The following is a 144,179-nucleotide window of genomic DNA, read 5'->3' as shown; positions in this document are numbered from 1 at the left end:
GAGGGCATAGTGCTATGCACTTTAAATATATTATTTCTAATTTTTTGAATGATATTGCAAGATATATTGCATCCTCATTTTATAGACGTGGAAATTGAGATTCCATGTGGGTAAGTGTTTCACTGTAGGTCACCACAGTAACCAAAAAGGTGAGCTGGAATTCAATTCCAAGGTTTGATTAACTTTTAAAACTGCAGCACTGTGGTCCCTAACCCTCGGGCTGTGGATCAGTACTGGTCCGTGGCCTGTTAGGAAATAGGCCGCACAGTAGGGGCTGAGTGGTGGGTGAGCAAGTGAAGTTTCATGTGTATTTATGGCTGCTCCCATCCCTCATATCTCTGCCTGAGATCCACCTCTTCTCAGATCCCCCCAAACCTGGCTGTGGAAAAATCATCTTCTATGAATCTGGTCCCTGGTGCCAAAATTTTGGGGACCACTGCTCTATCTTATCTCACTATATTCTGCTGGATGCCTTTTATGGGAAGGTTTTTCTCCAAAAAAACAAAGGACACATTTCTCCGAGGCATTTCCTGTTTTTCTTTTTCAAACATCTTTTTATAATAGTTGCCAAGATTTGCCAGAATCAAAAACATAATTTATATATTGAACTGCTGCAGGCCTGGAAGGAAAATGCATTCTATTATGTTTCTTCATTAACTCATTCATTCCAGGTATTTCAGTATTTCAAATGAAGTGGCAACAGCCACGATTCAATGAGAGGGAGAGGAGACTGGACATAAGCTGGGACGAAGGACGTGTGAGACAAAAATGGTGAAGTCCTAAGGATCTTAGTCTGTAATGTATTAAATGCCTCAGAAAATGGTAAGAGGGTGAATTTAATTCTTTGAGTTCCCAGGGAAAGAAAATCTTGCCAGTGTGCTGCACATAACCTCAGGGTAGTGTTTCCTGACTTCTTTAAAGTTATAATATCCTGTACCTCAACCTCTTTTTTTATATCCTGTACCTCCATTGCATTTTTTATGTTGTAATTATTATATTTGCCTGTTTTCTTTAGTTTTTCACTGGAATTCAGTCTTCCTACAGACCAGGATCATGTTACACAGCAATCAGCACATAAGTGCCCAATGAATACTCGTTGAATGAATATGGTGTCTGTACAAGGAAGATCATCTCCCATTGTAAAGAGATCAATCTCAGCTACTCTAATCATGATAAAATACACGTACTTATATAGGTAAGACAATAATGTGCAGGGACTTGTTTTTATTATCACATCATCTTTACACTTTTCCTTCTAGAAATAGGCTCAGAACTAAAATATGCTGGTCTTTCACCTGTGAGGGAAAGCAGGGAGGCAAAAGGAACAGGGGGGCTGAGGAAATGAGGTTGTAAAGTTGAGTCGATGGCACAGGGTGGCCAGACAGTCCAAGGCACAATTCAAAGGTATGGATAGTTCATCAGTTTTTTTCCAGTTGACCTGATCCCACAGGCATGAGGAAGGTATAGGCTGCTTAATAGTCAAAATCAGATGGATGGTGGTATAATAGGAGTGGCTTAATCCAGCAAAGAGCCAAAACATTCTTCTAGCTGGTCAAAGGAGAAGATTGGTAAGAGCTACCCTGTTTCCCCGAAAATAAGACAGTGTCTTATTTTAAGGTGTGCTTCCAAAGATGCGCTAGGTCTTATTTTCAGGGGACGTCTTATCTTTCCTGTAAGTAGGTCTTATTTTTGGAGGATGTCTTATTTTCAGGGAAACAGGGTAGTAATGTCACTTTGTGAGTTCTTTCTGTCAACAGCACCCATGGCTGGTATATTCTACGTTGTTCTTAACCTTGAGGCCTTTAAATCATAGTACAGCACTTGGGAGACTAAAAGGAATACAACATATTCATAATAATTCATTAGGTGATAAAAAGGGTTAAATAATCATATGTACCATATAGAGGCAGAAGTCTCTCTATATTTTTATCTTCAGCTTTAAATGCAGAGAAAAAAAACAGATTGAAGGAAATACATGAAAGTGTTATTAGTGATTCTCTCCAGGTGGTAAAATCTCAGGTGATGTATGGTTTCATCTGTATGTTTTCCAAGTCTTCTCTTGTCAACAGGAATTACTTAAAAGAAAGAAAAAGCAAATATTAAGAAAAGGATAACAACCAGAGAAAGACTCTACTAGGCGGAATAAATCCAAGTAAGTCAGACTGTGCAGGAATTTGCATGTATTGTAGTGGACTTTCAGGCTCTGGGTCTGCCCTGCAGACCGGGGTGGGATGCCTCCAAGTCTGGCTGTTGGCATCTTCCAGGGACTCCTTGCTCAGTCAGGACCTGGCCCTGATTACATCTAACCTCTTGCTGCTCACAGTATGTGATGTTGAAGGTGTTTCTCTCAGAGCATTTAGTTGTGGTGAACATAACAGGCCTGGGCTTTAGACAGAATTCCAGGCAGGGCAGTTGAGGCAAATATCACTCTGTGAAGATGTCTTTTTTGATCTGTGCTCCACAAGTGTTAGAGACCTTAACAAGCAGACTCTTCAGCTAACAGCCACCAGAGAGGCCCTGTAGGCTTCATCATGTGTGGGAGAGGGGAAGCTGGGATTTCATGAAAACCAAATATTGAATCTGTTGGTTTATTTCAAAGATTACAATGGCTATTTTAGAACTAAGGATGACACTAGATTTTCAGTTTTTCATACAGCTGAAAAAGGCAGAGTAACTCATGCCTCCTATTTGAGACCCCTCTGGTCAGGCTCTGATCGCCCTCTGCTCTCATTTTCCTAGTTATAGGCACCCTTCCTGCAAGAAGGCCCCTTTGTCACGCTTTTCCCAATTAAAGTTCTGTATTTCATTTTCTGCTGGGTAACTGATTAGGCTCTTTTGTTACATGACTCTAGGTTGAAGGTTGATAGGTGATAAGATGTGTTCATGTGCATGCCAATAACATTGACATTTCCTCAGTGACCTTCAGAATCGTAAGTCTCTTGGAGGTTTATGCCACTATGAGGTGCTATAAGGTAAAAAATGCGAGTGGAAAAGAGACTTTCATACCCCCAATTATTTGGACAACTAATCAAGTTCAACATTGGCCAGTTCTTGTTTTCAGAGCAATCCCTCTGGAATCAATAATTTTTGCCTCTGATTTCTGTGCACTACCTATTATTTAAACCTCAAATTAAAAAAAATATCGTAACTAGTTATTTCAGAAGAGTTTTGATGTTGAATTTCAAAAAAAGATCAGGGTATCTTTTTTTGAAAGATAGTCTGATCTTTTTTTGCTGTCATTCCATCAAGATGATAGTTGCATACTCTGTGTATCAAAAGGAGAGAAGGCTAAATGGTAGCCGTGACATAGTACATTTAATGCCATATCCTTTTGCAAATTACTCAAGGATAGAGAATTTAGGTTGGCTGGAATAAAATAACCATAAAACCCTGTGACAACAACTATGATCATTTCTAAAAGGTCAATTGAAATGGACTGATTACAATTTATAATTAAGTGATCCTTAACCTATTCTGTGCTGCTCTCAATATCCTTGGCGTGACCTTGTTTTAGTGAAATTCACATTTAGAATTCTGATTGGATTTTATTTTTCTGTATTAAAAAGAAAGCCACTTTTTATTCCAACCATTTGTGATTTTTTTTCTTTTTTGCTTGCTTTTCCCTTAGTTAAAATGATTGCCTATGTCACTTTATCTTGATGCGTATATCAATTTTTGCTTTTATTTTTTTGTCCTCTTAGATACATGAAAGCTAGGGGTCTATTTTTTATTTGACTATATGATTGTAATTCAGTGGATATATGTGGGGGGGGTCTAATTTTTTTCCAGTGTACTTTATTTTATTCTTCTTATTAAATCATAGCTGTGTACATTAATGCAATCATGGGGTACAATGTGCTGGTTTTATATACAATTTGAAATATTTTCATCTAACTGGATAACATAGCCTTTATGGCATTTTCTTAGTTCTTGTGTTAAGACATTTATATTCTACATTTAGTAAATTTTACATGTACCTTGTAAGATGCACCATAGGTGTGGTCCCACCAATTACCCTCCCTCCACCCATCCTCCCCCCTCCTCTCTCCTTCTTTTCCCCTTTCCCCATATACTTGGGTTTCATAGTAGGGCTGAGTACATTGGATACTTTTTCTTCCTTTCTTGAGATACTTTTGTTTTAAAACACTTAAAACATGAAATCAGCTTTAAGACTTTGTGAAAATGACTTAATTTCTGTGTCTATTTTCTTGCCTATAAATTAAGAATCACAGCGTCTGTCTTTCTGTATCTCAAAGAATAGTTGTGAAGTCCACAATGAGATAATAAAAGTGTTTTTAAAATATAAAGTCTCACTTAAATATAAAAAGATACTACGTATATTGCTTTGAGTTTTTATATTTCTACTTGCTAAATTGCATATTTTAAAGGTAGACATATTACCTAAACTGTTTATTTTCCTTATTTTTTTAAGACAGTATCTAAAAATAAAATGTGTACATATTTTATTGTAACAATATAAATATACATATAAACATTTTTTCTTTAATTTTTTTATTTAGTGTAAGATTTCCATTTTGACTCTCAGGGAATAATAATTCTAACTTTAGCAATCTGATTAACACCTAGGAAGTTTGTACTTAGAAAGTGATGATGAAGGATTTAAATTAAAATGGAACAATGCAAGCTGTGATTAGATAGCAACTATTCTGTTTTGATATATGATTAGAAGACAATAGAATTCATACTTTGTAAAGCAAAATAAGTAAAACAAATTATTCTACCCCTACACAAAAAATATGACCATTGCACAAAATACTGCAAAAATACTCAGCATGAATTTGCAGTAAACAATTTAAGATTTATTTTTTCTTGTGATACTATGCTTTAATTAATCTATTACACTGAGGTTAGAATTGGTATTTTTAAGTAAAACATCCTGTGCTAGATAATCCCAGGTCAGTTTTCATGTCCATTTTAAATAAGTAATAAGTAAAAGATTTGAGATCTATGGAATTCTAGAAAAAGTTTAAGTAATTTAATGATACAAATAATAGAAGAATTTACACTGGCAAGTGCTATGTTAATGTAAAAAAAAAAATCACATTTTTTGAGAGACTTAAAATAATTAAATGAACTCTTTGGTTAATACTCACATGCCTGTAATAAAGCTGTCGTTTTTTTCCCTTGAACATTGAAGTTATATGGAATTTCTAAAGTCTCTGCAAATGGGACCTCATTTAGGCAGATATTTTCAAATGTTTGCCAGAAAATAAACAGAAAGCAAATCTGAAAGTAATTTAGAAAAGTCAGAAAGGTACTTTTCTTCCAAGAATGTAGCAGTTGCCTTTGTTCTCCTTGCCCCTATTTTAAACTTATACAGTTTTTTGTAGAAAGAACCAGGTGACAACCTCAGTCAAGTGGCTTTCAGCACCTTTTGGACACCTCAAAAGAAAATCACAGATTCTTCTCTTCCTCCTGCCGTACCCCCTCCTCCTATCAAATGAAGGGTTGTATACGCGGCAAGAGAATATTTGATCATTGAAGAGAGACAAAATGTTCTGCTTTTCAGCACATTTTAATCCACAGCTGGTGCACAGATTGGCAGGGAGTATATGTTAGTTTTAGCTGTGAATTTTTTCAAGTTGAGGTTGCCTATATTTAGATCGCTGGAGTTTTAGGATTGCTGAAAGTAAATGTTTGAATGAGAAAAATATTGACTGGAGGAAAGTACTGTTTAATAGAAGTGTTGATTTTGACCAGCCTAAAATACGCTTATGTTGGATGAACATTTGTAACAGGAGAGATAAAGTTGTGTGGGTATTATTGGTAAGGCACATTTATTTGATTCCCATGTATTAAAGGTAAACCGAAGTGTTTAATATGCTGTGTAAAAGATATTTGACTCCTTTGCAGAAAAAATGTAGGTTCATTTTCGAAAGCAAGGTATTGACAAGAGAAGCCAGCGCACACCTAATTCAGACTTTTAAAGTTGATTTTTCAAATTTATCAAAATCCTCAAGTAATTACTACCTTGCAAAACAGGCTTTTTATCCACCAGAGAGAATGCAATACTAACGTAGGTCATTTTCTCCTGAACTGACATCTAATTCGTTCAACAATATTTATTGAGCGCCTATTAAATGCCAGGTAATGTGCTGAGCACTGAAGATATTTGAATTTAATTTTGATTGTTATTTCTCTATGAGATGTAAATAAAAACAATGGATTTGTTTTTCCTTGATCATATTACATTATGTTTGCTTTAAGCCAAAATGTTATTTGAGTAGCTTTTCTTAGTAGTTCAAGTAATCAGGCTGTGTTGATTTTGCTTAGAGCTCACCTACATTAAATAAGAGATACATAAAATATGGACTGTTTTAAAGTACTAGAAACTATGGCATTAAATAATTATTTTTTCCCCCAAAACTTTCTATACATAAAGTCAACTGAATAACTCAAGTTTTTGTTTTAGTATGGAAAAGAATAAATATTTTAAATAGAAGTTATTATTTCAGAATAAGTGCAGAAAAATGGATTGGGTTGTTTAGATGTTGAAAACCTCCATTTTAACTTAAAATTAAAGAAAAATTATTATATTTTTAGTTCATTTATATCTTATCACTAGATTAGGAATTTTAATATATTATTTTGGGGTTTTTTAATTTTAATGTATTCTAAGTGAATCTTCATAGGGAGAAGAAAAATTGGCAATTATGTTATTTGTAATAGTGAGAAAATGCTTATAAAGTAAATAAATATTACAAAATGTATCTTAAATAAATTGTGACACAACATAGATTGAACATGATGACAGGCTAAGTGACCATTAAAATAGTTTTCTTGACATTATATCATAGATATGTTTCTGTTGAATTCCACTGAAACTGCTTATATCAAGATCAACAGAAATCTCCATGCATGAAATGCAAGGATTTTACTTTTCTGCATGTATCCTGCTTGACTTTCCATAGCAACTTATAAACAGCTGCCCATGCTCTCTCCCTTTGGAAACAAGTTCTTGGACTTGTGGCACCACACTTTCCTGGTTTTCTCCTTTGCTGTAAATGCTGAAGCACTTCAAGGGTCTCCACTTTCCATCATACTTTCTATGTAGGTAACACCATATATCTAAGGATGTTATTACTAGTTATAGGTCAGTGGTTCAGAAATATTTATTCCTAAGTGACTTTTGCCAAAAACTCTACATGTCTGTTAAACCACCTATTTGATAGCTCTACCATATATCTGAAAGAAATTTAAAACATGACTCTGCCAAAATAGAAACCTTGATTTTCTACCCCTTCAGCTATCTTGTCTGTTAGTTTCTAAACATTTGTATCTAGTAATTTTCTCAAGTCAAAAGACTAAGGCTTATCCTTGATTCTTTTCTTTTCATCCACCTTCTCTACTATATCCATTTTTTTTTCAGTAGTCTTGCTCACGTAGTATCAAATGGGGACTGAGAGTTAAGTTTGTAAACTCATCCTAGAAAAAGTGCTACATACCTACCTCACTGCTGAATATCAACTACAGTCACCTACAAAGTTGGTGATGTCAGTGCCTAGTCCATCCTTCAAAGCAATTTTGGAACTTTTTTTCTGGAATAGCCATCAGAACTGTCCACCATATTATCCTTGATGTCCTCATTGTCATCAAAATGTCTTCCTTCAATATCTCCTTTATCTTTGGGGAAAGGCAATAGTCATTGGGGGCCAGATCAGGAGAGTAGGGACAGTATTCCAATACAATTATTTGTTTACTGGCTAAAAACTCCGTCAGAAATAGTGCTGTGTCCACTGATGCTTTTTTGTGATGCAAAAGCTGTGAGTTGGTGAAATGTTCAAGTTGTTTTCATTTAACTTTTTCAGCAGCCTTTTCAGCACTCCCCAATATTTAACTTGGTTAACTGTTTATCCACTTGGTACAAATCAATAATGAGCAATCCTTCTGACATCAAAAAAGGTTAGTAACATCATTTTGACACTTGATTTGGATTGACTGAAGTTTTCTGGTCATTAAGAACTGGCTGACTTACATTGTGTACTTTGACACTTTGTTTCAGGGTCATATTGGTACAGTTATATTTCATCACCAGTGATAGCAGGGCCCCAAACATCGTCTTGCCTTTCCAAAGGGTCCTGGCAAACTTTAACTCTGCTTGGCTTGGTTCATCAGTAAGCTCCTTGGAGAGCATTTTCACACAACGTTCTCATGCCAAGATTTTCAGTTAAGATGTTCCTGTTTCTCTATGTTTATATTATTTGCTGTGCTTCCCATAGTCAGGCAACTATTTTGACACACAATGTTTTTGTCAGTTCTGCTCATTACTGTCCACCCTGGTCTCTCTTCATCAGTGACCTTTCCTCTTCCTTCAGAAAAACATTTAATCTATTTGTACATTGCCATTTTCTTCATGGAATTACCTCCATAAACTTGGACCAACATGTTCTGCTTTCACTTCCATTCTTGGTAAGTTTAACAAGAAGTTTACGAATGTTTGTTCGTTGCTCTAATTCAAGCACTGACATTCTTGCAATGACACTCAAAAACATGCGGTGCCAATAACAAATGCCATTCAGCAAGACCTCACCACATGTCAACACAAACATAGCTATGCGATGCTGATACACTAAAGTTATGAGTTACTGAGTTGTTTTTTACAATGCTGCTAACATAAGTGCAAGTTCACAAACTTAATTGTCAGACTTCATATATAACAAAAGGGTACTAGAGAGCCTGTTCAGCTACCCATCTGTATCCAACCATTCAGCCAGCCAGCCAGCACACATGTGTTTACAGGACCTTGCTAAAATCTATACTCTATTCTCTGCTTTAGTTCTTTTTAACTGATTCTGTTACATAAAATGAAATGAAAATTTACAAGAGACAAATGTTAGTTAATGTTTTATTCTATTGTCATCTTGTCCTCCCTGCAATGTAAGAGGACATTGCTTATAATGCTTTTCAGTTCTTTGCTGGTGGGTCTTATTTTCCTCAAAGATGCAAGGATTCTGTGGATATTAACCCCTTATCACATACATGGTTTGCAAATATTTTTTCCCATTCTACATGATGCCTTTTCATTTTGTTGGTTATTTCCTGTGGTGTGAAGAAACTTTTTATAATAGTTTGATGTAGTCTTACTTCTTTTTCTTTGGTTGCTTGTGCTTTTGGTGTCATATCTAAAAATTCAATGCCCAGACCACTATCAAGGAGCTTCCTCCCCATGTTTTCTTCCAGTTTTATGGTTTCAAACCTTACATTTCATTCTTTGATTCGTTTTGAGTTAACTTTCATATATGGTACAATGCAAGGGCCCAGTTTCATTCTTTTTCACACAGCTGTCCAGTTTTTGTAACACTATTTGTTGAAGAATATTGTTCTCTGTTACATATTCTTGGTACTCTTGTCAGAGATTAGTTGGCGATACATGATTATACATTGACCTGTCTCTGGGCTCCCTATTGACCCACGTGTCTGTTTCTGTGCCCTTAAACACTATTTGGGTAACTACAGCTTTGTAATACAGTTTGAAATTCAGGAGTGTGCTCTCTCAAGATTTATTCTATTTTCTCAAAATTTCTTTTTTTTTTTCATATTTATCAATATAGTGGGTGACTAGTAAGTGTGTCCTCATGCAGACTGCTCTCTTTACCCCTCGGGGATACATCACAAAGAGTATGTCAACATTTACAGAGTTGGTCATGTTTAACCCATTTATTAGACACATGATATAAATGTAGCCAAACCATCTAAGTGCTAAAACTTAAAATGAAGAAGCTTGATGTTTTCTGTATAATAGTATGTAAATAAAAGTTGGAAAAATGACCTATCAGCTACAATATAGGCTATTCAGCTAATAAGTATGCTAAAAGCTCTGATATCACTACCATACAACACACCCATTTAACTGAAAAAGCACCACTTGTACCCCCTAAATCTACCAAAAAATAAAAAAGTTTGAAAACAAAAATAGTTGGGAAAAATACCACCTAATAGCAAATACTAGTTTAAATTTTTAAAAAAGTAGAATGTTTACCTTTTTCAGTATAATAATATTCACAGCCGTCAGTTCACTGTCAACAGATACTTTCTAATGAGCACATCAAAAAGTGTTGATTATGATAAATGACATTTAAGATTCCTTAACTTGATAAACTTATTTTTTAACTAATCTTTAGAACACTGGCTTTTTCCTTAGAGAAAATTCAACACACATTTTTATTTTTTATTTAAACTCTATGTCTTCTAAACAATTATTAATTTTTAAAAGCAATGTGAATATATTTCAAATATAATTAAGTAGTCATTAATAATTAATATGTAGACTACTGGGGTAGCTTTTTTAGTTTTTATATATTATTATTTAAAAAATCAAACCAAAATCTATAACCTCATCCAAAAAGTATATTTGAAGGAGCTTCAAGCTAAGAAGAAGATTGGAATTAGTTTTTTTCTAGATTCCTGGAGAAATAACATTAATAACATTATATGCACACCTATGGTGGCTAAGTAACTTATTGACTCACTTTTCTCTCCTGACTCTAAAACTTTTGTAACTATATCCATATGCTCTTATTCAAGCTTTAATCCACCTGGTGGCTCTTGGTTCTTTCTTTAAAATTCAAAGTTAGCTCCTCAGTGAAGAATATCCTTTTAACTTAGACAGAATTAACAGATACCTTTTTGTGTTCCACAGCACTGTGTACGTTCCTGCACGTCCATATGGTTCCTATCCTGTGGAATAGCAGCATTTGTTAACACATCTGTTTTCCATGTTAAGCTATGAAGCCTGGGAGGGAAGGGCCATATCTGAGTCTCTGCCACCATAATTAACAGAGTCTCTGGCGTAAGTGTAAATACTTTGTAAGTGTTTTTCAAAGTCATTTTAAAATAAATCAACATGGAAAGATCATAATGTTTATCATCATATAGTTTTAAAATAATCTAAATCTACTATTCTGCTTTTTGTAAGTGCTTTTTGAAGAGTCATTTTTTAAGTAAATTAACATGGAAAGATCATAATGTTTTTCAACATATAATTTTAAAATAATCTAAATCTATTATTCTGCTTTCTTCTCCATTCCATGGCTATCATTTTTTCATTCTTTTAGTGTGGATACAAAGGAACAGACAATGCTTTTCTTTCTAAAGATATTTTATAAATAGAATAAAGGAATTAGATATTTATTAGTCTTTTTTAAACACTGGTATAAATTACCCCAATTTCTTTAATCTTTCTTCATTACACCTATATTTTATAATTCAAATTACATTTGAGATGATTAATTTAAAGTTTAAATAAAATATCTTAATTCATAGAATGCTATGCAGAAATGAGACAGTAGTAGAAATATTTCAAATCTAATTTTCACTGCTTACCTAATTTTAAGAAATGAGTTTTGAAAGATAAACATTATAAATATGATATCATATTTGGCTTCCATATGACAGTTTTAGAAAGAACTGCTGCTGCCTCCACTCCCCCCCCCAAAAAAAAATACTGAACATCACAGAATGTTATCAGAAACAAAACTGGAAATGTGAACAGTCTTCTAAACAGAGAGATCACAGAGGTGGAGAAAATAAACACTGTGTCCATAATGGATTTCAGTAAATCCTATGAGAAGTTAGGATGGGTCAGATATAAGTTCAAACAACTTTGATTTAGGAAAACTTATTCTCTGGGTCTCACTTGAAACATGCATGTGACCAATTGAGGTACCAAAAACACAAAAGCACCAGAACCAAAGAGATAGTTATTTTCAAAATAAGGTTTATAGCTTTTTATTAGACATTTCTGTTTTAGATTATCCTATATACATATTTTAGCTAAATTATAATTACTTCGAAACTATTTTGTATGAATTTTCAAGTACAGTCTTTCAAGTGTATTAAATTATAATTACGGTGAGTATGACCTTGCCCATTCATTCTTGTATGTTTCTCATACACTCTGTGAGTATGAAATGATAGACGGTATGGAATATCTCAAGCTCTATTTTGAGAAGGGGGCCCTTGTGTTTGGATTCCTTAAAACTTCAATATGAAAGTTCTGTGTTGTTTATTTATTTATTATTCTGCTCAGCTATTTCAATTTTACCACTAACCTTAAAAGCATGATTTTTATGTTAACTTATATATCATACTCATCAACCACCAAGAATAACTGCCATGTTGTGAGTCCTATTTACATTTCTATTGAAAATGATTTTTTTGTTGTTGTAGGCTGAATTGAAAACTTAAACCTACATACTTGCAGCATGGAGGGCTTATTTCTGTTTTATTACGCCATATAGTTGTTAGGAAAATCTAGGGAGATGTGGTGTGTGAAAGGGCTTTGTAATTTTCAAGGAAAAATCCAATAGCAATACATTCATTTTATTTATTAGAATACGAAGTGTGTGTTGAGTACTGATAAACCTTATAATCAGCAAGATTTAAATTGACACTAGGCAATCCCAAATGATATTATTGTTTATTATTTTAACCATTCAACCATGATTACATGCTTTAGAAATGGAAAAGTTGTTTTTATTCACTGACAGAGATTCATTAATTTGGTGAAGGAAAAACAATTTAAGTCCAACATATTTTATCATTTGCTATTATCCAATTGAGGCATTAGTCTCTCTTTGGTTTTTAGCCACAGTATGTTTTCAATGTTATTTGTTCATGTAATTGTGGAAATAGAGTAATAATAACAAGATGTTGTATTGGTAAGTGGACTTTAAGTCATTTTAATATCAACTGTGAGTGTGTATGGTTCATTTTTCTGGCCTAGCACCAGCCTATTACACAGATATATGGGTAAGTCCATTTCTCTATTGGCACTTTTCTTCATGACTCTCTCTCTGTGTTACCACCTTTCTTTGTTGCTACTTTCTTCATTAATACTTTGCTAGTCCTTCCTTTGACAGCAGAGGTGATTTATATACTAGATAATTAATGTGGTACTGTCAAGATACATGCTACATGCTAGAGAGACTTAATGGTGTACTTTGTAACCAAAAGTGAGTTTTCAAGCCATGGTTCCATTTGCTTGATTTTCTGGAATAGATTTATTCTCTGTTTCCAATTGCCAAAACTATCTCCAACCATGTGCCACAATTTTTTTATCTACAAAAATATCACGATAAAAAAAAAAAGGCAGTGAGAAATGTGGTTACCACGAATTCTTTCTCTGTCTCTTTCTCTTTACTTTTCACAGGCAAAATACCAGTCAGCTAGGAAATGTTCAGTCTTTCCACACAACCCCAAATAGCTTCATTTCCATGCAGTATTTGCCTGTTGAGAGCAGCTATGTAGACCAAGAGGAAGGAAACCCTTCCTGTAAGTGCTTCTGTTCCTGAGAATCACTAAAATTAAAAAGGAATTTTTTTCCATCTAATTTTCATAGGCCTGGATTTAAGGCGCAGGTCCTAACTGAAGTGCATCCTACTGAGGCTGTGGTTTTTGGTAACTCTGGTACTGAGTTTGCAGCGCAGACCATGCTCCCAGGACCAAGGCCTTGGTGACTCCTCTCAGAGGACTCCTCTCAAGTCGGCCTGTGTCTCCCTTTTCTGGCTCGGAGTTGGGTGGCCATTTCACAGCCTGCTCAGAATCACCGTGCTGTCTATAACTCTTTGGTGAGAGCCTCATGCCGGGATTTGAGTCTCTCCATATCACTTAGGATCTGAGGGCGGCAGGGAGGACCTGGACCTCGGGAGCACGCTGACCTCACTGGGCCACTCAGCACGTAATGATGTAACTCACTGAGTTTGTTACATGACAACCCTCTTTCCAGAGCGGAAAGAAAGAACAGGGCAGATTAAGAACCTCCGCGGTCCTCCTTTACCTTGTGTAGCCAACTCACCTCTTGTGCTCTAGATCAAAGCGTGGAAAGGGGAGCTTTAATTCAAGAGCACAAGCCCTTTACTTCCCTTTGAAGCTCTTGGTTTCCTCTTCTTGATTGGAAACTGTGCATTTTTCACTTTTCTCAGCTCACTATGTCTTCTTCCTGATTCCATTGGAACCTTAATATCAGAAAAGTTATTATTATTATTTCAGGTGAGCTCTATCAACTGATTTTTCCATCCTAAACTATTAAATTAGGATGAAGAAACTTTGGAGAGCTTGCAGTAGGGATTAAAAAAAAAAAAAAAAAGGAAAGAAAAGAAAAGAAAAAAGACACTCAAGACACAAGACAACCAGTATAACCAGTAGAGCTTGAAAATTTTCTTTTCTGAATAAATTGGGGGCAAAGGCCTTGCATTCATAAAAGCAAAGGATAAATTAAAAATGATTTTAAAATATTTGTTTGTAGGGATTGTATTTCTCCTCTGCTAGAATGTTGTGCGTCAACATCATAATAGCAGAGACCTGACTGGGGCTGCTCATAAAAGATGCTCAGAAATATTTATTTTCTGCATATAATATAATATAGCAGAATAATATATGATAGATATATTAGCAGAATAATATATGATCTATTAAAATATTAACACAATTATTACTTTTTAATTTCATTGTACTGTTAGGAGAATATAAACTGTGCTATTCTGCTTTTTAGAATACACTGATGTCTTCTATTTACTTAAATGTAAGAAAATAATCCTGATTATTCCATAATGGCAGCAAAAAGACACCTTCTTTCATGAGTAAAGTCTCTAATCATTCAATTTTATGAATTATGATAATTATTTATATTTCTTGTTTTGACTGTTCAGGTGAGGATTGAAATATATTGAACTCCCATTATTATTATTATATTTTTGACTGATATTAACTCTTTCTCTGATTTATTTTTCCTCCTTCTCTTTCTTTTTTCCTCTATTATGTCCTTTTACTTCCTTTCTCTTCCTTTTTCCTTTCATTTATCATTATTATTTTGTATGCTTTCACAGTCTCTTCAATATTCTATGGTGTTTGCTACATAATATTTGGGAATTCTTTGATTTTTGATTAAAAATTTTCTTACTACACCAACCACATTTATTTCTATTTTCTAACTGAATTATAATTTTGTATTATAAACATAATTTTCTTTCTTATTACATGTGAATTATGTATATCTAATCTCTTGAAATAATTTAAATTATTTTATTTTAGCTACATCACATGTAGCTGGAATTCAGTTGCATTTTTTAAAGTCATTGTGAATGACTTTTATGGTGGGACATGAACTCACTTATAATTACTGTCCATGTGAGGCATGCCTATTTTATTTCTGTTTTCTTGGCTTATGCTTTTATGTTTTAGTTTTTTAATTGGCAAATAAAAATTGTATATATTTATGGTATAAACATTTAAAATCTACTCTTTTACAAATTTTCAAGTATATGATATACTTTTATTAGCTATAATTACCATGATATACAATACAAACTATGCCTCCTTGTCTAACTGAAATTTTGGCCAACATCTCTATAACCAGCCCCACGTCATTATTACCACCATTTTTGTTCTTTTGTAAGTTTGTTTCAGATTCTACATATAAGCAAGAATATGTAGTATTTGTCTTTCTGTACCTGGCTTATTTCACTTAACAGTAGCTTTTATTGTTTTTATGCTTCCATGATAACCCCCCCCCAAAACACACACACACACATATACACACTTTCCTCTCCTATAGTCACCATGCATTTTTAATTTTTTCCCTCTGTTTGTAGAAAACATATTTTATTCTAGTCATAGCTAAATTTACATTTTAAAAAAACACACTTCAAACTGTATATTTTTAGGTACAGAGTTTAAAAAGGAAACCATTATGGTCAGCTATTTTGTAGACTGCCCCTCAACTGAGATTGCAGGGAGAGGGGAGGAGGGAAGTGGGGGAATCACAGTGTATGGCACACCTCTTGGGGACAGGAGACAATTATAAGAAGAACTTTACCTAACAAATGCAATTAGTGTACCCTAATTCTTTGCACCCTCAATGAATCCCAAATAATAAAAATATTTTCTCATAATTAGATGAGAATTATGAGACTTGAGGAGAAAGATCGTCAGTTAAAGAGATTCAAAGAATAAAGTAAAAATTGAATGTATTTCTTCAAGATGGTATTTCTGTTGCTCTTCATTCCTTTCATAGGTCTTTATTTCCATCTGGCATCATTTTCTTTATGATTAATGGGCTTCCATTAGCTTTTCTGGTAGTGCAGGATTACTGGCAATAAATTTTTTAATATCTGTATGTCTGAAACCTTATTTTACCTTTTTGTAGAAAGATCTTTTCTTTTCTTTTTTTTTTTTATTGTTGGGGATTCATTGAGGGTACAATAAGCTAGGTTACACTGATTGCATTTGTTAGGTAAAGTCCCTCTTGCAATCATGTCTTGTCCCCAGAAGGTGTGACACACATCAAGGCCCCACCCCTATCCCTCCTTCCCTCTCTCTGCTTTTCCTCCCCCCCCATGACCTTAATTGTCATTAATTGTCCTCATATCAAAATTGAGTACATAGGATTCATGCTTCTCCATTCTTGTGATGCTTTACTAAGAATAATGTCTTCCACTTCCATCCAGGTTAATACGAAGGATGTAAAGTCTCCATTTATTTTAATAGCTGAAAAGTATTCCATGGTATACATATACCACAGCTTGTTAATCCATTCCTGGGTTGGTGGGCATTTAGGCTGTTTCCACATTTTGACGATTGTAAATTGAGCTGCAATAAATTTTCTCTGGGTATAGAATTCACCCAGTCAGGTCTTTTTTTTTCTTCTTTCTAGGTTTAATTAATGATTTTGTTCAATGCCTTCTCTCTTGTATTGTTTCTTACAAGAAATCTGCATCACCCTTAACTTGGTTCATCCATGTAGCATCTAGTTTTTCTGCAGTTGCTTCTAAAATGTTTATGATATACATAGGTGTTGTTACCTTCATATTTTTTGCCTGTGAATTTTTTTTGAGCTTTATAAATCTGTGGGTTTTTCATTTTTACCAAATTTGAAAATTTTAGTGGCATTATCTTTTCAAACATTTTCCCTCCCCCTTTTCTCTTATTATGAATCTTTAACGACTTGCATTAAAAAGTCTAAAAGTGGGGGCCTGGGAGCTGCTGCCACCACATGGATGGGAAATGGGGTCTCACTGTGTTTACTCAGGTTGGTCTCAAATTCCTGGCCTAGAGGTGGATGCAAGATGGCTGACTGGAGTCAGCTTTCCACAGAGGCTCCCATCCAGAAGGAGAGCGAAAGGACAGAAGTTTAGCAAGTAAGCCTACGGTTTGGAGCTGAGCCAAGAGAGAGGGTTGAAGAATGCACATCAACCCTGCTGAGGCAAGCTGCTATTTGAAGGATACAAATAAAAGTACAAAATCCATCACCAAGTGGAGAGGAGTCCCCTCCCCCAGGAGAAGGGCTTGCAGTACTCCATATAAACAAGTGAGCAGAGTCTAAACGTCCTCCCACTTTATCCCACAGGAAAGACCGTCTGAAAACCAGACCTACTTCCCCTACTAGGGTGCCATGGCACTCTCCTGCCATTCATAAAACTGTATAAAACTGTATATATTCTCTACCAGCAATTCTAAACTCCCAGCACTCCCCACCACTCTCACTCTGAGGTCTGTAAGCCTGTAACCCATGGAGTCCAGATTCTTGTGTATTTTCTTGAGATGTGTGGACAGGGCATGGACTGCTGCTGGTCAGTGCTTATTCTGTGGCACGGGAGTAGGGAGAGGACAGTCAGCTGAGAGGGAACCATATGGGAGCAGCGGTGCTCCAAGACACAGAGCAGCAGCTGCTGTGGGAACAATAGGGTACACATCCCTGGGGATATTCCAGAGTCGCACCCTCTGTTTCTCTGGTCAACCATAGGAGGCCGGGCATCTTCTCTGGTGGTTCTGCAGCCACTGGCAGAACAGATCGGGGATGGAAATATAGGCCCCATGAGTAAAGCATATGCCTGAGTGGTACTGGCCTGGGCAGAGCTCAGGGACTTATACGCACATGCAGAGCCTGCAGATTCCCAGGGTGGGGCTGACCCAGAGGACCACTTTACTGAGCCTAAGACCCATCTGGCCCTCAGGGGATCAAAACTGAGACAAAGGTGGCAGGCAGAGGCTGGAACTAACATCTGAGTCTGAGCATAACTGGCCAGCCCCAACTCAAACAGCAGCCAAGACTGGGCAGTAGCACAGACGAGGGCGGAGTCCCAGTATCAGTAAACTCAAACAGTGTCTGATCTGCAGGGGAATATAGCTGGGACAGAAACAAATTCTGCAAAGTTGTTCTGTTCTGTCAACAACATCAGTCGGGTGGGGATGGAACTGAGTGAACCACCCCAGCCTCCATTAAGCACCTGAGATTCTCAGGCCTCACCTCCCCCCACTGGACAGTGGCAGAGAGCAGCAGCCTGGCTGAGGAGACATAGATCTCCCAGTGACTCAGGTAGACACAAACCCTTGGAGCGTCTGCTCATTGGAGGCAACTACGTCACAGCCCTGTGACTGGGTGTGACACAGATGCAAGGTGGAGAAGGAGGCATCAACCTTCCCAGACTAACTTATTTTCTGGATGGGTCCTTTTGACCTCACAGAGCACCAGAGTGAGTCATACTTGAGCTACTAGCAGACCCTCACTATCTAGTTGCTGGAGACCTTTTGAACTCTTCCACCAGAGACATGTGCTGACTGAGACAATTGTTTTGGACCTCTAGAGCTGGGAAAATCACCTGAGAACTATCCAAGTGGTACCCTGGGTGTGTGGTTGTGGGAAGGTTTGATTTTCCTTTTTCAATTGTTACCTGTGAGGGGCGGGGTGACATAATTGCTGATATTTCTCCACAGCTGAGACTTCAATCCAGAGCAACTGATTCACTAGGGTAGGACAGAGACCAGCTGAAAACAAGGCAGAGCCACTTAGTCCCACTATGCCAAACAGATCTCCAGTTCCTCAGGTTGTAGCACTGTACAGGTCCTTGGAAAAGCTCTAGGAGAAAAGGTACAGACACCAGTCCTGGCTTTTGGGCAAAGGGCTGGTTAATCACTACTCCTGTTTCATTTATGATGGACAAATTAAATACTTTCATGACCTTCACATGTTGAAGAAATTTGCAATAACTAAACGAGTTCTCCAGGATATTCTCAGACCTATCCTCCACAATGAGCAGCACAATCTTCCACCACAAAAGTAAACTCACTCAAAAATTTTTGATCAAATTCAAACTTCCACAGTGGTGAAAGGATTAAAAATGTCCACAAGACTTTTGAAAAACTCAATACCCAAAATTCTACCAGGCTTATCAATATTCTCAATTAATGTCAATGGCTTAAATTGTCCTCTAAAGAGGCCCATGTTGGCTGAATGGATATAAAAACTCAGGCCACATATCTGCGGCATACTAGAATCTCATCTTACCTTAAAAGATAAATATAGACTTAGGGTGAAAGGATGGTCATCTATATTTCAGGTAAATGGAAATCAGAAAAAAGCAGGTGTTACAATTCTATTTGCAGATACAATAGGCTTTAAACTAACAAAAGTAAGGAAGGATAAGAATGGTCACTTCATATTTGTTAAGGGTAATACTCAATATGATGAGATTTCAATTATTAATATTTATGCACCCAACCAGAATGCACCCCAATTTATAATAGAAACTCCAACAGACATGAGCAACTTGATTTCCTTCAGTTCCACAATAGTCAGAGATTTCAACACTCCTTTGGCAATGTTGGATAAATCCTCCAATAAGAAGCTGAGCAAAGAAATTTTAGATTTAAACTTAACCATCCAACATTTGGATTTAATAGACGTCTACAGAACATTTCATCCCAACAAAACTGAATACACATTCTTCTCATCAGCCCACGGAACATACTCCAAAATCAATCACATCTTAGTTCACAAGTATAAGCTCAGTAAATTTAAAGAAATAAAAATTGTTCCTTACATCTTCTCAGACCACCTTGGAATAAAAGTTGAATTCAGTAACAAGAGGAATCTGCATACTCATATAAAAACATGAAAGCTAAATAACCTTATGCTGAATGATAGCTGGGTCATAGACAAGATTAAGAAGGAAATTACCAAATTTTTGGAACAAAATGATAATGAAGACATGAATTATCAGAATCTCTGTGATACTGCAAAGACAGTCCTAAGAGGAAAATATGTAGCACTGCAAGCCTTCCTGAAGAGAATGGAAAGAGAGGAAGTTAACAACTTAATGTGACATCTAAAGCAACTGAAAAAGGAAGAACATTTCAATCCCAAACTCAGCAGAAGAAAAGAAATAACCAAAATTAGAGCAGAATTAAATGAAATTGAAAACAAAAGGATTATATAACAGATCAATAAATCAAAAAGTTATTTTTTTAAAAAGGTCAATAAAATAGATAAACCTTTGTCTAACCTATCCAGAAAAAAAGAGTAAAATCTCGAATTTCATCAATCAGAAATGACAAAGATGAAATAACAACAGACTCCTCAGAAATTAAAAAAAACTTAATGAATATTACAAGCAACTTTATTCTCAGAAATATGAAAATCTGAAGGAAATTGACCAATACTTGGAAGCACATCAACTTCCAAGACTTAGCAAGGATCAAGTGGAAATGTTGAGTAGGCCTATATCAAGTTCTGAAATAGCATCAACTATACAAAATCTCCCTAAAAAGAAAAGCCTGGGACCAGATGGCTTCATGTCAGAATTCTACCAAACCTTTAAAGAAGAAGTAGCAGCTATATTACTCAATCTTTTCCAAAATATAGAAAAAGAAGGAATACTATTCAACGCATTCTATGAAGCAAACATCACCTTGATCCCCAAAGCAAGAAAGGATCCAACAAGGAAAGAAAAATATAGACAAATATCACTAATGAATATTGATGTAAAAATATTCAACAAGATCCTAACAAACAGAATCCAGCAACACATCAAACATCATGACCAAGTGGGTTTTATCCCAGGGTCTCAAGGCTGGTTCAATATAGGTAAATCTATAAATATAATTCGACACATAAACAAATTAAAAAACAAAGACCATATGATTCTCTTAATTGATGCAGAACGACCTTTTGATAATATCCAGCATCCCTCCATGATCAGAACACTTAAGGAAATTGGTATAGAAGGGACATTTCTTAAACTGATAGAGGCCATCTACAGGAAACCCACAGCCAATATCATATTGAATGGAGTTAAATTGAAATTATTTCCACTCCGATCAGGAACCAGGCAATTTTGCCCATTGTCTCCATTGCTCTTTAACATTGTAATGGAAGTTTTAGCCATCACAATTAGGGAACAAAAGGCGATCAAGAGTATCCATATAGTGTTAGAAGAGATCAAACTTTCACTCTTCACAGATGATATGATTGTATATCTGGAAAACACAGGGATTCTACCACAAAACTCTTAAAAGTGATCAAGGAATACAGCAGCATCTGAGGTTACAAAAGCAACACTCATAAATCTGTACAACAATACCAACAATAGTCAAGCTGAAAAAACAGTCAAGGACTCTATTCCATTCACAGTAGTGCCAAAGATGAAGTATTTGGGAGTTTATCTAACAAAGGATGTGAAAGATCTCTATAAAGAGAACTGTGAAACTCTAAGAAAAGAAATAGCTGAAAATGTTAACAAATAGAAAAACATACCATGCTCATGCTGGGAAGAATCAACATTGTTAAAATGTCTATACTACTTAAAGCAATATACAATTTTAATGCAATCCCTATTAAAGCTCCACTGTCATACTTTAAAGATCTTGAAAAAAATAATACTTCGTTTTATATGGAATAAAAAAAAAACCTCAAATAGCCAAGACATTACTCAGAAATAAAAACAAAGCAGAAGGAATCCTGCTACCAGACCTCAGACTATACTATAAATTGATAATGATCAAAACAGCATGGTACTGGCACAAAGACAGAGAGGTAGATATATGGAACAGAATAGAGAACCAAGAGATGAACCCAGCTACTTACCATTATTTGATCTTTGACAAGCCAATTAAGTACACTCAGTGGGGAAAAGATTCCTTACTTAACAAATGGTGCTAGGTGAACTGGCTGGCAACCTGTATAAGACTGAACTAGACCCACACCTTTCACCATTAACTGAGATAGATTCTCACTGGATTAAAATTTTAAACTTAAGACATGAAACTATAAAAACACCGGAAGAAAGCGCAGGGAAAACTCTTGAAGAAATCGGCCTGGGCAAATATTTTATGAGAAGGACCCCCCGGGCAATTGAAGCAGCTTCAAAAATACACTACTGGGACCCAAACAAACTAAAAAGCTTCTGCACATCCAAGAACACAGTAAGTAAAGCAAGCAGACAGCCCTCAGAATGGGAGAAGACATTTGTGGGTCATTTCTCTGGCAAAGGATTAATAACCAGAATCCACAGAGAACTCAAACATATTAGCAAGAAAAGAACAAGTGATCCCATCTCAGGCTGGGCAAGGGTCTTGAAGAGAAACTTCTCTGAAGAAGACAGGCGCATGGCCTACAGACATACGAAAAAATGCTCATCGTCCTTAATCATCAGATAAATGCAAATCAAAACTACTCTGAGATATTATCTAACTCCAGAAAGATTAGCGCATATCACAAAATTCCAAAACCAGAGATGTTGGCATGGATGTGGAGAAAAGGGAACACTTCTACGCTGCTGTGGGAATGCAAACTAATACGTTCCTTTTGGAAAGATGTTTGGAGAACACTTAGAGATCTAAAAATAGACCTGCAATTCAATCCTACAATTCCTCTACTAGGTATATATCCAGAAGAGTAAAAATCATCTTTTAACAAAGATATATGTACCAGAATGTTTATTGCAGCCCAATTCATAATTGCTAAGTCATGGAAGAAGCCCAAGTGCCCATCGACCTGCAAATGGATTAATAAATTGTAGTATATGTACACCATGGAATATTATGCAGCCTTAAAGAAAGATGGAGACTTTACCTCTTTCATGTTTACATGGATGGAGCTGGAACATATTCTTCTTAGCAAAGTATCTTAAGAATGGAAGAAAAAGTATCCAATGTACTCAGCCCTACTATGAAATTATAACCTAAGAATATGGGGAAAGGGAAAGTGAAGGGAGGGGGGAGGATGGGTGGAGGTATTTGCTGGGACCACACCTATGGTGCAACTTATAAGGGTACATGTGAAACTTACTAAGCATAGAATATAAATGTCTTAATAAGTAAGAAAATGCCAAGAAGGCTATGTTAACCAGTTTGATGAAAATATTTCAAATTGTATATGAAACTAGTGCATGGTGCCCCACGATTGCATTAATGTACACAGCTATGATTTAATAAAAAAAATGAAGAAAAAAATAGTCTAAAAGGTATATATTAAGCCATCTGAACTGCTCTTATAGCATACTGATTCTCTTCTAATTAAATAAAAAACTTAATTTTTCTCTTTGTTTCTTTTTGGATAGTTTCTATTCCTGTCTATATTCACTGATCTTTCCTTCTATAACATCTAGTCTGTTGTTAGTTCCATCTAGTGTATTTTTATTCTCACATAGTGTATTCATACTGTAGTTTTCATCTCCAAAAGTTTCATTTTGGTATAAATGTATATATATCTTCTAGGTCTTTACTTAACATTTTGAACAAATGGGATGAAGTTGTAATAACTTTTTAAATATCAGTGTTTGCTAATTTTAACATCTGTATCAGTTCTGTTTTGTACTCAATTGATATTCTTTTTTTCATTATAAGCTGTAGTTGCCTGCTTGATTTCATGCCAAAATTTTATGTTTGGATGGTAGACATTGTGAATTTCACTTTATTGGTTCCCTTATATTTTTGTATTACTATAAATACATGATATTCTTGAGCTCCATTCTTAGGCACAGTTAAATTACCTAAACTTTTTTTTAATATTTTCAGATCTTACTTTTAGCATATTTTAGTCTAGGACTAGTCCCTACTGTTGAGATAACACCTTTCTGAGTACACTATCAAATATGCAGTGAATCATGAACTTTTCCAGATTAACTAGTAATAAACTCAATTCCCAGCCAAGTGTTGTTGCCTCTAATTATTTCAGGTAGTTATCTTCCCAGTGTTTGGGTAATCTTTTCATGTAGTTATGCTGATCACTGCCTTGATTAAGGGAACACTTCACAAGTTTCTGGAGTTTTCTCTATCGGTAGAGGTCTCTTTTTTTAGTACTCTGTCTTGTGAACTCAACCTGCCTTGGTCTCCTCAATTTAGAGAATCTTCTGAGTTCTGCTTTGTGTTATAGCCTGAAAATTTTTCATAGCACAGTAAGTTGAGCAATGGTAGTAATAGTAATCATCTCTCTCTCTGAGAGAATTTCATCTTCCAGAGACTACTCCCCTTCCTTCGTAATATTAAGAGGCTTTGAAAGGGTAAATCTGAATCCTTTTGCTTCATCTTGGCTAGAGATTCTTTTATTTTTGTTAATTATTTTTATTTTTTAATTTTTTTGTCTTTGCATTTTATAAAACTCCTCTGATTCTGTATAGTTCTGATACAATTTTATTATTTATTTATTTTATTTTATTTTTGTTGTTGTTGTTGCAGTTTTGGCCAGGGCCAGGTTCAAACTTGCCACCCTTGGTATATGAAACTGGTACCCTACTCCCTGAGCCACAGGCACCACCCCGTTCTGATAAAATTTTACACATGCTCTTGGCTGGTTTTAGTGTATGAAGTTTCATTTTAAAGACCAGTTTCCTTTTGTTTACTTAGAATTTTATATTTGTTTTATGTTTTGCTTTTTAAATCTTCTGCTGTTCAGTCACTTTTTAATATATAAATATATTGTTTTATATTATCTTCACTTCTTGTATCACATAATCTATACTTTTTAAAACATTTTTGAGACCACAACTATTTTTTTGAAATTAATCTACTCAAAACTTTTGATGTTCATAACAGTGGTAACAGATCTTTTCTGGCGTGGGGCAGATGGTGATGTTTACTTTTTGTTGTTGTTGTTTACCTGTATTTTCCAAATTTTTCCCACCAAATTTATATCTTTATTCTGCAGGAAAAAGCTTTTCAATACTCTCTGGATCACTGATATTTTTAGAAGCCCTTATTACTGTGTTGCTGTTTTTCTGTTTAATTCTCATTGTCCTTGAAAGACAAAAGGTTTAGTGAAGCCAAGTATCCCTCCCTCAAATGGTGGTGGTGGGGGGTACACTGTATTCTTGGGTCCTGTCACTCTCCTCCTCAATGATATTTTAAAACACATCTTCCTTTAATGTTAAACTGGAGGTCTTTTTAGCATAAATTTGAGTTATCACAAAAAGAATCCAAAATCCTCAGGTCCACAGGAAAGGAGACTTTATTCCTACATGTTCTGATGTCTGTCTTCAGAGATACCTGTTTTCTGAGGGTTTAGGTTTATGAATCCAGTGGTCTTGTTCTTGCTTCTGTCTGCTCACATGGACAGCTCTTTTGATGCTCTGGCCCAGTGGGTTCAGGGCAGCCCTCATCACATCTGGTGAGGATCTGCTCCCTTTCTCTTCGTGCACATACACTATTTGAAAATTTTTAATGTATGCTGTTTTTTTTCCCTTCATGTTGATTCTGGGAAGCATTATTACTTGACAGGAGTTATAGGCATCTTTAAGGAATATTTTGAAATTGCTTCCTTTCTAGAAATGCTGAACCCTTTTCATTCCCACCATTAGTGTATAAAAAAGCTATTTCATCACTATACTTCTTTCTTTGATAAACATTTCATTCTTACGATTTTAATTTCTTACTTACTTTGTTTACTAGCAACCGTAAATTTTGTGTGTGTGTGTGTGCATGTAAGTATTCTTGACATTTGGAGTAAATGACATGTTCAGACTCTTTAGCCGATTTTCCAGAGGGGTTTTGATTATTCTGTAAAACCTTCGGTGTTATTCCTTAATATACTTGGTTATTAGTTCTTTCATGTATTTCCCACATTTTTCTCCTTTATATTATAGCTTACAAATACGCTAGATTTATAATAAATCCCCCTCTCTGTATATACACACATACACACATCAATATACTTTGTTTTTAAGCAAATTAATCAATATTTTGCACTTTAATTTTTTCTTTATTTGGAAACCATTCCTCATGGAGAATCAGATAAATAAAGCCAACTAAATCTATCTTCCTGCTTTTCTGTCTTAGCTGAATATTTGTTAACTGAATAATCAGATAGATACAGATTAAATTATAGTTATCTTCCACACATCCACCTTCTTTGTACTGCTTGCACTGCCTCCAAAGCCTCCTTTTGTTGCCCTCGGTAGAGTGCCATGGAGTCTCAGCTCACAGCAACCTCCAGCTCTTGGGCTTAGGTGATTGTCTTGGCTCAGCTCCCTGAGTAGCTGAGACTACAGGCACCTGCCACAGCGCCTGGCTATTTTTTGTTGTAGTTTGGCCAGGGCTGGGTTCGAATTCGCCACCCTTGGTATATGGGGCTGGCGCTCTACTCACTGAGCCACAGGAGCCACCAGCAATGTTCTTCTTTTGAACACCAGTGTTACCCCATTTTGCAAATCCATTCAACTCCAATTCTAGTATCTCTGAAAATAGAAGAGCTAGTCAGTAAGACTGACAGACCACAAAGAATTAAATGTAAGGTAACCCAAAGTTAGATACTATGGTTGGGCAAAATATTACCCCCAAACTTACTGGTGTTAAGCCATTTTTTTATGACGCCTTTTGATGCTGTGAGTCAAGAATATGAATAGGGCACAACAGGGAAGCCTTCTCTTTGTTCTGCCATGTCTGGAGCCATGTCTGGAGTCTAGCTGGACTCAGTCAAAGTCTGGGAGATGGAAGTATCTAAAGTCTTAGGAACACACAGCTAATAGTTGATGCTGGTTGTCAACTGAATCCTAAGTCAGAGATGTTGACTGGAACATCTGTTTCTCCCTCTCCTAGGCTTCCACTTCCCATGGTGGCAAAAGTCCAGTGATAAGTTCCTGGAATGAAAACTGCATTACTTTTTGAGACGTAGCACTGGGAGTCATGCATAATGATTTCTGCTACCTTCTATTTGTAGGAAATTAGTCATTATGTTCGGCCGCACACAAAGAGAGGTAACAAAGACCTATCCCTCTATGGAGAAATTGGAGATCGATTTCCAGTGTCTGTTCCTGCTGATCTTTCAGTCTTACTTGCATCTCACTTCCAGTGGCTGCTCTTTTCTCCATGCTAATTAAAATGTGAAATGGTGATTCCTTCCCTTGACTGTCCCAAAAGAACATTCCTACAAGATATTTATATATGCAGGGGGTTGGTGTGTGTGTTGATAGAGACTAGGATGGTAGGATGCAGGGAATAACATTATGACTACTCTGAAAAAAAAAATAATTTAAAACTTGAATACAACCAACCCTGCCCCTTTCTAGTTCAATTTTTTTTTCTTTCTTTTTTTTTTTTTTTTTATTGTTGGGGATTCATTGAGGGTACAATAAGCCAGGTTACACTGATTGCAATTGTTAGGTGAAGTCCCTCTTGCAATCAAGTCTTGCCCCCATAAAGTGTGACACACACTAAGGCCCCACCCTCCTCCCTCCATCCCTCTTTCTGCTTCCCCCCCCATAACCTTGTCATTAATTGTCCTCATATCAAGATTGAGTACATAGGATTCATGTTTCTCCATTCTTGTGATGCTTTACTAAGAATAATGTCTTCCACGTCCATCCAGGTTAATACGAAGGATGTAAAGTCTCCATTTTTTTTAATGGCTGAATAGTATTCCATGGTATACATATACCACAGCTTGTTAATCCATTCCTGGGTTGGTGGGCATTTAGGCTGTTTCCACATTTTGGCAACGGTAAATTGAGCTGCAATAAACAGTCTAGTACAAGTGTCCTTATGATAGAAGGATTTTTTTCCTTCTGGGTAGATGCCCAGTAATGGGATTGCAGGATCGAATGGGAGGTCTAGGTTGAGTGCTTTGAGGTTTCTCCATACTTCCTTCCAGAAAGGTTGTACTAGTTTGCAGTCCCGCCAGCAGTGTAAAAGTGTTCCCTTCTCTCCACATCCACGCCAGCATTTGCCCGGGGCCGGGTTTGAACCCACCACCTCCGGCATATGGGACCGGCGCCCTACCCGCTGAGCCACAGGCACCGCCCAGTTCAATTTTTTTTTTTTTTTTTTTTGCTACCATTATACTCCCCAGCTCTTATTTATTTGGGGCAGGAAAGAGGTTGGCGGATTATTTGGAATTATACTACAGTTTTAAAAGAGAAAAATATAAATATGAAATCACCTCATGATTTTATTATCCGTTTTAGGTTACACAAAATAAAGTTTTTTTTTGAAGATAATATATTTTTTTATTGTTAAATCATAGCTGTGTACATTAGTGCAATTGCCTGTACCCATTCTAAGATGCACCACAGATGTGGCCCCACCCATTACCTTCCCTCCACTAAAACCTCCCCTCTCCCTTCCCCTTCCTTGGCCATTTCCCCATAGTCTTGTGCTATAGTTGGGTTATAATCTTCATGTGAAAGCTATAATTTAGCTTCATAGTAGGGCTGAGTACATTGGATACTTTTTCTTCCATTCCTGAGATACTTTGCTAAGAAGAATATGTTCCAGCTCCATCCATGTAAAAATGAAAGAGGTAAAGTCTCCATCTTTCTTTAAGGTTGCATACTATTCCATGGTATACATGTACCATAATTTGCTAGTCCATTCATGGGTTGATGGGCACTTGGGCTTCTTCCATGACTTAGCAATTATGAATTGGGCTGCAATAAACATTCTGGTACAGATGTCTTTGTTATATTGTGACTTTTGGTCTTCTGGGTATAGACCTAGTAAAGGAATTATAGGATCGAATGGCAGGTCTATTTTTAGGTCTCTAAGTATTCTCCAAACATCCTTCCAGAAGGAACATATTAGTGGGCATTCCCACCAGCAGTGTAGAAGTGTGCCCTTTCCTCCACATCCACGCCAACATTTCTGGTTTTGGGATTTTGTTATGTGGGCTACTCTTACTGGGGTTAGGTGATATCTCAGAGTAGTTTTGATTTGCATTTCTCTGATGATTAAGGATGATGAGCTTTTTTTCGTGTGTTTGTAGATCTTGCGTCGGTCTTCTTTAGAGAAGTTTCTCTTCAAGTCCCTTGCCCACCCTGAGATGGGGTCACCTGTTCTTTTCTTGTTAATACTTTTGAGTTCTCTGTGGATTCTGGTTATTAGACCTTGATCAGAGGTATAACCTGCAAATATTTTCTCCCATTCTGAGGGCTGTCTGCTTGCTTTACTATGTTCTTGGCTGTGCAAAAGCTTTTTAGTTTGATCGGGTCCCAGTAGTGTATTTTTGATACTGCTTCAATTGCCTGGGAAGTCCTCCTCATAAAATATTCACCCAGGCTGATTCCTTTAAGAGTTTTCCCTGAACTTTCTTCCAATATTTTTATAGTTTCATGTCTTAAGTTTCAATCTTTTATCCAGTGAGAATCTATCTTAGGTAATGGTGAAAGGTGTGGGTCCAGTTTTAATCTTCTACAGGTTGCCAGCCAGTTTACCCAGCACCATTTGTTAAATACGGAATCTTTCCCCCACTGAATGTTTATAATTGGCTTGTCAAAGATCAAATAACGGTAAGTAGCTGGATCCATCTCTTGGTTCTCTATTCTGTTCCAGACATCTACTTCATGGGTTATAGACAAGATTAAGAAGGAAATCACCATATTTTTGGAACAAAACAACAATCAAAACACGAATTACCAGAACCTCTGGGATACTGCAAAGGCAGTCCTAAGATGGAAATTTATAGCACTGCAAGCCTTCCTCAAGAAAATGGAGAAAGAGGAAATCAATAACTTAATGGAACATCTCAAACAACTGGAGAAAGAAGAACATTTCAACCCCAAACACAGCAGAAGAAAAGAAATAACCAAATTCAGAGCAGAAGTAAATGAAATTGAAAACAAAAGAATTATACAACAGATCAATAAATCCAAAAGCTGGTTTTTTGAAAAGATCAATAAAATAGATAAACCTTTGGCCAACCTGACCAGGAAAAAAAGAGTAAAATCTCTAATTTCACCAATCAGAAATGGTAATGATGAAATGACAACAGACCTCTCAGAAATTCAAAAACTCCCTAAGGAATACTACAAGAAACTCTACTCTCACAAATATGAAAATCCGAAAGAAATCGACCAATACCTGGAAGCACGCCACCTACCAAGACTTAGCCAGAATGAAGTGGAAATGTTGAACAGTCCTATATCAAGTTCTGAAATAGAATCAACTATACAAAATCTCCCTAAAAAGAAAAGCTCAGGACCAGACGGCTTTATGTCAGAATTCCACCAAACATTTAAAGAACTAGTACCTATACTGAACCTTTTCCAAAATATAGAAAAAGAAGGAATATTACCCAGCACATTCTACGAAGCAAACATCACCTTGATCCCTAAACCAGGGAAAGACCCAACAAGAAAAGAAAATTATAGACCAATATCACTAATGAATATAGATGCTAAACTACTCAATAAGATCCTAACAAACAGAATCCAACAACACATCAAAAAAATTATACACCATGACCAAGTCGGATTTATCCCAGGGTCTCAAGGCTGGTTCAATATACATAAATCTATAAATGTAATTCAACACATAAACAAACTTAAAAATAAAGACCATATGATTCTTTCGATTGATGCAGAAAAAGCTTTTGATAATATACAGCATCCCTTCATGATCAGAGCATTTAAGAAAATTGGTATAGAAGGGACATTTCTTAAACTAATAGAGGCCATCTACAGCAAACCCACAGCCAATATCGTATTGAATGGAGTTAAATTGAAATCATTTCCACTTAGATCAGGAACCAGGCAAGGTTGCCCATTGTCTCCATTGCTCTTTAACATTGTAATGGAAGTTTTAGCCATTGCAATTAGGGAAGAAAAGGCGATCAAGGGTATCCACATAGGGTTAGAAGAGATCAAACTTTCACTCTTCGCAGATGATATGATCGTTTATCTGGAAAACACTAGGGATTATACTACAAAACTTTTAGAAGTGATCAAGGAATATAGCAATGTCTCAGGCTACAAAATCAACACCCATAAATCTGTAGCCTTTATATATACCAACAATAAGCAAGCCGAACAAACAGTCAAGGACTGTATTCCTTTCACAGTAGTGCCAAAGAGGATGAAATATTTGGGAGTATACCTAACAAAGGACGTGAAAGATCTCTACAAAGAGAACTATGAAACTCTAAGAAAAGAACTAGCCGAAGATGTTAACAGATGGAAAAACATACCATGCTCATGGCTGGGAAGAATCAACATTGTTAAAATGTCCATACTTCCCAAAGCAATATATAATTTTAATGCAATTCCTATTAAAACTCCATTGTCATATTTTACAGATCTTGAAAAACTAATACTTTGTTTTATATGGAATCAGAAAAAACCTCGAATAGCCAAAACATTACTGAGCAATAAAAACAAAGCAGGAGGAATCACGCTACCAGACCTGAGACTATACTATAAATCCATAGTGATCAAAACAGCATGCTAATTTAAGTTTTTAAAATTTATTTTTATTTATAATTTTTTTTAGTGTGATACTTCTTGAAGCAATCTCCAGGGTGGAGTCCAGGCTTCCTTCTGCATAGCTCTCCTTCCATCTTTCCAATTCCTTCTGCTGCAAACCATGCAATCCTTTGTTGATATTTTTCATTTTTCATTGTAAAGTGCATCTTTCATTTAGCCTTTCTTCAGTGTCCGAAGATGGTGGTCTTCCTTCTTTCTTGAATTTCTGTTCCTTGCATTGCTCATAAGCTGAGTGATGAGATTCTTCCTGTAAGAAATGTGTGTCTGTACTTTCTCTACTCTCCTTATTGATTAATGAGTAAAGGCTGAAGCTATTCACAACTGCAACTTCCATCAGCCAGAAGAATAAATTTTTCCACTACTCATAGGCTGTCCTTGTAAATCCATAACATCCACAGTACTGATCAGCTCTGTCCACTCTTCTCATCAACTGTGTGTATTCTAAAATAACTCTTGGCTTTTCAAATTGAACAGGCTGTTTCTTCATATAACCAGTGATCAACTGTGTTTGAGGGCCAAAGAATGTACTCAGCCCTGTCACTAACCTCTTGTCATAGAATGAGAGGCACATCATTTTCCTATCACATTGATAGGTATATAATTCATATTCTTGAAGTTTCTTCTTTCTCAAATCAGTTGGAAAATCCTTTCTAGAAGCCATAACTGCTCCTGTTATATGTATTTTCATTTTAGGCAATTCCAGATAAAATCGAGGGCTTGTGTAGAATGCAAACATAAAAAGGTTGGACATCTTTTGACATCAGAGCAGAACAGGAAAATCATTACGGGCCAAGTCCAACATAGGTTCGGGAAGGATTTTTAAGATCCCTTTGAATATTCCTATCACTAGGAATGTCTGAATGATCTGCATTTCTGTCATGTGACATGATTTTCCTCTATTTTATTACTTCCTTTCTTTTTTTCCCTGCTTTTTCACACGCCCATTTTCTACTTACACCATTACTATAGATACTGAGGTCTTTGATTTCATCACTAGCTTATAGTTTATACCTGAAAAGTGTCATCTTTCATATCAGGGTGAGGGGAATTACATGTAGGCACCTGAGCTGAAAGTTCATCATGGCAATGGCAATCCTACAAGGGTGGAAGCTGCACTTACTTGTAATTTTAAAAATAAATTTCCTGGGCAGTGCCTGTGGCTCAAGGAGGAGGGTGCTGGCCCAACATGCTGAGGGTGGTGGGTTCAAATCCAGCCCCAGCTAAAAAAATGCAAAAGAAAAAACATTTCCTTTATGCACAAAACTGTCAAATGATTAAACACATAATTTTCTTCCAGCATATTGATAATACTCTTTTTAGCACCACAAATGTCTGTTATAGCAGAGACATTAAATTTGTGATAGGTAAAAAGAACAGTTTGATCTTGAGATTCTTTTTATTTTTCCCTTACATTTTTTTCTGGGTCTTGACAATTTCCCCCTAAAATTATGCCAACTCAAGATGAATGCTTAAGATCTGGAAAAGTTTTACGTTGTCACATAAGGAGTGTGTTAATTGTTTTATGTGTAAATGGGATTTACAACAGAGTTCTGATAGAATGTTTTACATAGCTACACTCAAAACGATATACTACAAAGGAAATATTTTTTAGCACTCAGAAAGCACCTCAACCCCCCATTATAGAACAATAAGGTAAAACATGATTAGGTCCTTTGCAAATTTTCAATTGCTATGACTGGAATCCAGAATAACATTTTGCATTTTTAATCTTAATAAGAATGAGAAGTTGAAATCTAATCAAAGACACTGAGTTGGGAAGATTATATTTTCCATAAAATATTCCATACCATCAGTACACAGAGATTTCCTTTTAGCTAAAAATTAATCAACTGGTTTTTAAGACCATTTATTTGGTAGTAAAGGACTCCTTTGCTAGTGTAGGGTAGAGTAAGGAAATTCATGCCTTCAGTTTCTTCTCACTGGGAAGACAATGCTTGAATTTCTACAGAGTTTCTAATGTTTGGAAAGGATAAATGTTGTTGTGTACATCATAAGGAGTATGGGTTTTGAGAAGAAGAAATCAATAAAAATGGGTTGGGGTAAGCTTCATGGAGAAGGGAATCCTCAAAGTAGAATCTGAGTAATTATATGTAATAAAAGTTTCTGGTGATTTAGGAGCAGTGGCGGGTTTACTGCTCAGTAAATGAGCTGAAGTTTCAGGGCCCCACTTGTCCTGGCCCTCTGGGTGCAAGTATGTGTACACTATTCAGGTGGGGAGGAGAAGTCAGGTGGCAAACCTAAATCCTATCTCTGTCAGTGTTTCTGGTAATTTACCGAAAGAGATATCAAAAGTCTTTAGTTATTTACTATGATTGCTTTTTTCATTTAAATACTTATTTTCATCCCTATTTTTGTGCCTGTAATTTTACGTTCCTTTTCTTAAAAGATCCTCCAATTTGTATAAATCAGACCCTACAAAACCTAGGTCCATCAGTGTTTGTGAGATAATCATGTAAGTCAGAGGAAGTCAGAGGTTAACTTAGTTCATTTCCCTTTGATCACAAAGAGGTGACCAAGTCATAGCTTGTTAGTAGGGGAACTAAAAACCAACCCAAATCTCTTCGTTTCTCTCTACGTGCTCTTTTCTTTACACAGCAGGTCTTACACAGAAATCACCTGCCAGGGCTCTTCCCTTGACTTATCCAAGTTCTCTGGATCTGATCTAATAAAATGTGACAATGAATTATGCCATTGATAAAGTGAGATGCTTAAAATCAACTGTATAAAATTGCTCTGGCAGCATCTACCTTTCCCTGTAGATATTATAGTTTCTTAATTACTACACAGCTGAAATGCCTACTGTTTAGAAATTGGAATGAGTTCATACAAGCACTTACATTATCAGGAAATATAAATAGCTCATTTATTCATGGTAGCATTACTGTGCTCCTAATATAGTTTTTATTGATGGGCACTTGAACTGTATCAATCCACTTAAAATTCAGAATGCTTCTTTGGTGCAGGGCTTTATGGCAGAAGCAGTATAATTTAATTTAATATAATCTTTTAAAAACAATGATGTTTGTTTCATAAATGAATATTTTATATGTTGTGTTTAATTAAAATAAAACTATGCTACTGATCTAGAAAACACAAAACAGACTTGAGTTCATATTTATGAAGTATAGCAATATTGGCAAGGCACAACTTATCTTGTTTATGAGACATGCTTGCTATTACTTGTACAGATTGCAGTCATTTTATTGCTGAGCTTTACATGGTTTACAACCCAACAAATGCAATGAAACTATCATGAGGAAAATAAACCTATAAAAGATTTTTTTTAAAAAAGAAGGTGGCACTCACAGATTAAAATGCAGCTTTTGCTGAAGCACTGGTAGGTTTTGAGCTGTTACATCCTTTTAGGCAGCAGGTTTTCTGGATATAACTCTAAATAAAAGGAAAAAGCCTGAGAAAAGACACTAGGCTATATTTCTGTGCCTCTGTGTTGAGCACAATTCCTTGGAGACCTTCTTGCTTTTGCTTTTACTCTGTTGATAGTTTCCACAATTGCAGGTAAGCATAGAAATGTTTTTGACAAAGAAACTATTTGGAAACCAGGAAATGGTGTTTGTACGTGAAAGAGAAAGGATGTTGATGAAAAGGTCTCCTTTTCTAAAATGTTCAAACTACATATTGACTGGATTCATATTTTTCTTCCTTTTTTTAATTGTTAAATCATAATAGCTGTGTACATTAACGTGATCAGGGGGCACCAAACACTGGTTTTATAGACCGTTTGACACATTTTCATCACACTGGTTAACATAGCCTTCCTGGCATTTTCTTAGTTATTGTGTTAAGACATTTATATTACACATTTACTAAGTTTCACCTGTACCCTTGTAAGATGCACTGCAGGTGTAATCCCACCAATCACCCTCCCTCCGCCCATCCTCCCCCCTCCCTCCCCTCCCTCTCCCCTTTCCTCCTATTCTTAGGTTGTAACTGGGTTATAGCTTTCATGTGAAAGCCATAAATTAGTTTCATAGTAGGGTTGAGTACACTGGATACTTTTTCTTCCTGGATTCATATTTTTTTGTAAATTTTTTACTTTAAACTGGAGCAAGGAGGTGTCATAGGGGTGTTTGCAGGCTACCGTGGTCTAGATACAGCTTACATCTCAACCTGTTCTCAGGATAAGATTCGTTTCATGGGTTTTCGTTTTCTATAATCCCCATTGCTGGAATTATAGATGCAACTTACCTCTGAAGTTTTTCTTGTTTGTCTGGATGCTCATTGCTCAGCCAACCAATCTTGCAGTGTGCTTCCTTTGTGAGATAATCACAGCAGAGGCCTGCAATGTGGTCTCCCTACCATGAAAAGGCGTGCCTGGTGGACCTGGGTAGCGATGGGGCAGGACCTCCCCAGTTCAACAAGCTCTGTACTCCAGGTCCCTGTTAGGTTACTGACAGTAGAGGATGTCACTGTGCTTGACTCTGGGACTCTGTCACACTGTTTTGCTAATGCTGGCCTCCTTCCTCTGAGAAAACTGGCCCTCTTCTTACCATGGTTCCATTCTCATACCTGTTCTACTCCCCTAATCCATTCAGTGCTTGCCACAAGCTGGTGTCCTGCCTTAAATAGATGACTTTTTCTATTTTGTGTGATAACCTCCATCTTCTGGACTTCAAATATCCCCTATTTCGGTGTCCTGTCTATTAGATTATCTGTCCCTCATTTCCAACCTCAACCCTGACTTCCACATATAATCAATATTTCACTAACTTGAGCAATGAGATAATCCACATGTTGAAAAACAGGCACCACACAGTTGTTCTCAGAAGTATCAGTGCCACCACTGGATTTGTTTCCACAGTCAGCTTCAGCCTCTTGTCCTCAGGTTTCTCATTCTGAGGCCTCAATATTTCTCTTACAAAAATAGCCTTGGTTGAAATTGCTCATAATTTTCCCTGATGGCTTTTTCCTTTTGCTATGTACATTCAAGTAAGTTCATTAAAATTCAATTTTAGTTATTTTAATAGATAACACATGTGTATGATATCTATTACCAGAAGAAGCGGTAGTAGTTTTTCATCTGTGACTCCTCCCACTTCACTCTAAGCCATTCCGTTTACTCCCGAGATGTAAGCAGGGTTAATAGTCACTTTGCCATCCTCTCCGAGATAACATAAGTGTATGTAGTGTACACAAACATATGTGCATATGGTGGGTGTATGTGTCTATTTATATGTGTATCATATTCATAAAATCACACACACATGCACACACATTTTACACATATGGAAGCATATAGTAGACTATTCTGCACTTTATTTTCTTTCTTGACTATTACACCTTGAAGATCATTCCATGTTATATATAAAGCAGTTCATTCTTTGTGGCAACATAATATTTCATTGTAGGACTGCCTTCTACTGATGGATATTTAAAAGTTTCCAATGTTTTATATTATTTTATTTTATTTTTCCAATCAATACAGGGAGTATGAGGTTTCTGTTGTTTTTACATGGCTGAATTTCGTAGTGATGTCAGGGTTTGTGGCATACTCATCATCAGAAAAGAGTACATTGTACTTGACAGATAGTTTTATTATTATTTTGTTGTTGTTGTTGTTTGGGATTCATTGAGGGTACAAAGGATTAGGTTACACTGATTGCATTTGTTAGATAAAGTCCCTCTTATAATTGTGTCCTGCCCCCAAGAATTGTGCCATATACTGTGATCCCCCACCCTCCCTCTCCTTCCCTCCCCTGCTCCCTCATTCCTCTACCCCCCACCATGTATTAGGTCATCTACTGCCTTCATATTAGAATTGAGTACATTGGATTCTTGCTTCTCCATCCTTGTGATTCTTTACTAAAAATAATGCATTTCACATCAATCCAGGTTAATACAAAAGATGTAAAGTCTCCATCTCTTTTAGTGGCTAAACAGTATTCCTTGGTATACGTATACCACACCTATCAATTCACTCTTGAGTTGGTGGGCTTTTAGGTTGTTTTCACATTTTGACTGGTAAATTGAGCTGCAATAAACAATCTAGTGCAAATGTCCTTATGATAAAATGATTTCTTTTTCCCTCTGAGTAGGTGCCCAGTAATGGAATCACAGGATCAAATGGGAGGTCTAATTGGGAGTATTCTCCATATTTCCTTCCAAAAAAGTTGCATTAGTTTGTAGTCCCACCAGCAATATAAAGTGTTCCCTTCTCTCCACATCCATGCCAGCATCTGCAGGTTTGAGACCTAGTGATGAGGACCATTCCTGACAGTTTTTGATCTTTCACTGAACCTCTTAGCCTCCCCTTTTCTGAGCCTCCTAAGTTCATTATACCACTCTGTACGACTCTGTATACACATTGTTTAGCTTCTGCTTATAAGTGAGAAAGTGTGGAATTTCTTTTTCCACTCCTGAGTAACTTACTTCACTTAGAATAATGGTTTTCAGTTCCATCCAAGTTGCTATTGAAAACATTTGATTCTTCCTTATGGCTGAGCGGTATTTCATGGTGAGCTGCATTTTCTTTATGCACTCATCAGTTGGTGGCCACTTAGGTTGATTCCATATCTGTGCAGTTGTGAACTGTGCTGTGATAAACACAAGAATACATGAGTATTTTTGATATAATGACTTCTTTTCCTTCAGGTAGATATTAAATAGTGGGATTGATGGATCAATGTTAGGCCTACTTTTAGTTCTTTAAGGAATTTCCATATTGTCGACCAAAGATGTTGTACTAATTTACATTCCCACCAACAGTGTATAAGTGTTAACCTTCTCATCACATCTGTGTCAATATCTACAATATCTAATATCTCATTGTGGCTTTAATTTGCATTTCCCTGATGATTATTGATGCTGACTGAATATATGTTCATATGTATGGTAGCCATTTGTATATATCTTCTTTTTAAAATCGTCTGTTCATGTCTTTCCCCCACTTTTTAATGAGGTTGTTTCGTTCTTACTGATTTGAGCTCCATCTAGATACTAATATTTTGTTGAATGTGTAGTTTTCTAATATTTTCTCTCCTTCTGTAGGTTGTCTGTTTACTCTGTTTACTTCTGTAGGTTGTCTGTTGATTAGTTCTTTTGCTATGCAGAAACTTCATAGTTTAATTAAGTCACATTTGTTTATTTTTTATTTTCATACTTTTTTGCCTTGGGAGTCTTAGTCACAAATTCTTTACCAAGGCCAATGTCCAGAAGTATTTTTCCTAAGTTTTCTTCTAGAATTTTAATGGCTTCAGGCTTTACATTTAAATCTTTAATACCTCTTGAGTTAATTTTTGTATATAGTGAAAGATAGAGATCCAATTTCATTCTTATGGATGTGGCTATCCAATTGAGCACCATTTGTTGAATAGGGCATTCTTTCCTCAATGTATGTTTTTGTCAAAACTTCAGTTGGTCAAAACTTCAGTTGGGTGCAGCTATATGGGCTTATTTCTAGATCCTCTATTCTGTACCATTGGTCTGTGTGTCCAGCCCCACACCAGTACCATACTGTTTTTGTTATGAGAGTCTTATAGTATAATTTGAAGTCAGGTCATGTGATCCTTCCAGATTTTTCCTTATTGCTTAGGATTGCTTTGGTAAATTATAAATTCACATAAAATATCTAAGACAAACTAGAGTCTAGTTTGACAGGAAATACATTTGCTTATTCCTGTAGGTTCCAGATTGTTTTGGTGTGGCTAAGGCTCTTTTTAAATAGATATTCCATGTAAACTTTATATTTTTTGTGCTTCAAAATTTAGGATAGAATTAAAGAAATAATATTTGAGAATAGTTTGAGAACTCAAGTTAGATGCCACTGAATGTTATATGGGGGAAAAGTGGAAACTTCTGTGAATTGAGTTCTTCATTCTGTTTCCTATGTCCCAATATTTGCTATCATCTAAAGACTGAGTGACACTTTCTGGTCAAGGCTCAAGGTTTACCTCCTCTGGGAAGTCTCTGCAGAGTCTATCACTAGCCGATTTTTCTATTAATATAATCATCCTGTCCATTATGTTCACCTCCCCCTTGTATTTCTATAATATCATTTTTGTGAGACTATATCTCACTTGTGCTTTCATATTAGTATCCGCTACAAGACTAACCTATCATGGGGCAGGGGTTACACTTTATTCATCTTTATATCTCCAGTGTCAAGTACAGGACCTGACAAATAGTAGGTGCTCAATAAACATTTATAGGATGAAGGACCAAATGAATGTATTAGTTTCCCATCTTCAATATTACTGGCCTTCAGGTAATAAAAGGAGAATACTGTTCCAGTCTAACTACTAAATCTAAACTGACTTTTTCATTCCAACCCTCATTACAGTGGTGAATCTGATTTTCTGAGTCTTATTAATCTAGTTCATTTGTTGGCATGGAAAGGACCTGGGAGTGGGGGGAGTTTCAGATGCTGTTTTTAGGCTGTCCATCAGACATTTTCTGTCCTGTGCCACATACAGACACATTCTGTTCACCAGCAGCCAATTTCAGTTTGTTCTCATCAGGCTGTTTCCTGGGTCAGTGGGTGCTCATGCCACTGGCCTCTTTTCTGCTTCAGTGTTCCTTAATTACATCACCATCACACAGATATAAAATGTGCTATCTACACTCCCTTCTGTCCGTCTCTGTTTTTGTTTTTTTTTTATTCTCTGAAAATAATAGAGAAAGAATAGTATGCTTGCCAATGTATGTTTTGAAAACTTTCTCATTCCTCATGATTTAAACCTTAGTCCCTGTTGGAAGGGGGTTAGGTGCTCCTTAGAAACACCACTAGAATTTAGAATTTTAACTAGTTCTTTGGAGCAGACCAAAAATCACTCTAGATATTTTAATTTGCATACATTTAAATACTTGGGTCACAGGGTTTTAGCTCTAAGCCTGTAAAGGTGAATGTACTACAATTAATTAATTATTGCAGCTACTATATTCACATTTTAGTTTTCTGGAAAGGAAATGCAAAAAAATAGTATAAAATTTAGAAATTTCATCTGTCTTGTTTAGTCATAACCTGGCTGATGATAGGTGACATCATAAGATTCTCTTGAAATTACTTCTCTCCCCTTGAGTTATTAAAACTCTTGCCTCCTTCCACTCCTAATCTGCATAGAATTTCTACTGCCCCAACCAGTATCACCTTTGTGTAGACACAGCCTCTACTAGCATGTTCCATTGACTCTAAGTCCTCTGTACCTTCCGGGCAGTAAAGAAAGGATACGTTTGGGAACTCTTCATTTAAATGCTAGCATACTCAGGGGGCAGAGAAAAGTATCCTTGGATTTCATACCTACTTCCTGCCTCTATTTTAAGGCTAAATCACTGTATGCATTTCTTTTGTGACCATACATTTGTCCATTTTAAATTTATTACTTTTACTAAGTATTTTGCAGTCAATAGACACTGAGGCTGGCAGAAGAAGGATAAGATGCTTGCCCTGAAGAGCTTCAGAGGAAGCAAGAGGCATATATGCAAACCAATTTTTGACTGCCCTCGACAGAAATCAAATTTTGATATGCCCTATACAGACCAAGCACTATGAGAACAAAAACGGGCAACTTCTTTCACTTAGGATTCATCATCCAGGTCTTCCTCAAGAAAGTGGACCATAAGCCACATGTCAAAAAGAATTGATAATATGGAGATAGTGTGTAGTGTTAAGAAAGATGTGGATTGCTAAACAATTACAGGTCTTGTATGTCTGATGCCTACAGGGCCTAATAATAACGGACATTTGTCAAGCACTCAGGATTAGACCCTTATCTTTAATTCTCCCTCAACATATTCATAGCAGGTATTTGTCGGTGCTGTCACCAAGGAAGCAGGCCAGACAATAGATTGTAAGCTCAAAGCTTACAGGAGATGGACCTTCCCATATGTCTCCAGAAAAGGCTGCAAGCAACCTCCACACCTGCTATTTATTGAGAACATATGCCCCTCCCCCAGCCCCGCCCCCTTCTGGAGTTCCACAGCTGATGAATTTCCAACTGCCAAAGTCTGATCATTAAATTCCAGTAATTGCCACTTTGTCTCTGCAAACCTGCTAGCCCCTTTCCTACACATCTTGCTGCATAGGTTGCTACACAGATCATTACATATGTTGTTACATAAGCTTCTACATATCCTATTACATAGGTTGCTACATATTCTGTTATGTAGGTTGCTACAGGTATTTTTGTCATACTGTACCAATTTTTAAAGATAAGGAAGTGCATCTCAGAATTTTTCAGTAAGTTGGAAAATTGAAGTATATGGAAGAATCTGGATTTCAATCTAGAACTTTTTTTTTTTACTATAATTTAGTTAGTATTACAAATGTATGTTGGGGAAAGGGTATAGGTGGGGGTTGGATATGTGGAGAAATGAGGCAACAGAGAGAAGTGAGTACTGTATCATGAAGTATTTGTAAGGCAAATTAAGGATCCTGGCTTTTATCCTGAGAGTGATAAAGTACCTTAAAATGGGTTAAAGTTAGTTCAATGGCATGATCAAATTTAGAAAGATATTTCTGGCTACAGAGTTTAAGAGAACCAAGATCACAGGCGAGGAGACCTGTTGTTGAATTGATCCAGGTGAGACATGACAAAAGAGTTTATACAGCTCATTAGTAGTTTAGTAGCTGATGAGCTACACAGAAAAGTCATCTGCTTGTATAATCATCTCAATCCTACTTCCTGTTCAGGTCTTTGGTATCAGCTGGTTTCTCTAATTCTACCCAAAACCAATTCTTCCAGTTTTTAATTGATTTCCTTCCAATCTGCTGAACATCTCTTTCTTCTGGAGCCTTGCATTCAATTTCCTCTTAATTTGACATTGCCAAACCAGCAGTTGTCATTTTGATAATTTAATATTTACCTCACTAAGTAACCTAATTTTTGTGATCTAGCTTGAATTTATTACTTGCAATTTAAAATGGATATTAATGGTAGATTTGAAAAGGGTGCTTGCATAACACTTTTTACAATAAAAACAAAATGTTTATCTCTATATGAAATTATACCTACTGCCTGTGTAGCACAAAGAATACTGAGACTCTATCAGCTTAATTCTTTTTAGGGGGATGATAGTAAATTATCATTTTGAACATGGAAAATAAATGAAGCTGTGACATGGTATAGTTAACCAAAGATAAGATCCAGAAATCTAAATGGAAGGAGTCTGGCAGTAGGTGAGTGGCTGGATCCAGAGCATTAGGGTGTGTTAATGACATGGTGGCTGTGTGGGTGATAAGGCAAACAATGAATTCAACCCATGCATTGCATGAAGATCAGAAGGTTCAGGAAGAATTGGTGAGATTAAAGAATCAGTTATGAAAGCTGTTAAAAGTAGATCTAGAACTTTGAACAGAGAGGGAATGGTTATTTCCCCCTACTTTATTTAAGGGAAATACTTTATTTCCTCTTCTAAGTTGTCCCTTAGGTATGAATAGCTCAGAGTCCATTGCTAGGTGCCGTGGCTACAGAGAAAATTAGTGTCCTCAGTGAAGTTTGAATCAACTCCAGAGCTCCTGGTTGGTGGGTCAGGAGCCCCTCTTTTGTCACCAAGAAGACAAGGAGAGAGGGCAAGAGTCTATTCTGAGAATGTAAGACATGACTGCACAGCCGAAGCAAGTGTATTACTAGCGTTAAAGACCTTTTTATTGACTTTTGCAGTTTGTAAAACTCTTTTCATGTTAGCCTTATATCACACCTGTGATAATTTATCTTTAATATCAATGCCATTATTCTAATATAAGGGCCTGGATTCAGATATTCTGACCTCCTCCCTTCCCCAAACCCTCAAATCTGTTGAAAACCACTGAGCCCATGGTGGTAGGGATTATACGGAAATGATGACTTGTCTTCCTGGATCATTGGAATGACCACGGGGATGCAACCCATTTGATTCTATTTGCCCTTCCCCACTTCTACCTATCTCTTATTGAAGAATCATCTAGAGTACTAACTGCTTTATATCCTCCCCAATTTTTTTAGTCAGAAGTGATAGATAGCCTCCCATAGAGCACTTCTTTTATATCTTTCTGCGTCAGGTATCTTATCTTACCATGTATCATTGCATTTGTGTATGTTTACACACAAATTCTTGCCCTTCTTCTCAAAACAAGAATTAGTAACGTGCTTAATACGATGGATGTACACAATGTGTATTCAATAAGGATGTGAGCATGTTGGACAATATAGTTATGTTTGATTCTTCAAGTATGTTTAAAACCAATGAGTGTTAAATTTTGGGACTGAAATAGCAAAAAGCATAAAAACAAAATTAAAAAATTACTAAGCTAGAGATGTGTTAATGAAAAAAATCTGTTTCCTTTTACATTCCCATATTTGGGAAGTTCTATATGTTTCCTTTCCGAATAGAATACACTTACCCAATTCTAGCACATGCAGACTCATTCATTTTATTGGAGTTAAATCCTCATGGCATTCTGTGTTATCGTTAACTTTCTTTAGTTTGGCAGAAGGAGGTGGTCAAAAGATGTGGATATGAAGAAGAAGACCCAGATAGATGTTAGGGACAGGCGAGAGAGCTCCTGATACAGAAGTTTTCTCTAGGGGATCACAGGAGAAACCCATATGGAGAAGGGGGCCCGAACAAAGCAGCAGAACACTCAGGTACAGAAAGCTTGAAGTGGCCTGTGGAGATGGTCTTCCTACCTGGAAATCCTGTGCTATGTGTAGAAAATGATCATGTTGGCTAAGATTGAGTAAAAATCAGCAGATTTCCAGCTCCAGCTGTGGGTCATTGAAGTCATCCCTTGTTTCATCTGAACTGGTAGGAAATTCCGTCTTCTGTGGATTTGATGGTATCTAGTTGTAATTCTCAAACTGTGGTATTGGGACCAACAACTTCAGCATCGCCTGAAACTTGTTAGAAATGTAAATTCTCTGGTCCCCCCCCAGACACACTATAAAAAACTTAAGTTGGAGCCCAGAAGTCTATGTTCAACAAACACTGGAAGGTGATTCTTATATTTACTAAAGTTTTAAAGTGACCGAACTAGAAAAAGGAGAGAAAGTAGTTTGGGGTAAGGTCAGAGAAAAGAATAAGAGTTTAGTTAGAGATATATAGGGAAATAATTTGAAGAAAGTTAGATTGAATACGTTAATTCCAAGCAGAAAGCCATGCCGCTTAAGGCTCTTGGATAATTTGATAATGAGAAAACCAAAATTAGATGCTTTTGTATGCTGCCTAACCCTTCTGTAGCCAGAAATCTTGAGATGTCTGGGTGTAGCCAATCTGAAAGTTCCAGTTAGGTTAATTTTCTCATAGTCCTGGTTTTTCTTTCTTTTTTTTTTTTCTTTTTCTTTTTCTTTTTTTTTTTTTTTATATTGTTAAATCATAGCTGTGTACATTAGTGCAATCAAGGGGTAGAATGCTGGTTTCATATACAATCTGAAATATTATTATCAAACTGTTCAACGTAGCCTTCATGGCATTTTCTTAGTTATTGTATGTAGACATTTGTATTCTGCCTTTAGTAAGTTTCCCCTGTACCCATTCTAAGATGCACCGTAGGTGTGGCCCCACCCATTACCTTCCGTCCACCCTAACTTCCCCCCCTTCCCCTTTCTTTGCCCTTTCCTCATAGTCTTGTGCTATAGTTGGGTTATAGCCTTCATGTGAAAGCTATACTTTAGCTTCATAGTAGGGCTGAGTACATTGGATACTTTTTCTACCATTCCTGAGATACTTTGCTAAGAAGAATATGTTCCAGCTCCATCCATGTAAACATGAAAGAGGTAAAGTCTCCATCTTTCTTTAAGGCTGCATAATATTCCATGGTATACATGTACCACAATTTGCTAGTCCATTCATGGGTCGATGCGCACTTGGGCTTCTTCCATGACTTAGCAATTATGAATTGGGCTGCAATAAACATTCTGGTACAGATGTCTTTGTTATATTGTGATTTTTGGTCTTCTGGGTATAAACCTTGTAAAGGAATTAAAGGATTGAATGCCAGGTCTATTTTTAGGTCTCTAAGTATTCTCCAAAGGAACATATTAGTGTGCATTCCCACCAGCAGTGTAGAAGTGTGCCCTTTTCTCCACATCCACGCCAACATTTCTGGTTTTGGGATTTTGTTATGTGGGCTACTCTTACTGGGGTTAGGTGATATCTCAAAGTAGTTTTGATTTGCATTGCTCTGATGATTAAGGATGATGAGCTTTTTTTCATGTGTTTGTAGATCATGAGTCTGTCTTCTTTTGAAAAGTTTCTCTTCAAGTCCCTTGCCCACCCTGAGATGAGATCACATGTTCTTTTCTTGCTAATACGTTTGAGTTCTCTGTGGATTCTGGTTATTAGATCTTTATCGGAGGTGTAACCTGCAAATATTTTCTCCCATTCTGAGGGCTGTCTGTTTGCTTTACTTACTTTGTTCTTGGCTGTGCAGAAGGTTTTTAGTTTGATCAGGTCCCAGTAGTGTATTTTTGATACTGCTTCAATTGCCTGGGGAGTTCTCCTCATAAAATATTCACCCAGGCCGATTCCTTCAAGAGTTTTCCCTGCACTTTCTTCAAGTATTTTTATAGTTTCATGTCTTAAGTTTCAATCTTTTGTCCAGTGAGAGTTTGTCTAGTTAATGGTGAAAGGTGTGGGTCCAGTTTCAGCCAGTTCACCCAGCACCTTTTGTTAAATAGGGAATCTTTTCCCCACTGAATGTTTTTAAATGGCTTGTCAAAGATCAAATAATGGTAAGTAGCTGGATTCATAGTCCTGGTTTTTCATAATACCTGGTATTTTCTTTTATATCCCCTCTAAGGCCATGACCACTGACTTATTTAAAATTTGAATTTAGATAAGACAACTTTTCCATAAAATGCTATCATATTCATTCTATAAAATGCATATTTTTTGGTGTTGACTTCTCAAGACTGGATCTGTCCACACTGGATAGAGCTGTGGTTAGGGGAACGTCCTGCCCTAGGTACTGGGGAAAAGCTGGACATGAAATAAATTCTTTCCTCTCCTCATCTGGAAAACTGACAACAACAAAAATGTTAAAATGTTTTCAAAATTTAGTTTGATGAAATGTCAGGCAGAAATGTATAGGTTCAGAAATATTTACATTAGTGAACCAGAAAGTAATTGGAACAGAAATATCTCTGTCCCCTCCCACCTTTTCTGTCAGCTGCTAGGTCATTTCCAAATGGTCTGAAGTTTCTGTACAATCATCTTGGTAATGACTGTAATTCATCACAGGGAGTGTTTAGTTTTCAAAATAATATATGACTATATATTTTGGAGATTGATAATAAGTGCTTGTTTATTGATTATACTTCTAGGGTAAAAGAATAAAAAAGAAAAGAAATCTGGCAGGAAAAAATGGATTTTTCAAGGTCTGTCATAATAGCTGAAATAACATGACATGTAAAACTTCTTAAATGATAATCCTACTTGTAACTGTACATGAAAGATAAAAGAAAACTGTTTTTTGGCTTTAGGTATGTACTGCTTCTTTTCGAAACAATTTTGAGAAAATTTTAAGACATATATACCCAAGGCAAGGAAAGAATTAAGTCAATATAAAGCAGTGGTTCTCAACCTTCCTAATGCCACGGCCCTTTAATACAGTTCCCGTGGGTCGCGAACCACAGGTTGAGAACCACTGATATAAAGGAAACAAAGCAGTATTCTGATCATGAAGTCTCAGATGTTTGCAATCACTGAGGATTAGTTTTGCTCCTGAATTCCCAAGTGACTGTGGCAAAAAAAAAAAAAAGAAAACAAAGAAATACAGGAAGTTTCAAATTCCTCATTGGAAGAACTGATTTCAAAGACAAATTTATCATCTGGAATTTGATGTAGAAGGTAGGAAGCAGTGATTACTGGTCTTTGCTGTGGCTTTAAGATAAATACAGAAGTGACTGTCATGTGAGTCTTTAAATAAGAAGACTAGGTAAGTTTAAGGTCAGAACATTTAAAGGTTAGGGAACGTGAATTACCACATGAGAAGTTCAATGAATGAAGTTCAAATATGTAGGCTTCCTGTGAGTCTTTTGAGATGCAAGATCAGTGAGAATGTGTATGTATTAAATCTTCTCTACTGCTTCTGTCTAGAAGGCTTTTGTTAGAAATAAACAGTATCAGTTTAAATCCATTGTAATATCTGACCTGCAGATGCCAGCTTAACATAACTCCATATGCTTTCTCGATCAGAAGGGCAATAGGTATAGCTAGCATTCTGTTCATGAAATAAACCACGGCAGTATTCTCACCCAGAAGTAATTCTACCACTGAAGGAGGGACCCCGGCACCGATTTCCTTAGGAAAGCATCTTTATATTTTTCTACATCACTTGCCCAAGTGTTTTAACCATGGAACACAGAAAAGAAAACTTTGACCAAATTAATTTTTGAAGCAGTGCCTCTCCATTTTCAATAGAAAAATCAAGGATTTACTCTCACATAAATGTAAACACTAAGCAATTCTTTAAGGCTATCACTAATCAAAAGTTAGTTTTATACACTTGGGACAGTGAGATCAATTTTCATTCACTTGGGACAGTGAGATAAATAAACAATCAAGAATGGATAAATCTGGAAATTTTCTGAAAAATCAGAAACTTAGGTTAACCTGTCAATCCTTCAAGAATTCTGCACTCTTCAAACAAGAGGAGCTTTCCCACAAGTGTCTTTTCTTTCCGTGATGCATTGAAAATCATGTAGTCTGGGTGGCGCCTGTGGCTCAAGGAGTAGGGTGCCGGTCCCATATGCTGGAGGTGGCGGGTTCAAACCCAGCCCTAGCCAAAAACCACAAAAAAAAAAAAAAAGAAAGAAAATCATGTAGTCCTAGAGAATGTTTCTGGAAATTTAAAGAATTGTCAGTAGAATTTTTAACTTACTAATTAATTGTACTTAAAAAAAATACTAACTGAAATATTTTGTCCTGGTGATTGGAATGTTCACATTTAATTTGCCAAACAAAAGTTTAAAAATATATTGTCAGAAATGCTGCAGGCTTTGTAGCACTGTTTTCCATTGGCTGAATGTTAGAGCAGGACCAAATGTTTATTAATTTTTTTCTGTCACACAGCTAATAGAACTGTTCTTTTAATTCAACAAACAGAAGCCTGTGTTCTTTGGATGGTTATTTTATTTCCCATGGAGTCTGCATGCTGTTGGCTGACAATCACAATGGCTTTGTATCTATTTGGCTCTACATGACTTTACGAGAAAAAAAAAGAAGAAGCAATCTTTTAATTTGTTTTTGCAATATATATTCAAAAATTCTTGACAAAGTTTCTGGAAATTATTTTTTTTCTCCTGGAAAACTTCCTTTTAAAACATAGAACTTGTTAAATCATGAGATAAAAGTCAACCATTGATCAGTGGAGTCCGACATAGGCCAAGGGTTTGTCCAGTTGCATTTGAGGTACTTTCTAGAACTAATCTTATCTTCTTCAAAACATTCTTTTTGAAAAAATATAGAGCAAACATTAACTTATTCCTGCACACTCCCCTCCCCCCACAAAAAACCCTCCACGGTTTGTGCCTTTCTGAGGAGGATGAGAGTTGCCAATAGCAAAGCTACCATGACCAGGCAGACACGGTGATCTAGTGCACACGGTCTGGAGCATAGTTCTCAAGCTGCAGAAGTCCACCTCTGCTCTTTCAGACATGTCATCTTGGGTGAAGTACTTAATTTGTCTATGCTTTGTTTTTCTCATTTATAAAGCAAGCCTAAAGATGACTGTGACTCTTCCACAGGAGGCATGTGAGGATCAATTAAGCTGGTTTATGAAAAAACATCAGAATAGCACTGTCCAATGGTGGAGGCACCTGGTGACTTGGGGGTACTGTCCTTGCCCAGGAGCAGCACCTGTCTTAATGCATTTCTTCCTGCTGATTAATGCTGCCTTGATACACCTTTTTTAAAATTAACAATTCAGTGTTACTTTTAGGGGCATTCAAATAAGGGTATTCAAGTTCTTCACCTCTTAAATTCTTCCATGCTTTTTATTCTTATTTCTGTTTCTACTTTTAAACTATTTGCTTTCACTTATTATTTTCTTTATCAGTTGTTCACCCTGCAATTTTTCTGATTTTATTCCTATGCCAACCGAGAAATCAGATTATCAACCCAGTTAGAATGTGAAATAAATTAGGAGTAATTTGATTCAGAGTAAGAACTTGGAGTGCTTCCCTGTGAGTAAAGCAAATCCTTTTGACCACATGGATTTTGTACTTGGTATTATCTGTTTTGCTTTCCTAGAACCTCTTTGGCTTTTAAAAGTAAACATGTTAGCTAAGTTAGTCAATGTGGGGAAAGTGAGGTGTTATAATGTCAAATTGATTTTCCTTCCGAGTTTCCTTTTGTTCATAGAAAGCTGGCTAAGGAGCAAAGAAGAGATGGAGGAGGTAGTGAGATACATACACAGTATTTGCTAGAGGAGTGAATGAGGAAATCTATCAAGGGGATGAACTTGAATACGGCCCTGGTTGCATTTCAAATTCTATGGCCTTAGGCTCACTACCTCCTACTTTGCTTCAAGAAAATAGAATTGACACCAGGGGTGACTATGAGAATTCTCAGATTCTGTTCATAGACCACCAGCAACTAAATTTTAGGAATGCAAATTCTCTGCATCGAACTAGACCTATTAACTCTGAAACTCTGGGGTCCAACAATCTGTGGTGTAACTATCCCTCCAGGTGGTTCTGATGCAGGCTGAAGTTAAGAACCCAGAGACCAAGGCCAATGGTGCTCAAACCTGATTACATGTTAGAATCACTTGAAGAAACATTGCAGCCCCCCCCAAATTCAATTATTTTAAGGTAAAAACAAAGCACTTTGGTTGATTTCAGTGTGCACGAGAGTTGAGACCTGCTTTTCTCCATCTTGCTGGCGAACGCAAAGCAAGTCTCTGCTATTTCAAAGTTATAATCTGAGAAGCCTTGGGCTATAGACTGGGGTTGTGTCCCCCACACTGCCATGTGTTGGAATAGCACTAATGTTCAGTGCTATCGTGTTAGAAGGTGGAACATTTGGGAAGTGATTAGGACATGTGTGTGGACCCTTCATGACTGGGATTAATTAGTGCTCTTATGAAAAAGACCCCAGAGAGCTCGCTAGTCCCTTCCTTCATGTGAGGACCCAGCAAAAGCACAGCTGTCCATGACCAAGAAGTGAGCACTCTCCAGTTATGGAACCTTCTGGCAATTTATTTTGGCTTTCTAGTGTGAGAAATAAAATTCTGTTGTTGGGCTGGGCATGGTGACTCAGACCCGTAATCCTAGTACTCTGGGAGGCTGAGGCAGGTGGATTGCTTGAGCTCAGGAGTTCTAGACCAGCCTGAGCAAGAGTGAGACCCCATCTCTACTAAAAAATAGAAAAACTAGTTGGGACTTATGGCAGGCACCTGTAGTCCCAGCTACTCAGGAGGCTAAGGCAAGAGGATTGTTTGAGCCCAAGAGTCTGAGGTTGCTGTGACTCATAGCACTCTATCAAGGGCACAGAGTGAGACTGTATTTCAAAATAAATGAACAAATAAATAAAATAAAACTCTTTTGTATATAAGCCACCCAGTCTGGGGCAATCTTTGTGCCCACTCTTTCATACTAATCTTTTACTGTGTTTGCTACAGTGTGGAAGGCATCTATTAAAATGTAAATGTTATCTGTGAGAGCTGATATCAGGAATTAATGCATTTATATATTAATACAGTAAACCCTCTGTAAGTTGACCATTCAAGAGGCTGTAACAAACTGGTCAACATATGTAGGTGGTCCACATAAGAAACTAGGCCTATTGTACTGACACATACAGGTGGCACATGTCTGGTCTATGGAAATTAGGTCACCTTAAGGAGGTGGTCAACTATGGAGGCTCTACTGTGTATTTTATCCTACTAATTTAGTAGTTCTTCTGTAGCATGTCAAACAAACAGTACTATGCCTCAGAATCTCCTGGAAGGTTAAACAAAGTTTGCCATGCCCTGCCTCCAGAGTTTCTAATTCCGAAGGTCTACAGAGGAGCTCAATAATTTCCATTTCTAACGAATTCCAGTTGAGCTAGTGTAGCTGATCCTGGGACCAGGAAAACCGCCACTATGAGGAAAGAAGGACATTGACAAATGGTGTTCAGAATCAATCAGGCTTGCTGGGAGAAGGAAAATATGATATTCTTCCCCAGATGGGAGATCTGAGCAATGGAGAGACTACCTGCAGTAAAGAAATAGAAAGACAGATAATCGGGAGTCCAACGGAATCTAAAATCATGTGATTTGATTAAAATAGCCTGACTAATAACACTAACTTCTGACTTCCCAGTATTTATCCAATGTTTTCCAAATTGTAGAGTCTAGCAAAATGACAATGGAAGCTTGTTAAAAATGTACACAGCTGAACCTCATCATAGTAACCTCTATTCAGTAAACCTGGGATAGAAGTCTATAAATGACCAATACAGATAATTTTGCTGAAAATGGTCTCTCTGTTTTTAGTAAAAATCCTTATTCAGGGAACTTATGGCCTTTGTTATATTATTAAACATCTCTGGAGATTTAAAAGTGTAACAGAAATATCATTTCTTTTTGATAGCAGTTCAAGTGTATATTTGATTTGTTCACAAGATGATCTCTTGGGACTCCGTCAGAGAATTCAGGTTTTTATTTGAAAATTGTTTAATTTACTACTTTAAACTCTAAAGATCAAATTAATTCATATTGAACATTTTTTCAAAAATGATATAACTTGCAAGTGCATATAGATTTAGGAGAAATGAAACATCCTATCATAGGTCCACTACCCTCAGATATATAAATTGATTCAGATGGAAAAAAGTCCATAAGAACAGTGTACAGAGCTGCAGTCTAGCAAAATCCAGCGACTGTGCAGCCATCCATATGATTATAGCAACTATATTCTTACAAAACTGATGGAAAAATCTACAGATAGGGATGTTGTCAAAAGACCACATTGTGATATGAAAACATATAGTGATTCTTAAAAAGAAAGCCAGCAGTTGTTAGCTCGATTTTTATTTTCTTGTTCTTTTTTACAAACTTCAGTCTAAGACCCAGCATACATTTTTATTACAAGGTACCACCATGTTTACAAAAAGCCATGGGTCTTCCCAGGTAGAAAGCATTATTGCTTTTTCAAGTGCCTTTAAATTAAATAGTGTGGTGCATTTAATCTAAAGGTTATGCAAAGGTCGGGGTCCCCTAGGAGATATAGTTGGCATATTTAAATCTTTAAGAAAATTAGGAAAGCTCTGTCGAAACTATATACTGGGAAGGAAGAAAGTCATCCAGTTGTCTGAGAACCTTGTACTCTGTTAAGAACATGGTGAATCAGTATATCTATTATAAAAAACATAATGCCAGGGGAAACCCTTCTATCTAGAAGTCTAATAGTTTCCATCAAAGACCATGGAAGATCTCAGTTGATATTTAGACAAGAATATGAAGAAGTATTTAATATTTTTAAAATGTATCTATTATTAAATTCAGAATTTTCTGCTACACAAGATAATTGTGTTTCACAAAAGCACAATATGACATTTGCATCAAGATCAGAAGTATATTATTAAGCCATGGTGCAGAATGATCCATCTTGCTCTGCAAAGTGTTGTGGGAGATTTTCCTCCAAAAACATTTCTTCATTAATTTAATCTGCCTGTAAATTGTATTAAAAGTTGATGTACAACCTAAACGGGCATGTTATAGGTTGACTGCAAGGGACAGCGTTTTGGAGTCATTTCCTTAAACCATGCATCCATTTAAATAGGGCTGGCTCATGTATTATTTGGCACTGGGAACATTTTTCTTTGTCTGTAAATAGTCACATTTACTCAGACATTCGACCTTGTCCTCATATTTGATTCCTGTATCAGCAGAGTGACAGCTTAGGAACAGAAGTAGCTGCCTATCAGAGAAAATTGCCAAGTTTCAGGGTCCCCAGAGAAATATCTTGAGTAGAACACTCCAGAATATTTCCTAATTTTGATGCTGTAAAACAGTTAGTATTCAGCTCAGGCTGATCGTCAATTCCTGTATTCACGCCATACTAGGTGTTATACTATAGAAGGCAGAAAAACACGCTTCTAGCAGTATGTTTTCCTTCCTGGCATTTAGGGAGAACTAAATGTGGGGAGTTGTAAATGTCACTCTGGATTTGCTTGTTTTCTGTGATAGAGGGTTATTTGTTAAGATTATGGAGATACTTTTGTGAATGGTACCTTATAAAAGAAAAGAATGTCACTACCTCTTTTTCTGTTACTGTCCCTCCCTTTCAGCAATAATATACTTCTGATCTTGGTGTAAATGTCATATTGTGTGAATATGCAAACATCACATCCGCCTACATATGTTCTGTTGCTTAGTAATTCTTGGCACTGGAGCACAGTGAATTCTGTGCCTAATAAATGAGATATCCATCAGAATGAAAAATGAACTGTGTTGGTCTCTGGAAAATATATCTGTATTTCAGATTTTAGTTTTGAAAGTAGGTTGCATTATAAAAAAAATTTGGAAAGGAATTTAATTCAAGACTAACATTTATGTACTTATTCATCAACTAATGACCACCATTTCCCAAGACATAGGCCAATATTTAAAAGCGTTCATTTAAAGATATACAGATTTTTAGCTACACAAGTTTTATTTGAGATAATTAAGATCTACTTCTTAAGAATCTGTAAAGTGTTCTCTCATATAGTAAAATCCCCACATTCAAGAGTGAATTTTAGACTTATGCCTTGAAGATCAATGAATTGCCTTCATTTTATTACAACTATCATAGTCACCCTTTTCAACTTTGAGCCCACCTTCCTTTTTGTAATGTTCATTCATAAATCTGTGCAATGAGATTTTCAATAGGGACTCATCAGCTTCAAATCATTGAACTAAAAAGGTCTCTATTAACACAATGTATTATTTCTCTGAATTTGAAAGACACTATCTCTTCCAAACTAATTAAATATGCCTTTCCCTAATGGTGATTTTGAATCCGCCAAGCAGGGCACAGATGTCATATTTTAGAATGTTATCCTTTACTAGCTGCTTATGTCGACATTACTGTTTTCTCACTTCTTACCTTATGTCAAAGACTGGGGACATGAAGATTAAAAGATACCACCCTCCTCATTTAGGAGCTCATGCTGTTGTGAAAGAGACAGATAATTAGTTTGATACAGTAGGAATTTTGACAATAGGTATCACATAACAAAGGAGAGACAGAGTCTGTTCCAAAAGAGGACAAGAATCAGAGGATTCATAAAGCTCTCATTCATGTTGAGGAAACTACAAAAAAAAGTTAGAATATTGAAGATGAGGGTAATGTTTGGAGACATTGTTAATGTGCTCTGAATCACAACCTCTTCCCAGGGGAAGATGTGTGGGCTGTTCCTCACTCTACCTCAGGTTAATTGAAGGGGCTTTTAAGAGATCACTAAGAATTGGAGACACAGGTTTTGCAGTTTTAAGGGTGAGTACACAGTATACTGCTTGGAAAATTGAAACAATAAGTGCACCCCAACTCCTTGAGTTTGCAAGGTCTTCAGTAGGTCAGCCATTTCACTGTGAATTACATTGTAGGATAAAGCCAATATAGTCACCTTAATTAGGTACATATTTTATATCTCATAGAGTAAAGCTATGAGTGGTATTTTGTAGCCAAGTTATTTTTATTTAGCTGCAGCACTGTGCCTCTATGCCCTTCCTAAGCAATGCTAAATACCCTGGTGTTTCTCTGCATGCATTTTCTCTCAAGTATTTTATCCCTTCTTTCAAATATGAGAGAATATTTTTCTTTTTTTTTTTGAGAATATTTTTCTATTCTTTGTTAATGCACTCCAGACTCATATCTAATAGAATATGTGACCTTTTGACTGCCTCTCTTGGCTGCATCTTATTCCTAGTTATACAAGCCTGAACTAACTTTGCAAACCATCCTTCAGTTTGTTCCTTTTATGTTCTGTCTTACATAGAGGACTCAAGTATCCACCCAGCTGCCACCAAATCTAGAAAAGCAATAATCATCTTTACTCCTTCACTCCTCAAGTTCTATAAACTACTATGTAATCACTTCCTCCCTTCTGCCTTCATTACAACTATCATAGTTCAGAATTTCCAATCCTTGCCTAGACTCTCACCTAAAAACTTTGCTGTCTCCATTCCTATTCCTTAGTTAACACTTCTAGAGTAAAGTTTTTCAAAACAAAAATCTGAACATGTCACATTAAGAATCCTCCAGTAGCTTGTTAAAATCCAACCTCCAGAATATGATAAACAATTGCCTTCTTGAACTCGTCCCTGCCTACATTCTGCTCAGAGCTCCTGTTGCCCTCTGCCTTTATTTTACTCTGTGCTCATTCAACTTACACACTGTCCGCAGTGCCCATCTGTGATACATCAGGCCCGGGTCCCTTCTGCGTTGCTGTGCTTGTGCATTTTCTTTCCCTAAAATGTCCTCTCCACTGCTGCTCACACTAGAAGAGTAGCATGGCTGTTAATGCTATGAAGTTTCCACTACGTGCCTAATATGGAGTGGTAACATTTACTCCGAACACTTTTATTTTTTATCTTTATCTTTGCACTGTTTAAAGTTTTGTATCTGTCTGGGTCCCCTGCCAGACAGTGTTACTTTTGAATCTCCATTGCATAACTACTTGGTAATACTGTAGACGTTAGATGGATGAAGGAGTGAATAAATAAACAGCTGCTGGTCCCACGTGACATTTTTTTCCTCCACATGTACACTTTCTATGAAGGATAGACAGGCAAGATTTGAACTAGTAGGCTACAAAGACATTCTAGATGGTTGATCTTATTGAATATGCCCGTGCCATGGTGGAAATGATATTAGAGCTATTAGAATGTCAAATTATTTGTGAGAGAGTGAAAGAAAGGGGTCTGAGTTAAGAGGAACACTTAGAAAATCTTAGCAATTGTTCAAGATGGGGATATTTAAAGTGGAAGTGAAAAAGAATTGAGTAGATTTGAAAGATACCATCAAGAAATAAATCAGCTAGAAAAATGAAGCGTCTCAGCTATAAGTGGTAGTGAGGTAAAAAAGCCTTGAATGTTGAGACCATGAATCTATATGATTTGTGACTTCTTAGTCAAGATTGATGAGACAAGATGTATAATCTTCCTGGAATTGGAGAGATCCAACTCTCTATAGAGTCTCGGCATTATACACACTGAAATATGTAATTCTTTTTTTTTTTTCTTTTGTAGAGACAGAGTCTCACTTTATGGCCCTCCGTAGAGTGCCGTGGCCTCACACAGCTCACAGCAACCTCCAACTCCTGGGCCTAAGCGATTCTCTTGCCTCAGCCTCCCGAGTAGCTGGGACTACAGGCGCCCGCCACAACGCCAGGCTATTTTTTGGTTGCAGTTTGGCCGGGGCTGGGTTTGAACCCGCCACCCTCGGTATATGGGGCCCGCGCCTTACCGACTGAGCCACAGGCGCCGCCCATGAAATATGTAATTCTTCTACTTCCGCTGCAATGTAGTAACTGGAATTATCCTGCCCAACCACTATAGAAAATAGGAAAGCAATGAATCCCCAACAATAAAAAAAAATAATAATAATGAAAAAAAAAAAAAAAGAAAAGTAGACCAAAAATAAAACAACTGATTTCAGATGTTAGACAACAGATGGTTCAGAGCTGTGAGGCCTAAGAGAAAGAAAACAAGTGAGGTAAACATTATGACATCCCTAGCGTTCTTCCTGGAGACACTTTCTGAACCACAGCATAGGGAGAATTCAGGAGAGGAAGAGATTGTGATTGGATGGTTTGAGGTTTTGCTGAGGCAGCTTGAATTTGTAGAACAGAGCACCAAAGGGCAAGGAAGTAGGAAGAAATAGATTTCCCAAAATATGCATGTGGGATACCTTCTATCTCTTGCTGAGAAATGACATATGACATGCGGGATTAAACTTCATGCAGCCAACCATAAACTACTACAACGGAAGTGTAAGTCAAACAATTCCCAGAGCTCACACTGAGCTAACATACCTCACTGGAGAAATGAGGCTTTGGGAGTACTCCAGAAAGGTGGAGCCAGACTACATCTGAGCAAAGACTACTCTATATAAGCCTAAAGAAATCTTAGAAACATGTCATGAATATATCAGGCTGGTTCATGAATAACAACATGAAAAATACTGAGATGAAATGAATCATACTTAGATAAATATTAGGATAAAACAAAGTACAAAACTGACTCAAGGAAAAATTAACAAAAGGCAGAAAATAGGAAAATTAGAAAAATATAAAAATTAAAATAAAACAAGTTTAAAATTAAATTGTTTAATGTGTAAAAAATATAATTTAATAAATAAAATTTAAATATTTAAGAACTTAAAAATAGCAAGAAGTAGCAAAAAAAAGCCAAGCGCAAACTTGGCTCAAGAAAAATAATTAAAAATACATATCTCTATGCTTAATAAGGGAATTGAATCTGTAATTTAAAATATCACCATGAAGGGAATTCCAGACATAGATGGCATCTAAGGAAATGATAATAGCATTCATTTCTCTGAGAGTAGAATGGAAGTGAAGACTTCCCAGCCCAGTTTCTATCAGAAGCATTAACCTGATATCACAACTAGGCAAACACGACAACTAGAAAACAAAACTGGAGTCTGATAGTTCTATGAAATTAAATTATATGCAAAAATCTTTAAATATCAGGAAATCAAATCCAGCCAAACATCAAAAAGATAATAAATCATCACCTACTGGGATTTATACCAGTAATGCAAAGTTGAGTTAGCCATTGAAGATCTATTAATGTAATTTACCATAATACTAGGATTGAGGAGAAAAACAAACAAACAAACAAAAACGAAGATTCTAGGTCAGGGTTCAGTAAATTCCAGCTAGAAGTCCAGCCACTCATCTTTCTTTCTTTCCTTCCCTTCTTTCTATTCTTCTTTCCTCCCTTCCTTTCCTCACACTCCCTCCCTTCCTCTTTCCCTCCCTCCCTCTCTCCCTTCCTTCCTTTCTCCCTTCCATTCTCACTTTCTTTCTCTCTTCTTTTGAGACAGTCTCACTCTGTTGCCCCAGCTAGAGTGCCACGGTCTCAGTCTAGTTCACAGCAAAATTAAACTCCTGGGCTTAAGCAACTCTCCTGTCTCAGCCTCCTGAGTAGATGGGACTACAGGCATGTGCTACCACATCTAAATTTATTTATTTAGATGAGGTCTCACTTTGGTCAGATTGGTCTCGAACTCCTGACTTCAAGTGATCCTCGCACCTAGGATTACAGGCATGAGCCATCCCTCCTGGCCCTGACCACGGATTTTGTAAATAAAATTTTACTCTAGTCATACCAGTTTAAGAGTTATTTATTGTTATTTTTGTGCTACAATGGTAGAGTGGAATTTCTGCAACAGAGAGCCTATAACTCGTTAGTTCAAAATATTTATTTTGAGAAAAAATTTGCCAAGGTCTGGATCAAAGTTGGGGTGTAGAGAGAAAGGGAAAGGTGTGAGAGAGAGAGGGTAGGAAAGAGGTTGAGGGGGAGATTATACAGTGCTTGGAAAAGAAGAAATAAGTTGTCTTTATTTCAGACAACATCATTATGTGCAAAGAGTATCCTGGTAATTCTAAAACAGTAGTAAGCGCAAGTCACAAGGTACAAGATCCAGTTTTAAAAGATAGAACTTTTGAATATACTAGCCGCAAACATTTAAAAATTAAGCACTTAAGGGAAGACAACATTCTGTGATGGCATTGAAAAATACCAGAGTTAAGGAAGCATTCTTTTTTTTTAATTTGCATAATCTATAAAGTGAAAATAGTTAGATAATGTTAACGGAAATGAAATAACTTATAAATAAATGAGATATACCATGTTCATGGATTAAAAAAAACTCAAAATTGTTAAAGGTAACAATTTTCTGCAGCTGATCTATGGATCAAATTTATTACAAATCAAGCCTATAAGCAGGTTTGATTTTTTTCATAGAAATTAATATGAAAGTCTCCTGACTCTCCTGCTTAACCGAAAATTCAGATATTTTACATTCTTACAAAAAGTATATTATTACATTGAACATTTAAATATAGAACACAAAATGTTCTGTTATTTCCAGTATATGACTTCAAATTATAAGAATTATTTTTGAAATGTGTATCTAATGGGAACATGAAGCCATTTTAATGGAATTTTAGAAATATTTTTTATTTCATATACTTAAAGTTACAAGAACAATTTACTTAACATATTACCAAATGTAATTTTAATAAAGATATTATCTTAAAAGCAACCAAGAATAATACTTTATATTCAGGAAAAAAAGCAGTATGAATCATGACCAACAGCTCTTCAAAAACAACAGAGATCAGAGGACAGACTAAATTTTTAAAAAGCAAAAAGAATTCTATATTCAGTGAAAATAGAAAGAAACTCTCATAATTTCCAAGCTTCTGCATTTGACTTTGTTTCTTCTATTTGTTTAATAAGCAACAAAAGGGTATTCTTAGCAATCATGGAAGTAAGTCCTGATTCAACAGACTGGACCTAAGCCTAAAATCTATACACTTACAGGCTGGATCTAAGTAAGACTCTCCTGACCCTGAGTTTATTTGTAAAATTAAACATAATGAATGCATTTAGTAATAAACTCCAACCAAAAAAGCATGTTAATGGTAAACTGTCTCCTAGTAAAAATAATATTTGTGGAAATAAAAACAGCATATTAGACTTTCAGTACCTTAGCATTAAACACTGGATGCACTCAATCAACTTGGCATTCTCTGAGCCCTGGCTGACAAACTAGTTCTCAGATAATTAAGTGGTTTTCCATCTACATCTGCCAAGAAGAAAAATGCAACATCTAGGCTCACACAATTCTTACATTTGATTTAGCAGTTTCATTTTTATTGTTGTTTCTTAAATTAATCAATTGGCATTGTAAGTGATGTATAAGTTTCTTAGGAATATGTCTAACCTGAGTCCATCTTCTTAAACATTATTATAATTGTATCACCACATGATCAATTTTCTGACCCATCAGATTTCTCTGAAACCTAGCTTCCCCATATACATCTGAAGAAGATTAATAAAACCCTATATTCTTCAGTGTTTATGTTTTAACTTCTCATTTTATATAATATCAAACTTACAGGAGAGTTCAGAAAAGCACCATTGAACCCTTGTTACATGTGTATCCTTTACCAGATTTAGAAATCATACATATTTTCCATCATTTGCTTTTTCACTTTCTCTGTATAGAACAGAAGAGGTAGATCACATGTATGTATGTGCAAACTTTTTTTTTTCCTAATGATGTTCTGGAGACTTATGGTCCCTTACCCTTCAATATTTTATGCATTTCTGACAAAAATGAATATTCTCTCATATAACAGTAAAATTCTCAAAATCAGAAAAATTAACATGTCAATTTGATAAAATATTATCTAATCCATAGTCTATGTTCAAATTGTTAACTTTCCCAAAGAGGACTTTATAATGCTTTCTCCAGTTCCCAAGTTCAGTATCAATCCATAATTATGCATTGCATTTCAAATTTTGCTGTATCTAACTGTTCTTCACTCCTCCTTTTTTGGTCTTTTTAACTAAAATCATAACTGTATACATTTATGGGGTACAATGGGATATAATGGTTTTATATACAATGTGGAATATTTAAATGAAACTGATTAACCTAGCCATCAACTCACTTATTTTTTGTGGTAAGACATTTAAAATTTACTCTTAGTTGTTTTGAAATATATGGTTGTATTGTGCACATTAGGTGAAATATTTTTGTAGTACACAAAATATACAATATAATGTCCCCCCCACAATGTCTTATTTCCTCATGACTATATTTTTTTGTAAAAAAGTATGCCTTTTTTGTAAAAAACACAGAAATGATATCTCTTTCTCAAGAGGCATTATGATATTGTTTTGTCTCAATTGTGGTTTTATACATTTTGAGCACTTGATTAAGCCAGTGCCTAAGAGGTTTCTATATTGTGAAGTTACTATTTTAACCTTTGAAATTATCCATTCATTATTTCTGCATCTTCCCAATGGTAACATACTGTCTTCTAACATCATAGGTTAGTTCTGCGGGTTTTCAATCTTTACATATTGGTAATCATACAGTATACAGTCTCCTTTTCTGCATTTTTTCCATTTTACTTTGTTTGTGAAATTCATCCATATTCCTATACAGTTGTCATTTGATTATTTTTATTGCTCTATACTGTTTCTTTGATTTGATATACCATTTATTTAATCTCTATACCATATAGTATTCTGTGTGCTATATACAATTTTATTATTGTGTTATTTATCTATTCCTGAGAAATTATATAAATTTCCAGGTTTTATTATTAAAAATATGTCTATAAACATTCCTGTAAATGTAATTTGAGTGATCTCTGAACACATTTCTGTTGGATTTATAACTACCTTTGAAATTGTTGAGTTGCAAAATATCCATACAGTCAACATTGGTAAATATTTCCAAAAAGTTTTCTGAAGGACTTGTATCAGAATTACATGAGATTTTTACTTTCTCTGAAATACTATAATTTTTGTTTCCCTTAAATTACTTTGTCATTTCTTTCTTGCCTTGATGCATTTACTAGGACTTCCAAGAAATGTTAAAAAGAGTTTTTTCCATGAATATGAGTTGAATTTTATTAAAGGCATTTTCCTCACCTTTTGAGATAATAATTCTTTTTATCTTTCATTCTCTTAATGTGTTGAATTATATGGTTTGATTGTTAAGCCAACCACAAGTACTAGTATGAAACTACCTGAAAGTGATGTGTTATTCTTTTTATATACATCTGTATTACGTTTAATATTTTAAAAAGATATTTATATCTATGTTCATGAGGAAAATTGGCCTCTAACTTTTCTTTCCTATAATGTTCTTATCAGATTTTTGTATCAAAGTTATTCTGGACTTGTAAATGTTAGAAAAGAGTTCTCTTTTTTAAGTTATCAATACTTTAACCTTTAAAGCATGTTATCACTTGATGTTAGGGACTTTTTTTTTTTTTTAATTTGGAAGAATTTACCAGTGAAACTATTTGTAAGTTTTGTTATTTGATTCCATTTATTTGTTAGACATAAGAATGTTCAAATATATACTTTTTCTTTCCGCCAATTTTGGTAAATTGTGCTTTAAATAACTTTTACTGATTACTGAAGTTTTTAATTTTCTTTGCACAAATCTTAATACCTTCTTTTTAAAAATGTCTGTATCATCTTTAGCAATGCTTGCTTTTTTTATTTCTGATATGATTAACTTGTGCTGTCACTCTTTTCCTCTCATTATCTATGCTAGTTCTTTATTAGCTTTATTAGTATATTTAAGAGCTAACTTTGATTTTTCTCAATTGAAGATTAATTTTGTATTTTTAAATTTCTGATTTATTATTACCTTTCTTTTTTATGTTTAATTTGTTTCTTTTTCTTAGGCTCCATTAATTTATATTTTTCCCTAGTACTTCATTTTAGACTGTACATTTACATTTATTTAACTCTATGTATCAATTTTGGTATGTTATATGTGATGCTTAGTTTTCCTTTTATTTACAATATTTTTAACCACCAATGTTACTTATTCTTAAACAAACAGAAGTTTAGAAGTATATTGTTTCATCTAGCTTTAATTTGCACTTTCTGAGATGTCTAAAACTTTCTACATCTGTGAGGTCCACTGCAGTAATAGTTAGCCATTGGTGGCTTTGAAACACCTGATATATGGCTAGTACAACTGGGAAACAGAATTTTTTATTTTCTTTTAAAATTTAACTAATTTAAATATAAATAGCTACACATAGCTAGTGGCTTTTCTATTTGTCAGCATAGCCAGGGCTTTCACCAATCTAATTTCTGTAATACATTCACACATCAAAGGATATCATTACTAGATGAAAGAAAAATGAAAGGGAAAGAGAAACAAGTGAATGAGATTGATGCCATCTCTTGATGTGGAGTAGAACACACAGCACACCCTGGAGCTCAGATGAGGTCTTAACTTTGGAGTGGGAAGCGATCCCTGGTTAAACCTGGACTATTGACTATTCTCTTGACTATGGAACTGATGATCTTGTTACCAATAATGATATTGTGTTATACTGATTGTGTTATACATTGTGTTATACTGATCTGATTACATGATTTATGAAGTGTAAATATGAAACTTTGATAAATGCAGGAATGTGAATTAAGTCTAGTATGACCCAGGGAGTACCGGCAAACACTTCAAAAACTTCTTTTCATTTATGTGTGTCTTTTATTCCTTATATTTCAAATCTGGCATTAATTAGAGGGATATTACTTCTCTTTGTCTCAGGGTGGAATATTTTTAGAGTAATATTTAAATAAAATAAGAGAGTAGGGAAACAGAGTGGGGAAACAAAAAATGAGAGATTAAATCAATAAATAACTAGTTTATACATAGAAACCATGATATCTGGACCGCATGAAAAATAGAATTCAGTTATCTTATTCAGAAAAACATAATTATAATCCTAGTACCTTATAAATATCATCAGAGTTTTATTGTTAAATAGGTCAATATCTCAGAGCTCCCACAATGCTGAGTAAATAAATGATTTGCACTGATGTGGACTTTTGACAGCTGAGAACATATTATCTGTCACTGAATCAAAGGTGATTATAAAACTCACAAAATTATCATCTTCTTATAAAGGAACTTTAGTTAAGTCCGGAGTTTCAGAGAATAGAAGCATATCTTGTGGTTGTGAAATTTTTTTTTTAATTCTCAGGGGCTCTTTGGACAATACTTTCTAAAAATAAAGCCCTTGTCTTTTGGTAACACATCAAAATTTCACCATAGAGTCGGTAACAGTACAGAGAAAAGGATGAAATGGCTTTAAGAATACTTTAGAGCTTGGGAACCTTTCAGGATAAAAATCCTTCAGGATATTGTCACATTAGTAGAATACCAACATTCAGTTCCTTTATGAAATGTCACTATCAGAGAGATTAACTTTAGAAGTATAGGATCACAGAAATGTTTCTATTGATGTAGGCTACTTTGTTGAAGTCCAAAAATGTGTCAAGAGTAACAAATTGATCTGACATGTCCAGTCAAGGATCTGTTTTAAGCAGAAACCATAGCTTGCAGGACACTGTTACATTTTAATTTTGTTTCTCAACCATAAAAAGGAGTCTTTGTTTGCAGTCAGAATGAACACCTGTGTAATCCTTAACGTTTACGGACATGTTTTTAAAAGCTCTATGGTACAGTTAAGATTTAATCTATCAAAGTGCTATAAATAATGTAGACATAGCCTTAGGTGCCAATTCTTCCCACAGCAGATAGAAAATCCTAACAGTAAGAATTCTGAATTAGGGAGTGGTATATATCTGGAGATACAGGCTTGACATTATTAATAATGTGCTTAAGTCTAGAAAGTGGAAATAAAGTCTGGCAACCTAAAATTACACAGAAGAAAGAAGAATCAAATGGTTTCATGCTCAAAAACTTGAATCTAATTTGGAAATTTATGAAATTGAAAAGGTGGTTATAAGAATGGTCAAGCAATTTGGTGTTCAAGCATTGACTTTCCATATCATTTTCGTCTAATATCACGGCATTTTAATATTTATCCAAACTTTAAAAACATTTCTGGCCTTTTGAATGTGTATATTCAATCTAAATTTCATGCCAACTATTTATGATTATGGAATAGGACAGGCAAAGCACTATGTTGGCCACTATAATGGATACTGAGATGTGTCTGTAATCCTAAAGGTGATTAAGATTTAGTAAGAAAGATAATGAGAAAATATTTGAAAAATAGCTAAAATCCAAAGCAGCAGATTTGAAAGGAAAGAGAAAAAATTGTTTTTCTTTTTTGGCTTAAAACATCTCACATTTATTATCAAATTTAGTATCTTTAAGCATCTCACTTTTTTTTTTTATTTTTTGACATTCATTGAGGGTATGAAGAATTAGGTTACACTGATTGCCTTTGTTAGATAAAGTCCTTCTTATAATTGTTTCTCACCCTCAAGAGGTGTGCCCTACACCATGACCTCTATCCTCCTCCCTCCTACCCTTGCCCTGATACCTCCTTCCACTAGCCTATCACTTGTATTTGCTCATCTACTAACTTCATATTAGAATTGAGTACATTGGATTCTTGTTTCTCCATTCTTGTGATGCTTTACTAAGAATAATGTGTTCTACCTCCATCTAGGTTAATACAAAAGATGTAAAGTCTCCATCTTTTTAATGGCTGAATAGTATTCCATGGTATATATATAACACAGCTTGTTAGTACATTCCTGGATTGGTGGGCATTTAAGTTGTTTCCACATTTTGGTGCTTGTCAATTGAGCTGCAATAAATAGTCTAGTGCAAGTGTCCTTATGGTAAAAGCATTTTTTTTTCTTTTGGGTAGACGCCTAGTAATAGAATTGTAGGATCAAATGGGAGGCTAATTTGAGTTCTTTGAGCATTCTCCACACCTCCTTCCCAAAGGGTTGTATTAGTTTGCAGTCCCACCAACAGTGTAAAAGTGTGCCCTTCTCTCCACATCCACACTAGCATCAGCAGCTTTGAGACATTGTGATGTGAGCCATTCTCAATGGGGTTAGCTAATATCTCAGGGTAGTTTTGATTTGCATTTCTCTGATGATTAGGGATGAGGACCATTTTTTCATATGTTTTTAGTCATTTGTCTGTCTTCTTTAGAGAATGTTCTATTCATGTCTCTTGCCCAGTGATATATGGGATTTTTTTTCTTTCTTTTTATGAATTTGAGATCTCTCTAGATCCTAGTTATCAAGCTTTTCTCCAATTCATAATATGAAAATATCTTTTCCCATTCTGAAGGTTGTCTATTTGCTTTCATTGTTGTTTCCTTGGCTGTACAGAAGCTTTTCAGTTTAATTAAGTCCCATTTGTTTATATTTGTTATTGTTTTAATTGCCTCAGAAGTCTTCTTCATAAAATCTTTCCCAAGGCTGATATCTTCAAGTGTTTTCCCCATACTTTCTTTAAGAATTTCTATTGCTTTGTGCCTTAGGTTTAAACCTATTATCCATCTTGAATTAATTTTTGTAAGTGGTGAGAGGTACAGGTCCATTTTCAGTCTTTTACTTGTGGTTATCCAATTCTCCCAAAATCATTTTTGAATAGGGATTCTTTTCCCCGGTGTATATTCTTGTTTATCAGGTGGTTGTAAGATGTTAGTTTCATCTCCTGGTTTTCTATTTGGTTCAAAATGTCAATGTTTCTATTTTTGTGCCAATACCATGCTTTTTTGATCACCATGGCCCTGTAAATCTTTAATAACCTTGATCACAAATGATATAAGGGAAATAACAATAGATGCCACAGAGATACAAGATGTCATCTCTGAGTACTACAAAAAACTTTATGTCCCGTAATTTGACAATGTGTAGGAAATGTATCAATACCTGGAATTACACCCTCTCCCTAGACTTAACCAAGAAGAAATAGAAGCCCTGAACAGAACAATGTCAATAATGGAGATAGAGGAAACAATAAAAAAATCTCCCAATCAAAAAAATGTCCTTGTCCTGATGGCTTCACACCAGAATTCTATTAAACCTTCAAAGGAGAGCTTATACCCATGGTACATAAATTATTCCCAAAAAATTGATTAGGAAGGAATTTCCCCCAAAACCTTCTATGAAGCAAACATCACCCTAACACCAAAACCAGGAAAAGACCCAATTGAAAAGGAGAACTTCCAACCAATTTCACTAATGAATATAGATGCAAAAATTCTCAACAAAATCCTAACCAATGGATTACAGCTTATCATCAAAAAGTCATATATCGTGATCAAGTAGGTTGCATCCCAGGGATGCAAGGCTGGTTTAACATACGCAAGTCCATAAACGTTATCCACCATATTAACAGAAGCAAAAACAAAGACCATATGATCCTCTCAATAGATGCAGAAAAAGCATTCGATAAAATCCAGCTTTCTTTTCTATTTAGAACACTGAAGAGTATAGGCATAGGTGGCACATTTCTTAAACTGGTCGAAGTTATCTATGACAAACCCACAGCTAATATTTTACTGAATGGAGTAAAATTGAAAGCTTTTCCACTGAGAACTGGAACCAGACAAGGTTTCCCTACATTACCACTACTATTCAACATAGTGCTGGAAGTTCTTCAGGCAAGAGAAAGAAATAAAGGGCATACAAATAGGAGCAGAGGAGGAGAGCAAACTCTCACTCTTGCTGATGATATGATCTTATACTTAGAGAACCTCAAAGACTTAATCACAAGATTCCTGGAAGTGGTCAAAAAATACAGTAATGTCTCAGGATATAAAAATCAATGTCCACAAATCAGTAGCCTTTGTATATGCCAATAACAGCCAATTTGAGAAGCTAATCAAGGATACAATTCCTTCCACAGAAGCTTTAAAGAAAAAAAGAAATACCTGGGAATATACCTTGCAAAAGAAGTAAAGGAACTTTATGAATAAAATTACAAAACCATAAGAAAAGAAATAACATAAGATATTAACAAATGAAAGAATATAGCCTGCTCATGGCTGGAGAGAATCAACATTGTCAAAATGTCTTTACTTCCCAAAGCAATTTGCAGATTCAGTGTAATCCCCACTAAAATACCATCATCATACTCTCGTGATTGAAAAAAATAAATCTTCATTTTGTATGGAACCAGATAAAACCCAGGTGGCCAAGGCTATTCTTAGTAGTAAAAACAGTGCCAGGGGTATCTCCCTACCAGACTTTAGGAAAAAATGTTTTTGATTGGGCTGTTCTGAAATAATGTCATGGTGGGAGGGAAGGTGAGACTGATGAAGGCAGGTGGTGCATGTGCCATCACATACTGCTTAATGCATTTTGGTCAACAACAGACGGTATACACAATGGTAGCCCCATAATATTATAATAATACGGAATTTTTTCTGTATGTTTTGTATGTGTAGATCTGTTTTGACACACAAATACTTGCCATCATGTTACTATTGTCTACAGTATCCAGTACAGTAAAATAATGTACATCTTTATACCTTAGAAGGAGTAGACTATACTGTATCACATAGGTGTGTAGTAGGCTGTACCACGTAGGTTTGTAAAAGTACACTCTATGCCATTTGCATGATGATGAAATTGCCTAAGAATGCATTTCACAGAATGTCACCCCATTGCTAAGTAGCATCTGACTGTAGATGTGATGGCAGGGAGACGTTCTTGATAGGATGGAGAGTTAAAGAAACTGAGCAGTAGAAAATAATCAATTTTAGCTAAAGAAATGAATTTAGTAGAAAAATAGAGACGTTATGTAGAGGATGCCAAGAGCCAGATGACCTCTGAGCAAGATGATTTGCCGCTGGGGAACGGACCCTCTGGTGATTTGTCCACAGGTGCTCTTTGCTGAGAAAGAGCCCGAGCCCATGGCAATCCTGAGGCATGCAGTCATTGTCTAACACTCCCCTCACCTGTCTTGTGCTGTGTCAATAAAAGGCTACTGCGGAGGTTGCTCGGGGCTATCCTGTAAGCGAGGTTAACCACCTCCTTCAAGCTTATACTTCTTCTTTTTTTTTTTTTAATTAAATCATTGCTGTGTACATTAATGCAATCATGGGACACCATACACTGGTTTTATAGACCGTTTGACACATTTTCATCATACTGGTTAACATAGCCTTCCTGTCATTTTCTACATTTACTAAGTTTCACATGTACCCTTGTAAAATGCACCCCAGGTGTAATCCCACCAATCACCCTCCCTCCACCTTCCCTCCCTTCCCTCTCCCCCTCCCCCCATTCTTAAGTTATAAATGGGTTATAGCTTTCATATGAAAGCCATAAATTAGTTTCACAGTAGGGCTGAGTACATTGGATACCTTTTCTTCCATTCTTGAGATACTTTACTAAGAAGTATATGTTCTAGCTCCATCCATGTAAACATGAAAGAGGTAAAGTCTCCATCTTTTTTTTTTTTTTTTTTCTTTTGTGGTTTTTGGCTGGGGCTGGGTTTGAACCCACCACCTCTGGCATATGGGACCGGCGCCCTACTCCTTGAGCCACAGGGGCTGCCCGTCTCCATCTTTTTTTTTAAGGCTGCATAATATTCCATGGTGTACATATACCACTATTTATTAAGGGAACACTTCTACACTGCTGGTGGGAATGCAAATTAATACATTCCTTTTGGAAAGATGTTTGGAGAACATCTAAAAATAGAGATCTAAAAATAGATCTGCAATTCAATCCTATAATTCCTCTACTAGGTATATACCCAGAAGACCAAACATAACATTATAACAAAGATATTTGTACCAGAATGTTTATTGCAGCCCAATTCATAATTGCTAAGTCATGGAAAAAGCCCAAGTGACCATCGATCCACGAATGGATTAAGCTTGTACTTCTAATCCACGTCACGTCTGGTTCCTTCCTGCAGTGATGGAGTCCAGGGCCATAAGGGTTACTAGGGGCTGCGACAATGTTCGTTTACAGATTTTGTTTTCCCCGGAGTGCGGCAAAACTAGATTTCCAAAGATGGGTATGTAATAATTCGGAGAAAAACAGGTTATTGGCTCAGTGGCTCATGGCTGTAGTCCTACCACTCTGGGAATCTGAGGCAGGAGAATCCCTTGAGCTGTTTGAGATCAACCTGAATAAGAGTGAGACCCCCATCTACAAAAAATAGAAAAAATTAGCTGAGGGTTGTTGTGGGTGCCTGTAGTCCCAGCTACTCTGGAAGCTGAGGCAAGAGGACCACTTGAATCTAGGAGTATGAGGTTTCTAGGAGCTGGGTGGACACTAGGGGAACAGAGTGAGATTCTATCTCCAGCCCCACACCACCCCCCAAAAAGTCCTCCCTCCATTTAGAGTAGAATTAGAGGTAAGGTGCAATACTACAGGAAAATACAAGCACTATTTCTGTGGCTACACATGCAAGATAAATAATAAGCCAAAGCTATTAATCCAATTTTCTTCAGTAGGATAAGAAAACCTAAATTCCTTAAACATTCTCCTTCACATACTGCCTCCAAACCTTGCTGTTAGCATATGAGCTTCCCTTCTGAAAAACAAACAAACAAACAAAAAAAACAAACAAACCAAGAAAAACAAGAAAAAAAACTTAACCTTCCTCTCTGTCTTTCTGGAGGACAGATGTGTATGTTTCAGGTCACCTTTTGAATAAGGCTGGTTTGATCCCTTCCAGGTAGTGTTGATTACCTCCTCTTCTGTATAATGAGAGGACACACTACTCTTGTTATATTGTAACAAGGTACAGTTCCTTCTTTCAATTATTTGTTGCCTGAGACTTCTCCCACTAATCCTTCTATTCCTAGTGTCCTGTACGCTTAATGAATATTTATTGAATCAAATACTTCCCAGTATTATAATATCATAATGCCAACAATGTAGTAGAAAACTTATAAAATAGTTTATCCCTTGATAATGAGAAAAAAATGGACAAGGCATTAAGGGCCCTTGGATGATACTTCCTTAGTATCTGGAGGGGACAAACAGAACGCCACCAATTATGTTATTTGCGAATTCCAGATTCAGCCTTTAACTAAACTATTTTCATTTCAGTTTTAAACATATATGTATACACACATTCATATATGTATATGACATGTGCAAACATATGTGTATATTATATATAAATAATCTTAGCTATATCTCTTTTTATGCACACACACATGTACTTAGTTGGTAGGAATATCTGCAAAAATATAATGCTTCTGCCAACATAGCTTTCCAAACACGTTCCATAACCAAACAACTCCTATTCCTCCTTTAGACACATTCTTATTTAGTTACCTGTTGAGTTATTCATTTTGCTGGAGATTTCTAAATCTTAGTATATAGAAATGATCAATAAATAGGTAACCCCTGGAATAAATTATACAATAAAGTCATAGTAATTTAAAAGAAGAAAAGTTTCCAGAATGTTTCTGCTTAAAAGTAAGATTTTCATATCCTTGGGAATTTTGCTTTGTTTTGTTTGATTTTGGAGATCCAGGGCTACAAAAGGTTTGTGAACCCCCCAAATCATGTGCTACATTATGTAATATGTGCATTTTTTTTGAAAAAATTTTTGCTTTGTTTTGGGTAAAATGAGATTTTCAAAATGATCTACAACTCTCAATATATTCTATTCTGTCCATTTAATATATTGGAGAATAGGATAAATATTTGATAATAATAGTGATTATAGTAATAATTTATATAAAATATTAATTTCAAATTAATCATATCTTTAAATCTTTTTGACAGCTCTAAGAAGTATGTTTTTGATATTAATTTTGCTAATGAAGATATTGAAATTCAGATATCAAGCACTTTCATACACCAAACAAGTTACTGCATGGCAGATAATGAAACCCTGTGTCCCATCAGACTCATTTTGGTAGCTTATTTTCTGGACCCACTGGTCATATTCTCCTCAGGATTTTCTCTCCTTCCATCTGTTTTTCTATTGACAGAAGCACCATTAGTTACTGAACAGCTTGCCCAACTGCTCACAGTCTCACTTCCTGCCCTGATACCAGGTCTTCTGAGCAGGGAAGGAATTAGGTCAGGGAAAACTTACCAGCAGAATGGATATTCTGAGCTGGCCCTTGGGAAGTCAGGACGGTCCCACTTCTCTGTGGGGGTCAGAATGGTAGTGCAGGGAAACGCAAACACAATAGTCAGGAAGAGCTTTGGACTGGAAGTTTGAAGAGTGTGATACATGTATGAGGGGGAGTGAGCTTAGAATAAACTAGGAGATGAAGGCAAGGAAAGAGGGGCCAGCTGGAACCAATCACCTAGACCAGGCGTCCTCAAACTTTTTAAACAGAAGGCCAGTTCACTGTCCCTCAGACCATTGGAGGGCTGGACTATAGTTTAAAAAAAAAAACAACTATGAACAAATTCCTGTGCACACTGCACATATCTTATTTTGAAGTAAAAAACAAAACGGGAACAAATACAAGTCACACCGCTTCATGTGGCCCGCATGCTGCAGTTTGAGGACGCCTGACCTAGACTGAAGCAGAAAAGGGTCCTTAGCTCAGGACTAGAGTTGCAAACTTTTAATAATCATGATAGAAGCTATTCTCAGAAGCTGAGAGCGACTCATCCTCACTATAGTGTTAAATCATCTTCCTTGGACAAAAAGAAGTGCATCAAAGGAAGAAGTGAAGGCAGTTGAGCCTGAAATTGTCATCTGACTCGATTCTCCAGGGAAATTTAAAGCATCTTAACTCAGCATTGCTGTCTTTATGCTGCCTGAATTCTTAAATCACTTGGCCCTTGGTAAGGCAAAACCATCTTTGTTATTTTTTGTACTAACCTGACATTCTACAGCAGAGTGAGAATATGGGTGTTTCCTTCTCTCTCCTTCATGCTCTTCCTGGAAACTCTCACCTGTCACAACCATGGAAAGCTTTTGTAATGTAACTTAAGCCTGAGAGGAAACCATGCTGGACTATGATTCCTGAGGACTTCAGATATGTCTCATTTATTCTTATTGTGTACCTTGAGAAATCGAAGTCCAGAAATGTCACATCAACTACTTGGAAACAGAAAACCTTGTTTTGGCTCAGAACCACTCCCTCTGTACTTTGAAATATTCAGTATCCCTGTTTTGATAATATTCAGTATTACTAATCACCTGACCATGAAGGAAGTTAGTTATTGCAGTTTACTCTTTCTGGTATTGGGCAGTGCCTGTAGCTCAAAGAAGTAGGCACCAGCCCCATATACCAGAGGTGGTGGCTTCAAAACCAGCCCCAGCCAAAAACTGCAAAAAAAAAGTTACTCTTCTTGGTATTGAGCTCAATACAAATTCTTTTTCTCCAGTGATGTACTGCCAAATTCATAAACGTTGGCACTTATTCATGTGAGGGCATCATCAAACTTACCAGGTCAAGGTTTATTCATACTATGAACCATGTAGCAACCTGTCTTACCACATTTGACTTAAGCTAGACATTGTGATTGGGGATATCCTGGAGTCTTCACAAATCTGTTCATATTTTCCACTGCCAAGAGAATAACAAAAGCTGTTACTATCCCCAAGGACATGGAGGTGCTGCAATCGGGGCTCACCAGGCTATCTCTACCCTCCGCCCTGTTGAGTGTCAGGATTCTAGGAAGTGGTGATGAAGAAAGGGTGAAGACAGGAAGGAAAATGGTCCAGAGTTAAGTAATGCTTAAATTGATCTGTAAGTCAGTGAGAACAAATTTTCAAATCAAAGTTTCAAAGCTAATGAAGATTTTCTTCAGAACTCCCCCCTTTTTGATCTCTATTTAATTCATAAGTAAACTTCTTTCTAATCTGATGAACTCCTGGGGCTCTGATTCCAAATGGGCTTTTGACTGACCCAAACCTCTGGCACATATTATAATATTGGGAAAGAGCTAAGGTTTTGCAGTCCCCTCTTTTTGATGCTGAGACAACCAGCGCTGTTCCATTTGGAGGTGTCCCTGTCAGCTGTGGCCCCATGATTGACATGTAGCATAACTTGTAGCTCCAAGCCACTGAGATTTTGGTTTAGCCAAATCCTAAGCATAAACTAATCTGTCCTAACTCATTCCATTTTTTCCCTTGCTGATAAAAAGTCCATGGACCTGTGCTTTTGGAAAAGGAGGTTGAAAAGTTACCCATTGCCTTAGCTGAGGCTACTATAACAGAATACCATAGACTGGGTCACTTCAACAAGAGATACTTATTTTTCACAATTCTGGAAGCTGGAAATTCAAGATTAAGGTTCCAGCAAGTTTGGTTCGTTGGTGCCTAGTGAAGGCACTTTAGCTAGTTTGCAGACTTCTCCAGTGTCCTCAGCGAGGGTTTTCCTCAGTGAATGCACTTGGTGGCAGGAGGGGAGGGAGATCTGGCATCTCCTCCTCTTGTGATGATGATAATATTATTATCATTATACTGTCTCATGACCTGATCTACGTCCTATTACCTCCCAAGGGTCCCACCTCCAAATATCATCACACTGAGGTTAGGGCTTCTACATATGAGTTTTCAGACTGCAAACCTTTAGTCCATACATCCTATATTACAACTAGGCAGGATGTATCATGCATTGAGGCAGGATGAACAGTGGTGTTCTGACACCAATCTAATTGAAGGCAAGGTGGCATGTTACATTAAAAGCAAAGCTGGTGAAGTAAAACAGAAGAATTAGAGAGGGTATTTATATTTAGCAGCTGATAAGGAGCATGAATGTATAGTAGGAAGAGCTTTAAATGACACTTCTTGCATTTATGCTTTACCCCAACCACTACTAAATGGGCAACCTTGGAAAAATTTTTTTAATGCTTCCAAGCCTCAGTTTCCCCATCTATAACAAGAGGTTATTATATATTTCTGATATTGTTATTAGGAGGATTAAATTATATGATGCATACAAAACACCAAACACAATGCTTGCAGATTAGCAATAAATTTAATAAATGAAATGATTTTTATTCCAACAATTATTTCTATCCCATCTCAATTCCTGTCTGATTATAGTCATGCTTGCTTCAGCAGTGTAAAAATAATTATTTTCATTCGTATGAATGGCTTACCATTTTTGCCTAATGATGTGTAGCACAATAGCTGTTGTACATATCATTAAATACGTGTCTGATTAATTTTGTTGTAATTTTAATTGCAATACAAAATTCCTCTCGTGCATACTCAGCCATCAAATGCTGTTGCACATGAAACAGGCTTGGCTGCTTTCAACCTGAAAGAATTACAGGGACGTTGATCACACATAATATAAATCATAGACTGGGAGCAGCATGGCACAAAGGAAAGAACACAAGGTTGATTGAGAGTCAAGTAGACCAAGGACTGAGCATGTTAGCTCCACGAGTATAATTTTCTCAAGCTCCTTCTAAGAGTTCTTAGCTGTAAAATATGGCCAGTGATACCTACCATGTAGGGTCTTGTGAGGAATGGAGATACTGTGTAGAAGATGATCAATAAGGAGCTTGGAACACAGTGGATGATTGATTGTATTAGATCTTACTATTTGAAAAAGTTGGACTTTAAACTGGAAGGAGCTTCCAGAAAACCATTGTATTAGTCACCTCTGCTTTGTAGGTAGGAAGGATGTGATCACATTCTCCCCTCTCATTTTCTACAAATGCAGAGCACCAGACATCAGTATGATTTGCACAAGTTACACAACTTCTAATTGAAGGAGATAAAAGCTGAGCCAGCAGTGGGTGGCTCGTGTCTCCCTCTGCTTCCCTCCTTCATTCAGCCCATGCACATGCTTCTGGGGTTGAGTCCTGGCATCCTCGCCTTTCCACAGAGAGGAAGCACAGTTGAGTCAGGAGGAAATAGAACTTTCAAGTAGGAAAAGAAATCAGAGAACAGAAAATATACGTTTTGTGTTGTAAATTTGACAAAAACAATCAAATGGTTCTGTAAACCCAAAAGTCTTGAGAAAATTAAAACTTGTTGGTATTTAAGTTCACATTCTTCCTTCAGGAAAGAAACTGGGATGGTGTCCTGTTGATCAGAACCTGTCTTCATGAGCCTCCCAAGTTTCACAGGAGACCTGGCCTTTCCTCTGGTTCCCAGCTCTGAATGCTGTCTTCCTTGTTAAGCTCTCCTTCCCCTGACGCTGACCCAGAGTCCATTCAGAACTGAAACGTCTGAGCTGCTGGCTGCACGTGTCACTGTGGAAGCAGTTGCTTCCTGGAGCACCAGTCAGATGTGCACAGCTCTGCTGCGGCACGGTGGCTGTTCCCTTAGGAAGTTTAGTACTAGTACAAACCTTCACAAAGGGCCCTACAAGGGCTGAGTGGACAAGTCAGACTTAACTTCTCCCTACCTTGCCTTTCTATCCTCCTCTTGGTCTAGTCTTCTCCCTGAAGCCCTGAGGACATTGAATCATGGTAGTTTGAACCTTGACATCTTATATCACTAGGAAGTTAGTTACATTATTTCTCAGATGCTCCTAAAAAAGGATCGTGGCAAGACAAAGTAAGAGACTATGGGTGAATATGAAGAAAATGATTAGTTTTCCTTGCTTTCCTAACTAAGTCTAGGGAAAAAGACCTATAATAAATATAAATATTTTGTTTGTTTCAAACTGGGAAAGTTAAAGATGAAGGAGGTTGCTAATATTCCATGTTGAATATTTCATTTTCAATAATCATAATTAAAAACTTATGAGAAAAAATAAAAATAAAAATAAATTCTGATGTAGAAGTCTTTAGTGAGTTATATATATATATAGTATATACGATTCATTTTAATTTTAACTGAAATGACCTTTTATACATCAGATAAACTTTTGATAAAGGAAGCAAAACTAGAAATTGGACATGACACTTTGTTACTGAATTCAGAGTATTAATGAAGCAATCTTAAGGTAAATATTCTTTTCTGGCTATGATAAAATATGGTTATGATTTTCCTGGTTATGAAGTTGTGGTTTGAAAGATCAAGGATGTTGTTGACAGAGGAGTTGTTTTTCATCAGGTCAATTAATTTTGTTAGGTTCTTAGGTAAGGTCCTGGCAAATGCCAATCCCATAATTAAAGCTCAAGATCCTATTATGCTCACTTATTTTTTAAAAAAACCTGAATAGATTTATTTCATAATCATTAAACACATTGTCTACTAATGTTCTTCATAGTAGGTGCTGAATAGTGGGGAATCAATTTACTTTTTTCTGCATTGTGTCAAAGAAGAGGAAAATGGGCTTATATTTATGTTCTCTAAAATGAAGGTTTAAAACTGTCATTTTCTAGAGGCCACATCTGCTGTTATTACGAAGAGCTGTATATGATATACAAGGACTGTCCAGAAAGTATCAGATAAAAATGGGTGTGTCCATTTTTCATATTATATGGCTGGATAATTTCTGGACAACCCTCATATGTGTACAGTTTATTTATAACAATAAACCTATCTGTAGCATACTGATGCCACATAGTTTGTAAAAGAAACACTGTGGAAATGTTGGTATGAGCCTGGATTGATTCTTTGTATAACTAGATGGCTCTAGCCTTGACACACAAATTACCTGGGACTATTCTTGGAATGTAGTTTTAATTTGGAATCTACTCCTAAGAGTAAGCGGTAAGGGCTGGGAGAATGTATATGAGGAGAAATTGGGAGCTGTCAACACACTCATCTAGATAATTAAACTGAGGCTCTTGCAGATGGATAACTACAAGTTCTACCTACCTTGCAAGCTACTGAGGAAATAAATATGGCTAGAGTGTCAATTGAATGCTAATGTACTATATAACAGTGACTAACTTTGATTTTGAGGAAATTCTCATGGAGGATTATGAGAAAATCTCTTAGAAGTTCCTAAAATTTCTACTGTTACCATGAATATAGCTGAACTATTGATTTTGAGTGTACTACAGAAATAAGAAAATGACAATAATATTATTTACGATGATGATGAAAAATAATGGCTTTTTATATACAGTAGACCCTTGAACAATGCAAGGATTAGAGTCGCCAACTCCCACGGAGTCAAAAATCCATATGAGGTCTGACAAGTTTGTGAACTTGCCCTGTATGCTTACATTGGCAGCATGGTACAAAAAACTCAGGAAGGTTTTATAATCCTGGTGTGTCAGTGTCTCACAGTTACGTTTGCACTGATGTGTGGTGGTGTCTTTCTGAGTGGCGTTCATTAGTGTTGCTGCGTGTTTTCACGTGTCATCTCAAGAATGTGGGAGCTTGAATTAAACCAATGAACAAATGTTAAACTTCTTGTTAAATTCGGCAAGAGTGGAAATGAAGTCAGTGACTGTTGGTCCAAGTTTATGGGGATAATGCCATTAAGAAAATGAAAGTATCCAAATGGATTAAATGTTTTTCTGAGGGAAGAGAAAAGATCACTGATAAAGAGGGGTCAGGGTGGTTAGTAACAAGGAGAACTGATGAAAACCTTGCAAAAATTCATGGAATTGTTAGCTAACCATAAGAAGTATAGCAGACAAAGTGAACATTGATGAAGGGATGGTTAGGAACATTTTAACTGAAAATCTTGGCCAAGAACTTATGACTCTTGCATCACGACAATGTACCAGCTCACACGGACTTTCTGTGAAGGAGTTTTTACTAGTGAACAAATAACTTTACTAGAACACTCTCCATACTCACCTGATCTGGCCCATGGTGACATTTTTATTTACATAAAGATAAAGGAAATACTGAAAGGAAGCATGTTGATGACATTGAAGACATTAAGGCCAATATGATAATAGGATGACAGCTTTGATAGTCATTCCGAACAAGAGTTCAAAATTGCTCCAAAGGGTGGACTAGGCACTGATAGCAGCACATAGTTTCTCAAGGGGAGTACTCTGAAGGTGACCATGGTGGTATTCAGCAGTGAGGTATGTAGCCCTTTCTCTGGAATAAGTTCATGAAATTAATCATCAGATCTTGTGTAACCTTCCCAAAATGTTAGTAATAGCCTACTTTTGACCAGAATCTTTGCCAAAACAGTTGATTAACACATATTTTGTATGTTGTATATATTATACACTGTATTCTACAATAAAGTAAAGTAGAGAAAACATGTTATTAATAAAACCATAAAGAAGGGAAACTCCCTGGTCAATAGGATACATAGAAAATCTATAGAAAGAAAGGAAATATTTGCAAGCTATACAGACAATAACGGCCTAGAATCTACAATGAACTAAAATAAAGCATATAAATCATAACAAACTCAAAAAGTCACATAAAAAATAGAAAAAAAGACATCAATAGAAGTTTTTAAAAAGACAAATGGCCAATAAACATATGAAAAGAATTCTCATCATTAATTACCAGGTAAATGCAAATTAAAACTACAATGAGATATCACCTTTTCCCTTTCAGAATGGGTAATACTAAAAAGCAGAAAATAATAGATACTAGTGTTCATAAAAAGAAAAAGAACACCTATACACTGTTGGTGGGACTGAAAATTAATACTATCTCAATGGAAAATATTATGGAGATTTGGCAAAGAAATAAATATAGGTTTACCTGTCAATCCGGCAATCCCACTAGTGGGTGTTTACGTAAAGGAAAAGAAGGCATTTTATCAAAAAGATACCTGAACTTCATTATTTATTGCAGCATAGTTCACAAGTGTAAAGTTGTGGAATCACATTAAGTGTCTGTCAGTTCTTGAGTGGATTAACAAAACATGGTATGTACACATACATATGTCATCGAGTGCCATTCAGTTATAAAAAGGAATGAATTACTGTCCTTTGTAGCAATATATATGGAAGTGGAGGCCGTTATCCTAAGTAAAATAACTCATGAATGGAAAAATAAATGGCATATGTACTTTCAAACTCTCTAACAATTTGGAAGTAATAAATGGGACCACATGTGTACAAAGAGGTGTAAAAGGCATTGGAAATAAAGATTGGGAGAAGGGGCAAGAAGAAGGCTACCTAAGCTACCTAATAAAGACTATTTGGATGACGGGCACACTAATACACATCACATAGGCAGAAGCATTATACAAACTATCCATGTCACAAAAACATCTGTACCCTGCAACTATTTATCTTAAAATTTAAAAAAAGAAGTTAATGAGAAAAAAAAAAAGTATAAATGATGAATATGGTGGGGACTAGTTTTTTCCAAAGCAGAATTACTGAAATTTATAGCAAAGCAGCTATTATACAGTTAAGTTATCTTTTATAAAATTACTCTGAGGTAATTGTGCAAATTTGGAGATGTAGACACCCTTTGAGAGAGGCCTAAGACAGATGTGGAAACTCTGGCAAGTTTGGAGAAAGAAAGTACGTCACTTTCCTATATATTGCTTAACAAATTACCATGAACTTAGTGGTTTTATACCCATCACATGTGTATTATCTTAGAGTTCTAGAAGTCAGTAGTCTAAAATGGGTTTTACAGTAGGGCTAATGTCGAGGTATCAACAGAGAGGTGTTACTTCTGGAGCTTCTAGGGGTGGCTTTATACTTGCCTTTTCCAGCTTCTAGAGGTGTCCCACAATCCTTGGCTTGTAGCCACATCACTCTGATCTCTGCTTCCGTTCTCCCATCTTCTTGCCTCCTACTTTCAATTATGAGAATCTGTATGATTAGATTGAGCCCACCGGGGTAATACAGAATACTTATCCCATTTTGAGTTTCTTAATCACATGAGTAAAGTACTGTTTTGCTGTGTCAGGTAAATAACTGTTTATCAGTTCTGAGGATTAGGAGGTAGATGTCATGGGGGAAGGAATTATTTTGCCTAGCACAGAACATAGAGTGAGAATTACAAACATTTGAATTTAATAGCTATTGTGAACTGAATGTTTGTGTTCCTCTGATATTCATATGTTGAAATCCCAACCAATATGATAATATTAAGAAGTGGGGTGTTGGGCAGTGCCTGTGACTCAGTGAGTAGGGTGCTGGCCCCAGATCATGAGAGTGGTGGGTTTGAACCTGCCCCTGGCCAAACTGCAACAAAAAAATAGCTGGGCATTGTGGTGGGCCCCTGTAGTCCCAGCTACTCAGGAGGCTGAGGCAAGAGAATCGGGTGACAAAATGAGACTCTGTATCTAAAAAAAAAAAAAAAGAAGAAGTGGTGTGTGTGTGAGGTGATTAGGTCATGAATATAGAGCCCTCAAAAGTAAGATTAGTGAGCTTTGTATAGAATCCCAGAGTTTTCTCTTGTTCTCTTTGAGAAAATGACGAGAAGATGAGAGTCTGCCACCAGAGTAGAGCTCTCACCAGAACACAACTGTGCTGATCTAGAACTTTCCGCCCCCAGGACTGCAAGAAATCAATAAATGCTGTCTGTTATCCATCTGTCTATGGTACTTCATTATAACACCTCAACTCTACTATGGTGGCACTATTTCACTTCTTTGAAATATATACATGTGGAAAGATATTTTAGGTTGAATTGTGAGGAAATTCTCTTCAAATTAATTACTGTCAGTTTTGCACCTCAGCATTTTTTTAGTTTAAGTGTGAAACACAGAGATGTCCAAATCTTTAACGTTGAGGCCTTGATTTTTATTCTACAGAATTACCTTGAGCCCAGGTATTTGCCCTTCAAATACCTCTGAAAGGCAGTTTCAGCTAACTATAAATTGCAACCACTCTTCTTTTGGGATTCAGCGATAACAAGTGGTGGAATTTCTGAATAATAGGATGCTCATGGCTGAAAGAGTGGACTAACAAATATTGTTTAATCTATTCTAGGCCTGGGCCAGTTGTAAGAGTAAGTGAAAGAGTATATACTCCAAAGTTACTGGCTCAAAAAACAAAAAAGAAAAAAAGAAAAAAACTTCTTACATGAGTCTTCCAAGTGTAAAGCTAATGTGGGCTGGGTGTCAAGACTCAGGCCTATAATCTCAGCACGTTGGCAGGCTGAGGTGAGAGAATTGCTTAAGGCCAGGAGTTTGAGAGCACTGAAGGCAACATAGTAAGACCCTGTCTCTATATATATTTGAAAAAAAAAAAAAGAATTGGCCTGGTGAAGTGGCATGTGTCTATAATGATAGCTACTTGGGAGGCTGAGCCAGAAGGATTGCTTGAGCCCAGGAATTTGAGGCTGCAGTGAACTAGGATGATGTCACTGCCTTTTAGCCTGGACATCAGAGTTATTACCATAAATAAATAAATAACTCAAATATAAAGATTGGATCTTAGATTTTTATAATATACACTATACTGTTGTACATAGCTACATTAGGTTTCTGCTGAGAAACAGAACCAACAGAGAGAGACAGAGACAGAGTCTGACTTAAGAAATTGGTTGGGAGGGAGGGGGGTGGGGCCTTGGTGTATACCACACCTTCTGGGGGCAAGACATGATTGCAAGAGGGACTTTACCCAACAAATGCAATCAGTGTAACCTGGCTTATTGTACCCTCAATGAATCCCCAACAATAAAAAAAAAAAAAAAAAAAAGAAATTGGTTCATACAATTATACAATTGTGGAGGCTGACAAGTCTGAAATTCATAGGGTGGGGAGCAGGCTGGAAAGTTAAGAGTTGAGATTGCCATCTTGAATCTGAAATCATTAAGGAGGGCCAGCACACTGGAAATGGAGGCAGGATTTCTACGTTGCCGTCTGAGGCAAAAATCTTTCGTATTTGGGAAGTCTTACTTTTCACTCATATGGCCTTAACTGATTGGATAAAGCCCACCCAAATTACAGAGGGTAATTTGCTTTGCTTAAAGTCAACTGATTGTTAATGATAATTTATATCCATAAACACCTTGACTATAATAGCTAGACTACTGTTTGACCAAACAACTAGACTCCATAGAACCCAGCCAAGTTGATACACAAAGTTATTATCACAACGCCCAAGGCTGAGAGCAATAGTCTTGTTTCTTTGGAGTAGAGGGAATTTCTTTTTTCTGTCTTTAAATCTTGAAAATTATAAGTGATTTCTACTACTAAATCTTAAAGTAGATCTGGAACTTGAAGAGAATAAAATAACTAAAAAGCCTTTTCAATTTAGAACTTGGAAAAATTTGTGATTGTGGTATTTATCGTTTTATACAATTTCTTAGTAATTGTTAGTCTAATAACTACTTCATTGCAGAGACATCAATTCATGTAGAAGGACACGGGCATAAATCCTTGTTCTGATTGATTATTTTGGGAGCCTGGAATCACCTTGAATTAATCAGCTAGGTTACTTTAGTATATGATGTATGACATTAATTTTATTATCTTGTGACAGCTATGGAGAAACCAGCTGATTTGAAAGTGGACCACCTATCATCTTGATAAATAGAAACTGCCCAAATGCAGAAGGAATGTTGACTTACAGCAATTTTCTGATATTGATGTTAATATAAAATAGTTTTATAATATTGCATGTAACCAAAAATTGTAAAAAAAATAATGTTGAAAAATTTAGGAGCTTAAAATAGTCAAATAAAGCTTAACATTTAATGGAAAGAGATTTTGACTAAGTCCTTTTGAACTACTTTTTAAACTAAAAAAAAAGGCTTTTAAAAAGCATCCAGGTAATTGTTTTGACGATATCCAGTGATTGCTCCCTGTTCAGGTACTAGCTGCTGCAGTTTGCAGGGATGCCAGTCCATAGAGTCAGGATTTTTATATAGACACCTTGTGAGATGCATGTATTAATCCCATATAGAAGAAGATTTTGGTGACAAAAAACTTCCAATTTTAAAGCAATTGAGATTGACTCAAGATTTTGTATTAGTCAGCAGGATTCTCCAGAGAAGGTGTGTGGGTGTGTGTGTGTGAGAGAGAGAGATTTTAAGGAATTTATTTTAAAGAATTTTAAGTTCGCACAACTGTGGAGGTGTGTAAGTTCAAAATTAGGATAGGCCTGCAGCCTGGAGACCCAGGGAAGAGTTGCCTTTTGAGTCTAAAGGGCTGCTTCTGTCAGAATTCTTTCTTGCTTGGGGTGGCCAGTCTTCTTTCTGTTAAGGCCTTTAGCTAATTGAAAGTGACCTACCCCTGGGCGGCGCCTATGGCTCAGTGAGTAGGGCGCCGGCCCCATATGCTGAGGGTGGCGGGTTCAAACCCAGCCCCGGCCAAACTGCAATAAAAAAATAGCCGGGCGTTGTGGCGGGCGCCTGTAGTCCCAGCTGCTTGGGAGACTGAGGCAAGAGAATCGCGTGAGCCCAAGAGTTAGAGGTTGCTGTGAGCCGTGTGACGCCACGGCACTCTACCCGAGGGCGGTACAGTGAGACTGTCTCTACAAAAAAAAAAAAAAAAAAAAAAAAAGAAAGTGACCTACCCATAATACGGAGGATGGTCTGCTTTACTCAGAGTCCACCCAATTCAATGTTAATCTCATCCAAAAATACTCTTTTGGATATTTCTATATCCAAAAGAACATTTAAGCAAATATCTGGCAACTATGTCCAGCAAAATTGGCACATAAAATTAACCATCACGGATTCTTACCTGATTGAAACAATGAGTTGAAGTATCAATGGGAATACAAGCAAGAATGGAAGAAATGGGATAAATATGAAGTCTGCTGGTTGGATAGTCACAAATTTTATTTCTTAAGAACGCTTCAGATCCCTTATGAGCAAATAATATGAACTGCAACAAAGAACTATGCAAAAAGAAAACGATGAGGGAGCAGCAAGAGTGTCACTCTCGAGGAGACAAAAGGTGATTCTTTTTCATTGGTACAATAGTCCTATTCATTTCCTCTCCAATGGGCATTCCCGGTAGCTGTTCCTCTGTTCCACTGAATGCAGCTCTCAACAGCACAGCACACCGTGCTCTTCTCATGGCTTCTCTGCATGCTGGGTGTTCCTGACAGCACAGGGGAGGTTCATGGGGAGCATGATGCGGCCCTGGGCTGACAGTGCCTCTCACTACCACGGAGGCTCTGCTGAACTTGGCACCAGCAGCAATGGCTTGACTCTAGTCAGATGTGTAGACCAGACTCCCTCAGTCCCCACTGCCCCATGAGGAAACGATGGAATGTTTTGTATTTTTTCTACTGGTTACCTGTAATCAAAAACCATGGCAATAAAGCATACTAATTCTAATTAGCAAAGACCAGTTTGTTTATTTATTTGCCCTTTGCCTCTATAAGGATAGAACATAGATTTGATTTGGAATGACTCCAGGCTCTGGGCATCTGGGCAGCTGCACCAGACCACTACTAGGCTGTTGCATGACTGTTATGTCTCAGAACCTCTATGATGCTGTCATCTCTGGCCAGTCCTACTGAGCACAACCTACACTGACGAAAGCAGCAATAGAACATTTTTCAAGTTTATTCATACTTGCTTTCCAAAATTCAGGGGAGAAATACATAGAGAGAAATTTAGCCATTGATTTTATCAACTTCTATTTTATCCATTTTGGAATATGAACACAGAATTAGATGTCAGATCAAGACCAATGCTGTAAAAGACCTTCATAGGCTCATTTTTCTCATCTGAATAGGTGATTTAGTTTTATGTGAGCCATGGGATGGATTAAGTGACATTTTAGGATAGTTTCTAGGTACACTCTCTTTAATACTCTCTCACAAACTAAAAAACAATGCACACAATAAACATACATTCAATACTATACAAGATTAATTAACCAACTAAATTTCTCAATAAAATGTAGTTAATTTAACTAATGGGTTTTCTTAACTAATATGAAAAACCAGTCATACTTAATGTGCTTACATTTATCCTTCTATTCCCTAGGCCAGTTATATTTTTTATCTCCCTTCTATCTTGCTGAATTCTATTAATGAGTTTACTTAAATACACAAATCATTAGTTAGTGGAAAATATTAACATACATAGCAGCTATTCAAAATTATCCAGGCTTAGCTTAGCTTTCTTCCACCCTTTGTGTACTAAACTAGGTCTTTTATTAACTCACAGATTATTTTTCAGGGTGATCATTACATTTTTTCTTCATAGGCTTATATTACTAAAAAGTTTTCATTTATAAATTGTTCATTTTTTTATTAAATCATAGCTGTGTACATTAATGCAATCATGGGGCACCATACGCTGGTTTCATAGACCGTTTGACACATTTTCATCACACTGGTTAACATAGCCTTCTTGGTATTTTCTTAGTTATTGTGCTAAGACATTTACATTCCACTAATGTTTGTAATTTTGAGGTGGCTATTGGAGGTTGAGTCCTCTGAGAAGTGGACTTAAAAACAAAGTTTTTCTGGTATAAGCTAAATATATTCAGATTTATTAAAATCTTAGTTTTTATGCATATATCCTTTCAAATAAAGTTTTCTGTTTAGATTCAAAAAAGTAAACATTTTTTTACTAAATATTAGGTATTTAAATCATCTGAAATTAATTTTCAAATACTTTATGATATCCTATGATTTTTCCATTTGAGTAGTCAATTTCTGACTATTGAATTTAGTATTCAAATATTAAATATTGTACTTTTTCTTTTAACAAATTGTGAAGATTCGTATTTGCCGGTGATTAACTTACTGCTGCACAGCCTTAAAAACCACAATTACTACCCTCTCTGTTTGAATGGGTTGGGATTTTTAATGTTTCCCTTTAGTAGCTTTGTCAGAGGCGACTCCTCTCCCCAGACCTGCTGTGCCTCTTTCTGCTGCTTCTCGCTCCTGCTGCACCTTAGTCAGTGGTGCGGGGATGTGCCCACAACACACCGTGCTTCATTCTTTTTTTTTTTTTTTATTGTTGGGGATTCATTGAGGGTACAGTAAGCCAGGTTACACTGATTGCAATTGTTAGGTAAAGTCCCTCTTACAATCATGTCTTGCCCCCATAAACTGTGACACACACCAAGGCCCCTCCCTCCTTCCCTCTTTCTGCTCCCCCCCCATAACCTTAATTGTCATTAATTGTCCTCATATCAAAATTGAGTACGTAGGATTCATGCTTCTCCATTCTTGTGATGCTTTACTAAGAATAATGTCTTCCACTTCCATCCAGGTTAATACAAAGAATGTAAAGTCTCCATTTTTTTTAATGGCTGAATAGTATTCCATGGTATACATATACCACAGCTTGTTAATCCATTTCTGGGTTGGTGGGCATTTAGGCTGTTTCCACATTTTGGCAATTGTAAATTGAGCTGCAATAAACAGTCTAGTACAAGTGTCCTTATGATAAAAGGATTTTTTTCCTTCTGGGTAGATGCCCAGTAATGGGCTTGCAGGATCAAATGGGAGGTCTAGCTTGAGTGCTTTGAGGTTTCTCCATACTTCCTTCCAGAAAGGTTGTACTAGTTTGCAGTCCCACCAGCAGTGTAAAAGTGTTCCCTTCTCTCCACATCCACACCAGCATCTGCGGTTTTGAGATTTTGTGATATGGGCCATTCTCACTGGGGTTAGATGATATCTCAGGGTTGTTTTGATTTGCATTTCTCTAATATATAGAGATGATGAACATTTTTTCATGTGTTTGTTAGCCATTCGTCTGTCATCTTTAGAGAAAGTTCTATTCATGTCTCTTGCCCATTGATATATGGGATTGTTGGCTTTTTTCCTGTGGATTAATTTGAGTTCTCTATAGATCCTAGTTATCAAGCTTTTGTCTGATTGAAAATACGCAAATATCCTTTCCCATTGTGTAGGTTGTCTCTTTGCTTTGGTTATTGTCTCCTTAGCTGTACAGAAGCTTTTCAGTTTAATGAAGTCCCATTTGTTTATTTTTGTTGTTGTTGCAATTGCCATGGCAGTCTTCTTCATGAAGTCTTTCCCCAGGCCAATATCTTCCAGTGTTTTTCCTATTCTTTCTTGGAGGATTTTTATTGTTTCATACCTTAAATTTAAGTCCTTTATCCATCTTCATTCTTTAGCAGTTGCCTGGCCCTAGCCACAGCCCAGTGACTGTCTCTCCAGATTAGAACCACTTAGAGCCAGACACTGCATGCTCTGGGCCTGCTCTGCCAGGCAAGCCAGAGGACTACTCTGCCGTGGGAAGGCTGCAACCACTCCTTCTAATCCCAGCCTTGTGGGACCAGGACACTCATTCCAGACTAGCCCCTCCACTGACACCTTCCCTCAGCTTGAGGGTACTCTTAAAAGATCTTTTTACAACTGTATATTTACTTTTCTATCATAACAATAATTATTTTTATCAAACTTTCCAGGTTTAAATGTTTGTGTATTTTCTGGCTCCTAGTTGGACCCAGCCTAATGCAAATGGTACTCATTTTCCAACTGATCTGTAATGCTATCTCTGTTACATGATAACTCTTATTTTCATGGGGTGTTTTTTTGATAACTTGCATTTTTGTATTTCTTTCTGTGCCAATTTTTAATTATTCAATTACTTCTCAGTCCTATTTTAAAATTATTTGTCTACTAAAAAATTTAGTTACATTTACTGAGTATCTATATATATTAGCTACATATACTATAAATTGTAAAAAAAATTATATTTAAGTTGAATTAAAATATGTAATTTAATATATATTAAATTAACTTTAATTAAATATATACATATTATATTATCTATATAAAATGCTAAATAATTTATAGACTATGGGTTTTATTATTCTTAATTTTGAACTGATCTTGGCTTCTACTTGCTCTTTGTTCTTTATAATAATTTTAGAGCAGCTTTTCAAATTCTTCAAAAAGTTTCTATGGAAGTATCAATGGATATTTAATGAAGTGCAAATTCATTAGGAGAGAATTACAAAAGGAATGTGTTTAAAATTTTACCATTGATCCTAGTCACAATATCTCATGCCTGTAATCCTAACATTCTAGGAGGCCAAGGAGGGTGGATTACTTGAGTTTAGGAGTTGGAGACCAGCCTGAGTAAGAGCAAGGCCCTTTCTCTACTAAAAATAGAAAAACTAACTGGGCATTGTGGCAAGTGTCAGTAGTCCCACCTAGTCCAGAGGCTGAAGCAGGAGGATTGCTTGAGCCCAAGAGTTTCAAGTTGCTGTGAGCTGGGGCATCGTGGCACTCTACCTAGGGCAACAGAGTGAGACTGTGTCGCAAAAAAAAAATATATATATATATATATAATATATATGATTGAATATGATATTTATAGTAAGTTTTAGCCAAATATCACCCTCGTTTATTAGGAGTGGTAATACTTTGCTATCAATTTTAAATCAAAATTAAGAGTTGAAGTTTATAAAATGCTTTTTTCTCTGCAGAGATAATTATATGATCATGCAATGACTTAAAGTAGAAGATCACACTAATAGATTTTCTAAAAATACATCCTTTATTACTGACTACACTAAGTCATAAAAGGTGTTTCATGACTTGATTCACTCAATGCATTTAATTAGTGTTTTTGCATGTGTGCTTATAAGTTTAGTTAACCAGTAATTTTGCTGGTTCTGTCATTGCCCAGTTCTAATGCCACAATTTTTCTAGTATCATAAAATGAGTTGTAATTTTTGTTTTCATAATCTGGAACAACTTGCATAAGAAGGAGTTATTTATTAATTGAGGGTGCTTTTCTGTGAGCGTAGATTCAAGTTCATGGGAATGAGAAGCAAGTAATAGTTTAAGCCACTGAGACTGTGGAGTTGATTTATTATCAAAGCATGGATTATGCTGTTCTTATTATTTTTATAGCAAGATTCCAATTGAATTTCTGTTGTCGTTTTTAATCTGATACCCTGTCCTTCAATTAAAGGTTTGGATTTGATAACATTTGCTGTGATTGTTGTATTTGGTCTTGCTTCTTCAATATGGGAATTTCTTTTTACCACATGTTTTCCTTGCCTCTTTTTTCCAAGTTTCTGCTGTCTATTGAACTGTTAAAGATTCATCTATTCCTCTCTTTCTACATTTTTCTTATTTATAAGTTATTCATTCAATTTTAATTATTTTAGTGATTGGCCTTAAAATTTGAACATGCTCAGTGGTCTAAATTCAACTGGTTTATCTCCACTTCCTCTAAAATATTCAAAGAAAATAGAAATTTGTACTCCAAATTTTCATCCTCAAATTGTTGTTTAGAATTTTTATTCTAATTTTAACTCTCTTCTAAAAGAGTAATTGTGATTTTTTTTAATTATTTAGACAATTTATCTAAAAGTCCAATTTTATCTAAAAGTTCATTTATTTAAAACTCTTAATTTGGACTATTACTCCCAGTGATAATGTGCTCGGGACAAGGAACATCCAAGCTACCTGATGCCAGAACTTGGCAGTTTTACCACTGGGGCTGGGTCACTGGAATGGGAGGAGGAATTAGCTTGAAGCATGGATAAAAGTCTAGTTGCATTGATTTTGCACCTTAAAAAGAAGTAAATGTATTGGAAAACATGCCAGCAGTTTACAGTGCTACTAATGTCGCAAAGGCATTGAGCAAGGAAATCTACATTGCTCCTGCAAGAGTATAAAAGGAATGAATTCAGCCTGCAGACATGTTTGTGATGTGAACGAAAAGGACATAAGTGGACCATCACTATCTAAGAAGTTAAAAAATAGCTGGTATAATTCCCTCTTCACGAATGCTGACACAATGAGAAGAGCAGGCACAATGATTCACACCTACTCTAAAGCTGCTGTCTTGGCCACCCCCCTGTTTCCAGGATGGGAGTTTAAAATTACACATCAAGAGATGATACAAGAAATAAGGTAACACCCTTCAGGAGGGTATTATATGTCAGTGGTGCCTATTATTTAGAATAGACCTGAGGGGAAAGATGTCAAAGGTCAAATGACTCCTGAGATGAATGAATACTCAGATTACTGTACGGGACTAGTCAGATGTCATGGTGTATACGTGTAGGGAGAAACATAGGAAAAGGCGAACAGCGTGTATAAACAGTCATAACTGTTTGCTATTGCCATATCAGTGGAAACAATAAGACTTCATGCTACACAGCTCCAGTTGGAGAAAATGGAATTGTGTAAGTCAAAGGATTAATTATATACACTGATAAAGCTAAACTTATTTATTATTGAAAGGAAACTTGGCTACTGCTTTAAATGAACTGAAATTTCCATGCTATTCCTTGACATTAAATACAGCAAATGGTCACCTTAAATCTCTTCTGATGTTGGATAGTAGTTGCTTATATTCTTAAGCAGTGGAATAAAAGTTTTATACACATGTTCTATAAGTGGTAAATTGTTTTTTTAATACCCTTATTTTGCATTAATATTTGCAACTGTTTTGTAGAAACTTTAGAATTTTAGGCTTATGTGATTTTTTCTCAGCTTTTTGAAGATATTATTTTTTCCATTGTCTTGCTAAATTCTTGCTGAGAGTAAGCTTTTATAATGTATTAGTCTTTGTAGGTACTGAGTCTTTTTCCTCTATACAATTTTATCTTTTAAGCAATTTCCTTTTATAAGTATTGTGTATTTTTACCATAGCATCTAGGTTTTAATTTTTATTTATTTGTTGCATTCAAGGTTCAATTTGCTTATTTATTATTTAATTCCACAATTGATGTCTTTCATCAATTTGGGGAATTTTTCAGCTATTATTTCTTTGCAATGTCCCTATTTCCAATTAACTCTTTTCTCTTCTATTTAAATTTTTATTCAATGTAAGTTGGATCTTCTCATTTTAGTTTCCATGGTTCTTTTGGATTGTCTTCCTCTTTCTGTTTTACTTCCTAAATGATATGATCATTTCCAGCTTCCAATTCACCTATTATTTTTTAAGTCCAACTTGATTTAATGTACAATTGTTTCAACAAGCTCTTAGTTGTATTAATAATTGTATTTGTAATTTCTTTAAATGTAACTGATTTCTCTTTAAAACGTTATTCTTTTCTTGCTGTCTTTTTGCTTGTAGGAGTCCATTATTTCCTTTGAACCTGAAATCATCTCTAAAATACTTATTTCATTGTCAGGTGATAGGCAAACTAAATGCCCTGGCTTAATCATTATAAAAGATCTCCATGTAACAAAAACATTTGCACACCCTTAATATTTTGAAACAAGAACAATTATTTAAAAAAATAGTTATTTTCTGGACACCTTAGATTGCTTTATTTCATAAGATCTTGAGGTACAAGTTCTCCTGTTTTTATCTGCTCTCTCGCTCATGAGATTCTTTCTCTTTCTTTTTTATTTTTCCCCTCTTTTCCCTGTGTGTGTTCTGAGAGTACCAGGTTGGAGAAGCAGGTTTTTGGAGTGATTTTTAGTTTACAGCTGCCAGTGCCCTTAGAGGCTTAATTGGCCTAGTATCCATTTTTAGGTCAATTTCGGGGAGATTTTTGCACCTCTAGCTCAGTGTAAATTTTAAATTTACATATGCAGAGTACAGTTTTGGGATTTCAATTTCTAGGAAGATACTTAAAAATAAGAATACTAGTCAGACACAGACACTTGTTTCTTGGGACTTTTCAGAGCTTGAGGATATAATTTCTTAACTTCCATTTTTGTCAAGTCAGAAGATTTCCCAGGGTTCAAATCTCTTTCTGAAAGCTAACTCTTTGGCTTTTCTGGAACTAAGACCCTGTCCTCTGACCCCGCCTCTATATTACCATTCTGTTCTTCACATTCTGACTCAATTTATATTTCATATTTCTCTCATCTCTCCTTTCAGGTCTCACTCTAAGGCGTATCCTTGTGAGCTTTGCTCTTCTAACCGCAAGTTCTTGGGACCTGGGCATTTTTGTCTTTCAGGGTCAGCAATGTGTTTTGCTTTATTTTTGTTTGTTTGTTCTGTCAATCATCATTTTTAAGTGTTTGGAATGAGGTAGACTTTTGTATTATTTATGTCTGCCATATTATTGTGAGACTTGGATTTAGTCCTTTTTACATGCAAGTTTTATTATTTTTTTGTAATTATAAATTGTCATAGACTATAATTTTTTCTGCCTCCTTCTTATGAAAAAATATCTCTTGCCAAAATATTTATATTCTTCAAGACTTCCTCTATAATTGTCTAAACAACATAGATTTGTTGTTTTATCACTAGCATTTAACATTGGGTAGTATATATGTGTGTGTGTGTGTGTATATATATATGTTTGTTTGTTTGCTAAGTTAAGAGGTAAAGTAGAACACAGATTTTCTGTGTTACATACTACAGTTATAATTTGCTAACAGGTTAAATAAATTGCACAATATTTGAATTATATTAGAAAATTAAAATAATAGTATTTACAAAGGTTTTAGTGTCAAAAAGAGGTCAACTGCCAAGAACACTTTAAAAACAATGTTTAAACAAATTCATTATAGCTTAGAGTCTGACTTAATGGCTCATAAATTACTTTTAGCTTTTGATGTTGAAGTCTTGATCTGTGAGCTATGACAGCTGGCTCACAGATACTGGAGTAGAAATTCAGAACGTTAGATTGTTGACCTTCAATGACAAATATGTTATGCAGAAAGAAGGAGGCCTCCTGATAGCCTTATCATTACATTTTTTCTATATAGATTAACATGTACAAAAAATAATTATCAGATAGTTGTAGGTTATTTGGAATGAGAAAAAGAAGTGTTGTTTAACTACTTGATACCTCTCTTCTTTTAATAGGAATGTACTCATCAGATGGACCCATCTGATATTCCTCTGATATTCTCTTTCCTGCAGTGATAGTGCCCAGACAGTCATTTCCTATATTTTTCTCAATGTATCTATGTTTCTGCTGTTAAATAATCTCTCCTAGGTTGCCACCTACCCTTTTAAATTATGTTTTTATCTTCAATCAAGTTTTGGTTAAATTTTGTTAACTTCGAAGGTATTTTCTACCTTAATATGTCTGGTTTTGAAGTGCTATTACTTTGTTTTTGTCTTACCATGATTATTACTGTAACTAGTTTCCAAAATTTATTTAACTCTTTCTATTACTTAGGTGCCATGCTGCTTATTATTATTTTCTTTTTTAATATTCATTCTGTCATTTAAACTTGGAAAAGAACTATGAAGTAGAAATTATTATTATACCTATTTTGCTGATGCATAAAAGTTCTAAATGACTTGTATTACCATCTAGTGAGAAAGTAACAAAGAATCAGAGTTTTTATTTAAGCAAGTATATTTACTCTAGAACACCGGAGTTCTTGGAATAGAGAAAAGTGTCTCCCTCACTCTTTATCGCAACACTAAATTGTAGTATTGATTAGAGCAGCACTATTTTGCATGAGAAAACAGCACTTGAAGGTTGTATTTTATCTAAAACAAAAATTCAATTAAACATGTTAAAACTGGAACCATGATTTTAAACTACTAGTTCTGTGATTTTTCCAGTGTTATTTTCCCCTTCACAATTCCTTTCCACGTCTCCCCTTCTTATTATATGAACTATTTAATTTGCAAGATTGCCTGGAGAAATCATGGAATGATTATAGTTACATATTTACTAATATTATTTACATATCTATATAGATACATGTTATTGTACAAACATAAAAAATGACTACTTTTATCATTATTAGGACATGGACTCTAAATGATAATGATTTTTCTTTCTTTTTCTTCTTCTTCTTTTTCTTTTTTTCCTCTAAACTGTCTAACCTCTTTAACCCAGTTAGAAAGTATGAATATTTATCACAGAGTCCAAAAAATTAGTGAGATGATTCTCAGGGTCAAATACAACCTTAAATGAATAAAATTTGTGTGAAAACTACTCAGCTATCTCTTAGTGGCTAAATAATTAGTTCAGAGAGATATATCATTAGGAGTATTTCATTTTTCTTATATCCTGAATGGAAAGTTTGTATCTTTGCAAAGCATGGATACTTTCTAGATTAAAATTTAGAAGCATTATCATTGTCCAGCTGAGCTGCTATGTGGGTCGACCATCCCAAGACTCCATCTTTCTTTATTTTTACAATGACAAAAATAGTATGGTAAAAAAGTTTGAAGCTAGAAATATATAGAACTTATATGACTGTGATCCCAGATGGAAGGGTTTTTTGGTTTTGTTTTTAAATTTTTGTGAAACAATATGCCCATGCAAGATGTCAACTTGGCAGGTTTGAAGATCAAAGTTCTTTGTTCATGTATAGTTTATATGCCAAAGCTAAGATAATCTCTCCTAGCCCACTGCGCTACTCTTAATAACAGGTGCCAATTCCAGCAAGGGAGAAAGTAGCTATTGGCCATGCTCATCTCTCTTTTGTTGGGCCTGATAGGCAAGGTGACCTTGTAGTGATGCAATATCAATGTGCAGTCACAAGGAATTGAACAAACTGAGCATTATCCTGAATGGTAGCTAAAACAATATTCCTTGAAAAAGAAATTTTTCATGTGCTCTCAAAAACTGACATGGTCCAATTTAGATTTTCAAACTTGAATTTAAAATCTCAAAGATTAGAAGAGTTCATTTTTTAAAATAAATAAAATCTCCTTCCTCTTTTCCTTGTTGCTCAGTTATGGGAGACACATGACAACTTTGTTTTTTAACAATACTTAAAACATAATTTCTATTAAAATTTGATGTAGTCTCTTCAGTTATTCAAAATTTAGCAAGTGACAAAGCTAATAGTTTTAGGGGACTTTGGTGTCCTTATTTAAAAAACTGAGAAGCTAGGTTTTTACTAAAATAATCAACCACTGTTTTAAAATTTGGGCTGATGACATAAAATTCATCAACTGAAGATTGTTGTAAAACAGATTTCAGCAAAATGAGAAAGTCCATTCTTTACCAATCTCAACTTCTATAAAGACAGTTTGCATAAGGCTAAGTAGCAAATATTTATTCAAAGCTCACTCTTGTGCTAGTTCTTGTTTGCTATTGAGGTTAACAAAGAAACATTTCTGTTTGTCTTAAATTTACTGTATAGGTGGAAAGATACACAAATAAAAAGAGAGGAACACACTCCAGACAGTACAGTTGGAAGAAGATGGGCATGCTCCCCTCCCAAGTCTGAATTTTTCATCCTTAAAAACCCAAATTGGCTTTGACTTGCAAATATTATATAACAATATAGTTGCAGCTGATACTTGTTGATTTGTGCTGCAATTATTATATTCTTCCTGTTTTCCTTGCCATTGGTATTACTTCTTTGAAAGGAAGGAGACAATTTTATTTCATTCAACATTTTCCAGGGATTTACTGTGTATTATGTTAAACTCAATGATCTATTTTGTCTATATACTGATCTGAATCCAGGGATTTTTCTATTTGTTTTGTCAGTTCATTAAATCTTCAATGTTTGCTTCGTGGTGAACTGTCTATATATATTACATCTAGACTTTCCTTATGTCAAAAAATAATATCTTATCCATATTACTGTGAATAATGTTGTACCCATATTTCTAATGGAAAGAATTTACTTCATAGAGATTTTGCTGTCATAATGCACATAATTATAGATAAGGTAACTCTTGGTCATTATGTTCGTAACTAAGAGAAACCACTTACTTTTTCTAGACCTTTCCTATGGTTTTTCACAGTTCAGTTAAACAAATACTCACCTTCAATACAAAATCCAGTTGCTTTTATCATTTGCAAAGCATATAGTACAATATATTGAATTCTATTTAAAGATAAGTTCAAAAAATGAGAGAAAGTCGTCAAACTTCAGATCTCTGAAAATACTAATATGTAATGAGTATTGAGCTTTGAAAAAAATTTTCTTATGTAAATTTCAATGGTTTGCCACATAGAACTTTAGGAAATCAGATGGTGTCTGCAGGTTTTTTTTTTGTTGTCGTCCTTGTTGGTGGTGGTGGTTAAGCACAGTAGCATTTTAGGATAATGTGTGCTAGCTTCTCTGTTTGTGTAACAGTTCCTGAAATTGATCTTTTCAAGCATAGTTATGAGCATGAATTGTGTTCGCCTAAAGGCTGTGAAAATCAGAAACTGTGAAATGCAGTTCAAGCCCAGCTCTTTCATAGCTGGCACAAGTTCAGTAGTTTTGGGTACTTTGGTCAGTGGTTTCAACAAATACTTTGGAAACGTTTTCTCTATGTAAGAATTCTTGCACTGAGCTGTTGTGCGTATTGAAAAGTGAGTTCTTTAATTTTCCATCCATTATGCACTTTCTACTTTTGTGGGAGTAGAGACTGTTCATTGAATACATTTGCTAGTTTTACTGCCAATTGGAATGTATGAATAATTGATACATTCTGAATTTACTATCTTTCATTGCAAATCCCTTTACCCATTATACCACGATTACAGTTTAGAAAATGAAGTAGGTGTGACCACATTTCAGAAGTCCAATCTTATTATCTATTGCTTTAAATACTTTTGCCATATATATTCTTTTTTAGTTTAATTAAACCATAGATATAAGTTTACAAAGCAAAAAGGATCTACCCAAACTATTGTCCTACAGAATATTTCTTCTAGCCTTATGATTTTCTATTTGGAAGTGAAAGTTCGTGATGAAAACCATTGGGCCAAAAATGTCACAATTAAAACTATAGTAAAACTCTACTGAACTCCTTTTTTCTTTGGCAAACCTTTATTAAAGCCTGATTTTCACCCCAAATCATTAGAACAAATAAAATCACTCAAGGAAATAGTGTCAAGGATGTTCTGGGGCCAAGGATTTGTAATGATTTCATATTTGAGGGAGGTTCCAAAAGTTTCCCTCATCTAACATCCTAATGTAATATTGCAGTACCTTAAATTTCTATTTCTATTTATGATTTATAGAATACAACAGTATTCATTTCATAAGAAAAGAGTTAAAAGCATGTTAATTCCAAATCTGAGCCTTCTGCTTACTTGGAATATAACAAAATCTCTCCTATTCCAACATCAGCAGTACCTTCAGCAAGGCCTGGATATTCTGGTAGCTTCAACTATCTTTGAATGGTTACCGGAGGTAGCTTCCAGAGGATGGCCTGGGTTCTGGGTTTCCTTTCAGTTGATACCCAGACCTGGGGAAAGGAGTGGTAGTTTCCTACTTCTGCAAATTTGAGAGCTTCCTCAGTTACCCACTGGTCTTTCTGCCTTTCCATCACCTGTGTGAACAATTCCTGAGTTTCTCTCTGTTTGAAATATCTAGAGTGGGATTTTCCTGACTAGGCCTTGAATGATATACCTCAATATATTCCCATTTCTTCCCCTGAAAATAAATATAAAAACATCCACCTGAGAAAGCTGTTTGGAGGGCTACAATAGCGAAGTAGAGTCAGTGATGAAGTCGGGGGATACGATAACAGACAAACCAGCAGAAAGGAAAGAATACTACGGTGTGAGAGAGCTAGGGAAAGTTAGTGGAAAAAACAAAACAAAACAAAACAGTATTTGTTTAAATTTCCTGTGTTCTAAGAATCCTAACCCTGCAGGGGATGTTTCTCATTTTTATTTTTAAGATGAGAAAATTGGGGGTAATGGATAGATTTAAAATAAAGCACAGTTATATCTATTGCATTAAAATCCATGTCTGTGCAGGCTCTAATGGTGTGTATTTTTGTCATTTTCTGATTTATCATAATGACTGCTTTGGGAAAGTTCCACATATAAACTACTTACTAAATGTTGTTGGACAAGGAAGGTTCTGTTTTCAAGGATGGGATTTGAAGTCTTTGACAAAATGCAGAACAAAGCTTTTAAGCAAATCTTCTACTTTGTTTCTGTGAGTTGAAAAATGCTCTTCATTTAAAATACATGGAAAAAGTGTATATCTTTATGGAGTTTTTACTCTGTCCTAGGACCCAGGGCTAAGAAACCACTTAGATCATGTCTAATCTTCAGTGGTTTGCAGTTTTTACCCCTTTGCCAGGATGGTCAAGATCAATTATGAATCAGAAACATTTTGCTTTAAATTACCCATGTAGTCCATGAAAATGCCACCTTAAATTACCATCTGTTTCCTTTCTTATTATAAGATTTTTAATGCAAAGGGTCCAGTAACTCATTTTTTATCATCAAAAATAAATCAGGCAGTAAGTTACAAGTTATTTGTGGAAAATAAAAACCTTTGATTTGAAGCAGAAAGGAATAACTTAAAATAAATATGCCAGGTGTGGACGTTAGACGCTGTAGCAGGTGCAATTCCCACCTCAGTTTTTAAGTTTGTAAATCTTAGAAGAACTTGGAGAAGTTTCTATATGATACAATTACAGATCTTTAGAATTTATTAAAGAAATTCTTTTGTGTTCTGGTTGTTTTACAGGCCAAACAATATAGTTTATGCAAGGAAAATTACATGGAAAAACGATTTCCTATCATGACAGGGTATGTGAAGAGAACTTCAAAAGCCCTTGCCAGCTGTGTAGAGTGAGCTCATATTTTGGGAATGGGGCAGGGGAGGCAGGTGAACACAGACTTCAAACTTCCCACGTGTGAGATACCTGGGAGGTCTATAGGCTGCTGTGAGAAATGGTGACTTAAGGAAAGGAAACTAACTAGACACACATAAATAAAGGAACTGATATTGATAAAATATAAAGGAATCTCAAGGAATGCGGACATCACTTCCAAGAATTTTGTTCACATTCACTTAATTGATTTTTACTTTGTTCCCCATGAGACATTTTGTTTTTGCATTTGTTTGCCCAGGGCCATACCACCCTGGATTGCAATCTTAGATTTTACAGACTGAGCAAAGCTTAGTCCAAAGTTAGGTTGTGAGAGGAAAAAAAGACCACCCAGGAGAGTTTTGCAGGAGATCGCTTAACACCAACGTTACTGATGCATTAAGAAAGCCATGAAAATAATAAGGATTCTAAAGTTGGAAACTGAAAAAAGAAATCTGGCGTTGAGACAAAGTTAGAAAACAGTTTTATGCCCTTCGATGACTGTACTTGAATTATTCTTATTTACTCTGCATTTGGTTTATATTATAGTATACTACTTGGAGAAATTGATATGTAACCATTTGATAGCTACTCCCTATATCTAGCACTAGGCTAAGTAGTTCAATGACTGTCTCATTCTCTCTCTCAATAACTCACTGAAAGACGCACTGTTAGTACCCCTGTTTGGCAGGTAAGGAAACTAAGGCTCCAGGATGCTGAATTCATTAATACAGTCTGAGAAAGCTCCAAGAGAAGAGATAAAGTGTGGGATCAGTGAATAAGACTTGGCCTATGAAATGGTGCTAAGGTTTTAAACTTTTTCAGAGTCTAACGATTTTAAATCATTTCAAAAGTTAACTCTGAGGCTGTAGCAGTAAGAACACATCTCTTGGGCAAAATGTGTTTCAAAAAACCTTTGGTACTCCCTGAAGAAATGAAGAGGCCTTTTGATCATAAAGGGATAGTGACTCCAGGATTCATGCCAATCTTTAGTTTGTCTAAAATTCATCTCACAATTTCAACACTCACCCAGCACTGACTGTGAATGAACACAGCTCTGAGAATACATAAAGTGTGGCTGTACCATTAATCAGGCGTGAACTTTCAGAGTATCATAAATTTCAGTGATCAATGCCAGGTCTCATTTTGATGAGTCAGGGACTAAATCTATGGATCAGTCTGACAGAGACAAAGAAGAAGCTAAACAGGGATTTTCAGACATGTCATTTGTAAAAAAAACAATGGTGGATAATTTGAAATTCTGCATGTCCCTTGCCTATGACTCCTAATGTTCATAAGTGGAATTTTGTGTCATTCTTTTGCTGATTTTATTTATTTAAGTTTGAAATAAAAAAATTAGCATTCACATAGTTATTTCTTAAAGCATATATTATTTCTGCCAGAGTTTCAAATGAATTAGGATTAGAAGTAATACAAGATCAGGGTTACCTATTTCTTCCTTATGGGTTTATATTTTTACTTTGAGGGTCAATAACAATTTTAGGATGATGTCTCTAAATTTTTTTTCTGTCATTTTAATACTACTGAAACTGAAATTTAAAAATTTAATAACAATATGAAGAAAAATAGACATCTACCTTTTTAATTGTTATAATACTTGCAAGTCTTCTTACAGCTTTTCCAATACAATTTTTAAAAAATATTTTGCAACAGAATGTGATCTGTGGTATATGCCAAGTAACTTCTTTATGACATTCATTACTACTTAAGGTTCAGTCAGTACTTGTTTGGGAAAGTGGAAGCTGGTCTATGTGTCTATGATAATGCACAGAATTAGAGGCATTCACAGTTGTAGGGAATCGGGAGATTGTGGACCTCAAGATCTTCCTTTGGAGATGTTGCAGACATCAAGTACCTCAAGGAATTTCCACATGACTGCCTTAGCCAGCTGCACTGAAACGGGTGATTCCAAGAAGCCTTATCCCTATCTCAGCTGCCTATAGCATCTATGTGGGTACTTGCGTAAGTTCATCCTGAACTTCCTTTAGACTTCACATTTCACATCTATTTCATTAGTCTGGCTGAATCTTCCTCCAAAGAATAATATCATTTTCTTTCCTTTTACTTTCTAAAGCTCACGTAAGTGATAGTCAGGGATGGAATCTAACTATACAGGGAACCACATGGGGAAAAGGATTCTGGGGAATGTGGTTCTGGGCTTTTCTTCTGCTATGAAGAGATGATCCTCCAAAGGGATGGCAGTGATGTTGACTTCGCAACAGTTAATTTAGCACAGGCCACTCAAATTTTCCTTTAAGTGACCCCTGACATTTTTAGCCAAGTTTAAACTTTTGACCACTGCCACCACCAATAACAAATCATGACACACATACACATGTACGACTAGAGACATACTTACCTCTTCTATTAGAAGGGAGGGTCAAAGTTCCATATGTCACCATCTCCATCTCCAGATCATGTTCATCCCTTTTGTGACATGCACCCACATGGTCTCTTGCACACTTTCTCTCTCTTTCATCCTGTAACATAAAGGTTTTATAAAATCAGTGTAACTAAGATTAAGGTAATGACTTATCTAAGGGAAGTCTATCTCAGTAAAATAAACAAAGAGACAGAACAAAAGGGTCAATTTCAGTTCCTAATAAGTATGTTATGTTACTTGGGTTAAATACTTAAGTTTTGAGTTCCAACTTCATCTTATAAAGAGTGGGGCTATAATAACTCCTTCATAAATTTGTCGTGAGGCCTATCAATGTGTCAGACACAGTAGTTGCTCAATATATATATATTTTTTGGGGGGGTTAATATTAATCTTTTGGATCAGAGATAAATGTCTTGCCAATTACTTAATAGTAAACAATGCGACGGTCTCCCTGCCCCACTGCTTATCTCCGGGACAGAGTAATGAGAAATAATGGAAATTGTTCCCACATGAGTGTATAGCCTAAAAGAGCATAGACAAAAAATGAAGAAAAATGACTTTACTCTTTTCATAAAGGGAACTAGAGTTACTAGAGTAACTACATGTATCCACTTCTGCAAGGGTCTCCTTGGAAACGGAATGGTCCTCAACTCTTTCATTTTGTTTTTATTAATTCAAATACACATAGATCCTGAATACATTTATGCATATGGGGGGTACAATCTGTTGATTTTTTTTTATACAGTCTGACGTGGTTACATCAAACCAATCAACATAGCTTCGCCTCATTTACTTGATTATTATGTTACGACATTTATGTTCTACACTTGACAGACTTGGCTTGTACCCTTGCAATATGCTCCATAGGTGTGGTCCTGCCTTTTACCCTCCCTCTGCCAAACTTCCCCCCACCCCTCCCTTCCCACTCCACTTTTCTCCTTCATCCTTGGCTATAGTTGTGTTCTATCTTTGATCACAAAGTGTGATTAAATATAAGTAGGTTTCATAGAAGTATTGAGTACATTGGATACTTTTCAATCATCAGAGAAATGCAAATCAAAATCACTTTGAGATACTATCTAACTCCAGTAAGAGTAGCCCACATAACAAAATCTCAAAACTACAGATGTTGGCATGGATGTGGAGAAAAGGGAACACTTCTCCACTGCTGGTGGGAATGCAAACTAATACGTTCCTTTTGGAAAGAAGATTGGGGAACACTCAGGGACCTAACTTTCATTAGATATTGGCATTGACCAAATGCTTCGATATGATCATGGACATGTATTTATATCAATTAAAGTTTGAAATGTATATGCCAATTTTTCAGAAAAAGGGCGTCTGACTTTTCCAGTGTTTTACAATAATAGAAAGCCTTCAGTCACCCACATCACACGGCACAACATACTCCTTCTGATGATCCTATTAACTCAGGTGTTTGGCATAATTAAAAATAGAAGTTTCAGAAACTGACAATGTCCAGAGGCAGTGATGTGTGGCCATGGCACAGAGCAGTCACTGCAAGATGTTTTCTTCTGAATCTAACTAGAAAGTCATGGAGCATGAGAAGCTCTTTTCTAGACAATGTGAGAGTGAACAGGAAAATGCACTCCAATTATGGGCCTACATAAATATCCAAAGGAAACAAAGAGCATCAGTCAGGAGGCTATTGTCTTTCTAATTATGTTCCAAATTGGAAATGGCAACTTGTTTTCTTCCTCACATAATAGTTCTCTAAATAAATTGTCTTCTCCCTCTGCCTGCTTCTCTCTTGAGAATTTGGTTATTTAGGGATAAATAACTTGTGCTTGTGAAAAGCCTGGGTTATGAGCCATCTCCCCACCTCAAGAGAGAAAATGGGAATTAATGTTGACGTTGTGACATGCTGAAAATCTGAGACATTTTAACTATAGTACTAATTCCATAGTACCCCAAACATAACAATAAGAGAAAAACAATAATCAGTATTAGTCCATTCTCACCATCAATTTGCTTTTTCTATTCTATTTTTTTATAAATAAATAGTTGTTAGTTTTAAAAAATTTTCAGAATTCATCCTTAAGATTTGATGTAAAATATTAGACTTTTTTCTGTGTTATCTAATGACTGTCTTCAACTACAAATTTCTTGTATTTTCTTTTGAGTCTGTTACTCTGTCTAATCTTTGCCAGTGAAATATCATCATAGTTGTAAGGTAATTACTTCAGATAATCTCCACCAAATAGTTAGATTTGGATGTTGCATAGATAATCCCATGTTTGTTTATTTATTTTTAGTATTCTAATCTTACATTCACAGAATTTTCTTTCATTTTTTTCTCTTTTTGGGGTGGGTAGGTGGAGGGATACAGGGTCTTGCTTTGTCACCCAGTGTAGAGAGCCGTAGAGCAGTGGCGTCATCATAGGTCACTGCAACTTCAAACTCCTGGACTCAAGTCATTTTCCTTTTTTTTTAATCACAAGTATTTATTGATGGATTGATGATATAATTTTAATGGAACAATAAGGCACAACTGTGGATTAAAAGAGTTTGCTGTACAGCCAAAAGGGGGAAAGCCATAATCTTAGAAACTTTAAATATGTAAATCAAGGAGCCTCTGAAGTACCTCTCTTACAAATCAGTATCAGATAATTCTTCCCTTTTATAAAGTTCCTATATTACATCACTTGATCACAAAGTCAGACTGATGTTTCATAAAGCATTCTTCATTCATTTATACTTGAATCATCCAGCCTGGCCACTACCCTATTCCCTATCATTCTCCATCCTTTTGCAGTGGCATTTTTTCACAGTCCTCTTCCTAAAGAACTATGTACACATCTTAGCCTTTGAAAGCAAGGAAACAAGCAAGCAAGCAATGAGTAAGAGAAAGTCAGTCAAGGGCAGATACATGGATGAATAGACTCATACAGACATACATTAGGATGGCAACGGCATGATTCATTGAAGCTAAAACTAAGATGACTGGCAGAGAAGTTGCTGTGGCTTGCTCAAAGACCTGTAATGCCACCTTAGGTTGAGCCACCAGTGGAAGACCCCTTGTTTGTAAGGAATTATCAGTGGTCTACTAGAACTAGGAAGCTAAAGTACCAGGCAGCTAATGATATACCACATTCAATGCTTTGGACCTGCATTAGGCGCTGACTATGGCTTCCAGCATTAACATTTTTGCCGAGTGTAAAATACATAAAGAATTTTGTGTAAAACCTCAAGACACTAAGGAAAATGTTTAAATATTTTGGACTTGGATACATTAGGCACTTCCATAACACTAATTTCTCTACTTGGAAACATAAAGTGGAAAATATTCCAGTGCATATAACACTGAGGCATAAACCATGCTGCACAGGTATGAATTCAGCAGGCTTTACAGGGTGCCCACTCTTCTTGTTCAAGAACACATGAGAAAGTTCCCAAGCACATTGTCATAGCAGCCATTCTGGTAGTAATGGTGTCCCCAAACTAAGCAAACCTGCAGGCATATGGCTATCTTCTGAATAATCAACACTGTAGTAATAAGAGGAGCCATGTAGGTACATAAATTGAGAATGAAAGGCCACAGGTAAAGAGACCTGGGCAGGACTTGGCTCTTCATCTCTCACCAAAGCCACCTTTCAAGATGGATACTCTACCCAACAACCCTTTGATGACAGACCAGAGTACAAGGGTCAAAGGTATGGTCTCATTCTTCAGAAAGAAATGATGTTATCCAAAAGCTCCTGGAGAGGCAACGTCCCAGAGACCCATTAAAGTGTAATGGTGATAATAACTGCCAGACCACCCAACTATCCTGCCAAGTCAGACATATTTAACAGGTATAGTTTGGGATGCCAAGTAGAATAGAGATTTTGAAACTCAGTAAAAAGGAGAGGGACAGTAAGACTAAGTGAATGGTTTGTGGGGTGACAAGAGAAGTAGGAAGCAAAAGACATATAAAAAGGATGAAAAGTATGCCAAGGCCTCGCTGGAGAGAAGGCAGCATGGCTACAGTTCACATCTGGTGAGCGAGCTTTGCTGGCTTGACCTTGGCATGATGGCCTCTTACTTTCTCAGACCAGATGGATGTGTAGCATTCATTAGCAAGATGATATATATAAATGGAGAACTGGTGAATGGATAATGAATAGAAATAGATGGGGTGTACCATTCTGTAATGCCCTGTTTATATACTAAAAGTTGGTATGTGTTGACAGAACATATATGGGGTTGTCATGCGACAGCAGTAGTACATTAGGATAAGGGGAATGATGGGGTAGAGGCAGGGCTGGTAGACAGGAGGACTCTCAAATTCTTAAATACTAGAAAGCAACAAACAATTTGTTTTCATCCCTTAGTGAAGAAATCGGATGCTCATTTTCTGCTCAATGTCCACCTTCTCCAAAACCTTAACAAATTCTGTGAAAGATATGGCACTGTTCCCATCCTAATCAGTCTCCTTCTTACCCTCTCCCTGCCTTTTCCCTACTTGATCCCTATTCTGTCCTTCCTCCTCCTTTCCCTCCCTCCCTCCAGCTGCTGTAGCTTCGGTGCTGCTGTCCTCGAAGGCGCTCCTAGCTGGGCAATGGGGTCTTGGGCCTCCACGTTACTGTGGGACAAAGAGCTTGAGGAAATCAGGAAGGAGACTGGCTTTTCCCACAGTGAGATCACTCGCCTCTACAGCTGATTCACCAGCCTAGACAAAGGAGAGAATGGGACTCTCAGCAGGAAGATTTCAGAGGATTCCAGAACTTGCCCTCAACCCACTGGGGGACGGTATCATCAATGCCTTCTTTCTAGAAGGAGAGGACCAGGTAAATTTCCATGGATTCATGAGAGGTCTGGCTCACTTCCAACCTATAATTAAAAGAGCAAAGATGTGAATGGACCAAACTACTCAACAGCCGAAGCAACAAATTGCACTTTGCTTTTGGACTATATGATTTGGATAAAGATGACAAGATCTTCCGTGATGAGCTGTTACAGGTGCTACACATGATGGTTGGGGTGATATCTCAGATGAGAGGCTGGGCTGTATCGCAGACAGGACCATTTGAGTCATTTTCTTGCCTCAGTGGCCAAGTAGCTTGTTCTAAAGGCATGTACCACGATGCCTGGCTAAGTTTTAAATTTTTTTTTTTTTTTTTGGCCAGGGCTTGGTTTGAACCCGCCACCTCCGGCATATGGGCCAGTGTCCTACTCCTTGAGCTATAGGCACCACCCTAATTTTTAAATTTTTTTGTAGAGACCAGGGTCTCTCTGTATTGCTCAGGCTGATCTTGAACTCCTTGACTCAAATGATCCTCCTGCCTTGGCCTTCCAAAGTGCTGAGATTACAGATGTGAGCCACCATGCTCAGCCTGATTTTTTTCTTATAAGTGACTATCAATTATTATTTTCTATGATTATGATCATGATATAAAATCATTATTTTGGTCATAAAGTGATTTTTTTCTGAGCCCAACTCAGCATCCTTCTAAACTGTTTTTATGTCCCTAAGAATGGAAATTGTTCCTGCTTTTTGATATACAGATATGTCCTTAGGAAGTTTTGTTTATTTTCGCATTGTAAATATGCTTATAAATCTTTTATTTCAAAAGTGAGTGGTAGATGATCCTTGGTAGATTTTTATCTTCATAATGCCTTTTTAGCATGAGTAATAACAAATACAATATTTTGACAAAGAGAAATTACAAAAACTAAAGACATGCCATAAAATCCTAAGAAGCAAATGCTTGAGACATCTTTAAATGAAAGTTACAGAAGCTTAGTTCTCAGGGAAGGTAAGTATATCAATGTCATTTTCCTGATAGGTAAGTGTAGCACGGAATATATTGTGATAAATTAGGTAATTGATCCAACTCAGTACTGTCAAAATAGGAGAATAAAAATAGTAAGTATGTTATTAGTTGAAAATCTTCTCTAATAAGGCTGTTTTTTTTAAAAGGTATTTTCCTTTTTAAAATTATAGCTAACTTTCATCCTTGATTGATTATAAGGGCACTTGCTTGGGCTTTGTTCACATTGAAGCATGTTTCCACGTAAAATGGCAAATGCTACCTTATGCCTCTTAGTGCTGGAAGGAAAAAGTCTGTGTGTATTAGAAACACTTTTTTTCTGCACATATTACAATCTGAGAAAAGGACATAAGCTGTGATTTGTTTAGTAGTGTGATTCTGTTCAATGGCTTTGCCAGATTGAGAAGAACAATATTGGTCTCTAGCAGTCTTGCTATTTCCCCCCATTTCAATGTTAGCCAGATGAGAGTGAAGAGTTCCCAATATGATAGAAGGTCAGCTATTGTTTTTGCACAAATCGAGTCAGAAGAAAAGAGAGCTCATCAAATGTTAAACATGAACTATGTTTATAACTTTGACAACTGTGAAGAAAAATATATCATATTAACAAACTCAGGGTCATTAATAACTAGGAAAGTCTTTCATTTATCTCCCTCTTTCTCGCTTTTGTTTTTGTCTTAGAATCTGGGTTTTTCTCTCAGTGTCAGGCATTTCTTGTCTTTGTGAACTATGTCCAACAAAGTGCCCATATCTCAAGTGAAGATTTGGGTTTCTGGCCAATTTGTGATACTTTCTCAGTTAAAATTCTCTAGGTTTAATTCAAGATTCATAAAGTGATGGATTGTTAAAGATCAATCACAAGAATAATTATTCTTTTTGAATTTGTCATAATGAAAATGTAAATGATCAGATAGGAAGTAAATGGCAGAATGAAGGGACACCACTTTTGCTCAAAAATATTCTTCATATTCTAGATCAGATCCTAGTACATTCATAAATGGGGTCAGATGCCTGAGAGCCCCTGATTGGTTAGTTACAGGCAATAGAGATGAAGTTCTATTTCCATTCTTTATCCCCAAGCTCCAAGCTGGGCTAACAGAATATTCCATGCTACCCCATGGGTATGTAATGACTAAGGTAGATATTACAGTTTTTCATCTGGGATTTTTGATCATCTTTGTAACTGCTTAAACATTTTCAGATATCATGTCAATCTTGCCTAAAATGGCAACAATAAACCAGATGGGATAGATATCATCTTTCTTTGTTAAATCAAGATTAGTGAAACTCATTTGCCTAACAATTGGAACAGGGCTGTGCTGAGAGCTAGAGTAATATCTAAATTTTAATAACTATGAATAAAATATCAATACGTCTAACAAAATTTGTATTAGTTGTTGACAACTAATAGATGCCCATTCAATCTCCCTGTAGCCTGATCTACTCCTTATTTGTTAATATATAAATGTTCTTCATGCTTGTACATTTGGATCCTTAGGGTCAAATAGTTATGAAAACAATTAGAAGGCTATGGATTGTGTTTAAATGATGCCTGTATAAACATCATAAAGGAAATGCAACTTAGGATCTCAGTAAATAACTCAGTAAAAATTTTTACATAAAACAGGCCCAGCGAATTAATGTTACGTATAGCTTCAATTGAGAATGTACACATTCAAATAAATGAGTCAGACAGTGTTCAACTCTTTGTTAAAATATACTTTCATGTAACATTTTAAAGCATGAAGGCAAACTCATGTGGAACAGTTTTCAGGTTTTCTTCACAATGTATTTGTGAGATAAGTATGGGTACTTCTGATAAAAATGCAGAAATCAGAAAACTTTTTGCTCACTGACCCTGACTATCACTTGCCCAGTTATTCAGGAGTCACAAGCCTTGACTATGCTGAGATTTTCTTGAAAGATCTATTCAGATGTACTTTGGGATTAACAATGTTTTGGTTGCTGAACCTTGTATTTGTGTTTTGAAAGTGATTATCTGGGCAAAGGTTTTGTGATAACAACCAGCTGTGATAACTCCAGATACGCTGAAAGCTGCTAAGCTTCTTTGCTATTGACAGTCAAAGTAGTTGTGATCTTGAGCTTTGTATAAAAAGGGCCTTTTCCCAGAGATATTCCTTAATAGAACTAGTTAAGTGTGCGTAAAGCCGTGTGTGGATATGAACATGTGTATGTATAAGGCAGGCAGACACGAAGAGGATTATAATCTTAAGGATGAGTTATGGGGTTAATGTCAAATGTGCTCCTTGTCCAGAGTATGAAAACACAGGGAAGAGGTCAGGCTGACTCTACACAGTGTCACGGATTAATCACTACCACAGTTGGAAACTGAAACAACTATGTGTACTTGATGTCATCTTTTGGAAGAGATCTTCAAATTTTTATGGATTCATTCACTGGCTTCAGATTCACATTTTATTTTGGAAGAGAGCAGTGCAAGCAATGTTGTTGTTTTGTCCAATCAACCATATTCAAAAGGAGTTCGTATTGAACATAGTCTATAGTTGAACCGGAAAACACATCAGTTTTCAAATAAGTAATAAATTAATGAAATTTGAAGACTCTCCATTGGTTTGCATTTTTATAAACTATACTGGGTAATGATATATGGTGTTGGAAGCATGTTCTGCATCATGTGATATAAAACTAATAGGATAGAAAATTACTTTGAGAAGAAAGTGAATTCCATATTAGATAATTGGCCTTCTCTCTATTTAAAATTATTCAATAACTGAATAACAATTGGATAATTCAACATTTATGATGCCGAAATAATAACTCTTTAGATGGAAACCTTTAATTTGAAGAAAGATTTTTTTTATTATGTTAGTGGAATATATTACATGACAAAGCCCAAAAACTTGTCTCAAAATTTTTCCAAGTGAACTTTTTTAGGCATTTCACACACAGTGAATCCACAATATTTTTATTGTCATTATTTTTCTAACTAGGATTGTGAAAAATAAGATTTTTTTCTTGAATTTTCTCCAACACTAATTTTATCCTAAAATATTAACAAGTTCAAGGAAAATAGACATTTTGAGATGGTTAAGCAATGTAACATTGTATTAGAAAATTGGGTGTTCCTTGACAAAAATATTAATTTTCTGTCTCCCTAAAACAATTGTTTTATGTTAAATTGTTACTAACATGAATCCTAAATATGTTCTATGTATATCTGTATTTATATGGAATTTTTATTCAATCCCATCTTTGGATAGTAAGCTGCCAATCCCATCTTTGGATAGTAAGCTGCCAATAAATTTTCCTGGAGAATGAGTTGCAATAAAATTATATAGTAGAATCTACTAGTAGGATTTTATCAAAAGAATCATTGCCCTGCTCTTTCCACTTTTGTTTTTCTTTATCCTCTTATCATTGCCCAGAATTGAGTAAGAAGTACTGAACAATTGTCTTTAAAATTAACAAAATATGAACTCAGTCATCAAAGGAACACCTTTAACTTCTATGCCTAGCCACCTCAGCTTCCTCCATTCACCCCATTCAGGTTCTGCTGTCCAACTGGTGACAACTTTCTGATGATGCTACTATTGATTTTTTTTTTTCTTTTATCAGCCGAAGTTTGTTTTCCCTTGCCAGAGTACTTGTTCTCTCATTCCTCTATTCAAATCTTCTTTGACCTCTGCTAATTATTATTCTTCGTTCTGCTTCAGTCTTCATCAGAGTCGACTTCTGTTTAGTTTAACCTAATTACTCCCCCAGCCTGGAGTACAAATGTGTAAAACAGTATTTTCTGCCTCATTATCTTCCATCTGAAATCTACTTATCAGTTACTCAGCTCTGCATGTGAAGAACTTCCAGTACCCTTCCCAGACACTCGCTCGGAGTACAGGAATTTACAAATACATTGTGGACACTAGAATGCTAATAATGGTAATAATAAAGAGGTTAAAGTGCATATTGAGTGCTTGCTTGTGGCAAGTCTAAACTAAGCGGTGTATATAGATTCTTATATGGTTCATCAAACCACATCGTGAAAGAACTGCTACAATTATCTCTGATTTAAATTCTAGGAAACTGAGACTTACTATTATCATTTAGCTAGGGATTGTCAGAAACAATGTTTGAAGCAGAGGTACTGTTGTCCAGAAGACACAGATCTCTGTAGAAGGGACCCATATACTACAAAGAAGCAGGATACCTGACTAGCAGAGAGAGACAGAAAGAGAGAGACAATAAGACCCCCCATAATTTCTTACAGGGATCCTCACTCAATGACCACATCCAGATTCATTTTTCTTGCTGTCTCAGGCACTATTGAAGGTATTGATGTAAGCAGTGAATAAAATTGACAAACTTGTGAATATCATGCTGCTTGATTCTATGAATAGGAACAATGATAAATGCAAATATGTTTTATGCCTGCTGGAAATAAGTTCTGCTAACAAAAAGTACACACGGTAAAGGGAAAGAATGGAATGGTGTTCTCCCTGTCTGTCCTCTTTGATAAGACGTCATTTGAATAGAGCAGAAAGTAAAGTGAATATATGTGGGGAGAGAGAATACCAGGTTAAAAAAAATTGTAGGTATAATTCAATACAGAAGCATACTATGCTTGATGTTAGTGAGGATAACACAGGGGGATTCTTCAGTGGAATTAGCATGAGCCAGAAGAAGAGTCAAAGAAGAGATTATGGAAGAGAGAAGAGGTAATTATATGGAGCCTATAGGTCTTAGCAAGCTCTGCACAATTTGCTTGCAAATAGCAGAGAAGCTACTGGAGGCTTTAGAACACAGTTGTTAAATATCTGCTGTGTGCACAATCAACTGTGTACAATCAAGAATGTACAGGAATCTATTATAATAATTGAAGAGAGAGATGCAGGTAGGTGAGGAGTGAGAAGCAGTTCTGGTGGCTAATGTGCGTATACATGTTTATATACATACATACCTTTTTGTGTTGAAATAATAATATGCACACCTATATAAAGCACGCTCATAGGTATATAGCTGCAAATATTTTTTTCTAGGCACATTAGTGTAACTAACTTTCTTATCAAGAAACACAGCATTACAGCCCTAGAAACTCTCTCACATTCCATTCTGGCCATTCTATATGTCACCTGGGGCAAGAATAGGCACCATGCTTACTTGTTGCGGTGAACTCTGAGTAAAAAGAACCAGAAAGTATAATAATATTTATGCTTTAGGGAACACTTATAGTTTCTGTTGCATATTGTTCTTTACAGATATTTTTATATGTTTTTCTATGTATACAGCTCTGTTTTGCAAATCATTTGTGCTGTCAAAAATTTGACAGCCTTACACATTGGGGAGCGGGGGAAGGAGGTTGCAGGGAAAGAGAAGGGGGGAAGGGGTGGGGAGTCACAGGGTGTGACACACCTCTTGGGGATGGTTCACCATTATAAGAGGGACTTTACCTAACAAATGTAATCAGTGTAACCTGGTTCTTTGTACCCTCAATGAATCCCCAACAATAAAAAAAAAAAAAAAAAAAAAATGGCAGCCTTGATCTTAAGTCTTCCACCTTCCAGAAGAATAGACAATTTGGGTCCATGATCTACCATTTCCAACATATATGCCCTAAAATGAAGCATGTTTCAACTCAGAGATTTTTATGTTTTTTAAAAAGAAAAGTTAGTTTCCCCATTACCCTCTCCCAATGTCTAATGTGACTCAGTGTTTTCTTCATTGAATTGTCCTGTCAGTAATGAATTGATTGAGGTAATGAACTATCAAAATAATTTAAATTGTCAAATCTTTACAACCCAAGTGGTGTTCAAATACATGTTTTATTTAATGGAGTAAAGCAATAATTTCACCCAGGTTAGATTGCTCAGATTCCTCAGGAAAGCTGTCAATGCCAGGAAAGTTTTGATCTGACCCAGAAGTATGCTTTTCTCAGGACCAATATATATGGGCATATATATATATATATATATATATATATATATATATATATATATATAATATGACCTCAAGCTGTCACCCTGGGTAGAGTGCCGTGGTGTCACAGCTCACAGCAACCTCAAACTCCTAGGCTTAAGCAATTCTCTTGCCTCAGCCTCCTGAGTAGCTGGGTTGTAGTTGTCATTGTTGTTTGGCAGGCCCGGGCTGGATTCGAACCTGCCAGCTCTGGTGTATGTGGCTGGTGCCTTAGCCACTTGAGCTACAAGTGCGAGCCTGGACCAATATTTTAAAATACTATATTGTTTGAGGAAATGAGCATCTAGCTACCTCCTAGTGTACTGGGAGGGGATTCACTAGAGATATGCATTACCATTTCATATGGGAGATCATAATCATACCTAGACAAAGCATTTGCTCCCCTCTCCTTTTTTGGGGGGTCTGGCAAGTAATATGAGTTTCAAGAACTTATGAGGCAAATATCATGGTTGTCACGGGTCCCCAAGACAAAGTTCAGGTTCAATGATTTTCTAGAACTCACAGAACTCAACAACTTCCTTTGACTCATGGATATGGTCTCTTAGAGTGAAAGGACACCAATTAAAATCAGCAAAGGTGAAAGACACATAAGGACGTTCAGGAAGGATTAGTTGTAAGCTTTTGATTTCCCTTTCCTAGTAGATTCCCATGGACAACACTTAACTTCCTCCAGAGACAATATGTAACAACACATACAGGATGCTGTCAACCAGGGAAGCTCATCCGAGTGTCAGTGTCAAGGGTCTTAATGGAGGTTGGTCCCAGAGGCATGGAGTGCCCATGAGGCTGACCTTAAATATTTAGTCTCAAACCTCTCCAGAGGTTATTCTGATATCACGTGTCTCAAGCCCCCTCACTGTTAGCATAAACTGCCTGGCAGGACCCAAGGCTCCAGGTAAACAAAACACTCTTATGAAGTGGGGATAGTCTAAAGGTTCAGGGGTTCCTGAGGATTTAGTCAAGGCCCAAACCCTTCTTTGAAATGGTCAAGGTTTGGGCACCTCAGGCCCATTGAATTGACCTATTCCTAGATAGAAATATTTCACCACTCAAAACTAGGACAGCTAAGCTTCTTATAAGATCTCTATTCATATATTTCCTGAGTAGAATAGCTCAAATCTGAGGCTGTAATTTTATCCCACATATGACAGAGCTGTTTTCCCTCTTTCTGGTTGAAATTTTCTTATCGTCTGTCTACCTCCACCAGATTATAGCATATTTTATACTATGAAATGTTTTGTTATTTGCTATATCAGTCAACATTTGAAGACTCTGGAGAGCTGAATCAGTCAGATATTGCTATGCAACACACAACCACAAAAATCTCCATGGCAAACAATACTAAGCATTTATTTTTCACTCTGGCACCTGTGAAGTGGCTATAATTGTTTTGCATCTGTTAGAAGCAGCTCTGTTCCATTTGTCTCATTTAAAGTACCCATCTAGGGGGAGAGCAGACACTACTTGGGGTTCATTTTTTTCATGGCTATAATAGAACCGTAAAAGGACAAGCATACATGCTTAATCATATTTCAAGCCTCTACTCCTGTTACATTTGTTAATATTGGCTAAAGCAAGTTCCATCACAGAATCAATGCAAAAACCCAGGGAAGGGGAAGTACATGTGACCAAGTATGTTAGGTGATAAAGGAATAGATGAGTAATAAAGCTATAAGTAGGTGAAGAATTGAGAATATTATTCTATCTACTACAGAGGCCATAATATAATGGGAAGATTCAGAAGGTCTTTCAAATTCTGGCTTGGCCACTTATTGACCTGGGTGCAATTACTAAACATATTTATTACTTGGTTTTTTCATATGTAAAAAGGATATAAAAAATAATTACTTCAAATTTAATTGTGATAATGAAAGGTAACATACTTGAAGCACCTAGCACAGCAACCTGATATAGCTGTACAGCAAATGGTAAAACTTATTTTCATAATATTAAAGAAGACACAGAGCTTCCTCCTTAGAAACACTTATAAGGGTGACAATAGCTGATATTTATTGTTTATTATATGTCTGCTATTTTTCTGAACACTTAACAGGTGGGCAGTCACTCACACATGCCCACATGAACAAGAGGTGAAGAAAGTTTAGGAACATGTTCAAAGTTAGCTTTCATTCTATTTTAAACAACCTCCAAACCAAGTCACTTAAAATAAAAATTGTTTATTTAGGTTATGATTTATGGGTCAGCAATTAGATTGGGGCTCAGCTAGGTGGCTTTTCTGGATTCTTCTGAATTCAGGTATCTATCTCTGTAGTCCACCACCTGGTTCCCTGAAGCTACCTAGTCTAGAATGGCCACAACTATAATTGCCTATCACTGTTGCAAATGACCTCTCATCCTCCAGCACAAGAGCCCGGGTTGTTTACCTCCTGGCTGGGAAAGGTTTCAAGAGAACAGTGGGAAAACTTGCTTGAGGCCTAAGTTCTTAACTGGGTGTGTCATCGCTTTTACTTTATTCTATTGACCAAAGCAAGTCAGAATGCTGGCCCAGATTCATGAAAAGCTCTAAGCCAGTGGTGCTCAACCTTCCTAATGCCTCCTCATGCCATAACCCTTTCTTTAATACAGTTCCTCATGTTGTGGTGGTCCCAGACCATAAAATTATTTTCATTGCTACTGTTATGAATTGTAATGTAAATATCTGATATGCAGGATGCATTTTCATTGTTACAAAGGGGTCCCAACCCACAGGTTGAGAACCGCTGCTCTAAGCTCTCCTTAGAGCACAGCTATAAGGAGAAATAAAGGATTATGACCAATTTTGTCATTTACCATAGGTCTATCTCTGGCCACAATTTTCACCTTTCTGTTAATGCAAAATATCCTTTCTTATCCAAGGATCCCTAAAAGTATCAGGGAGCTATGACATTAGGCTTGAATTCTAGAATATAATTATTCAAGTGAACTCCAGATGAAGATCACTGAATGTGGATTTTTTTTTTCTTTTCTGTTTTTCTTTTTTTTTGGAGAAAGAGTCTCATTCTGTCCCCCTGAGTAGAGTGCTGTGGCATTCTAGCTTACAGCAACCTCAAGCCTCCCAAGTAGCTAGGACTACAGGTTCCTGCCACAATGCCTGGCTAGTTTTTCCTTTTTTCTTTTTTTTAATTTATTTTTTATTTCAAATTAATATGAGCATGCTTTGTTACATTGTTCTCACTTCCAGGGTAACGGTCCATTTGTAAAACAGCTCCTCACCCAGGAGGCATGTTATGCACCCTCATAATGTGCACATTAGGTGAGATCCCACCTCATGCCCTCCCTCCTTCTGCCAATCGTCCTCTCTTCTACCTTTCCCCACTTCCCTCTTCCCCCCGGCTAGACTATATTTGTGTTTTATTGCTCGTATGAGCATGTAATTGCTTAAATATTGGTTTTATATTAGTATGGAGTATATTGGATATTTATTTTTCCATTCTGTGACACTTTATTAAGAAAATTATATTTCAATTTCATCCAGGTAAATGGAAAAGATATAAAGTCTCAATCTTTTTTAATGGCTGAATAGTATTCTATGGTATACATACACCACAGTTTGTTGATCCATTCATGGGTGGATGTGCATTTAGGTTGCTTCCATGATCTGGCAATTATGAATTCAATAAACATTCTGATGCAAATGTCCTTGTGGTAAAATGATTTTTGTTCTTCTGGGTGGATGCCTAGTAATGGGATTGCAGGATCAAATGGAAGGTGAGATGGGTTCTTGCTTTTGCTCATGTTATCTCAAATTACTGAACTCAAGCAATTCACCTACCTTGGCCTCCCAGACTGCTAGGATTATAGGCATGAGACACCATGCCTGACCCAAATGTGAATGTTTCTTCATTCAGTAACTCATGAAATAAAATGAAAAGTTACCTGTTCCACAAAGAATCAACATATAGTGTTGATACAAAGACGGGGTAATTTCAGTAAATACTAAGAGATAAAAAGAGAGAGAGAGAGAGAGAGACAGAGACAGATGAGGGAGATAATATAGCTGTTACTGGTCCATAGCAATTTTAAAATTTGGGTGGGAAAATGTGAGGCTACCCTAACTGGAAATAGTTACTATTCTTTAAGATTATACTTCAGGGGAGAATAGTTTCCCATTTGTTTGTTATTCATGGCTATTAGCTCCACTCTTTGGGATCTTAACTCAGCTATCTAGGACATTCTGCCTTTTCAATTTTCTTTCTTAGCTTTTTGAAAAACTTTCTAAGTCATTTCCGGGTAATAGAAAGTCAGGAGACAAATGACCTCTTTTTCAATATAAGCCATTATTTTTAATCCAGGTAGATGGTACTTACAAGCATGAGATGTTTTCCAAATCATTGTGAACTTACTACAAGTTTAATTTGTGTCCACTCCATTTGCTAGAATGCCACATTCTGATTTATTTCAAGACCTCACTTTTCTGTGGGGACTTATTTACTTATATTTTGGGATGGAGTTTTAGGAACGTCAAGAACCATTTTTCAGTTTGTGAGATTCTACTAGACAACATATAAATTCCTTCAGATTTCTGAGATCTCTTAGCAAAGCATTATGAAGCTATACCCTTGAATTAATCTTTTCCTCATTCCTCATTTTACTTTGAGAGTTTTTACTGGATGGAAAGACAGAAGATAAGAAACAATTTCATTTTCCCACCCAGAAAATTCTGTCCCCTCTGTGTTCCCTCAAAATTCTCCTTGCAAGCTGGCCAGTTCTTTATTTAGACCATTTCTTTCTTCTTGTACCTATATGTAGCTAGGACCAACCATCTGACATTTCAACATTCTGTGAAGGTCTCTTTAGCCAAAATCAAAAGTTCATTATATACATTGGCCATCTTTCAAATTTCTATAGGCAACACTTCTGCCAATTATTTTATTCTAAAAAATACAGATTACCATTTTTCCAACTTCCAATAACAATTTGCTTTATATTTTTTCAGCTTTTGCTAAGAGTTTGTTTGCCATTTTCCATCCTCTGCTCAGTGCTTACTGCCAATGGCACTTATTTTAGATTTTTGTTATGGCAGCACCTCAATTCTAGGAACCAATTATTTCTGCATCAGTTAGCTTTTGCCATGTTAAAAAAAAACCATAAGACTTAACAAATTAAAACAACCATTTCTTTTATTTTTTAGCTCATAATCCTGCTGGTCATTACTGTGGATTGGGCTTAGCTGAGCTTGTGTCCACAGCCAGGTGCCAGGTCAGCTGGGGACTGGCTGGTCTTGAATAGCCTCAGCTAGGGCTGCTCATTTGGGTCTATGTGTTTTCTCAACATGCTGCAGGATAGCCTAGGCTTGTTCTCATAGTGACTAGTCCGAGTTCCAAGAGAATAAACAGAAGCAAGCTAAGCTTGGTGAGGCCTAGACATGGAACAGTACACCATCAGTTCTGCCACATTTTATTGACCAAAAGAACTTATAGGGCCAGCCAGCATTTAGGAAAATGGAAAATGGCCTCTGGCTCTTACATTATAAAGGATCTAGAAAAGCAGACTAGGACTCTTTTTCCAATACTCTGTACCATTGACTAACTCCAAATCTTATCATGATTAGTATTTTCTCAAAAGAACACTATAAAGTACTTATGGTTGGTGAAAGCATAGCTGTAGTCTCAAAAAGAAGTTTCTGCTTCCCTAGGGATATATCTTGACTTTCTGACCAGGCAGCTTGCCCCTGTATGTATTAGTATCTGACTTTTGATTCTCTCCACTGGTCTATTTGTTTTAGCATGCAGCTTCCATTCTGATTCTTCTCTATATGCCGGCCTCCAGCTGACTGCAACTGATCCAGACCTGTGGACTTACCTGTCTTTAAAAGGCTTGTGATCTTCATTCACTTCAGAATCATCATTAGCACCATTCCACCTGTTTGTTGGAAGGGAGGCCCACCTAACTCAGTCCTGAAAGTTTCATCTCAGCAGAGAACATGGTCAAAAGTCCCCTCTTCCATTGTGTACTCTCTGCTGATTAGTTCCAGAATGGAACTGGGCTTTTCGCATGGATTACAAGTTATCTAAAGAAATGACCATGTATTAATATATACTTTTACTTTCTAAATTTTATTAAGATTCTTATACTTTGTCATCAAAATTTCTTTTATTTAACATTTTAATGTAGGACGTAAATCGGTGGAATTACATCAGTATGAGGTAACAGGGCTTCAAAAAAGTAGAAATTCCCTTGATTTTATACTTTTGCATAACAATAATTATTAATTGATCTAGTCAATTAACATTTGTTAATAATTATAAACCTACATGCTGTTCAATTTCTGCAACATGTTATAGAAAAAAGAGTCATGTTGGTTTCTTACAGTGGGAGAAGTTTTTGCAAGAATAAAAATCTGCTCCACCAATTATAGTGCAATTCCAGTGGTGTGACCGTGTAAATGTAAACATATTGAGAGTTGCTCAGACCTCTTTGGGGAAGCACCCTCAGCCTAGTGATGTAGCCTGTATTTAAACTCTGATTGTATTAGTTTGACACATTCAAAACTCAGAGCTTCTATCAGGCAGAGTTCATGAGCACATTTCAGAAGAAGCCTATATTCATATATGCTTATACATGAATTTTACAGTAGTCTCTGGCCTAATTTCTATGGCTAGCATAGCACATAGTTTAACACTGAATATATGCTCTATTGTGTAATGTTAAACAGTAACTAAAAGGAGAGAAAAATTTGTTGATGATAGTTCTTTGAAAATTAGCTATGCAAAAAAAAAAAAAAATAGAGCCACTACCAGTTCAACAGAGTTAACTCCATGAGTTAGGCCTAATGACCTGTTTTAAGCCCAGTTTATTGTTATAAACCAGATGTGAAAGTTCTTTGAATTTAAATTAGTCAATTTTTATTAAGTTTGATTTTGTCTTTTAATTTTTTCTTATATATTATTCTTCTACAAAGGAGATATGGTGCCTATTTGAGAACATTCAAAGAACTCAATTCTGAAGATACAGAATTACATCAATAGGCCATACATTCATTAGAATAAAGAACAAAATCACAATGTGTGTTTTAAGATATATTTAAAACTCCATTCTATATTTACATGTGAAGCTTGCTTTTTCTATAATATTTTTTTCTTAAAGCATATAAAATAATGTGGAGATGATTCTGAATTTTTTAAGTCAAGGAAATTTTGCAGGAATTCTTTATAGTTCACATAAGCACACACGGACACACGTGCTTATTCCTCTATTTAATTCACATTTTTGACCTACAGTCTAGATGATAAAATGAATATACTCCTTCATAATATTAAATAGTTTCACTAAGATCACTAAGAATTTAACCACCAAAGAAGCAAAATATTCACACATGCACACATATATATCCTAGCTTTCTTTAAGTAAAAAATATCTCTGATTCTGATTTGATTTATTAAGCTATAATATACTGTTACAAAATAGAGAAATAATTGAACAGTATTTTTGAGAGTAGATAATGTAAAATCAATATCTCATAGTTTTCTCATTGTCCAGAATGCAATATTTAACAAATTGCTATTTATTTTTGTAATAGTGATAACACAATTGACAACGTTTGGAATAAACAGATATGTTTAGGTATATGAGTTATAGAGATTGCTTGTCATACTAATGCACCCACTTTAATTTGAGATCTACTGGAAAAAAATCAATGCTTAGAAAATGCAGAAGGTAAACAATAAGTATGGCAATTTTTTTGAAATGTCTAAGCTCTTACATGATTATGTTTTAGTCAACAAAACTGAATAGGGATAGCTTTTTCTTTAGAGAAGGCTAGATATAGTCCTGAACTTAAGTTGTATATGATTAAAAAATACATTTTCGTTCATCTGTGTTCTCTGGCCTTTATTGACATTAAGTAAAATATGTAAGAATATAAAACTAAAAACTGAAGAACAGTTCAGATTTAAAATGAAAGTACCTCAAAATAAACTCCTTTATTTTTAACTCCATGAAGTATTTGTTTGGCTTCGTGCATGATAGCTCATAGGCTTTCCTCCTTGAATCCCCAAATTAAAGCTAAATAAAATTTACACATTTTTTTCTTAGCATGGAAACCTAAGAACAGAATAATATAGTGACATGAACAGAGTCTCATGAGGTAGTTCTCCCTTTCCACCTCAGACTAAACTAACATTCTCTCATATCACACTGCAAGAAGACATCTGGTCAAAATCCTTATTTGTCTAAGAAGTTTATCCAAAAAATACACTTTTTTAAAAAATTTTTTAGTTATAACATAAATTACCTATCAGAACAATTATGATTTAATACAGTCAAACTAGGATGCCTAAAAGTACACAATAAAATTAGTTTATAGATGTTGCTAAAGGCACATGAAGGCCAATATGGCTCTTATCCTTTGGTAGGGGACATGGAAAACAAGATATAAGGAACAGGATCCAGCTTCCGTTCCTGGACATATGATAGAAGCTATCCAGTATTCATGGAAGTCATAAAGGAAGTCAGGAAAGAAATCTAGAATTGTTGGAATTCTTTAAGCCAGGAAGCAACGTGCTTCTGTCCAAGAAGGATCACCTGAGGTAGAAATGTGGTCTGAACCTAACATGGTTGCACTCAGGTCTTCTCTATTCAGGTCAGTAAAAATGTTTACATGGAAGGAATTAATTCAAATGAGAACATGGTAAAGCAGTTTGAGAATTCTCTCTATTTCATCTGTTATACTTTGTACATCATTTTTGAGTTCTAGAAAAGATATATAGGATGTAGCATGTCATAAAAATATTGGAGTAATTGGCAAATTATGTTATTCTATTATTGAGAACATGGAATCCAGATTATAATTTCATTAACAATCATGGCATTCCAGTAAAATTTTATAGTTGATTTATTTATACCTCTTTATATTTAAGAGAAAATTATCTGTCTCAATTTTAATAGTTATAGTGGATCTTGAAAGAAAAATAAACCTTAAAACTACTGTAAATAGCACATTGAAAGACTTATCCTTTTTTCCCCCTCAAATTGGCATTATCTCAAAGACGGAAACTAGTATATTGTGATTAATTGTATCAGTAATCTGTTCTTTTTAAACATGTCTTCGTTTGTTAGATAGACCTTATAATACTAGGCAGCTGTCTCCACTCTCTATAACAGGTAGCAAGTTATAATTACAAAACAAGCATAAAATATAAATTATTTTATTCATGATTTTACGGTTTCTTTTTTTTTAATTGTTGGAGACTCATTGAGGGTATGCAGAACCAGGTTACATTGATTGCTTTTGTTAGATAAGGACCCTCTTAAAATTATGTCCCACCCCCAAAAGGTGTGTCACACCCCTAGGCCCTCAGCCCCTCCCTCCTTCCCTTTCTCAGCTCTCTCCATCCTCCACCCCCCAGCTGTTTACTAGGACCTTAATTGTCCTCACATCAGAATTGAGTACATAGGATTCTTGTTTCTCCATTCAAATTTTAACAATTTTTTTTTAATAAATAACAATCCCATTGTAATAGTAGAACTGATACTTTGGTAAACTTCTTGTGTCAAGAAGAATTATGAATTTTACTAAGTCATATTTCTGTGACAATTTCTTAAGTCTCAAACCTGGAACATTTTATGAATATATTAAAAACTCTTGAAAGTCAATTGTTTGGTATTTTAAAATGTGTCTTTACTAATACGTCAATGGTGGCACTAACAAATGTGCCCATAAGCAACAGTTTATTTTTTATGTAGCTAAATATGATTCCTATTATGAGAAAAAAAAATCTTGAATTCTTTATTGAACTTAATGGTTCATTGAAATGACATACGGAGAATTGCATTAATTTTTATTGGTAATATGTTTCTAATATGTTTACATAATGAAATAATAGTTATAACGAAAAGTGGTTTTATTTTTAAGCAATTCATGTGACTATCAACATTCTCTGGTTATTATTTTGATAAACTTAGAGAACATATTGCCAATATTATTTATTAAGTTTGATTGATATTGATAACAAATTTTCATACAACAGTATATGCTTTTTAGATTTGTTTAATTTTATTTTTTAAAATAACACGAGACTTGTCTACATAAAGTATAGAGGGCTTATTGTCCAATCTGATTATTGACTTGATGTCATGTTGAAATTTACTTAATGTGAGTTATTTTTAATTGTTAGTGTTTAGTATGTACTTACCATATAGCAATTACCTTACATGGATTTACCTCTCATACTAAACAGCATTTTAAAATGGGACTTCTTTTGCCTTGGTTTTGGCAGGAGTTTTAATGTAATAGACGGCAGGTACCACCATTCCAGAGTGAAGCACCACATCACTTTAGATCTAGGACAATCCAAAGAAGCAGCTTCATGGAACTTTAGCAATTGTTTTCTAACACCTGTCTATAGGCCATAGAAATAAAGGCTAAAAATTCATTCAAACTTTAGATATCTGAATTCTATGAAGAGAAAATGCATGAGCTGTGAATTTCCTCCTCTCACCTACTAGAGCTATTTGTTGGGGGATTTGCACCCTGATCTCACGCCAAGTGAAAGAGGACGCTAAGAGTTTCACATGGATTCTTGAAATGTGAGGTTTCACAGTAGCCTGGTGTTTGACTTTGACTTAGGGAGGTCAAGGCTGACTAAGACTGTTTGACTAGTGAAGGATGTAAGGAAATCAGTCTTCCTTGATAGCAGCACAAGGGTGCATGTCTATGGATTTCAGGTAGACCATATGTATTTGCTTTTGATGCTGTATATTAAATTAACACAAACTTACGAGCTTTAAACAACACTTATTTATTATCTCCAACTTCTGTAGGCCCAAAGTTCAGGTGGGTTTTGTTGGTGTCTCTGTGCTGGGTCCCACATGTGGTTGAAATCTAGGTGTTGACCAAGGATTCTGATTTGGAGGCTCTGGAAAATGTTCTGCTGCCAAGCTCATCCAGGTTTTTGGCAAAATTTAGTTCCTTGTCTTTAAAGGAATTAAGCCTCTGCTTTCTTGCTGGATATCCCAGAGAGTGCTCTCAGCTCTCACAGGCTACTCTCAGGTCCTTGCCTATTGGCCCTTCCATCTCTGCAACAGTTAGCTTTCTCCACATGGAATCTCTCTCTTGCTTCAAATCTCTGACTACCACTTCATCTACTAGCTGGAAAAAAAAAAGCCTCTCTGCTTTGAAATGACTCATGTGAACAAAATTGGTACACCTGGAAAATTTCCCTTTTAATTCACTCAAAATTAACTGATAAGTAATCTTAATTACATCTATAAATCCATTTTTTTCCATGTAATGTCAAGTAATCATGGGTCTGATAACTAATGATATTTTCAATTGTGGGGATTTAAGCCATTTGGAATTCTATCTATCATACCATGTGACAAGAAGGTGGCCCAGGATGGGGCAAACACAAGAAAAAGAGGCTATAGTTGTAACATTGGGTGTTCTAGACTATTAATGAATATACCTATTTGCTTGATAAAATATTGTATATATGCGTGTATTATTTTCTGGAGTTGTAATGAACAGTTGCATTTGTACTGATCATTTTGGAGACTATGCCAAAGTCACTAAAATGCTTTGATCATACTTTAAATCGCTAATGGAAGAATGTCTTAATCAGGATAAGGTAAGGTATATTATAAAAACAAACAACACCACACTCTTAGGGACCTAAAACTAGAAAGATGTATTTCTTGATTATGCTACGTGTTCTCAAATGAGCAGGGAAGGTGGATTCCTTCATGTTGTCCTCAAAAACAGACCAAGATGATAAAGCAGCCACTATTGAGAACATTGTAATGGTGATGGTAGTGATGGTGGGGCAGGTTGTAATAAACATGTAACATATTATTTCAAACAATTTATTGGTGAAAACAAATTTTATAGTCATGCTTAATTTAAGAGAGGGAAAAAAAGTGCTCTCTAACCCATCCCCTATTTTCAGTAAAAGCCCTAATGATTATCTTAAGAACAACATGGCAAAAATCACTTGAAATTAAAATGTAGAGCCTTTGACCTAGTGAGTACATTTCTAGAAATAATATTAATTTATAAACATGTTTTGGTGTTTTTGTAACAGTAAAAGGTAAGAACATTCTCAAGAAAAGCTTTTAGATAAATCATGTTAAATCCATTCTATTTAATACCTCACAGCCTTTCAAAATTGAATAAGCTGTTTTTTTAATTATCATGAAAAATTATTCTAAGATAATATTGTCAAATAATAATCAAACCCTATGTGTGTGGTGGTGCTAGCGGTGATGGTGGTACAGGGGATAATATGCACAAAGCATTTAGAATGGTGCGTGGTAAAAATAGGAGTAGCTAACACTTACTTGCAATTTACTACGAGTAAAGTATTCTAAATATTGTACACATTTTAAGTCATTTGATACTCATAACAGTCATTTGGGGTGGCATTACACTGTGACATCTTGTGAAGACAAGGCTAAGGGCAGGAATGCTGAGCCAGACAGGACCCAAGGCAAAGAGAACTTGATTTACAATTACCTTATAATAAGTGATATGCACAACATGGTCCCTTGGCCAATAGTGTTAACATCACCTGGAGTGGTAAGTAGAATTATGGCTCTACAAAAATGTCCAGATGTTCACATGTCCCTGAAACCTGTGAATATGTTACTTTTCACAGCAAATGGGACTTTGCAGATATGATTTAATTAAGAGTCTTGAGAGGGGATGAGGATCTTGAATTAACCAAATGGACCCAATATAATCACAAGCTTTTTATAAGTGAGAGAGGGAGGCAGGAGAGTCAAAGGTCAGAGTCAGAAAGATACTGAAAGATACTATGCTGCTGGCTTTGAAGATGGAAAAAGGATCTACACTCAGTGAAGAAATGCTGAAAGTCTCTAGAGGCTGGAAAAAGCAAGGAAATAAATTCTCCTGTAGAGCCTCCAGAAGGAAAATACCTTACTCCAGGCACATTTAATTCTAACGTCTGATTTTCAGAGTAATAAGGACATAAATTTTTGTTGTTTTATGTCATTAATTTTGTGGCAATTTGTTATAGCAGCAAGAGGAAACTAATACAACAGGGAACTTTTGATGAATATGAATTCCCAGGAAGCACTCAAAATTTGATAAATCAAAAACTAAGTGAAAGGGAGCAGCAACCTATTTAACAAGTGATTTCAATGCACACTAAATTTTTAGGATTACTGCTCTATCTCAGTTCTTCTTCTTCTATACAGAACTTTGCTTAATTATACAACATGCATTATGTGTTTTTACAAGGTATGTCATACAAAAACATTTAATCACAAAAGGAAAGATAAAAATTAAGCTTCAGGGTCTATATTAGTTATCTCTTGCTGTGTAATAAGTCATTATGAACTTAGAGGCTTGAAACAAAACATTAATTATGTAGTTCCTGTATGTCAGGAACTTGGGCACAGATTAATGGGATCCTCTGCTTTAGGGTCTTGTACAAGGTTGCAATCAAGGTGTCAGCTAGGGCCAGGGTTTCATCTGAAGGCTCAATTGGGGAAGTGTGCACTCCTATGCTTATTTACCCCAAGTTGGCATATTTTCAGTTCCTCAAGGGCTCCAGGACTAAAGGATTCAGTTACAAACAAGTTGATGGCCAGAAGGCTCATTTTCTTACCACACAGGCCTCCCCAAAAGGACAAGTTCATCAAAGCCACAAAGAAGAAGAATCTTTTTATGGACTATGAGTTACTATAACAGAATACCTAAGACTGGGTAACTTACATAGAAAAGAGGTTTATTTAGTTCATAATTCTTCACACTGGACAAATCAAGGGTCATCACAATGGCGTCTGTTTAGCTTGTAGTGGGTACTAAGTCACAACATGGTGGGTAGTCAAAAAGAAAGCAAACGTGTGAAGAGGAAAAACCCCAGGGATGACCTTGCTTTATAAGAATCCACTCTTACAGGAAATCATCCATTGTTGTGGGAATTAGTCTAGTCTTACTAAAAGAAGAATTCACTTACTGATATGAGAACAGAATAAAGTGATTCATGAGATACCCACCCCTGTGACCAAAACACTTCCCACTAGGCCTCACCTCTTTCTTAAATGCTCCACTTCCCAACACAGCCATATTGAGAATAATGAGTTTTGATGGGAACACACCATGTTTGAACCATGATGCGTAGTATTCCCAGTCAGCCCTCCTACTGATTCTACATTTGGAAATCAGGATAAAAAGATTAGTCCCTAAAAAGATACCAGAGAAGGGCTTAGATCCTGTATCTTGTATACATTGTGGAGAAAAGTCAGCCTTTTCCCCAGCCTGTGCAATGAGAGACAGTTTAAATGCTGATCAATTACAATAAATATTTTATCTAAAACTATTAATATTATTTACTATTACATTAGAGTTGCCTGTCTTTTCTTCTTCTCAGTCAACCATTCCTCTAAAGTGCTGCTTTGTATACAGAATTATTAGGGACAAGAACAATCCCAAAACCTTCTATTCTAGGAATGGTTTTAACAGTGCTCTAATTGACAGTTTAACTACAGAGATAAACAAAGCAAGTATAAATCAGTGCATTCATTTAAGTTAAAAAAGTTAACATTTGGGGGGGTGGAGACAAGATGGCTGACTGAAGCCAGCTTTCCACAAAGGCTCCCATCCAGAAGGAGAGTTAAAGGACAGAAATTTAGTAAGTAACCTGGTGGATTTGAGCTGCACCCAGAGAGAAGGTTGAAGAATGCACATCAACCCCACTGAGGTGAGCTGTGACCACAAGGATACAAACAAAAGGTACAAAATCCGTCATCAAGTGGACGGGAGTCCCTCCCCCATGAGAACGGCTCGGAGTGCCCCACAAACAAATGGGCAGAGTTCAAAGGTCATCCCAATACACTCCATGGGAGAGACCCTCTAAAAACTGGAACTACCTTCCCTGCTAGGGTGCCATGGCATTCTCCTGCCAGGCATAAAACAGTATAAAACTGTATATATTCTCTACCTGCAACTCTTGAGCTCCCACACTCCCCTCCACTCTCACTCTGAGATCTGGAGGCCTGTCCCTCAGGAGTCCAGATTCTTGGGTGATTTCTTGAGGGGTGTGGACAGTGCCTAAACTGCAGCTGTTCAGTGCTGACTCTGGGGCACGGGAGTGAAGAGAGAACGGTCAGCTGATGGGGAGCCACACCGGAGCAGTGGTTCCCTGGGGCACAGAGCGGCAGCTGTCTTTTGGTGGCAATACAGCCAGACATAAAACTGTATGTATTCTCTGCCTGCAACTCTGGGCTCCCGGCACTCCCCTCCACTCTCACTCTGAGGTTTGGACGCCTGTCCCCAAGGAGTCCATATTCTTGGGTGGTTTCTTGAGGGGTGTGGACAGTGCCTGAACAGCAGCTGTTCGGTGCTGACTCTGGGGAGCAGGAGCAAGGGGGGAATGGTCAGCTGTGGGGGAACCACACCAGAGCAGTGGTTCCCTGAGGCACAGAACAGCAGCCGTCTTTCGGCAACAATACGGCCAGGCATAAAACTGTATAAAATTGTATATATTCTCTACCTGCAACTCTGAGCTCCCAGCGCTCCCCTTCACTCTCACTCTGAGGTCTGGGGGCCTGTCTCCCCGGGGTCTAGATTCTTGGGTGATTTCTCGAGGGGTGTGGACAGTGCCTGAACTGCAGCTGGTCAGTGCTGACTATGGGGCATGGGAGCGAGAAGAGGACGGTTGGCTGAGAGGGAACCACACCGCAGCAGCGGTTCCCTGAGGCACAGAGCAGCAGCCATCCTTTAGCAGAAATACTGAAGCCACATGCCCTGTCTCCCTGGGCAATTACCACAAACAGATCTGGGATGGAAACGCAGGCCCCATGAGTAAAGGATTTGCCTGAGGAGGTACTGACCTGGATGGAGTGCAGGGACTAGAAATGCACTCACAGACCCCAGAAGTTCCCAGGGCAGGCTGAGCCAGAGGACTGCTTTACTAAGCCTAAGATGTACCTGGACCTCAGGGGATCATCAGCCTATAGACAAAGAAAGGCAGCAGGATAGAACTGACAGGGGAATTTAGCAGGAACAGAAACAAAATTCCTCAAAGTTGTTCTGTTCTGTTCTGTTCTGTAACATCAATCAGGGGCAGGGCTAGAACTGAGTGAACACCCCCCAGCCTTCATCAAGTGCCTGAGGTTGTCAGGCCTCACCTCCTCCTGCTAGGTAGAGGCAAAGCGCAGTGGCCTGGCTGAACAGAAATAGACTTTCTTGTGATTCAGGCAGGTGCAAACCCCTGGAGTATCTGTTCACTACAGGCAACTGGGTCAGCAAACTACAGGGCTATCAGTGACTGGGTGTGACAGAGGTTCAAGGTGGGAAGGAGGCATCAACCTTCCCAGACTGATCTATTTGCTGGGTAGCTCCTGCTGACTCCATGTAGCACTGGAGCAAGCCATATCAGAGTAGTCACCAGACCCCTGTGATCCAGTTCCCAGAGACCTCTTAAGCTCTCCCACCCAAGAAAGGTTCTGACTGAGACAATTGATTTGGACCTTTTGAACTGAGCCAATCGCCTGAGGACTATTCAGGAGGAGCCCTGGGTGTGTGGTTGTAGGAAGGTTTGATTTTCTGTTTCCAATTGTTGCCTGTGGTGGGCAGGGTGACATAACTGCTGCTGTTTCTCCACAGATGAGACTTCAACCCAGAGTAACTGTTTCACTAGGGTCAAAGAGAAACCAGCTGAAAACAAGACAGAACCAATTAGCCCCACCACACCAAACAGGTCACCAGTTTCTCAGGCCATAGCACTGTACAGGTCGTCGACAAAGCTCTGGGGGAAAAATCAAAGGGTGTAAAACAATCATGGGGTGGAATCGGCAGAAAAACTCTGGTAACATAAATAACCAGTATAGAGAACCCCCCCACCCAAGGAAAGATATGGCAGATGTAACTGAAGATCCCATTCATAAACAACTGGCCAAGAAGTTAGAAATCAAATTCAGAATTTGGATTGCAAACAAGATTAATAAAGTGGAGGAAAATTTGGAATTAGAAATTCAAGCAGCAATTCAAAAGTTGGAATTAGGAATTCGAGGAGAAATTCAAAAGTTGTCTCAAGAATTTAACGAATTTAAAGACAAAACCACCAAAGATTTAGACACACTGAAGCAAGAATTTGCAGCCCTAAAAGATATGAAAAATACAGTAGAATCCCTCAGTAACAGAGTGGGGCAAGCAGAAGAAAGGATTTCTGACATTGAAGACAAAGCCTTTAAACGCTCCTAAATTCTCAAAGAGGAAGATAAATGAAGAGCAAAAATGGATTAATCTCTCAGAGAACTCTGGGATAATTTGAAGAAGGCTAATATCCGCCTCATTGGAATACCTGAATCAGATGAAGTGGACTCACTAGGTTCAGAGGCCCTTCTCCATGAAATTATGAAAGAGAATTTTCCAGACATGCCTAGAGATTCTGAAATTCAGATAGCAGACAGTTTCAGAACAGCAGCACGACTCAATCCCAATAAGACATCACCCAGGCATATCATAATTAACTGAACTAAAGTTAATATGAAGGACAAAATTCTGAAAGCAGCCAGACGTAAGAAAGCCATTACGTACAAAGGGAAGAATATTAGAATGACTGCAGATCTCTCTGCTTATACTTTTCAAGCCAGAAGAGGGTGGTCATGGACTTTTAATCTCCTAAGGCAAAATAACTTTCAACCCCGAATCCTGTATCATTTATGATGGAGAATTTAATACTTTTGGAACAAAATGACAATGAAGACACAAATTATCAGAACCTCTTGTATACCGCAAAGGCAGTCCTAAAAGGGAAATTTATAGCACTGCAAGCCTTCCTCAAGAGAATGGAAAGAGACGAAGTTAACAACTTAGTGGGAGATCTCAAGCAACTGGAAAAGGAAGAACATTCCAACCCCAAACAAAGTAGAAGAAAAGAAATAACCGAAATTAGAGCAGAATTAAATGAAATTGAAAACAAAAGAATAATACAACAGATCAATAAATCAAAAAGTTGGTTTTTTGAAAAGGTCAATAAAATAGATAAACCTTTGGCTAATCTAACCAGGAAAAGAAGAGTAAAATCTCTATCCTCATCAAACAGAAATGACAAAGACGAAATAACAACAGACTCCTCAGAAATTCAAAAAATCCTTAATGAATATTACAAGTAACATTATTCTCAGAAATATGAAAATCTGAAGGAAATTGACCAATACTTGGAAGGACGTCACCTTCCAAGACTTAGCCAGAATCAAGTGGAAATGTTGAATAGGCCCATACCAAGTTCTGAAATAGCATCAACCATACAATACCTCCCTAAAAGAAAAGCCCGGGACCAGATGGTTTCATGTCAGAATTCTACCAAACCTTTAAAGAGGAATTAATACCTATATTGCTAAACCTGTTCCAAAATGTACAAAAAGAAGGAAGACTACACAACACGTTCTATGAAGCAAACATCACCCTGATCCCCAAACCAGTAAAAGACCCAATAAGAAAAGAAAGTTATAGACAAATATCACTAATGAATACAGATGCAAAAATATTCAATAAGATTTTAAAAAACAGAATCCAGCAACACAACAAATAAATTATACATTATGACCAAATCAGTTTTATTCCAGGGACTCAAAGCTGGTTCAATATTCGTAAATCTATAAGTATAATTCAGCACATAAACAAATTAAAAAACAAAGACCATATGAATATGATTCTCTCAATGGATGCAGAAAAAGCTTTTGATAATATACAGCATCGCTTCATGATCTGAACGCTTAAGAAACTTTGGTATAGAAGGGACATTTCTTAACCTGATAGAGGCCATCGCAGTAAACCCACAGCCAATATCGTATTGAATGGAGTTAAATTGAAATTATTTCCACTCAGATCAGGAACCAGAAAAGGCTGCCCATTGTCTCCACTGCTCTTTAACATTGTAATGGAAGTTTTAGCCGCCACAATAAGGGAAGAAAAGGCGATCAAGGGTATCCATATAGGGTCAGAAGAGATCAAACTTTCACTCTTTGCAGATGATATGATTGTATATCTGGAAAACACCAGGGATTCTATTACAAAACTCTTAGAAGTGATCAAGGAATACAGCAGCATCTCAGGTTACAAAATCAACATTCATAAATCGGTAGCCTTTATATATACCAACAATAGCCAAGTTGAAAATACAGTTAAGGACTCTGTCCCATTCACAGTAGTGCCAAAGAAGATGAAATATTTGGGAGTTCATCTAACAAGGGACGTGAAAGATCTCTATAAAGAGAACTATGAAACTCTAAGAAAAGAAATATCTGAAAATGGTAACAAATGGAAAAACATACCATGCTCATTGCTGGGAAGAATCAACGTTGTTAAAGTGTCCATACTACGCAAGGCAATATGTAATTTTAACTAAATTCCTACTAAAGTTCCACTGTCATACTTTAAATATCTTGAAAAAAACAATACTTCATTTTATATGGAATCAGAAAAAACCTCGAATGGCCAAGACATTACTCAGAAATAAAAGCAAAGCAGGAGGCATCACGCTACCAGACCTCAGACTATACTACAAATCCATAGTGATCAAAACAGCATGGTACTGGAACAAATACAGAGAACTAGATGTCTGGAACAGAATAGAGAACCAAGAGATGAATCTAGCTACTTACCATTATGTAATCTTTGACAAGCCAATTAAAAACATTCAGTGGGGAAAAGATTCACTATTTAACAAATGGTGCTGGGTACACTGGCTGGCAACCTGTAGAAGACAGAAACTGGAGCCATAACTTTCACCATTAACTAAGATAGACTCTCACTGGATTAAAGATTTAAACTTAAGACACATAAGTATAAAAATACTAGAAGAGAGTGCAGGGAAAACCCTTGAAGAAATCAGTCTGGGCGAGTATTTTATGAGAAGGACCCCCCCGGGTAATTGAAACAGCTTCAAAAATACACTACTGGGACCTGATCAAACTAAGAAGCTTCTGCACAGCCAAGAACACAGTAAGTAAAGCAAGTAAACAGCCCTCAGAATGGGAGAAGATACTTGCAGGTTATGTCTGTGACAAAGGTTTAATAACCAGAATCCATAGAGAACTCAAACTTATAAGCAAGAAAAGAACAAGTGATCCCATCGCAGACTGGGCAAGGGACTTGAGGAGAAACTTCTCTGAAGAAGACAGGTACGTGGCCTACAGAAATATGAAAAAATGCTCTTCATCTTTAATCATTAGAGAAATGCAAATCAAAACTACTTTGAGATATCATCTAACTCCAGTAAGATTAGCCTATATCACAAAATCCCAAGACCAGAATTGTTGGCGTGGATGTGGAGAAAAGGGAACACTTTTGCACTGCTGGTGGGAATGCAAATTAATACATTCCTTTTGGAAAGATGTTTGGAGAACACTTAGAGATCTAAAAATAGATTTGCCATTCAATCCTATAATTCCTCTACTAGGCATATATCCAGAAGACCAAAAATCACATTGTAACAAAGATATTTGTACCAGAATGTTTTTTTGCCGTCCTATTCATAATTGCTGAGTCATGGAAAAAGCCCAAGTGCCCATCGATCCACGAATGGATTAGTAAATTGTGGTATATGTACATCATGGAATATTATGCAGCCTTAGAGAAAGATGGGGCAATGGGGAAAGAGAGGGGAGGGATGGGGGAGGTGGGCAGAGGGAGGGAGATTGGTGGGATTACACCTGCGGTGCATCTTACAAGGATATATGTGAAACTTAGTAAATGTGGAATGTAAATGTTTTAGCACAATAACTAAGAAAATGCCAGGAAGGCTTTTAAAAAAACAAACATATAAACAAAAAAAAGTTAACATTTGGAACTTTGGAACTGAGATATAAAATAGATTATTCTCTTTATTTTAATAAAATATGAACAACTAATTTAACTCCATTAAGGAAAAAAATTCTTTAAATGAATGTAAGTCTTAAAATTTTTTTAAATATGTTTTTATTAGTTAAAAATTATGCTTAGAGTGAGATTGAGAGCAAGATGGCAGCCGAGTGACAGCTTCCTTGCATCTGGGCACCATGAGTCTGGGGAGATAGGACTCCAGGCATCTCTGGGCAGTGGGATCTGCCTATCATCACCCCTGTGAGGATACAGTGAGTCAGCGAGAGACTTCTGGACCCCAAGAGGAGGACTAAAACAGTGGAAAAACGGCAAGTGGTCGCTTGTGTTCAATCGGTCTAAACCCACCTACAACTGTAAGTTCGGTAGCAGCGAGACTGCAAACCAGAAAGGCCTTACCTGTGAACTGTTTTGGTGTCTTTGGAATTGGCACTCAGTTGAACTGCCTTGGGGAGAGCCTGAGCGGGAGTGCGGAGAATTTTGGCCATTGTCTAAGGCCCCAGTCTGAGCCGCTGAGCCAGATGGAGCTAATAGTGTTTGGCTGTGGACCACAGGGAGCCATTGTGAGTGATCTGCCCGAGCAAGCTCCACCCTCAGGGTCACAGAGCTAGAATCCAGGCTGGTTCTGGTAACCTAGCAACTGAGTAGCCTAAGGGTTGGGTCTGAGCCGCCTGCAGCCCTAACCTTCAGGGGCAGAGTGAGACCGGTTTTGGCACACTGGGCAAGTGGATAGCCACTTCTGCAGTGATTCCAGCAACAAGCACTTTCCTGGGAGAGCTTCTGCTCAGCAAGTTTACAAGTTCAAAGTGCCTTTTACGTGGGCTGAAGAGAGATTTATGGTGTCTACCTGCTGGGTTTGAGAAATCAGCAACCTCCAGTCGTATCAGAACTGTGATTAACATCTCATACCCCAGAAGACCACGTGTTGCCCAGACAATATTCAAAAACATATACATACTGATTTGTTTTTGGTTGTTTTTTTTTGGTTTGGTTGGTTTTTTGTTTATTTTGATGTTGTTGATGTTGTTTTGTTTTTTAATTTCAACCTTTTCCGTAATGATTTTTTTCTTTCTCACTTTTTCTAGTTTAATTATAATTTCCCATTGCTGCCTTTTTCAATAACTAGAAATTCATTTTTGCAAGCGTTTCTACCACTATCTGGTTTTTCACCCAATATTATCCCATAAAGTTTTCTGTTTGCTTGTTTTGGTTTGATTAATAGCATTTTTGTCTTTCCTCTCTACTTGGTGGAGGTGGGGGACTGTGTCAGATCAGGTTAGCAAAGAGCTGCTGACCTCAAGGGAACCACCCAACTGGGCACCCCCAGAAGGTGGTTTTTTTTTTTAAAGGTTGTGTCAAAGTACCCTACTGTACACCTATATTGCTCTGTCTCCCTCTTTCTGTGCCTCTCTTCTTTTTGTCAATATTCATTTTACCCACCTCCTCTCCTTTCTTTATTTTTTTTTTCTTATCACTCAGTCCTCCTTTCTTTTATAACTTTCTTGCTCTTCAATCTTTTCACCATTCTGGTCCTGTACCAAAAGGACTCATCAAACCCTTAGTCCACAGGCACGAGAACTTAAAGAACAAGAGGAAGTGAAAGGAAAATTAGGGCAAGGAAACAGATAAAAGAAATCACTCATGGTGTGGCACCTGTGGCTCAGTGAGTAGGGCACCAGCCCCATGTGCCGAGGGTGGCGGGTTCAAAGCCAGCCCCGGCCAAAGTGCAACAAAAAAATAGCCGGGCACTGTGGCGGGCGCCTGTAGTCCCAGCTGCTCGGGAGGCTGAGGCAAGAGAATCACGTAATCCCAAGAGTTAGAGGTTGCTGTGAGCCGTGTGATGCCACGGCACTCTACCGAGGGTGGTACAGTGAGACTCTGTCTCTACAAAAAAAAAAAGAAAAAGAAATCACTCATGAGGAAGAATCAGCAGAAAACTCCAGGCAACATGAAGAACCAGTCCAGAACAACCCCGCCAAGGGACCATGAGGTAGCTACTGCAGAGGATTCCACCTATAAAGAAATGTTAGGAATGACAGAAAGGGAATTTAGAATACACATGTTGAAAACAATGAAAGAAATGATGGAAACAATGAAGGAAACTGCTAATAAAGTGGAAAATAACCAAAAGAAAATCCAAAAACAGAATCAAATAAGAGACGAACAATATGAAGAATATAAAAAGGATATAGCAGACCTGAAGGAACTGAAACAGTAAATTAGGAAACTTAAAGATGCAATGGAAAGTATCAGCAACAGGTTAGACCATGCAGAAGAAAGAATTTCAGAGGTAGAAGACAAAGTTCTTGAGAAAACTCAGATAGTAAAAGAGGCAGAAAAGAAGAGAGAGAAAGCAGAACGTTCACTGTCAGAATTATGGGACTTTATGAAGCATTCCAACATACGAGTTATAGGAATTCCAGAAGGGGAAGAAGAATGCCCCAGAGGAATGGAAGCCATACTAGAGAATATTATAAAAGAAAATGTCCCAAATATCACCAAAGATTCTGACACATTGATTTCTGAGGGATATCGGACCCCAGGTCGCCCCAACTCTAACCGAGTTTCTCCAAGACACATTGTGATGAACCTGTCCAAAGTCAAGACAAAAGAAAAGATTCTGCAAGGTGCCAGGAGTAAGCGCCAGTTGACCCACAGGGGCAAATCCATCAGAGTGACCGCAGACTTCTCTAATGAAACTTTCCAAGCAAGAAGACAATGGTCATCTACCTTTAATCTACTTAAACAGAACAATTTCCAGCCTAGAATTCTGTACCCTGCTAAGCTAAGCTTAAAAATTGACGGAGAAATCAAAACATTTATGGATATACAAACATTGAGGAAATTCGCCACAACAAGACCAGCTCTACAGGAAATACTTCAACCTGTTCTGCACACTGACCACCACAATGGATCAGCAGCAAAGTAAGAACTCGGAAATTAAAGGACAGAACCTAACCTTCACACTGATGCAAAAGATAAAACTAAGCAATGGACTCTCACCAAATAAGACGAATAGAATACTACCACACTTATCAGTTATCTCAATAAATGTTAAGCTACCAAACAAGCTACCAAAACCTGTGGGATACTGCAAAAGCAGTTTTGAGAGGAAAATTCATTGCTTTAGATGCCTACATTCGAAAAACAGAAAGAGAGCCCATCAACAATCTCACAAGAGATGTTATGGAATTGGAAAAAGAAGAACAATCTAAGCTTAAACTCAGTAGAAGAAAAGAAATATCCAAAATGAAATCAGAGATCAATGAAATTGAAAACAAAAGAATCATTCAGAAAATTAATGAAACAAGGCGCTGGTTTTTTGAAAAAGTAAATAAAATAGATAAACCATTGGCCGGACTAATGAGGAATAGAAAAGTAAAATCTCTAGTAATCTCAATCAGATATGATAAAGGGGAAATAACAACTGATCCCACAGAGATACAAGAGATCATCTCTGAATACTACCAGAAACTCTATGCCCAGAAATTTGACAATGTGAAGGAAATGGATAAATATTTGGAATCACACCCTCTCCCTAGACTTAGCCAGGAAGAAATAGAGCTCCTGAACAGACCAATTTCAAGCACTGAGATCAAAGAAACAATAAAAAATCTTCCAACCAAAAAATGCCCTGGTCCAGATGGCTTCACCCCAGAATTCTATCAAACCTTCAAGGAAGAGCTTATTCCTGTACTGCAGAAATTATTCCAAAAAATTGAGGAAGAAGGAATCTTCCCCAACACATTTTATGAAGCAAACATCACCCTGATACCCAAACCAGGAAAAGACCCAAACAAAAAAGAGAATTTCAGACCAATCTCACTCATGAATATAGATGCAAAAATTCTCAACAAAATCCTAGCCAATAGATTACAGCTTATCATCAAAAAAGTCATTCATCATGATCAAGTAGGCTTCATCCCAGGGATGCAAGGCTGGTTTAACATACGCAAGTCCATAAACATTATCCACCATATTAACAGAGGCAGAAATAAAGATCACATGATCCTCTCAATAGATGCAGAAAAAGCATTTGATAAAATCCAGCATCCTTTTCTAATTAGAACACTGAAGAGTATAGGCATAGTTGGCACATTTCCAAAACTCACAAAAATTGATTCAAGATGGATAAAGGACTTAAACTTAAGGCATGAAACAATAAAAATCCTCCAAGAAAGCATAGGAAAAACACTGGAAGATATTGGCCTGGGGAAAGACTTCATGAAGAAGACTGCCATGGCAATTGCAACAACAAAAATAAACAAATGGGACTTCATTAAACTGAAAAGCTTCTGTACAGCTAAGGAGACAATAACCAAAGCAAAGAGACAACCTACACAATGGGAAAGGATATTTGCATATTTTCAATCAGACAAAAGCTTGATAACTAGGATCTATAGAGAACTCAAATTAATCCACAGGAAAAAAGCCAACAATCCCATATATCAATGGACAAGAGACATGAATAGAACCTTCTCTAAAGATGACAGAAGTATGACTAACAAACACATGAAAAAATGTTCATCATCTCTATATATTAGAGAAATGCAAATCAAAACAACACTGAGATACCATCTAACCCCAGTGAGAATGGCCCACATCACAAAATCTCAAAACTGCAGATGCTGGCGTGGATGTGGAGAGAAGGGAACACTTTTACACTGCTGGTGGGACTGCAAACTAGTACAACCTTTCTGGAAGGAAGTATGGAGAAACCTCAAAGCACTCAAGCTAGACCTCCCATTTGATCCTGCAATCCCATTACTGGGCATCTACCCAGAAGGAAAAAAATCCTTTTATCATAAGGACACTTGTACTAGACTGTTTATTGCAGCTCAATTTACAATCGCCAAAATGTGGAAACAGCCTAAATGCCCACCAACCCAGAAATGGATTAACAAGCTGTGGTATATGTATACCATAGAATACTATTCAGCCATTAAAAAAAATGTAGACTTTACATCCTTTGTATTAACCTGGATGGAAGTGGAGGACATTATTCTTAGTAAAGCATCACAAGAATGGAGAAGCATGAATCCTATGTATTTGATTTTGATATGAGGACAATTAATGACAATTAAGGTTATGGGGGGGGAAGCAGAAAAAGGGATGGAGGGAGGGGGGTGGGGCCTTGGTGTGTGTCACACTTTGTGGGGGCAAGACATGATTGCAAGAGGGACTTTACCTAATAATTGGAATCAGTGTAACCTGGCTAATTGTACCCTCAATGAATCCCCAACAATAAGAAAAAAAAATTATGCTTAGAGGGAAATTAATTTATAGAATTATTCTTATCATTATTTTATAATTCAACCATTCCAGCAAGCAGTCTTTAGAATCAACAGAATTACAAAAATTTCAAAATTTTGCAAAATTACAAAATTGCAAATTCTTATTTGTATTGTGTAGTCTATATCAAATGAAACATATAGAAAAGCTAGCGGAAAATCTTGATAGTTCTACCTTGTATTTTGATTTGAGTAATAAAAAAAGAAAAAGTTAAAGAGATTCCAACATTTTGCAATTAATTGAGAAACTTTTAGAGGAACAAGCTGTTGGAAAGGAAAAACAACTATAACTATTTATACTTTCTGTAATATTGCCACATCTTTTCCAAGGACAGGACATGCAGAACAAGTGAGTCTTCCATAAATAGAAAGTAAAATCAAATTGAGATTGTGTAGGAAGTCTTCTAGAACTAGCCTGCCAATAGGAAAGTAATGGGACAATGCACATTTTCCTTTGTCCAGGAAAACAAACTGGAGAGAGCTTTAAGGGTTGAGACTCTAAGAGCAAAATGCTATAATACAAAAGAACAATAAGTCTGAAAAGCCGAGGTGTCCCAGAGTCTTCATCCCAGAGGAATACCAGAAAGTATATTTTCTCCAGTTTTGCTTTCCTATTAATTCTCTAAGCTACTGTACTAACTTTTACTGGTTTATGTCATGGTAGCAAATGGATGGATTTCGGTGCCTTTCTATAGAAGGTTACTTCTAATTACTTGCCTGTGTTACATGTCCCTACAGATGCCCTTTGTGTTCTCCTCTTTCCAAAAACCAAAGAAGTAGACATGGTCTAGATAGTGCCTTTTCCATGACAAATAGAAAAAGAGCATCCGGTGACTCTTAAGACTTGGAAACAGTACATATCACTTCTGAAGCCATCACCTAGCCAAGCCTGCTGTCACTGCCCAGTGCTGTAGAACCCACCAAGAGGATGATAATAATGGACAATAATGGAACCTACCACAGATCATCATACCCAAACAGAAAATCTGGATTCAAGAGTGACAAGTTCGGGCTTTCCTTTATTATGACAAAGGGAAGATTTGAACTTAAGGGCTTAGGACTAAAGAAAAAATTCACCTTTGTCAGGGTGCAGAGACACATCTACATTCTAGTAGGAGGGAATTGTGTTATGGCATCTATGTTATTTTATTATTTATCATATTTTTAGAGACAGGGTCTCATTTTGTCACCTAGGTTGGAGTATAGTGGTGTGATCACAGCTCACTGTAACTTCAAACTCCTGGGCTCAAGCAATCCTCCCACTTCAGCCTCCAGAATAGCTAGAATTACAGTCATGTGCTACTATACCCAGTTAATTTCTTATAATTTTTTGGCGAGATAAGGTCTTGCTATCTTGCCCAGGCTTGTCTTGAACTTCTGGCCTCAAGTGATCCTTTTGCCCTGGCTTCCCAAAGCAATGGGATAATCGGCATGAGCACTCACACCTGGCTATCGCAACTATTTTTACTACCCAAGTTTTATGATGAATGTAATGTGTGATCATGATAAAAATTCTAAGAGCATTGGAAAGTAACACAGTGAATAATAAAATAACCCCATTATATCTCCTAGTAGCTTTCCCTAGAGATACTTATTGCAGACACTTTCTTAAATATCATTCTAGAAATTGTTCATGAATATACTCTGTATATGAATTTCCTCATTTGAAAATTGAGAATAATACATAGGCCTTTCCCTTTATATTAGCTTTTTGCCTCAGTCGTCCCACTTGCCCCACACTGAGCTTCACTTGAGCAATGGAAACTGCCTGTCATATTGATGACAGCTGAAATGCTCATCTATCAGACTGCTCATTACGGTTTTTAATTTTATTTGCACTTCACCACAGCAAAAATCTTCTCTTTGGTTGTAGTACATTTTGCAGGTTTCTGATTTAGGCAAATTCCAAAATAGGTTTTGAAGCTCTTTGAAGTGTTTTCCAGGTTTAAATGAGAGAATTTCAAAGATTGCACCAATCTGAAGAGGAATAGTAAAAGGCTGGAATTATCTACTGCAAACACTTTTTTCACATTTTCATCTTTTCTTTCCTAGAAGATTTTGATTATTTTTTTCTTCTAGTATTTGCATGTGAATGTGGGTATTGATTGTGGCTTTTAAAAGTGCCTTTGCTGTAAAAAATTAAGTTACTTTCCAATTAATGATTCTCTTTAAGAGAAGCATAAAAATTAGTGTTAATCAGTTAAGTTGATAAGACTAAAGGCTTAAACATATCACCTGCCCTGATCTGTCAACTTATGAAATAGCACAATTTTAGTGGAGAGAAGGAAGTATTTTTACACTGTTGATGGGACTGCAAACTAATATAGCCTCTTTGGAAAGAAATAAGGAGAGTCCTTAAAGAACTCAAAATAGACCTTCCATTTGGTCCTGCAGTCCCATTACTAGAAATCTACCCAGAAGAACAAAAAATCAATTTATTGTAAAAACTTTTGCACTAGATTGTTTATTGCAGCTCAATTTACAATCACCAAGATGTGAAAACAATCAAAATGCCCACCAACCCAGGAATGGATTAATACACTGTGGTATATGTACATCATGGAATACTATGGAATACTATGCAGCCAGAAAAGAAGATGGAGACTTTACATCTTTACATCTTTTATATTAACCTGGATGGAGTTGAAACACATTCTTCTTAATAAAGTATCACAAGAATTGAAAAGCAAGTATCCAACGTACTGAGTACTAATATGAAGACAGTAGATGATCTAGTACATGCCTACATAAGAGAAAAAGTCAATTCAATTCAAGACAGAGGGGAAGGTGGGAGGAGGAGAGGAGAGGAGGAAGGCGGATGAGTGTGCTCCCAGTTAACAGGCACAATGTAAGGGTATATGCACACCTTCTGGATCAGGGACACAGCTACAGCAGGGACTCTACCTAACAAATGCAAACATTGTAACTAATTGTTTGTATCCCCACATTAATCTGAAGTAAATTAAAAAAAAAAAAAAAGAAATAGCACAATTTTAGATAGTATGGTATATATGTGTCTGTCTCTATCACAATGTATCCCTTACCCTAAAGGTCATGAACTATGACTTTCAGCTTAAAGTCTACCTATTTTCCCTCCTCACATGCTCAGAAGTTGCTGCAGTTTTACCCCTTTTAGAAACTGTCTCTTTTTCATTTCATTCACAGCATTGCTAAAAATGAGTTTGAGCATTGCTCAGAGTTTACCAGATTCTATCGGGAAGCATTAGTAATTTTAAGTATCAGAAAAGACTTTAGAATGGTAATATGTACCATTTTCCTCTATTGGTTTAGTATCAATTACTATATGTAGTCGTGTACTTAAAGAATGATATATTATTGAGCGAATCTCTTTATGATCATCTACCAGTTTTTATATTCCAGAATATTTCAAATATCTGTGTGTAAAACATTTTATTCATCTCTTCATATATATTATGCTCCTATACCAATACAGAAACAAACGTCTGGGACAGGGTGGTTTCATTTGTACCCTTGCATTCTATATTGGTAGTGGTTGCTAGCTAGAGAAAAATAATCAGGCAATCAGTCACATTTGACTCCAAACTTATTACACATTAGCAATTTAGGTTCTCATAAATTTTGTGTGTTGATTTTTTTTATGCCTGGCACAATAATGAAAAGCACAAAATCTTTTTATTTTTCCAAATGAAAGATACAGTCTATTTAGAAGCTCATGTTTCATTAAATGCTTTTGTGTGTTCACAGGCCAGGTAAAAATGGAAAATACCTAAGTATGGGGAGAAAATAAAGTTAAATGGACTTTGTTAAAACTTATGAGGAATACCTGTGGCTCTTTGAGTTCCTCCCACACAAGTAAAGTTCAAAAGATAGGATTAAGTCCTAGACTGTTGTTAATAAAACTATCATAAAATATTTGTAGATTTTACATTTGCCTAAATTAACTCTTTAATGAAAAATAAATGTTTGTGTTAACTTCTTTTTAACTAGAGATTATATAATAAACTTTCAAAGTGATTTATTATATGAGATTCTTCAAAGGAAGCGGGGATACAATGTAAATAAAACTTTTTTACTGACTTTTAAAATAAATTATTCTTGCGAGAATTTTCTATGTTCCTACGTAAATTCATTGCTTCTATTGTTATTTTCCAAAAAGTCACTATATGTGATTTTAGATTTTTTTCAGTATCTTTTATATTTTAGGATTGTTAGTTACCTAGCTTGTGAAGTTGGAGGTGTTATGTGAAATAGTTGACATTTTCTATTACTAAAGTAAATTCAATAAATTTACTTTAAAAAAAATCAATGCTTTTATGAAATACTAGAATTATAGATGTGTTTATATATTGAAACACTAGTAAAAGAGACTAGCTAATGTACATTTATTACCTCTTTCTATTACGTTTAAAGCAGATATTTTCTAATTTTTTTTTTTACATTTAAAGACACTTGCTCCTCCTGAATAATTTTAGTCCATCTCCAGGGAGTTCTTCTGTTGCCGACTTATCGGATATGAGGCAATTTACATGCTATAAAAATAAGTGAAAGTTATGTGATGCGTCAGATTTCTAGTGGAGTATGAGTCATCATGCTGTTGGCATGGCATGGAGTTTCATGAAAAAACAATCTTTTATGATTATTGCTGAAAATTAATTATAATTAAAGTTTGCATTTATAAAGAAAGAAAAACAGTAGATTTAATTCCTAACTGAAAATGAAAAGCTTCTTTTGTCTCTTAACATGCTTTGATATAAAATTTGTTATTCCTCTTTTTGCTACTTGTTAGTTAACATATATATTTATGAAGCACTCTCTATGAATAAGATTTCATGCTAAGTAATGAGATCGCAGGGGGTAATACATAGTAGATGCCCAATAATATGTACATTGTACCACTCATCAACCAAAGAATGATGTATGCACAAAGAGTGCTAAGGATGTCAGAGGAAAAAATGGCAATTTCCCATTAATGTCTAAGTGGAAAGCTTAAAAATATTCAAGCAAAGGAAACACAAATCAA

At 36.3% G+C, this 144,179-nt stretch overlaps 1 pseudogene; it reads left to right on the top strand.

Annotated features, from left to right (window-relative positions):
* Positions 1-49,084: 49,084 nt before the first annotated feature.
* Positions 49,085-106,408, top strand: LOC128590455 (calcineurin B homologous protein 1-like; annotated as a pseudogene).
* The last annotated feature ends 37,771 nt before the right edge of the window (positions 106,409-144,179 follow it).

Source organism: Nycticebus coucang, chromosome 7 (genome assembly GCF_027406575.1).
Source record: "Nycticebus coucang isolate mNycCou1 chromosome 7, mNycCou1.pri, whole genome shotgun sequence".
Classification (NCBI taxonomy): Eukaryota; Metazoa; Chordata; class Mammalia; order Primates; family Lorisidae; genus Nycticebus; species Nycticebus coucang.
Note: the sequence above shows the minus strand (reverse complement) of the source record. Positions and strands in the feature narration are given on the sequence as shown.